The sequence below is a fragment of the Equus caballus genome, chromosome 6 (genome assembly GCF_041296265.1).
Source record: "Equus caballus isolate H_3958 breed thoroughbred chromosome 6, TB-T2T, whole genome shotgun sequence".
In the NCBI taxonomy this organism is placed as follows: Eukaryota; Metazoa; Chordata; class Mammalia; order Perissodactyla; family Equidae; genus Equus; species Equus caballus.
In genome coordinates this window covers 50,193,925-50,313,027 of record NC_091689.1, presented here as the reverse complement: position 1 = coordinate 50,313,027, position 119,103 = coordinate 50,193,925, and the positions used below count along the sequence as shown (strand labels likewise).

Below are 119,103 nucleotides of genomic sequence, written 5' to 3'. Positions count from 1 at the left end.
AATGAAATACTTAAGTAAAAATCTAAGAAAGTACATACAAGATCTATATGAGGAAGACTATAAAACTGATGAACAAAATCAAAGAGGTAAATAAATGGAGAGACATCCCACGTTCCTGGATAGGAAAACTCGATACTATCAAGATGTCAGTTCTTCTCAAATTGATCTACAGATTCAACACAATCCAAATCAAAATCTGAGCAAGTTGTTTTGTGGATATTGGCAAACAGATTTTAAAGTTTATACAGAGAGGAAAAAGATCAGAATAGGTCATACTCTACTAAAGGAGAGAACAAAGTTTGAGGACTGATGCTACCAGACTTCAAGATTCTCTATAAAGCTACAATAATCAAGACAGTGTAGTATTGGTGAAAGAACAGACAAAAAAATTAATGGGAGAGAATACAGAGCCCAGAAATAGATCCACATAAATATAGTCAACTGATATTTGACAAAAGAGAAAACACAATGCAAAGGAGTAAATACAGTCTTTCCAAGAAATGGTGCTGGAACATCTGGACATCTACGTGTAAAAAAATGAATCTAGACACAGATCTTATACCTTCACAATAATCAACTCAAAATAAATCACAGATGTAAATGTAACAAACAAAACTATAAAAACCTAGAAGATAACATCAGAGAAAACCTAGATGACGTTGATATGGTGATGCCTTTTTAGATACAACAGCAAAGACATGACTCATGAAAGAACTAATCAGTAAGCTGGACTTCATTAAAATTAAAAACGTCTTCTCTGAGAAAAACAATATCAAGAGAATTAGAAGACAAGCCATGGACTGGGAGAAAATATTTTCAAAAGACGCATCTCATAAAGGACTGTTATCCAAAATACAAAATGAATTCTTCACACTGTAAAATAAAAAAACAAACAATCCAACTTAAAAAATAGCCAAAGACCTTAACAGACACCTTTTCAAAGAATATATACACATGGCATATGGGCATATGAAAAGACGCTCCAAATCATGTCATGAGAGAAATGCAAAATAAAACAACAATGAAATACCACTACACACCTATCAGAATGGCCAAAATTCAGAACACTACTAACACCAAATGTTGGAGAGGATATGGAGCAACAGAAATTCTCATACGTTGCTGGTGGGAATTCAAAATGGTACAGCCATTTTGAAAGACAGATAAGTGGATTCTTACAACAGTACAAGTAGTCTTATAATATGATCCAGCAGTTGCACTCCTTGGTATTTAACCAAAGGAGTTGAGAACTTATGTAAACACAAAGACCTGCACACAGATGTTAATAGCAGCTTTATTTAAAATGGTTAAAACTTGGAAGCAATCAAGATTTCCTTCAGTAGATGAATGAATAAATAAACTATGGTATATCCAGACAATTCAGTACTAAAATGAAATGAGCTATCAAGCCATGAAAAAACATGGAGGAAACTTAAATGCATATTATTATGTGAAAGAAGTGTATCTGAAAAGGCTACATACTGTATGATTCTCAAATATATGACATTTTTGAAAAGAAAAAACTATAGAGACAACAAAAGGATCAGTAGTTGCTGGGGGTGAATGGAAGGGTAGGAAATGAATAGGCAGAGCAGAGAAAAACTTTAGGGCAGTGAAAATACTCTGCATGATATTATAATGATGGATTTATGTCATACTATACTAATACCAGATAAAAAGACTGTAAGTCAAAAACTATCAGAAGAGATAAAGAAGGTCATCATATAATGATAAATGGATCTATTCACCAGGAAAAAATAATAATTATAAATAAATATGCACACAACAGAGCAGAGTACCTTAACATATAAAACAAACATTGACAGAACTAAATGGAGAAATAGACAGCAATACAATTATAGTAGGAGACTTCAATCTCACTTTCAATGAAAAAACAACCAGACAGAAAATCCACAAAGAAATAGAAGACTTGAAAAACACTATGGACAAAATGGACCTAAAAAGTATATAAAGAACCTTCTACCTAACAGCAGCAGAATACACATTCTTCTCAGGCACACAGAACATTCTCCAAGATAGATCATATGCTAGGTCACAAAACAATTCTTAACAAATTTAAGGAGACTGAAATCACACCAAGCATCTTTTCTGACCACAATGGAGTAAAAATAGAAATCTATAGCAGAAAGAAAACTGGAAAATTCACAGATATGTGGTAATTAAACAAATAACACACTTTTGAACAACCATTCAGTCAAAGAAAAAAATGAAATGGGAAATTAGAAAATATATTTAAACAAATGAAAGTGAAAGTATACCCAAACTTATGGGATATAGAAAAAGCAGTAGTAAGAAGAATGTTTATAGTGATGAATGTCTACCTTAAAAAAGAAGACAGATCTCAAATCAACCACCTAACTTTACATCTCAAGGACTAGGAAAAGAAGCGTGGCCTAAGACCAAAGTTCACAGAAGGAAGAAAATAAGAATGATTAGAACATAAATAAACAAAATAGTGTTTAGGAAAACAATAAAAATAAATCAATGAAACAAGTTTGGCTTTTCAAAAAGATAATAAAAGTTGACAAACCTTTAGCTAAACTAAAAAAAACAAAAAGACAAGAGACTCAAATAAATAAAATCAAATATGAAGCAGGAGACATTGCAAGTAATGCCATAGGAATTAAAAATGTCATAAGAGACTACTATGAACAATTGTACACCAAGAAACTTGATAACCTAGAAGAAGGGACAAATTCCCAGAAACATACAACTTACTGAGACTAAAATCGTGAAGAAATAGAAAGTCTGAACAAACCTATGACTGGTAAGGAGATCGAATCAGTAATTTAAACCTCCAGACAAAAAAAAAGCCCAGAACTATATGGCTTCAGTGGTTAATTCTACCAAACATTTAAGGAAGAATTTAAGCCAATTCTTCTTAAAGTCTTCCAAAAAATTAAAGAGGAGGGAACATTTCAAACTAATTTTACAAGGCCTGCATTATCATGATACTAAAGCCAGAAAAAGATACTATAAGAAAAGAAAACTATAAGTCAATATCCATGACGAATATTGATGTAAAAATCCTCAACAAAGTACTATAAACCCTAATATAAAAGCATATTAAAAAGATCATACTCCGTGACTAAGTGGAATTTATCCCTAGGATGCAAAGATGGTTCAACATATAAACAACACTTAATGTGATACATCACATTAAGAGAATGAACAATATTTCAAAATATAATGAAAGTAAACCTAATTTGAATGAATAAAATATACTTTCTAATAAATTAAATTTTAAAAGAATCAAAAATAAAAAGTGCATGTTATTTCAATAGATTCAGAAAAAGCATTTGACAAAATTCAACACCGTAATAAAAACTGTCAACAAACTAGGCACAGGAAGAAATTAGGTCAACACAATAAAGGCTGTATTTGAAAAGCCCACAGGTAATATCATCGACAACAGTGAAATAACTGAAAGCTTTTCCTCTAAAATTAGAAACAAGGTAAGAATGCCTGCTTTTACAACTTCTATTCAACATAGTACTGGTAGTCCTAACCAGAGCAATAAGGCAAGAAGAAGAAATTAAAAAGTATCTAAATCAGAAAGAAAGAAGCAAAATTGTCCCTGTTTGCTGATGACATGATTTCATATGTAGAAAACACTGAAAACTCCACAAAAAAATTCTGGAAGTAATAAATTCAGTAATTTTAAAGGATACAAAATCAACATACAGAAATCAGTTGCATTTTTATAAGCCAACAACGAACTGTCTGTAAAGGAAATTAGGAAAACCATACCATAGAGAATAGCATCAAAAATAATTCTAAAAACTTAGAAATAAACCTAAGTAAGAAGGTGAAAAACTTGTACACTTAAAAATTATAAAACATTGATGAAAGGTATTAAAGAAGATACAAACAAATGGAATGACATCCCATGTTCATGGATTAGAAGACTTTGTTTTGTTGAAACATTTGTTAAAATGTCCATACTACTCAAAGTGATCTACAGATTCAGTGCAATTTCTATCAAAATCCTGCAGGGATTTTTTACAGAAATAGAAAAAACATTCCAAAAATTCATAAGGAATCTCAAAAGATCCCAATTAGCCGATGTGATCTTGAGCAAGAAGGAAAAAGCTGGAGGTATCACACTTTCTGATTTTAAAGTATATTACAAAGCTGAAGTAATCAAAGCAGTATGATACTGACATGTAAACAGACACATAAATGAATTGAACAGAATAGAGATCCCAGAAATAAATCCACGTATAAAGCCAACTGATCTTTGACAGGGTGCCAAGAATATACAGTGAGGGAAATGACAGTCCCTTCAACAATGGGTGCAGGGAAAACTGTATATATGCATGCAAAAGGATGAAATTGGACACTTATCTTACACCATACACAAAAATCAACTCAAAATAGATTAAAGGTTTAACTAGTAGACCTGAAACTGTAAATCTCTAGAAGAAAACATGTAGGAAAACTTTCATAAAACTTCTTGGTAGTGATTTCATGGATATGACACCAAAAGCACCAGCAAAACAAGCACAGACAAGTGGGACTACATCAAACTAAAAAGCTCTGAAAATCAAAGGAAACCATTCACAGAGTGAAAAGACAACTTATGGAGTGGGAGAAAATATTTGCAAGCGATATATCTGGTAAGAGGTTAATTTCCAAAATAAGTAAGTAACTCTTACAAGTCAATATAAAAAATCAGTTCAAAAATGGGGTAAAGATCTGAACTGCCATTTCTTTAGAGATGATATACAAATGGCCAAAAGGTATGTGAAAATAAGCTCAACATCACTAATCATCAGGGAAATGCAATTCAAAACCACAAGATATCACCTCACACATATTAGGATACCTATCAAAACAACAACAGAAAAGGACAACAAGTTTTGGCAGGATGTAGAGGAATTGGAACACTTGTATACCATTGGTGGGAAGGCAAAATGGTGCAGCTGCTATGAAAAACAGTATGGAGATGCCCCCAAAAGTTAAAAACAAAACTACCATATGATCCAGCAATCCCACTTCTGAGTATTTACTCAAAAGAATTGAAATCAGAATCTCAAAGATATATTAGCACTCCTATGTTCCTTGCAACAATAGCCAAGATGTGGAAACAACCTGAAAGATAGTGCGTGATTCTCCTTATATGAGGTATCTGAAGTAGTCAAACTCATAGAAGTAGAGAGTAGAATGGTCATTGCCAGAGTGTGGGTGGGGTAATAGGGAGTTGCTAATCAATGTTCATAAGGTCTCAATCATGCAAGATGAATAAATTCTAGAGTTCTTCTGTACAGCATTGTTTCTATAGTTAACAATACTGTATTTTACACTTAAAAATTTGTTGAGGCCAGGTCTCCTGTTGTGTTCTTACCACAATAAAAGAAAATTTAAAAAGAAAAGAATTTAGTCAATTGGTTGCAAAGACATATAAAAAACATAGCATATCACGAGCAGCCCGGATTTATGTCAGTTAACATTGGAAAATAAATCAGTATATTAATGAAACAGAAAACAAAATCCATGTAATCTCAATAGAGGCAGAAAAAAGCATTTGACAAAAACACATGCCCACTCGATAAAAATTCTCAGGAAACTAGAAATAGAAGGAAATTGTTCAACATGGTAAATGGCATTTTGAAAATCCTACAGCTAAGATTAAGTATAAAAATGAAAAATAAGAATGTTCATGCTCTACAGATCAAGTGCAAGACGAGGATGTCTACTCTGACCACTTGTGTTAGACTTTGCATTAAATGTTACTGCCTCTATGATCAAGCAAGACAAAGAAATAAAGGCATCTTGTTTTGAAAAGAAATGATAAAGCTGTCTTTATTCAGATGGCATAATCATCTATGCAGAAAATCTAACGGAATACATAGAAGTGCTGCTAGAATAAGTGAGTTAATACAATACGAATTGTATATATAGTCTTGCAATGAAAAATCAAAAAGTTAAGAAATGCAATTTATGATAGCATCTATAACAAAGGAATATTTGGGGGAAATCTTATAAAAATGTTAAAGACCTGCATATCGAAAACTGCAAAATGTTACTGAGAGAAATTTAAGAATAATAAGATATAAGACGTATACCGTGTCCAAGGGTCAGAAGATTCTCAACAATAAAAAGAAATTAACTATTGATTCATGTAACAACATGAATAAATATGAAAACAATTGTGCTGAGTGAAAAAAAATCCAGACAGTAGATGTATGTACTGTATGATTCTATTTCTATAAAACTGTAGAAAATGCAAATCTATGGTGACAGAATGCCATTAATAGTCATTTGTTGGGGAGCAACAGGAGAAAGATATTACATAGGAACAAAAAGAAACTTTTTGGGGTGATATATAGTCTTCATATTGATTGAGATGATGGTCTCATAGAAGCGGAGTTATGGAAATACATCAAATTGTATCCATTAAATATATGCAGTATTGTATAGAGGTTATGACTCCACAAAGCTATTGAAAAATAAAGGCCCAAAACCTTAAACAAGCACTACATAGAAGAGGATAATTTTTCATTTTTTAATGAAAAAAAATTAAAGAAAAACATCATTATTCATTAAGGAAATGGAAATTAAAGATACAGTTATATATAAATACCATCTTGAAGGTCTTTACACTAAAACAATTGATCATACTATACGTTGGCAAGGATGTGGAGCATCACACATAAACCACTGGTAAGATCATAAGTAAATTTTATGAATACATTTTTATAATTTTTTCAAACATTATATAATGGAGCTAAATATATACCAGCCTGTGACTTAGAAATTTAACTCCTAGGCATGTACTCAAGAGAACTGAGGGCGTATGTCCAACAATGAGAGAGACAAAAATATTTATAGTAGTTTTATTCATAATGGTCAAAAAGAAAAAAATCCAAAATGTTGAATATTAGAATGGATAATCAAGTTGTGTATATTCTTATGAATTTTACATAACAGTAAGAAAAAAATGAACTACATTAACACACATACACAAAATGGGTGAATCTCACAGCCATAATACTCAGTGATAGAAGTCACAAATATATATACACTAAGCTTCCATTCATATTAAATCCAAAAGCAGGCAAAATGAATGTATGTTTTTAGAAATAGGAAAATAGAGGCTCTTTTGGAGGAGAGGGGTCAGTAGCAATTAGCAAGCAGCATGAGGGAGTCTTTGTTGATGCTAAATAGTCTATATCTTAATCTAGTGATGACTGCATCAGCACAGACAGGTTAAAAAATTAATTAAATGTAAACTTAAGATAGATACACTTTATGTATGTTTACTCTCAATTAAAAAATATAAAACCTGTCAGAATGGCTGTTATTAAAAAGACATGAAATAAGTTTTGTAAAGGATATAGAGAAAAGGGATGCTTCATACACAGCTGATAAGGATGCAAACTGGTGTAGCCCTCTAAGGAAATCAGTCAGGAGATTTCTCAAAAATTAAAAACAGAAATACCATATGATACAGCTATTCCTTTTCTGGGTATTTATCCAAAGAACTTGAATACACTAATTTGAAAAGATATATGCATTCCTGTGTCCATCATAGCATTATTTTACAATAGCCAAGACTTGGAAGCAGCCTAAATGCCCATCAGTGGATGAATGGATAGAGAAGATGTAGGGTGTGTGTACATGACGGAATACTACTCAGCCATAAAAAAGACAAAATTGTGTCATTTGTGACAACATGGATGGACCTTGAGTGTATTATGCAAAGTGAAATAAATCAGACAAAGACAAATACCATACGATTTCGCTCATATCTGGAAGATAAACAAAAAATAAACATATAGAGAAGGAGAAAGGATTGGTGGCTACCAGAGGGGAAGCGGATGAGGGGAGGGTGAAAGGGATAAATGGGCACATCTGTATGGTGGTGAATAAAAATTAGACTTTTGGTAATGAACACAATGCAGTCTATACACAAGCTGAAATATCATTATGTACACCTGAAATTTACACAATGTTGTAAACCAACATGACCTCAATAAAAAAATTAAAATGAACATATATGTGTATATAGAGATATATATATAAAAGAGGTAACCTATAATTAATGAAATATTTGTTATTGACTAGTAGATGAATGAAGAAAAATTCCATGAAAATAGTTTGTGGAGCACGTATATTGAGGAGCCAGTCTAATAACAGCAGGTAGCTAGGGGCTGTTGGAAGGATATTTTTAAAGATAACAAAATGATACTCACGGATTTTATAATGTTACTAAGAACATTGAAAAGCTTTAATTTAACAGAATAATTTTCTTTTAATCTCGTAGAGGTTATAACAACAGAACCTCAAAGAAAGAGATGATCTTAATTTACTATTGGGCTCTGAAATATCCTCTGTTCATAAGGTTGTTATGATAAAAACATGTTGTATTAGCTAACTACTCTACACCACAAGTTAGCTCCAAACTTCTCAGTTTAAAACAAAAAGCATTTATTATATCACACAATTAAAAGTCAGGAATTCAGGAGCAGCTGAGCTAGGTCATTCTGGCTCAGGATCTTTCATGAGCCTCTACCAAAATATAGGTTGAGTTGTAGTTATCTGAAGGCTTGGCATGGCACTGGAAAATCTGCTTCTAAGAAGGCTCGCTAACATGACTATCAGCAAGAGGCTTCAATTCCTTACTGGCTGTTTATAGGAGTCCTTGGTTCCTCACTACATGGACCTCTCCAAAGTGTTGCTCATGACACAATAGCTGATCAACTCAAATGACATGAGAAAGAGTGAGGCAGAATCCACACTGTCTTTTATGACCTAGCCTCAAAAGTGACACACATGACTTCTGCCATATTCCGTTGCTCACAGTGACCAACCCTGACACAGTGTGGTTGATTTTTCAAAAGGGTCAAATTCCATGAGGCAAGGATCATTAGGAACATCTAGGTAACTGATTATGAGAGTCTAAAATTTGGTCCGAAATGATTTATTTCCCTTTCACATGCAAAATATACACCTCCAAAATCTCATTCCACTACACCATCAGCTCAAAGTCTAGAAGTTCCTGAGGTCCAGGTATGGATGTGGATAGACTCGTCAGGTGTAGTTCCTTAAATTTTGCTTCTTGAGTACAGCTTTCTCTTACTTTGAAGACCTGTAAAACTACCAATATTATATTTTCTTCCCCTATACATCCTTCATCCAAAGGAAGATAAACTTTATAGACTTTCTTGTTCAAAATGGAGTTGGCGGGGGGAGATGGGGAGAGGCACTACAGAATCACTGGTTTATGGTAATCCTGAAATCCAGTTGAGAAACTGTTAGGATTTACTTGATTAGAACTCAATCCTATGTCTGTCCCCAAATGACTCTCCATAATTCTTGGGTCCACCCTCTAGGGTCTGGATTCTACCCTCTGATTCATCTTTCCTCTTTAATGAAAGGTATTATTTGTTTGTGACTTCATATTTTTCTTAGTGTGCTTGCTGCTTGCAAATATTTTGGGGGACCAAAATTCTCATTTGTATATGTATGCATGTACATATGTATTTTTACTGTCTCTGTCCTTTTCAGTTCAAACTGGCCATTGTTCTGCTGACATAATTACCTTAAAAATGTTTTAGTCTCCTATGAACCTTATTGGGGTTTACTACATTCATAAAAGCCACACACAGAAATCTCTTTGAGCTTCTCCACAGGAAGCTTCTGCTGAGATGGCTGAGGGAAAATGTCCTTAAACTTCTTAGTAGTGTTATTGTTTAACCAAGATGATCTGTGAAGTACACCCTTTATAGGTTCTGTGTCTGACGGAATTGAGGCTCCACCTTTGCTCTTCCAGCGATCTTAAAAGAGAATTTTACAGTCTCATCCACAGGGTGTTTTAGATCATGCTTTCCTGAGAGCACACTGGATTTGATCTTTGCTCAGATTCCATTTCTTATTTTTACCACTTTTGACATTTGAAGAAGCTAGGAATCTTCAAAACCAGTGAGCTCTGGCTCTTTTTATTTAAAAATTCTTCCATTAGTTTATCTGTCTCCCATTGCATTGTAATGTAAGCAGTAGAAAGAAACCAAGCAGTATCTTCAACACTGGCTGGAAATAACTTTAGCTAGTTCACCAATTCATTAGGTACCTTTTCTACTTTCCACATCACTACAGACAATAGTGCTGCTAAACATTCTGCAGCTAAATAGCAAGAATTTCCTTTACTCCAGATTCTAATAATATGTTTCTCACTTCCCTGAAAGTCCATACTAGAAGCCGTCAGTCTTTCCAATCCATCCAGCTTTCATCCACTGGCAAGTTTAAAGCACTGCCAATTTTAGAGTTTTTTTTTTTTTTTTTTTTTCTTTACAGAAGTTCCTCCTTTCTGAGTACCAAAATCTATATTATTTATCTATCACTGTGTCATATGTTATTCCAACACTTAGAATGCAAACTTAGATATCATCAATGGAGGAACTAAGAATTAATATATTGGGATAAATAGAAAAATGTTACCCCTCTTGGCATATGTGAATTAAATTCTTAGTTATCAGAAATCAAAAGGCAATCTTTCAATTTAGTAAACTGCAAAGTACCAGGTACAACATATTTTTAAGAGGATGTTGTTATGATAGGCAGAACTCTAAGATGACACCCCCAAATACCCATGCCCTGGTGTACAGCTGTATAACCCTCTCCCCTTAAACATCAGGGGGCTTTGTGAATATTATTGGATATTACTCTGAGATTAGATTACAGTAAATGACAAAGATAAGACTATTTTTCAGATATAACTAAGCTTCTAAATTAGTCAATTTCCAGTTAATCAAAAGACATATTATTATGAGTAGTCCCAACCTAATGAGGTGAACACTTAAAAGAGACTCTAGAGGTCAGAAAGAGAGGAGTCATTTAACATATTCTACCATTGTCACAATAACACTACTTGGGAGTGTACCCTTCTGTTAATCTCTCCTTCTGGCTGTTAATCTCTCCTTCTGGCCTTGAAGAAGCAAGCAGCCATGGTGTGACTGCTTAAGAGTGGGAGGAAGAATCATAAAATCATGCTGGACTAAGTGTAGCTAATATGATGGGACCATGCTGTGAGAGAGACACTCTGCCTTGGTGACCAGTATCGTCCATTCATGCCAGAACCTTCTATCATAATGCCCTGAATTGATATGGGAGCTGCAAAAACATCTGAGCTATAATTGGGAGGCAACAGGAATGTTCTTCTCTCAGTAATGACAATTTTTGACATAGATTACTCTATGAAATTGATTATCATCCATCACATTTAATTCTTTCTGTTTCTTCATTGCTTTTGCAACTGTAATGGATGTTCATGAGTTCTCAGGAAAAAGGCAGATCAGGCTCTGGACACATGATAGGATAATGAAGTGAAAAGTAACAATTTGAACCTATCCTTGAGTGAGCCTAAATGAAAACAATTGAGATTCATCCTGGAAAAAAATTATGAAAATAGACAATCCTTGGTCCATTACAGAGAAAACCAATCTAAGTAGAAAAAAAACAAGCAAATAAAACAAAGAATCCAGAGGAAATTGCTTTATGGCAGGAGGACAGGGAGATGGGGTAGCTGGAATAAAAAACTATTGATTTCATAGAAGCTTGTCTATACTATTTTTTAATTAAATTAAAAATACGTTATTTTGAAATCTCATGGACAAGAAAGCCAAAACATTTCAAACATCCAGAAAGTATGATTCATGTTGTCTTAAACATTTAAAATTAAACATTTGAAAGATGTTATATTGTATCCTGTATTTTTCGTAATATAACTTCAGTGCATTTTTCCTAAGTCAAATTTCATACAAGAGTGTGAAAAGATAAATTTTTAGGTCTATTATGTTTATATTTTGAGAAATAAAAAAATAAGAAGTTCTTTCCTCTTCTTGGCTCTTTGTATATTAAAAATCAACTTTGGATTCCTAATTAAAATAATTTAATTGAAATATAAAGCTAGAAAGCAAACAGAGATGTCATACAAATTTCTGATGATGAATATGTAACAGCCAAAAAAGGGAAGTGGCTTGTGATATCTGTGAGGTTGAGAAAATCCCATCCAGGTTACAGGCATCAGACCTCATTGTCTTCCCACTCCTTCTTTGACACACTCAAAAACCTCTCAGTAAAATGGGTTGCTCCCTTCACCACCATCCCCCGCCAAAAGGAATTGTTTAGTATTTGAGAAATAACTTTTAGGAAAAAGATTTTTGGACTGATTACAGATTAAGATCTTCAATGAACCTGAAATCAACTTTTTAAACGGATGGATAAGCATAAAGCAAGAAAGATCTGTGGAGTGAAGAAATAAGAATTGTAAATTTATGTGATCTGGGCTTGGATTTTTTACCCTTACAAAATCTGAAAGCAATCGCACAGGAACCATATAGTTGGCCAAAGACTTCCAATTGTTCTACAGAACTCAGTAGCATTGAGAGAAGACACACAAATGCATTCCTTTCTGAAGCCAGGTAAGGAAACTGTCATATGGCACTTTAAGCTCTAAATCAAATATATAGATACATAGATATCCAGAAAGAACTAACAAAGAGCATTAAAATTATTTTTACTTCCAGAAAAGCGAGATGAGTTGGTACTTCCCAATTCAGTATGCCCTTCAAAAGGCTAAAATGATGTTGATACACATTATTTTGTGTAAATTAATTTTTCCTTAAATTTATGCAGAAAGAATTTACAAGAATATATGCATAAATCTTTATTCAATTTCACACTAAACATATGCATTAAATCAAAATATTCATGAAATTCTTTATCTTAGCACTTTATAATTTCAAGTGTAGGTGCACAAATCTCATCAATTTTAAAACACACAGTTTCAAATAAAGAAAAAATGGATGATACAACATAGTTTGAAACATTTTACAGATGCCAGCAATAGGTGATTACTACTCATGTAAGAGGGAACAGTACCATTCTAAGGAATTCTAGATTTTCATTGACCACCCCTTTTGTTCCAAGAAATACCTAAGTAAGCTGTTGCTTACAGATGTAACGATTTTCCCCTTGGCAGTCTTCATCCAAAATACTGTTGCTTGGGCTATATGCTATGCAGTTCTTTGGATTTGCAGTTTGAGGGAATGGAAATCTGTAATGAAGAAGAAAACGTTAATGTAGGGGAAAAAGAAATGAGAGTGCTCAGGGATAATATTTTTGTCAAATGATCGAACTTTTAAAAAGTATTTGAATGAGATATTACCATATTGAGTCATTATCTTGTTTTTATTCAATAGCCATAGTTTTCACAATTTCAGAGTACACTGTGACAAAAACTCAGTTATTCCTTCAACAATCAATATCATTGAGCCCAGGGATTTTGTTTGTTTGTTTTTGCCTTTATTATTAATGGTTCTGATATATTATGTAGTTTACTTTGGTTTTGTTTAAAGATCTATTGTCTAATCTAGTCTAGGAAACAAATCAGAGCACAACATTTGTCATTGTATGATGCTGCAAATGTCATTTATCAACGAAAATGAGATTCAAAAGTTACAAATATACAGAAAATAAGCCCAGAGTATCCGAAACAAGGGAGGATACTGAGAATATTTGGCTCCACCAGAATAAAGAAAACAATGGATATACTGTTTTGGCTGGACAGCTTCTGTGTATGTGAGCAGTTGTATATCCACATACACATCCAAGTGCTTGTACCAAGGCAGAGAAAAAACCATGTCAAAAGCTCTTCTATAGTCACAAGTACAATAACTTCATGTCACTTGAGCATAAGCTTGGATGTTCTAGACATGGCTAAAATTGGTATTCTGTTGTATCTATTCTCTTTTCAGTATTCTCACAGCACTAGACACTTTATGTGTCTTCCTCAATGTTACATTCTGTGGTCAGATCTAAGGATAAATTCATAAAGAACGGAAAAGGCCTTGACTACCAGACACTTACAGATTTGGGGAGACAGCAGAGCCATTCTCCCATAACCAGGTGTGATGTTCTTCACTGTACGAGAGTCCAATCCAGTAAAAATTTTTACTGTACTTCATAAAGCGCTGCTTAGAAACAGAAACAAATATATTAACCTAATTTGATTCTACTCTGGGAATGACGTACTTTGAAGAAAGTCAGTGTCCAGTATTAGATTAAGCCTTTTTTTTGAAAGATTAGCCCTGAGCTAACATCTGCTGCCAATCCTCCTCTTTTTGCTGAGGAAGACTGGCCCTGAGCTAACATCCATCCCCATCTTCCTCTACTTTATATGTGGGACGCCTGCCACAGCATGGCTTGACAAGCAGTGCATAAGTTCACATCTGGGATCCAAACCAGCAAACCCCAGGCCGCTGGAGCAGAACACGTGAACTTAACCACTGTTCCAATGGACTGGCCCAGATTAAGCTTTTTTTTTTCTACTTTTTCTCCCCAAATCCCTCCAGTACATGGTTATATATATATATATTTTTAGTTGTGAGTCCTTCTAGTTGTGGCAAGAGACTAAGCTTTTTAATTATACAAATGGAAATCATTTTTAACTTCTAATTTAGTAGGTATAGTCACCATCCTCACATTTCTCATTTATCAGGCCCATTCATCGATGGAGAAAAAAATATTACAAACTCTCACTTCTTGAGGGAATGAAAAAATATTATAAAGGGAGCTAGAGTTTTCATGAAACCGTTTTCATAGGGGATCAGGAATCAGATTTGAACCAAAACGGTATCTTGAGGGATAAATCTCACAGATAGAGCCTACTCAGACTATCTTCAGCACAGGTTCTGCATGCAGTAGGAGAAATTTTTCACTTCTTAAGATTTGGGTAATTTTTATGATCACACTCTTCATATTCATTCATTCCACATTATATTCAAGAATGATAAAGAAGTTTATATAATTGCCAAAGAAATTATAAATTCAATTAAAGAACTAAAAATTACAAAGGTATTTGGTTGGTTCTTTGAATAAAAATAATGACCTATTATTTCTCCTTTGAATTCTTCTGAAAAGTTTCTTGTACTTTATCTGGCATCTATCTTGATTTTTATTCCAATAGTAATGTAAATCTTTGAGAAATTTTATGTAGGTTTTATAATGATTGTTTCAAGTATAGGAAATTAGTAAGTTATCAGCTCAAATATAACTATCCATTTACTATCTGATTAAAGACTTGAATCAAAGTATTCCACTAACATAACAATATAATATAATATAACATAACATAAAACAATATAATATAAACAATATATTTTCCTATGGCAAAGAAAATGTAGGAAACTAGAATTAAATACATGCCAGCTCATCTTCATTTTGTATCTGAAGTAGACTGGAATTTTTAGAAATACAGAAATCCTTACTGTCTGCCCAAGTTTTTAATTCATTAGAAATGAAGTAACAGTTGCATTGATACCCAATCCACCTTTCTTGGCAAGAACAGCAGTCAGAGCCTAAGAGATAAAATAAAAAGTGATTGACAACACTGGAGATTCCAGTTTCTCAGTGCTATTTACTCGTTCAAAAATCATTTATTATTCGTTCATTTTTTCTACAAATATTCTTTGAGATTCTACTACATAGACCACGGTTCAGGGGATATTAACGTGAATGAGTCAGATATGACCATTTTTCTTCATGGAAATTATATTCTAGAGATAGAGTCAGAATCAAATAATTTCTAATCATTTATTGATTCTATTTAGTAATAGTTTGGGTAATTGTACACAAGATATTCAGTATGTTAAAACATCATGTAGCACAGTATAGCTAGGGGGTGGTTAGGAGAAACTTTTTTGAGGAAATGACCCAAAGTTGAGCTCTGCTGTGTAAACAGGAGTAAACAAAATGAAGGAGATACTTAAAGGAAGAAAACATTTTAGAATATTTTCTGAGTCAGAAATGAATGATACATTGGGAGAATTACGAGATATGTTTTGGATATTTTATTTTTGAAGTGAAGATAAAACAATTATCTTAGAGTCCAATCATACAGTTTACCAGTGATAGTGTCTTGAACATTTATTATCCTCAGTGATAAAATTCATGACAATTTTTAAGCATTCAGATCTTTACAAAATGAATGGTGCTGAAGTTGTAGAGTGAATGGTGGTTACCAGTGGCTGGAGGCAGAGGAAATGGGGAAATGTTAGTCAGAGGATACAAACTTCCAGTTAGAAGATGAATAAGTTCTGAGGATCTAATGTACAGCGTTGTGTTTATAGTTAACAATACTGTACTGTATACTTATAAGTTTCTAAAAGAGTAGATCTTAATTGCTTTTACCGCAAAAAGAAATTGCAATTATGTGATGTGATGTGTTAGCTAATGCTATGGTGATAATGATATCATATTATGGTGATAAACATATATAAACATATAATATATGTGTATCAAATCAACATGTTGTACACCTTAAACTTACACAACGTTCTGTGTCAGTTATATTTCAATAAAGCTAGAAAAAATGCTAAGGGGAAAAGATATAAATGAAGTGCTATATGATCACAGAAGATGGTGAAACAACTTGGACAGCATTTGTAAAAACATACATTAAAAAAATTGGACTTTGAGCTGGCTTTCACTGGATAAACAGGGTTTAGATTTACTGAAATCTGTGCACTATATTCTGAGTCATGGAAGGAGCAGAAGCAAAGACAAAGAGAGAAAAGTAAGAGTTATGAGCAAACCCAGGCAGGTAATTAGGATCATCTGTAATATTTACTGTAATTTATTTTTGATTTATTACTTAAACATGAGCACTCATATAGGAAAAAATGTCATTTCAGTCTAATACTTTATTACTCAAATATATAAATCATGCATTTAATGTAATTTAATAATTTTTATATTAGAGAAAAATCAAATGAGACTATCTTACAATTGGTAGGTAAACTTGTGTTACTAAGTATAATACTCCATCATATTTCTGTGTGAGAAAAACAAGAAACTATTTCATCTTCTACCAAGACTAAGGTTTTCAAAAGTATGGAACTTACCTTGCTGGCGTTCTGTGTTGAGTCTGGGAGAGATTGTTGGCTCAATACTTGGTTTAGTAAATACTATAAGAAATGATTAGCAATTTACTTAATTAGATACAGGTTTATGAAATAAAATATTATGCACTAGTAAAATGAAACCTTTATTATTAAGTGGTTTCATCACAGTTTTGATCTTTATATAGACTTGTCTAGAAAAACTCACAATTTTTCAACAAAATTCCCAAAGTAGCCAGCAACGAAATGCACATTATTCCTAAGATCCAAGAAATCAATCTCCATGGAGTGGTCTGAAAAGCTGTGGAGAAAGAGAGCAAGAGTATTGATTTAAAGAACAAACACAGGAGCTAAAGTCCTTAAAAGCAGAAACTGGTGAGAGAACCCAAAAAGTTCATTGGTTTGATAACCCAATCCTCTTGCCAATAAAACATTGGAAAATGAAGACATTCCATTCTGAACTTAACCCAATACCAAAATTTTCATGTGATGTATTTTATTGTTCATAATAATAATAATGAGATTATCCATACCTTTATTTCTTTACCAGCTCTGTCTCAGTAAAGTGGATTTACCATTTATTTTTTAATCTGGCAAAGAAACTTAGACATCTGGAGTAAGAAGAAATCAACAGGCACCAAGTACTGTTTTATGGGCTTACATAACAGACATTTACTTTTATTTTCTCAGCAAAAATCATAAGATAGATAATATGATTCCCACTAAGCATATGAGAAAACTTAGGATTCATTAATAAAGTTATTTTTTCCAGGTATCAAAGCTAATAAGTATCCAAGTCAGAAATCAAATGAAGTTTGTCTAGGCCCAGAGCCTTTCATTTAACATATTCTATCATTGTCACAATAACACTACTTGGCTGCGTGCCCTTTGCTAATCTCAGTGCATTCGTTGCTCTGGGAAATGTCAGGCTGCTCATAGCTTCCTAGAGGCTTTATAGAGAAGAGAAGACATAGGAGCACTCGGGACCTGGTACGATGAGAGGTACCCTAACCAACGGGTAAGACCTTGAGGAGCTGGTTCATTTCATAGTACACTGAATTACGATACTTGAGCAACGATTTTTCACAAGAACATTACATTTTCTCATACCCCAAATTACTTGCTTATAGGCATTTCCCCTAAAAGAATTTAACATTGGGAGATTCTGCATTAATATTAGAATACTCCCCAAAATTATTGTCAGTAACAATAGTACAGTGTGTCAAACTGTTAATCTGTGTGGCTTTTAGATGTCACAAGAAAAATTTTTTAAAAATACTTTTAAGAATTGCGTCATTAACATTTGGCCTTCTGCTAGAATTGTGTTACTCATAATTTAACCTGATAAATTTGGTTCTCATTCAGAATTTAGAGGTATTCCTGTCAGAAGCCACCTTTAAACCTGCTGTAAAAGCTTGGCAAAATCATTTCTAATTTACAAAATGAGGTTGCAGAGAAGTAGAAAGTGCTGATACATGGGAAGCCTAAAAACGTCCCCTTTTTTCTTAAAGCATTGACCAGAAATTAGCCATATCTATAGAATACTTTTTCTGGTTATTTTAATTTTTAAAATTTTATGACTGGGACCTTACATACCTGCCATGAAAAATGATGTCCCAGTATCGATGCAGGTAAGACACGATGTGTGATTTGTTCAAGAACGGTGATGGTTCATGGAGTTGAGCTGGAGGCTAAGGAATCTGAAAGTTGTCTATGAAGAAATTTAAAAGAAAAAGAAAAATTGTATATTTAAGTGGTATTCTTGAATCATCTATCGGTGAGACACAGATGTAGAGTGTAAACAAGAAGCAGTAAAATCACTAGCTTCTAAAATGTTCCAGGAGCCACAATACAGGAAATTCTCACTGTGCTTACGTAATGAGAACCCTTTGATTACCATAAAAGAAGGTGAGAGGGTGTTTTTTTTTAATGTTTGAACCTTAAAATTATCTTTAAAATTTGGAAAACAGGGAAAAAGATGGGCAAACTAAAGGTAAATTTACTTGGTATAATAAAATTCCACACAGAATTTTCCTCTTTTAATAATGAAAAACGTTTATAATTTACCTTGTGTTAAACACAGATTAAAGCACTTGGGGTATATTAGCTATTTCTGAAAATTTCTGAATTTAGCTTTTTCTCTGAAAATGGCTTAGTATTGAAGATACATAGATATACTTATTTTGCCAATAAGAGTAAGGTAGAGCTAAGTACTTGACCAAGGTCACTAAGTTTGAAACCTAGGCAATATTTCTCCAGAGCACCCAGGCAATATATTTCAAATCAAGCCTATCTCTCTGTGTCTATATGTTTTGTTGATTTCATTTATTTTCTTTGGCACAGAATGGTTAGTATTTCCTTCTCTCATTCTGTGCTTCTGATCCCTGCCTCATTAACCCAGCTGTGGAAGGCAAGGATCAAACAGGTAGAACCAGAGTGACTTCTCATTACAGTTCCATGTATCCATACAGACACACACACACACACGCACGCACAGGCACATCTGTGCTCTACAACTGCCTCAGCTGGGCTAAGCCCTCACTTTAGTGCCTCATTCACATTAGCTTTAAAAGCTTCTTTCAACACTTGACTCTTTAATATTCTGTTCCCTTCAAGTCCTTTGAACATGACTGTTGCTGCTCTATTATCCTTATTTTTGCGAATATATTATTACAATTTTTACCGTAATATACTGATAGTTCAACTTACTGATAGTTCAGTTTACACATTTTTGTCCTCAGAAGAGTAACCTTATTAGAGGGAATTTCAAATGTGGGACTGATAGGCAGAATGAGAATCTTGAGAGTACAGACTTGATCTACAATTAAGTATCTGGAAATACAATCTACCACTCATCCCCATACATAAGCAGACTCCCAAATAAGGTTTCTGTTGTTTATCGTATTTATTTCTAAGCGTAATACTACCTAGATGAATTTTTTGTGAAAGACTGGCTTTTCAACCAAAAAAAAAGAAGAAAAAGAAAGCAAAAATTGTGATTTGATTTCTTAGTTTCCATGAAGTTAAAAGTTTTACATCTTTTTATTTTGCATTGTGTGCACATATTTGGTTTCCTTGAACCACCAATATTGCTAAAATTTAAACTCTTACCAGAAAATGTAAACATGAAAATTCCTTCATCCAGATTTTATGCAAATCCAAGTTGAGAGAGATGATTTAAATGATCTTTTGCCTACTTGAAGTTTATTCTTTTTCATTTTTAGTGTTGGACAAAGTTGAACTAGCAAAAACTGCCTAATTTTGCTCATTTTTGCCACATGTATAAAACTGCCTTAACTAAATAGGAGTTTAGGATTTTGCTTTCAGCTTTAGCTTTGAGATAAATACAAATCTGTGACAATATACAGCAGGAATTATTACTACACTTCCAACACTAATGGATCTCCTTCATTTGGCAGTTCTAAGTTTTCAGAACCATGCTTGGTGAGATTTACATCCATTGTTGTCTGTTTGTTTTTCATCTTAGTTCACTGACTCACAAGCAAAAACCCATCAAAGATGTGTTCAATCCAAGTACTATAGGCTCAAGTCACAAACAAGATAATACACACACACACACACACACACACAAGATATGTATATGTATATATGTATGTGTGTGTGTGTGTATATATGTATATAACGACTGTCTTTAATTCTTGCTGGAGTAAATTAAATCGACCCTGGCTGGTAATTTGATTCCTTTTTGTACAAAGCAGTTGAATTGTTTTAATGCCAGGGTCTCTAACACTTACCTTCACTTGAATCGGAAGTTATCATTTCCTCACCCATACCCCTCAAAATATAACTCTGACCAACCAGGATCTTCAACTCTGTATCTGCAGACTTTTTCCTCCTAGAAGCACTGAAAACCTTGCTGTTCTTACAGGTGGCAGTCCAGAAGTGCTGAGGAATTCTCACCTGCATGGACTTCAACCAACAAATCTCAAGATTTAGTGTAGTCCGGCAACCTCAGCCCTAAGGTGAAACAATTCTGAACGCTGCATTGCCCCATTTCCCAAAATCACTCACTGTGTTAAGCTGCAGTCTCCTCCTCCTGGCTAGATTAAGAAGATGACCTTTATTGCGTTCTGGCTTCCCTTTCCTGTATTAACATTCTCTTACCTACCTTCAGTCCATGCACATCCCAAATAAACTCTGTGCTCAAAACCTTTTTCAGAGTCTGCTGCAGAGAAAACCCAGACTGAAATTCCGCTGAAATCTTCAGCTGCACTTATATAGGCTTGTTTTTGAAAAGTTAATTATCCTTCTAGAAGATTGCACCTCTTATTGCAGGATCTCCTCTCCCCTAGTGTCCACTGCAGGCAACCACATTTTCTTCTCCTGTGTAATTTATTGCTGCCCTTGTTCAAAACAAGTGATGACTCCAATAACTGAAAAATGATTCTAACCTAAACAAAGAGCCTGAGAAAAGAAACCAGTGTCCACTTAAGATATAAACAGGAAGGTCTTCTCCCTGCCTGGCAATTTATAGCTAAAATATTGCAGGATATAATAATAGCACACATTCCAATAGCCCCAAATGAGAAACCTATTTTGATCTCGCTGCTTGGAAAATGTGTACATTCTCTGAATGGAAAGAAAATTGCTAGCAACAGACTGAAAATTATTCTCCTTTTAAGGGGGATGTAGGACTCCCTGAGAAAGAAAAAAAGAAGGATTCTGACCTGGTAAACTTTTCTTGTAAACATCCTAACAGCAAACCTACTAGCAAACGCTCATGGGTTTTGCTCGTCAAAATCTTTATTTATGAAATATTTTCAACAAGGTGTATTAGATTGTTTAAAATTGTTTATAGTCAAAACAAAAAGAAAAGATAGAACTAGAATCTAAGGGTTTGTGAAGTATGGATTCTTGGAAGATGTCACATAAACTATATAATCATCTGAACATAAAATGAAGGTGTGCAATGAGCAAAGCATCTCCTTGTGTGTACATGATGCAGCCACAAGTGTCATTTAGAGACCTCATGTGTTAATCTGTTAGTTTAGACCAGACTGTGTCCTAAGGTGGAAAGACATGGGGAGCTGTATTGACAGGACTGGACTTCTCACTCCTTCGTCTATGAGACAGACCATTATTGTATCCTTGTATTGTATCGTTGAAATTACTAGTAAAGCTAGATACTGGGTAGAATCTCTGATAATGCTTATGAATCTGATTTAACAACCCAATCATTTGTGTCTGTTTCTTGAGAAATTGGCAAATTTTGTCCATATAGATGAGGATAAAAATCTGTACTATTTTATGCATATAATGAAACATCCCCTGCTACTCATCTTCACTTGGAGCAGAGTTATTGTTGCCTCTCTCATATCCCCAGGAATGTGGTTGTACCTACGTAGATTTCTGCATCTCTGTGCCTGGAGCCTTCTTTTCCCCCTAGATCTGCTGACAGCTTTGCTGCCCTCACACCAATGATCTCAGGATTTGATTTATAAATATCCCAGCTCCTTTTGCTTCTCTAATATGCCAGGAATATTTTGGGATATATGTTTGAAAAAGGAAATGTGTGGAAAAGGTGTTCCCCACTCTCTTGATAGGAGGGAAAGAATAAACTAACGTTATAATGGTGGGAAAGGGTAGGAAGAGAAAGAGAAGTCAGAGTATCAGCACTGAGTGCTACTGAAAGGAAGGAACCATGCTGTAAGAAGAGAGGCTACAGTGGGCGACTCCTCTGCCACCTTACATCAGCACTTCCCTACATCAATATCTTGAACCATTATGGAAATTGAGTAAATGTCTGAAGACAGCTAACCATTGCATGGTGAAATTGTGTAATCAAATCATGCATACCTCAATCGTATTATTAGTTCTTGAAATATACAATTAGATGCAAAATAAGAATATCAATCCAAGTTTATTAAGATATATGTGTGACAGTATCACAAAAGTGAGTTTTACCATATATGACACATGATATTTAGGGAAAGTGTTTTCTGGATTGATAAGGAAATAAAGGACAAATGAGAGACTCTTTTATTGAGAAACATAAGCAAAAACATCCAGAAGAAAAAGTAGAAAGTGCTGAATTATGGAGATCAGGGCCGAGATAATTTTTCTTTTGGGAAAATCTGGAAGCAATCACTGTGTGAACAATGGTTTCAAAGCAAGAGGCTCAAATTAAGTTTAATAAAATACATTAAAATCAGGACATTAAAAAATATTTTTTGATATTCATATTTCAAGTAGAGCCATAAATTTAGTCAACAACGATATAAATGGTTTAAAAATTTATTTATATAATACTTATTACAATGAGATAAATACGTTTTGTTACATTTCACTGTTTTCTAGAGGTAGAGAAATGAGAAATGATTTGTTGAAATGTAAGAGGTTCCATTTTCAGTCAGATGAGATTTGACTTTTTCCTAAGAAAACAGTTAAATAAGCTATTTTTCACAAATGATTTGATTCCATAACATTCCCCTTTCCCTGCACTCTACAGGATGATAATATAGAGATGGTGTGTGTGGGGGTGTGTGTATGTGTGTATATGCACGTACCTGTGGACAAATAAGCACAAGTCTAAAATTTGTATAGGCACAGGAACACTTTCATCCTTTGAGTCTACCAGGGTAATCTGGGCGGTGATGAATTATTATCCTGTTTCCTTTGTTTTCTTGTCTCAAATTTCACACCCTGAGACTTTGCCTTTAGTTCAATTCTATGAAATGTGAATTGCTTTGGCCAGACTTTAGGTTAAAGTCAAAAAAAGCAGGAGAGCATCAGAATTACCAGACTCTTAACATATTACAGGAGAAAGCTGGGGCCATCCGGTGGCATAGTGGTTAAGTTCACATGCTCCTATTCGGAGGCCGGGGTTCACTGGTTCAGATCCCAGGCGCAGACCTACAGACTGCTTATTAAACCATGCTGTGACAGGCATCCCACATATAAAATGGAGGAATATGGGCACAGATGTTAGCTCAGGGCTAATCTTCCTCAAAAAAAGAAAAAAAATTATGGGAGAAAGCAGAGCCATTCTTCCAGAACCAGTTACTGAGTGAGTGCCTGACCCAATAAAAGATGATAGGGAGTTTATAAAGCCCTGGCTGGAGACAGAGTCAAACATTTAAAATGAATCCCAATCGCTGCAGCCCCAGTGACACAGATTCGTGTATTCACTTTCACCTACGCAACTCTGGGCACCTTGTATTTTGAGTAAGATAATTGCATGCTTCAATATAATAAGAAAATAATCACATAACTCACTTTTCTCCCTCTCTCTCCTTGTTTCCTTTTTTTTTTTTTGCCCATTCACTTATGAAGTATAAATCACCACAAAACTGCGCTCATCTTAGGAGAGGTCAGAATATAAATGTTTCAACAACACTTCTTCCTAAATAATTAGAGATCCTATCTGAAGACATCTGAATTCAATGAAACTGTGGATAAAACACTGGTACATCCTATAGTTTACATAGTGAGTCAGTACAGGTTTGAATGCAGCTACTGCAAGACCTTTCTTAAGAGGATGGACTAATTTTTATATTCATACCTCTAATAGGGTTCTATATGTTATTTTGAAGATGTGAAAAAAGCTATATCACTTTAAAACAAATGATAAAACCGAATTAAAATTACTATGATTCAAAATTTATTTAGTTGTTAAATAGAACAATGGATAAGAATGAAATTTTACTCATGTTGATGCCAGGTATTAGAATTATAATTGCCCATTTTATCTCTAATAACCTAAAACACAAAATTTGAACTTAAGTTTATTTACATGATCCATTACATAGTAAGAACATTGAATACATATACTTTATTCATGATTAATACCATTTTAGTTTCATGGAAATACAGGTGTCTATATTGTAATGTTTAATAATGATCTATTTTTACTTGTAAATTTTCCTAAGAGTTTTATAACCTTTACCTAAAAACCTGAATTTTATGCTATTTATGCAATTTGTTAAGGCACTTTGTCATTTTTATAATGAGTATTTTAGAGTACAAGTAATAATTAGATAATTTTTCAAAAATTCATTCAATTTCTAACAATAAAATTAAAAGTGTTCAGCTTAATTTTGAAGTATTTAACACTATCTCCCAAAGGAAACTGTGTGATATTTGGTTTGAGAAAATATTGATTCATCTCTGCTCTCTAACTGAAATATGCTGGAATTCTGATAATCTCAGAGATCCCAGCTCTCTGTCAAAGTTTCTGCTTCATTAGAAAGGAGCTAGAACTTGAATCTGGAACAGAGCACAGAAGTGGGAGAGAAACTTCAGAAAGAAATGAAGAAAAGACTCTCATTAAAATTGAAATTTAAACATGATCTTGTAGGATAAACAGGACTTGTAAGTGCAGAACTCTGCTTACCATAAAGTGAGAAATAGATAACAGACCTGCCTCAAATCAAAACCTAGATAAAACAGAAAAAATTCCGCAAACATATTCTCTTCTCACTGTTTTTAATATAATTTATGTATTAAAAAGTTATAAAAGCATGAAGTTTAATAATTATCAGAGGCAACACCCATGTAATTACCACCCCATCCAGAAATGGAATATTTCCAGTACCCCCAAGATCTTTTCTTATTTAAACTTCCTGTTAGTACCCACTTTCTCCTTCTAGATATTCCATCATCTTCATCTCTAATACCATCTTGATCTCTAATGTGAACTATAGCTTAGTTTTGCCTGCCTTTGAAATTTTATCTGACTAGAACAATACAATATAAACTCTTCTGTGTTTTGCTTGTTTACCTCAATTTCTTGTGAGAATCATCCAAGAACTCCTGTCCATCTTGTTGAAGCAGACTAGGCTAGATGCAAGTTACTGTGGCTAGTGGATAAGACACATTGATGGATTTAAATCAATTGGGACCCAATTTGGATACTGGATCAGGGTCAACTTTATTCAAAACAAAATGGATACTAATGATTATCTAGAGAAAATTTTGAAATCCTGAATTTCTAGGAGGATGAGCCTTGTGAAAACTGTTGATCCCTTTCAATGATTTTTTATGTTTGTTTTTGGATTTTTTGGGGTTATTTTTAATTAAGATTCGTCTTTATGAGTCTACCACTGATCTACATGTGCAAGTTCACTTTGAAGCACAATGAAAAGATAAGAGTGAATTTCTTCTTGTGTACCAATTGTAATCAATTAGAATACATATTTGGGTGTGTTTTGTTGAGAAATATTTAAGTCCAGATTCAGCAAGAAAGAATGTTATAATAGATGAGCAATGACTTCCATGAGCTTTGATTTGAAAACATTTCACACATCCACAATCTCTGAATTTACCATTTCTCATATGGAACGAAGCTTTTGTTAATATAACAGAATTTGACTTTAGTGAGAGAACAGACAGTGCAGGTGAGACATAAGAAGAAAATGTAAATGAGAACGGTTAGTGCTAATACCAAGAGAATAAATATACTGTCTTCTGTTGATCTTTTTTTTTTTTCACTTTTTATTTTGAAATGAATATAGATTGACAGAAAGCCACAAAAATAATCCAGTACAGGGAGCTCCCTTGTATCCTTCATACAATTTTCCCTAATGGTAATATCTTACATAACTAGAGTACAGTATCAAAACCAAGACCTTGACATTAGTACAATCTATAGACTTTATTCAGATTTCACCAGTTTTATATGCATTCATTTGCTTGAGTGTGTTTGTGGGAGTGTATTTATGTATCCAGTTTTATGCAATTTTGTCACATGTATAAATTCATGTAACCCATCATATAATCTGTGTTTTTATATTCTAGAAAGTATTTACTACCAATTATTTTGTTACTCTGAAATATGATTGTTAAGAAAAGGCAAGATGAATGATTGAAACTTTTCCTCTATTTGCTAATTTTCATTTTAATGAGTTGGTTCATTAGGGGACAATTTTAACATTTATTGAGCACACATTACATGCCTATGCTAAGGCTTAGTGTGAATGTCTCAGTAAGTGTATCAGTACACATTAAGTGTATCAGTACATTTAATCCTAGTGAAGTATTTTCGCATTTGACAATTTTATTGATATAGAAATTTATTAATACACCAGAAATTGTCACATCCAATACTTTCCTTAATGTAAAGATTACACAAGCATACCTAGCAATAAGATATCATTTAAATTTCTCCTATGTTTGAATATTCTTGTCCTAGAGTTAAAGATCCTGACATTATTTTAAATTGAGTAGCCAGTTTCTTACTGGTCATTCAGTTCCATGGATAACTTTCCTAAGAGTTGACTAGGATTGTTCTTTAGGGGTCTTGCTCTGGCCTTCTCTAAGCAGTAGAGATGATCATCTTGTAGTTCTAATCAAGTGAGGAAATAATAGCCACTAGTAGAGATGCTGATTTTCAATTCTTATTCAACACATTGTTTTAATTTGATCTCTGATATATTACCCAATATCTTTGCAATTATATTATGGGTTGGGGATATTGCATTGTTTTTACAAGTATGGTATCACTTTATAATTGCAATTTTAACAGATAGTTACAAATTCACTCATGGATGTTGACCAGAGACGTTACACAAGAAAGTTTTCCTTTTTTGCATGAAGTTAAAAGTACTGAGAGAACTGCTTCCTATCAAAAGAAATATAGATAAGCAATAAAACCGAAGCGGCAACCAATTCTGCATCTGGTTCAGGAAGGGCTTTATCAGACAAATGAAAGAAACAAAACAATGTGAAAGTTTTGGATATATTTAGATCTTTCTCAGCACTTGACACTGCCTAATAGCTGTTTTATAAAGTGAGATTTCCACACAGAAAAAGAAGTGTTCATATAATGCTGTCCTAACTGGTAACGTATATTTTGTATAAAACATTGGCATTCTTTGATTGTTTACAGTAAGAATAGGTTTATAAACCCAGAGTGGAAAAAACATACAATTTCTTTCAAAATTTCTTAATTTGAGCCTGTAATGCACATCTCTTCTAATTAATAAGTCCCATCATATGAGACTTAAGCAAGATGTGAGGACCTCATGCAAGAGCTGCAAAGAGCTTGTTGGCTGCAGCTGTGGCTTGTCAAACTCCACAGAGCTGGAAACAGTTTCTCTGTGGTGAGCTGTTAGGTGGGCCTTTGGGTTCTCACTCTGAAATAACACACTGAGGGTGACAAATTTGTCATTTCCTGAGGTCTAAAGCATGTACTTTTACTAAGTATCATTGAAACGACACTGAGCCTCTTTTTTGACCTTTAGGCAAAAATATCTACATTATAAAGCACTATGATCAGTATCTGTTGATGAAACTTGAGCATAAAGAAAAGACAAGGAAAGTAAAAGGATTCCCAAGGTTGGTAAGATTCATCAGTGCCCAAACAGGGCCTTATTTAGATCTATAAAAATCTGTCAGACTACAGAATTAACCTTTTAACTTTTGTACTAAACTTTCATCCAGTGAAAGTCAATCAATTTTCACATTTCTAAGCTCCAGTAGCCTGAAATAAAACTGAGCAAAAAGGAGTCATATAAATGATTATTGTTAAAATTTTATCATTTGTCCCCTTATTCTTTAGTAGAGAAGTAGTCTATAATTTATTATATTTAATAATTGTCTATAAAACAGACAATTTTGAGGCTCACTATATGCCAGGATTTGTGTTAGATATTTTGCATAATTTTCCGTAATCTCCACATCTGTAAATATATGCATGCTGTTAAAAAGAAACAACAGGCTCAGAATGGAATCACTTGTGCTAAGTGATGAGGATTTTAGGCTGGTTAATTTTAAAACTTCAGATGAGAAGCAGGCTCCAAGGAGTGGAATTTGCTTGCCCTTTGATCAGAGACAGTTGCCTTTGTGAAGGAAATCTCCATGCCTCCCTCTCTGCCCCAGGAGGAAGGGGGATGGCCTTATCTCTGGAAACTCTTACTGGGGAAGGCAAGGACTTAAGTTGTTTACTGTCTGGCAACCTCATGTAACTGACCCCCTGCCCCCAAATCCTCTTTTGTCTTTAGCTGAGGATAATATTTAAGCGGTGACTTCTGCCATTTACTCAATCTGGTTTGATTCTTATCTAAAAGTTGTGGGACCACCCAATGGCCGGACCCTACCGCACTGATACCATTTTAACTTTTTTTTTGTCTTGTAAGGAGATAACTCACATACCTATGCCTTAAATTCAGCCTTACTCTCCACCCAGGTTGGCAGCAGAAGCGGCAGCAGCAGCGGCTCCTCTTGCCCATGGGTACTGTCCCCAAGCAGAAGCCCTGACTGCCCATGGGTCCTGTCCCCATGCTATTCTATACTATTCTCTAAATAAAAGAGCGCTACTGCCAGATCTTAAGAGTCTAAGAAATCTTTCTTTCAACTCCTCGGCTCACCCACCCCGCATCACTAAGCAAACCAAAACTTAACTAAGTTAACCTAACTGCAGTTACAACCTTCCCCAGGAATGTAGTATTAACTGATCAGTGTGGAATTTTTCTAGTCAGCACAGATGAGGTAATCCATTCCATCCTCCAAAGGAAGATGAGGTATCTGCCCCACAGACACCCCTTCCCTCTCCCTCATAGGTAGGTTACCCAAGCCTGAAATAATCTTTTTTGTTTATTACTTCCTTGTCTTGCCTTTAAAAACCTTTTCTTTTCTGTAGCCCTTTGGACTTCCTCACAACTTGTTAGATGGGATGCTGCTCTATTCATGAATCATCCAATGAAACCAATTAGACCTTTAATATTTACTCGATTGAATTTTTGTTATTGAAAGAATTTGGTAGCCTGTCTTTGATGGTTTCTGTTTTTCGTTTTTTGTTTTTAGTAACACTCTCTGAAAGTGTTTTATTTTCCCCACTAGGAAGATTGGCCATGAGCTAACATCTGTTGCCAATCTTTCTCTTTTTTTTTTCCCTCCTCAAAGCCCCAGTACATAGTTGTATATCCTAGTTGTAAGTCCTTCTAATTCTTCTTTGTGGGATGCCACCACAACATGGCTTGATGATCAGTGTGTAGGTCTGCATCCAGGATCCAAATCGTCAAACCCTCGGCCACCAAAGCAGAACACATAAACTTAACCACTATACCACCAGGCCAGCCTCTGGCCTTGGTTTTACCCCCAGATCCCCCTATTCCACGTTGGGAACTACTGGTGGCAGCTGCAGTTGCCCATTTGGTTGGCCACTTTTGGGGGTCTCCTTGTTCAGCCCTTTCTCCAATCCCCATATTCCACTTTGGGAACTACTAGTAGTTCAGCCTACAATTCCTCATTTGACTGGACACCCTCATCCCTCATTTATGTTCCCAGAGTCTACACTGGGAATTTCTGGCTGTTGCAGTTCCCTATTTCTTTGGAATCCTTCCCCAGATTTCACCTTAGGAGCCATTGGTGGCAGTAGTGGTTCCCAATTTATTTGGAATCAGTCCACAGTCCTCCTTTGTTGAGGTCTGCTGGTTCAATCCTTTCTCCAGGACCAAGTTCCACATTGGGAATTGTTGGTGGTTACTAGCCAGAGTTGGACAGGGTCCATGTTAAAAACCACACTGTGTCCAGAATTGGACTAGGTCCAATTTGAGTTGGACTGAGTCTAGCGCAAGGCCTCTGATGAATAAAATTTTGTTTTAAAATCCAAAGAATAAAGTGCACCACCTTCTAGCACACCTGTCTAAGAACTGTTGTACCAGAAGTTATAAATAACTGTAAACATGGCAAAAACTTACAAAGGATAACTGAAAAGTTTTGTGTACTGAGATCTTGGTTTGGTAACTGTCATGTTGGGAGCTCAAAAATATGGTTGGAGAGAAATGTGGTTTACACCACATTTGCAGCTATATATGGCTGGATACAAATGTAGGTTGAACTCCATTTGCAGCTAAGAGTCCTATCAAACTGCTGCCAGCCCTCAGGGAAATTACAATGGCCATTAGAAGGAACATTCTAATTAGATAAGATCATTTAAGAAGTGCACTTAAAAGTAAGAGTTCTCAAATTAAACAAACAGAATGGGATACTTATTTTAGTTGGTATGCAAAGCTTCCAAAAGACTTCAAAATTCCAAAATAGTCTCATTGAAAGATGTATTGTAAAAGGCTAATAAAAATTAAAAACACAAGAGGTACCTAAAACAAAATGCAATAAGATTGACATGATTCCTACTGCTCCCCTCTCTCCTCCTTTGAGTATTCATTCTAGTTATCCTCCATCTAAATTGCTTTTATGTGACTCTAAACAAAAGTCCACCCAGTTAATGGCCTTACAGACACTCCCATATCTACTTTGAGGGAGGGCCCCTATATGGGACCCTCTCAGAGTTGACAAGACTCAGAGATTTTCTGGTAAACTGCTATATTATTCCCTTAAACAGCTAAGGGGAAACTAAAATTAAAATTAATTGAAAAACCTTGCCAAATTCTGTCAAATATCAGATCTACACTCTCCACTTTAAACCTCACTCAGAACCTGCAGATGAGAACCTGGAAGAAAAAAACAACTGGCAGAAGCCAGCTAAGAGTGAGAATTCTTATCAGAGTCAGCGCTCCCAGATGTCCTTAGTGCCCAGTTAAGAGAGGAAAATAAAATTTCACATTGTTCGTGCCTTTCTAAATCCAGATTCATTGGTTATGTATACTTTCTCTCCCAAGGATAGCTATTGTCTTGTTTGTCTCATTTTACCTCCTAAGAATTTGGCGTGGCCTTCTGACTGCCAAGGACATGCAGGTTGCTGGTTCTTTCTTTTGGCTGTCTTCGGGAGTGACTTTAGATCTTGTGAAGATAATACCTTTTTTCACCCTCTTTGAAGTGTTCAATACTGCCAAAAACATTTACTCTTTGGCCTGGCTGAAAACTGACAAGATATTTAAAATAAATTTTTAAGTATCTCTATAGAAAAAATAGGCCAAATTGGAAGCTGGTATTGAGAGCCTGATGGAAACTGTTTTTTAGGCCTTCTCCCATAAACTAAATAAAACTATCTACCCAGATTTAAAGAAACAAATTAGCAATGATGTAGTAGGACAGGTAGATCAACCTAGGGTGTCATTTAGGTGACGAAGCAATTCTTTGATGAACTTAGAGCAACTGTCCTTATCTTATAAATCTTTGAAAAACTGGAAATATAGCTATAGAGAACTAAAGGAGAAAAAAAGAGGTTCTTTTTAAAAATGCAAACTGCTCCACAGTTTCCATAAGATTATTTGTCAAGGACAAACGCAGATCAGTGTGTCTTCTCCACAAAAATTAGTAGAAAAAACTTTAGCCATCTGAATAGGTAACCTTAACATATTCCATCTACCAAAAAGCACTTAGATACAATTTCTCTGACAACCAGTGACTTTTACATTATCATACCTGCATCACAGCTAAATTTTAAAAAGAAACTATAAGGTCTCTGTTTGCATCTGCCTATATGTTCATGTATGTCTATGTATGTATCTTATGTGATATTTTCTGCCTCCATATAGTATTGCCAAAATTAATTTGTAAAGGAGCTCTATTTAATTGGCTTAAAAATAAGCAAACACATTGGGGCTGGCCCTGTGGCCGAGGGGTTAAGTTCGCGCGCTCCGCTACAGGTGGCCCAGTGTTTCATTGGTTCGAATCCTGGGCGCAGACATGGCACTGCTTAACAAACCACGCTGAGGCAGCATCCCACATGCCACAACTAGAAGGACCCACAACGAAGAATATACAACTATGTACCCGGGGGCTTTGGGGAGAAAAAGGAAAAAAATAAAATCTTAAAAAGAAAAATAAGCAAACACTTACATGAATTGAAGAAATATAACAAAACTAACCCAAATGCTTTTTAAGTTCACATAATCCAGGATTCATCTTTACCAAATAAAAGCTAGTTTAAGGGCTTTTTTTTTTTAAAGATTTTAAGTTTAAGCTTTAATTACAACAGAAATTTCTTTAAATTTATCAACATTGAATATAATGCAAACACGCAACTTTTATTCTACCTGGGTTTCTTAGTCAAATAAGTTTGTTATCTCTGTTGCAAAATTTGTCAGCAAGAAAAGTAACCTGATATGGTGAAGTTTTTATAATTAATCTAAACCTAATTGCTAAAAATAAGTAAATTAAATGGATGTAAATAAAATACAAATTTCTAGATGAACTTTTAAAATAATTTTACCCAAATTACTTTGGTAAGCCAAAACCTTAAAGTTTTGCTAAGTTAAATTACATGATGGATAGTCATTGAATATCTAGGTCATTTTTATATAAGATAAAATATTGAAACATTAATTACTGAACATAGGTTTATCCAATTTGGCTTCCTTTTATAGAGAAGCTATAGATATTCTGGTCTATTAGTAAACATGTTTGGCGACATGCTGAAAAAATTTCTATGAGGAGGGCACATGTTTTTAGAATTTATAAAAATTGTTTAAAAGTTTGCCAATTTGCATAAAGATACTATAAAAGACAGTTCATAATTGCTTACTTTTTAGTTTTCACTAGAAATTAAAGTTTTCTAAGGGTTAAAAGATTCTAATATATATGATTAAAGCTACTAGAAATAACAAGGAAAACATTTCTATGTGCAAGGAAAGTAGGATGTGTGATTTTGGTAATAGAAGATTTATGAAAAAGGAATCTTTGGAAAGGAAAGGAATTTTATGTGTGGCCAGGACTAACTAAAATGGAAATGAATTAAATTAAGTAAATGAGTTTTAATATCAAAAGTAAGCTGGAGCAAAAGTTAAAATCTGGATTTCTATCTCTTGAAAGAACAAAGTTTTCCTGGACTATTGGTCTGTTTTTGATGAGAGATTTTAAAAGGTTTTTCTTCATTTTTTAATAAATCCACCTAGAAAACAAAGAATTTTTGTCTTGTCAAATAATCACTTATGTTCCATGTTGTTTTTATCAGGCCTTTGATTACTTAACAAAACAGTCTTCTCTACTAAAAAAAACCCCTGAGTTTTACTTACAACTATTAACTTTCTTTATTTGCCTGCAAAGTCTTTAATTGTTACCATGGTAAAATGGATTACTAAGTATTGTTTTACAGTGAACTATGATCCTATTTGACCAACTGTTTAAAAACCTTTTGATATCTTTGATATACTCCCAAAAATGAAATTCTAAGTGAAGTTCATTTTACCTCAAACTGACTTTGGGATTTTCCAGAGGATCCCCAAAACACCTTAAAAGATTTGTTCTCTCTCTTTATAAAAAAGAGAGATGTTAAAATAATGAGGCTAATTTGATATGTTAAACTATTTGGAAGGCATTGTCAAATGAAAAGTAATACTAAGCCTTCTTTATATTGTGTTTGTATAAGTATATGCTATAAGTGTTCCAGAAATTATATGAAAGTCCTGAAATTCTTGTATGTCCTGGTATTATATTATCAGTCATAATTCTAATTATTATCTTGAAGTGTTATTTGTCACTGAAATAACCAAATTTCCTTCTCAATTGCATTATAGTGGACTTTCATCAGATCCTTAACCATAGCCATTTTTAAGTATTTTGGCATTTACAGCTATCTTTTTATTCAGATGCTTTAGCAAAAGTGTTTCATCTTCTAGGAGACTCATGGAGAGGGCTTTGACAAATATGAATTTCTGATAACTTTAAAATCATAAAACTGAACTGGGTAAGAATTTACAGAACCAATGGAAAAACTGGACTCAAGCAGAACAAGAATTAATAACGTGGGACTGAATAAACTGAGGAGGAGAATAGCAATTTTTATGACTCCTTGTTTGAAACATTGCTGGTTCTCTAATGTTTTGTTTTTCCAGTTTTAAGAAAACTTTTCCTCTTAAGCTACAACTTACAGCAATTTGATAAAATATACCTTTGTAAACAAAGATGAAACATTTACTTTTTCTCCCTACCTGAATCTTCCAAAATTCAGCAACTCTTTTCATGGCAATAGAGTTAGTTATTTATATAAGTTCAGTAACAATCTGTTATGCAATTAGAAACATTAACTATATTACCAAGACTTTGACTGAAATATCATATTTGAAAGAGATATGCATAGACTCAGATATGGTCAGACAGCTTTAAGGAACTGCTTGAACTTTGGCTTGGCTTTCGGGTATTGAGAATTTTTAAGTCCAGTCTGAGGTTCCTTATAAAAAGTTCCAGCAAAGTAGTCAGAAAAAGAGCTTGTATGGTCAATCAGTATTCTTGCTGAACTTATGTAAATAATCAGGCCAAGTCGAATCAAAAAAAATAGTTTTACTATGATTATCCTTGGGGAAAAAATGGGGGTTATTGTAGAGAGAAAAAATTGTGTTTTCACATTTGTAGATATTAGATTCTAGTCCTGTTAATTGTCTTTGAGATTTTGTTACATACTTGTAAACTGGACTGGATCCTGAATTCTTCTAGTTTCCACAAATATCTAGCTATGACTCTCCAAACTAACATTTCCGATTTTCTCCCACCCTCCTGATTCTGAATTAGTAAGAGCAAGCGCTACCCTTGAATCTACTTGGGAGGAACTATATCAGGTCCTCCTCACTACCCAGATGGCAGTCAAACTTTAGGGACTCAAGCCTTCTTTATGTGTCATAGCTAAAAAAGGCTCTACCTGACATCTGGTCCTGTACAAACACTAGAGACCTGCAAATCAAATTGTCTAGGAAGAGAAGTAGCTGACAGAGAAGTACACTGCTTCCTCCCAAGATGCCAGATCAAGACTTCATTCTTTAACTGAACATGGAACCATTTTTTTCTTTCCTTTCCTTCTTTCACACTGGCTTATGCCTGGAAAGATAATGCCATCTCCTACACCATTGCTAAGGGGGGTGAACTTTGCCTTTCAGACTGTAGGATTGTCATCAAAAACTCCTATCTGTCCATTAATAGTGCTGCCTTAATGGGAATGGCTCTTGCCCTGACAGGATTTCTCTCTATCTGTGGTGGGTATCATTCTCCTTGGGCCTATTAATGCCTAGATAACTGGTGCATAACTGGGCAATGAGTCTTAGGTTATCTGACTGTGCCTTTAACTGTTCACAAACAGACTTAGATACCTCACTGGTCAACTCTCCTGAATGTCTTGAAAATAGGATAGCCCTTGATTATCTTTTAGCTGAGCAAGGATATGTCTGTGATGTGACCAACACACCAACTGGACCTGGATTAACACTTCCGGGGAAATTAAAACTCAGCTACATAAGATCACTGAGCAAGACACTTACCTTAAAAAGTTGACTCCTTCAGTGATGTCTTTCTTTGACTTATTTGATTTTGATTAGTCTGGGTCCTGGGGACCATGGCTCTAAGGTGCACTCAAAACATTGGGAAATATCCTGCTTATTATAATCATAATAATCTCCCTGGTGCATTGTATTCTCTCAAAAGGCTTAAATGTATGTTTGTGGCTGCAAACCACAAGTGAATGATCTCCCTAAGATTGGAACATCAGAAAAGGAGCCAAGAAAATGACCAACTTAAAGATAGTGAACCTGAATCCCTGACCTGTGAATATCAAAGGAATTAAGCAAAAATGTGACCTACGAAATCACGCAAAGGATGGACAAAGCTGCCAGAACTACAGAGTGGTTGTGTACAGTGGTGTTAATGCCTTAAAATTTGATCACATCTTTCAGTTAAACTGAGTGTCTCATCTAACCCGAGAATTGTTAAAAAGAAACAGTAAGACCAAAATGGAGTCACTTGTGCTAAGCAAACAAAAATTTAATACCTAACCTAATTGCAGTTAGAATGTTCCCCTGGGGATGGTAGCATTAACTAATCAGTGTGGAATTTTCTGGTCAGCACACATGAGGTAATCTTTTCCATCACCCAAAGGAATATGAGGTAATCTGCCACATAGACCCTTCTATGCCCCAACAGGTAAGTTACCTAAGCCTGAAATAATGGTTTTTGTTTATGACTTTCTCATTTTGCCTTTAAAAACTTTTCCCTTTCTGTAGCCCTTTTCAGCTCCTCTCTACTTGCTAGATGGGATGCTGCCCAATTCATAAATCATTAAATAAAGCCAATTACATCTCTAAAATTCACTTAGTTATATTTTTGTTATTTAACAATGCACATATATTTGACTATGCACTGTTTGACTGTTCTTACAGAGATAAAACCCAGATTTAGATAAGTCATTAAACTAAGTTGTAACCATAATTTTGTATAATCTATGAGTGGTTTATAAAGTCTTAGTAAACTTTTAGTTATATTCTTTGTTTCCTTGTTTCCCTGATTTCATGCCTTCTGTCTTTTAAGAAGCAGAATTTATTTTAAAAAGATCTGTCTATAAACACTAATTTCTATTTGTGAATTTGATGACACTTTCAATAGAAAATAATTTATTTGAAAAGGATATTGGCACCAAAGTAGATGGTCCTCTTTAGAATTTATTTGGCTTTGTTTGAAGTTAGATTTCATGGGGGAAAATAATTCTATCTTGCTCCCTCCTTCTACTGTGCATGTACATATGTGTGTTTATATGTGTGTGAGTGTGTGTGTGCATGTGTGTGGTGGGAGAAGTGAGAAATCTTTGACCAGAGACATGTAAGTGCAAAGTAAGCATTATAATTTGATTGTAACAGTTAAAGGATATTTACTATTTGCTGCACGTGAATATCATGTTTACAATGTTCCAGGTAGACACAAAAGCTAGAAATATGTGAATAAATCTTATCTCTTATTTAAGATCTCTATCTAGTGAAAAGGTTAGAAAATTATAACATAATTTATTGATAGCATAAGAGAGGTATACACAACATGCTCTGAGACAGTAGAGTTAGGTACAGCAAGTCGGCTTCATGAAATGAAGTAGCAAATGTAAATTATGTCTCAGTTGAGAAAAACTCTCTTTGTCAATGCTAAGGAATTCGATTTTATTCTGTTACCTTAAAGTATATACTAAGTTTTATAATTTACTTGTTTATATGAATTTTTCTTGGTTATAAATCCCTTCAGAGTAACAGAAATTTTAAAAAGAACAGAAATGACCTGTATTCTATTTGCTTTCTCCCAGGTCCTTTAAATGTAGTTGATTCTCTTAGTCTTTCCAGTGATTGATATGAGAAGAAAGTGAGTGTAGGGTGTTGTTATTCCACTATGGAAAAGTGTAAGAATGTTGATCAAGAAATGGAGGCATCCAAGACGAGTATCACATCTTTGCTATTTATTTGATTGTCTTTAAAATGATAAGCTAAATGTTTTGAAACTGCTGTTAGTTCATTTGAATGATTTTCATTCTTCCTCTTCAACACTAGAGAACAGAATCATATTTTCTATTATATTAAAATTAAAAAATTTTTATGGGATAAAAAGTGGGGCCAGATTTAATGGAAAAGTGAAACTGATATCCGAATGTGTTAAAATCTCTATTTTAAAAGTGAATTACTATTTTAAAGATTTTTTTATAATTAAGTTAATATTTTTCCCAACTATTATGTTAAGAAGCATCAATACTTTTTTTGAAAATATTTCAGGATAAAATTTATTTCTTTACTTAAGAAATATTTCTGGGTACGTACTAAGTCCCAGACACTCTTTGGGTTGCTGTGAATACATGATGAGGTATGTATTAGATGATGAGGAAAATCCTCACTGTGAAAAAGATAACTGAGCAGACATGAAAATAAGTGAATGAGCAAGCCATGCAGTTGAGAGAAAAAGACTGAATGAACGTTCTGTGGCATCTACAGTTGAGATGCAAGTATTTATTTGGCTCCTTTATTGAAATAGACCTCAAACTGTTATTAGGAAATGTATAATCCAATCCTAGAAGCACTTCCTTATATTAAATCTAGCTATATGTACCAAGAAAGAATGGCCAAAATTTAGTCAAGAATCTTGAATTACTTTATTTTCATTAGAGAATACCAAATAGATTTTTAGTTTATTTCCACAACAAATGAATCCACTTTTAATCAGAAATATCCAATATCTGTACCAAAGCTTTTTGACAGCAAATATATCCAACAATTTTCTGATGCTTTGCTAGTAGCAAAATATCAGTTACAAAAAATAAAAGGGAATGGTTGTGGGGAAAGGGGAGGGCTACAAGTGATACATTTCTAAACTTTTATCAATTTCTACTTTACATTAAGCTAAACAGACAGACAAGTATCCTTATGAGGAACACAAATTAACAGCCACAAGGATGACAACGTTTCACTCAGAAGTATTGCCTACAAGAGTAGTAAAAGAGTGATTAGGGCAACCTCTGCACAGCTGAATACAAAAAAAAGAAAAGTTATTCACACTTTAGCCCCCTACCTGCTTCCCAGCATGAGATATATTCACGTACTTCTAATGGAGATCTGTCACCCCCCTCTGGAAAGGCCTGGCTATTTGTCCTTTGTCCTGATTGAAAAGCCCAATGAGAACGTAGGAGTCGCTGTTCTAACACTAAAGGAAATTCCAGGAAATACAGGAAGGTGGCTGCACATGAGTAAGAACTGGGCCAGTGTCTCATAATTTCAGGACTGGAATTGAGTGAAAACATAGAAAACATGAGCAAAGGTAAGGTAAGAGTGGTCCTTCTGCTGTATATGAACACCAGATGCCATCTTAAAGCACAAAAGTGTTTCCAAATTAATGTCCATACAGTTGTGTACAGCGTTTATCCACCTTGGTAAGCTGAGCTTAGGAAGCATGCAGTAAAATGCAAGGAATGTCTTTAGTGGCTGCCACTTATTAAATTTACCCACATGTTGGCAGTGACAACAATGCTCTTAGGTTACAATGTCCAGCCTAACTGGAGCTACAGTGACCCCTTTCTCATTAAGGACATGGAAGTCTTCAGTCAGGTACCAAGTCCTGAAATAAACTTTCAGGGTCACCTTTGTTCTGTTTGTTCTCTTGAGACATACATGGTTTAAGAAGAAGTAATCTGTCCCCTTGTGGATGCGGTGTTAGCTGGTTCTTCCAACTGTTTCAATAGCTGAGATTTCAAGCAAATTTATTCTCCTGGATTTCTATTTTTTGGTAGATCCTCTGTTCCATGTATCTGTAGTCCCAAGATATTATTCCCATGATCACTCTATCATTGACCATCCTATTTCACTGAATTCTCACTATTTTTCTCCCAAAAGGAGATGTCTCCCACTTCCAAAGTGAATGCAAAACACTTATTCCACTTCCAAAAAGCCATATCTCAGGAAAGAGTAGTTTCCGTGTCAAGTTGGGCACCAACTACCTGTCCAGTAATGAAATCAGACAAACATCACCAATGACACATGATACAACTCAAGGAAATTCAGAGAAAGTAGGATGCACATGCTGCCCCAACCCTGGTCACACCATCAGAGGCATGCTTGGCTAGGCACAACCAAAGCCACTGAAGATAGTGCTATAGGAAAGAAATCCTGATTTCATTTGGATTCATACATTTATAGAGAGATTGAAGATGTCAGGAAGAATCTGACCTGAGCTAGATTCACAAGGTCATACAGTAAGCTAACACTCAGAAAAGTGCTTACAACGCTAAATGAAAGAAAGAGTAAAAAAAAAATCTTTTATCACAGATACAAAAGATATGCATTACAAAGAATAGGAGAAACACAATGACGGGTTACAGTAAAACATCTTGGGTGACAAATTAGGGTTTATTATAGATTTCTTCTCCCAAATTAATTTATTCATTTAAATTCATTTAAATAATTTTTAGCTCCAAATTTAACCTTACTTGGAAAACACTAATTGGATCTTTGAAAATTCCTGAAGGATGGAAGGAATAATTAGTTAATGAATTATTCATACATTAAACTGTTGATTCTTAGGAGGAGAAGGAAATAATCAGAATTTTCCATGTTCAGGATCAAAAGAAATGTATTAACACATTTATATTCAGAGAGGTATGGTGGGGAAAAAATGCTAAAGTGGGAATTAGAGGACCAGAACTCCACACACAGTTGTACGACTAACCAGGATGTGGTCTAGAACAAATCAATTCTCTAGCTATCAGTTGCAGCAGTTCTCGAGTGAAGATTTAAGTCCTTGATTCTCATAATTTTATCTTTTAGAGTAGAACTTTATATAAATAAAATTTTAAGTAGAAACATAAACAAATAAAATGCACAAAACCCAGAAGTATTATTGTTTAGTCTAGGAGTGCCCTTTCATTTAACTCTCCCCATACTTCCTTGTGAGGATCTAAGGTTACTACTTTTAAAAATTAGAAATAACTTATTTAGATGATCAAACATCCATTCTAACATTCAAAACTCTATGATTTTCAACGTTCACAATTTATATATGTAGATATGTTTGAGCTATCTTCCCATTTCCAGATCTTGCTTGATTTGTTTTCTGAACCAAACCAATCCGGTGAAAGTAAATCTCTTTTGACCGAATTAAATCCTATAGAGAATCAGAATCCATAACATTACGGATGTTAGGCTTTAACTATGCTTTACTCTCTTTGCATCACCTAACATTGATGGGCAACAGAAGATGTTCGATTTCATTTTCCACATTTATGGACTCACGACTAAATTGATAATTGATTAATATGTGTGGCAGAGCGTTACAATATGACCCTTAAAGAATATCTTCTTGTATTCATGCCTTTGTGTTGTCCCTTTCCACTTTGAATCTGAACTGACCTTGTTACTTTCTTTGACCAACAGAATGTAATAGATATGATGTTTCTCAAGTTCCCTAACCAAGTTCTTAAGAGGCATTGAAGTTTTTCTCTCTTGTGAAGAACTAATCTGCCATGTAAAGCAGTGTGGGCTATCATGCTGGTAAGGCCACAGGGTGAGATGGGCCATAGAAGAGGAAGGGCCATTAAGGGAGAGAAGTCTTTCAGAATGAAGACGAAGAAGACACAGGCCTTAGCCTTGCAGCCTGTGTCAGAAATAAGAGCTATCCAGCTGAGCCCTGCCAAGCCAACCCACAGAAACATGAGAAATAAAAAATGATTGTTGCTCTACGCCATTAAATTTTGGTGTAGTTTGGCACATAGAAATAGATAACAGAAACAATGTGAGATAAGCATGTAAATTAAAAGCTTCTCTCAAAGCAAAAAGAATATATCCACTTCAAGTCTTTGCATTGTCTTGCTCCACGGTTTTCTCTAAGAGTTTTATATTATTTTGTTCCTTTATATACATCAATGTTACACATGTTACCCAAAGCATTTCAAAGAAATCTATCAAGTTTTATCTAGTCAGGAAACTTTAGTTTTATTTCAATTTTAACTAAAATTTTAATTTTAGTACATTCTTAGATTCCAGTCAAATTAAACATATGAAAATATACTCAGAAAGTGACATTACTAACTTGCTATTAAACCTAACCAAATGTTAAGTTTAAAACGGGAGTTATGGAGAAGTCATTATTTAGAATCACTAACAGATCTGATTCATTAATCAAGTTTTCTTTAACTTATCTTCATATCTAAAGTGTCTTCTTGACTGTTAATCGCCATCTCTATTGGTCCTATCTTCAGTAGTTTCCTTGTGCTGTGTGATATTTCATCTTAATACGATCACTATTACATGTATGTTTTCTTCTATTTGTTTGCAATTTTATTTTATTCTATTTTCTTTTATTTTATGTTTTTACAAGTATAAATAATAAATAAATTTTAAAATATAATTTAATAAATTTACTCTGAATTCCAATAGTAGCTCTAATACTTGTTTCAAACTATATTAAAACATTAACAATAATAGAAAAGCATATATTAAGACTATAGTCATTTAAAATATTAGCATTTTTATAACAACAAAATTTTACATCCAATTTTTTGGAAATGGAAAAAGTAAAAGATGAATTTGTATAAGTTTAGACTGTAATTTTTGTTTCTTCCCGTCCTCTCCCTCCATTGTTTTTAGATTTTTATTAAAATTAAAAGATAACTGAATGGCACAAGATAATGAATCAGGACTGCTTGTGTGATCAATATATACATATTTTCTATAAAAGAAAAGAAATATCTTTTATACAACATTTAACTTCTGACTGCACCAACTATAGTTTGAGATAAAAGATTTTTCTTCCCATTTGATCTGTTGTATCAGTTATAATATGACTCCAAGCTATTTTTGTTTTCATTTTCCTCCTTAAATGAAATGCACTAATTGCAGGTAAAATTCTGGTATTCTGACTTCTCGTTGAACTGATTTGGCCTAAGCCAGAATAGTGAATAACATAGCATGGATAACAGAGATTTGCAGGTTTTGCCTTGCAATATGAAAGACCAGATTCAAAGCTAAGCTCCACCACTTTCTAGGTTGGTGAATTACATAACTATTAAGCCATAATTTCACAATTTATAAAATTAGTGTTTAACTCATTGGTTCAGGGATGACTAAATAAGATGATGAATATGAATCACAGGGTATAGTGCAAAAAAACTATGCTAACCTACAAAAGATAGGTGGTGTTTTATAATTATCATTAACAGTCAGATGAAAAGGACAAGATAATTGCCAGATAGCATAGGGTGCAAAATAGAGAGATCACTATATGTGGAGAAGTATACATTACCAATTCCTCTTTTCATTGCAGAATGTAGAATTCTGTAGATTGCTGTTATCTCAAGTTTTCCTTATGTCAGATAAATGATAGAGGTTTTCCCCCACATCATGGCCATTTCCCCTTCTGTAACAAGCAAGAGTTCCCTAGAAGACAAAAGTTCTTTGAAGTCATTCAGTGGAGATGTCATGTTGTATTTATGCTCGCTGATGTGAATATTATTTCTCATAACATACTGTGTAGTTCCAGGAAACACTGACAATATAAGAGACATTAAATATACATAAGGAAAAATAAAGCAAGATTCTGAGCTGGTTCAGAGAAAGACAAGTAAGAATCAAGAACAAGAATTAGCGAAGGAGAGCTATGGAGTAGGAGGGCGAAGAGAGTACACTTTGCTTTTGTCATTGCAGTTGTCTAGATTTGGAAACCAGTCTCTTTTTTCTGGCTACCAGTGATGTAATAAGGAAACTCAAGCACCGGGATGAGTTTAGTGTCTCCAACTCCTTTGGAATGAAAAGTGGTGCATTAATGTGCTTTAGTTTTTGTTGTTAATATTTCCACTAAATGGATTTTAAACTTATTAAAATAAATGTTTATTTATAAAATAATAATGCCCATAATATGAGTATGGATAATGCTTTAAAGTATTAAAAAATTGAAACAAACTAAAGCCAAAGCCAGTCTGAAATGGAGAATCATAATATGTTACAGTTTATTGTTGATAATAGTTGGAGTTTGACAATATTCTATCAGCTCCCTATAATTTACAGAGTTGTAAAATAACTTGAAGACAGTTGAAAGACATGCAAATATTTTTAAAAATAAATATAATACTATATTAACAAATTTGTTTATTTTTGTCACCTTAAGAAGATGTAAAATGGGAATGTATGAGAGCAGAAAGTTGCATTATGTGTGTTCATGAGCTCCTCTAATCTGATAAAATTCTTTTACATAAAGACAGTTTCCAACTATCCACCCAGTGTTCTCTGTGTAACAGAAGTTACTTACTTTGACTAAAAGTTATAGTTAATATGGATCAGTGAAACTATATAAGAAACAATGATGGGGAAATATAACAGTATATGGGCTTTTATTTTTCAAAGAAAAAGAATAAGTTTTTCCTAAAGTAGAAGTGCCCAATCATATTAAGTCTTTGGACCTCATTACCTTCTTATAATCTCCTTATATCTCCTGCAGTGGTTGCTAAAAGAATATTTCCTATCATTTTGATACCAAAATCTTCAATACCAAATTCTGTCTAAGGCATCACAGCTGCTGATGACAAAAACGCACAACTGACATGGAGATGCTGGAAATTACATAAATCTGTAGAAAAGATATTTCCCATTAGTGCCAAAAATGCCAATATGACCTCTATTTGCAGAGGAAACTGTTGGAATGAATGTTTCTGACATTTTATGTGCGTATTGTGCCGTGTAACAGAAGCTGAAAACACTCTGTTATCATTTACATAAGATTTTTTGCAACCTTTCAATGAAAGGTATTGTGGGGAATCAGAATTGGCCACCCCAAAATGTGTCTGTTTGGTATGAGGATTATTTTGGGCTGGTTACTTTTAAAAACTGCAGACTTGGGAAAAGCTCTGAAAAGTAGAATTTACCCTTTGTAAGAGACATTTACATTTGTAAGGGAAATCTCCATCTGTAAAGGTATCTCCCTCTCTGTACCAGGAAGAAGAGGGGATGACCATATCTCTGGGAACTCTTATCAGTGTGGAAGGCAAGGACGTAAATCTGCCTAATAACCTTACTCTGGTTTACTGTGCTTTTCTGGTAATCTCCCATAACTGACCCATCTCACCCCCAACACCCCCAACACCCCAATATTAAGGAGAGAGCCTCCAGCATTTTGGCCAGTTGCTCAGTTTTCGTGAGTGTCTCCCAGGTATACATGTTATAAAGCTTTGTTTGATTTTTCCCCTGTTATTCTGATTCCTGTCAATTTAATTTGTAGCCCAGCCAGAAGGACTCGCAGGGAAGAGGATTTGTTTTCCTCCCCTACAGTATGAGTGTTGGGCCAGAGAATTTTCTAGGTAGTTTGCATTTCTGCATGTATGTATTTATGTAACAAACACTAATGAATACTTATTATGTGCCATGAATCTTCTATGTACTCCATAAATAATAATTCATTTAATAACTGTACTGAACTCAGATATATCCCTCCATTCTCCCAATGGCTATTTGATCTAACTTCAAACCTGTGCCCTACACTGTGTATCCATCTTGGTCTCTCTCAGGTTTTTAATCACCTAAAAAACCAGTGAGGTTCATTTTATGAACTGCACTGTACATAAAGAGTTGTGGCAGCCTCGGGATCTAAAACAAACACACAAACAGACAAAATGTGCTCAAATTAAGAAATTGTTATAATCTCTTTGGTGTGACAAATTGAATTTCTGTTAATACAGTGGCAAGTACAGAAAATGTGGATAAGGGAGGAGAATTCATGTGCTCTAAAATAGTGCCTGTCTTGTCGTTATCTATCTCTGTTAAACCTCCCATAAAAAGTAACATGAGAGCAGGGATTTTATCTGTCTTGTTTACTTCTGTATCTACAGCTCCTAGAACCATGTCTAAACCATAGCATATTTTCCAAATAATTATCTGTTTAATAAATGAATGTATGAATATATAAATGCAATCAGGTATTAAGTAGATTTATAAAAATTGAATGATATTTAAAAATGAACTGAGGTGAGAATCAACACAACTATCTCAGTAGCATGAAAATTATGGCATCAGTGGAATAATCTGATGAGAACAAGGCACAGAGAGAATCTAGAAAAATACCAGCACATGACTAAATGAGATGACAATACACAGGTGGACTATTTAGCATTCAAAACTAGTTTCTATTTGATCCTGATCAGATGATCTTTCTCTTTTCTTCAATCTGCTGAATGTGAGGTGCCAAAAGTCAGAAGTTTCAAGTGTCTGATTCCCTTTTTTTTGTTAGATCTGTAAAACTGAGTAGGTTACAGAACCCCTGTAATATTCTTTTCTGTCATCCGAAATGAATATTTACATATATAGGGGCTCACAGGACAGAGGTCATTAATTATAGTAGTTTGGAAATTAAACTTTGCTGGAATTGGTCAGACCTCAATCACCAGAAAAAATGCACTCTCTGTATGTAAAAAGTGTACTGTACAGTACAGAAAATTTCCAACCGCAGACTTGCTGCTGCTCGAAATAACGTTTAACACCTACACTAGCCTTGATGTGATCGTACAATCTTGGTGATGAAATGAATGAGTATTGGGTGAAGGAAATAGCTAGTCTGATAAAAAGAACAAGAAAGTGGGAATTGAAGTAGTTTACCTGGTCAAGGAACAGAAAATACAGCTTAAGGAGGAGAGACGGAGACCAAAGTGAGGTGTACAGCCTAGAGACAGTGATCATTATCACTTAACTGCCACTCTTTGTGTCATTATCATTCAGGGGACTGTGACCACAGGAAACAACACTAAATTCAGAATGAAGACAGCATTTACCCACTTAGAGGGAGGAAGGAATAGCAAAGAGCCAAACATGAAGAAAAATAACCTGAGGATCATGAAGCATTGATTAGACTGTAAATACTGGAGTTGTACTTTACATGAGATATTTTTCCACCTGGAATTTTCTTGATAGAGTGCATAGAGGTAGCATCTCTTGTAGATGGAAATAATGAGTAAGCAAGGACACAAAAGAACAACTCTTAAGCTGCTATGGAAAAAGGTGTTTATTAAAATAATACAACAAAAATTATTGGGGTACCTATTTATATAAAACTTTGTGACAGGAATTGTGTCTCCCTGAGTTCTTCCTGAACTGTTATCATGACAGAACAGTGGTTGGAACAGAGAGTGTTCAAAATAGACAGCCAGTTCACAAGAGAGAAAAAGAAGTCTAGTATATGGAAAAAATAATTCCAGAATAAAGGAGAATCAAACAGTCATGACTTTGGAGAATCTTTTAAAAGAAGCAACCCATTTTTAGTAATCGGTGGCAAGACACTGTACTTAAATGCCAGTTTTAGCAAGGATACAATGGAAAGGTAAGAACTTATTTTACAAATAGTAGTAAAGTGTTTTGGAAAATAAGGAAGTATTATTCTAAACCAGGTTAACATAAGACATCACTAGCATGGTACACAGACAATAGCAATAGAGCCAAAATAGAGAGAAATCAAGCAGAATAGATCACAGATTGTTCTTTTATATACTGTATTTTCTGAGCATTTTTTAAGAGTTAGAACAGAAAATTAAATGATGTATAAGACGCAAATATAGTCCGTAATGCCATACTCAAAATCATTTGGGACAAATGTGTTTTAAAATCCATAATTTGGTACTTTAAAACATAATATGTGCATATACATATATAAATTAGCAGTGTCAGTGGAATTGGGTGATTTGCCCTATCACCAAGCACATCAATATTTCCACAGAAAAATGTATAAAACAAAAACCATAATTAACTTAGTTCAGGTTTTGGAACCAAACTAACACAAATATTTTGCTTTATAGATATTTGTTTTTCAGCACAGTGAATAAGTGATGGAGGACCTGTATCTCCCATGTCAGAATATGGATTAAAGTATACTCAATTCTTTCTTCAAAAACATTTTTGTCTAAAATCCCTTCCCTTCTTACTGAACCCTTCTACGTGTGGTTCCATACTGATAATTTATCTTAGTGATCCTACCCCACGTTAGGGTAAAGAGATTGACATATAGACAAGACAAGATAAGTTAAATGTCTTCACAGAATATTGTGCTAACAAGTCGTACTTCTGATTGGGTATGAGAAGCATCTCTGTCAAAATACAATGGTTCTATGTGTTGGTAGATCTAGTTTCTTCCACTCTGTGTCAATCACTTTCCTTTTGTCCTTTTCAGCCTCCCCCCGCTCTGCTCATATCTCAGGATGCTGATTCCTGCAAAATACATTTGACGGTTTCCACAGCCAGCCAGATTCCAGTTTCAGTCAACCAGAACAAATGGTTTGACATTTGGAAGGTGGAAAAAGGGAAAGCTTGGTGCTTTTTCTTTTCTCTCTCCATTTCAGGGTATGTCTCTTGCCACAGCTACCTATGCTACGTAACTTTAACTCCTGCCAGATGACAACTGCCTCTTCTTCCCACCAGGCACCATCCACTGTGGTCCCAGTTCCCAACAAGTGACTCTGGGAAACCCACCTCCTCCCTCAGTTCCTCCAGCCCTAGGAATGGTACCAGCTTTCTATGTGCTCATCTGTGGGTTGTCCTCTTTCCCCTGTTTGTCTTTTCAGGTTTTCCAACTACTTTGTACATGTGTTCCTGTGTTCAGTTCCCTCTATTTCATGATCTGGGTGGGCTCGTTTACCTGTCTGGAGCCTCACCAGTATACCACCCACCTTCAAATCAGAACCAACTATTTGCCACACCCTTGCCCCCTGACTATTCCTCTGGTACCATTTCCTACCCCCCTTCCCCCCATTCACTCTGCTCCAGTCACAATGTCTTCTTGCTATTTCTCAAACATGCCATGCAGTCTTACATCACAGAGCCTCCGCACTGTATAGCTCTTCTCCCAGATAATTAAGAGGCTCACTCCTTCCTTTCATTAAGGCCTTACTCAAACGTCACCCACCTAGGCTGTGACTACTTCCCTGACCACCCTTTCTAAATGTGTACCCACATCATTCCATATGATCTACAATATTTCCTACAACAGATAAAGAAGCCCAAGTTCCTTCTCAGAACCAACAGCTGAAATTCAAATCTAAAATGACACAATATTTTAAATGTATTACTATACATGAACTTTATATTAAATGTATTTTTATTTGATCTTTGTAACTTTACAGAGAATGCATTATTTTTATTATATAATTCTGAGATTTACCAAGATTATAGGCAATGCTAAAAAAATCAAATATTTAGATTTTAATAACTATAATGAACAAAACAATGACATATAATCATCAGAGGACTTGATTTTCAAATCAACAAGAATACTAGATAATCCAAGGTTGAAACCAGAAGAGATTATAGATTATTGATATTTTTAAGGGGATTCACATAAAAATACATATTTGTACGCTAATCATTGTCACTCAGGATTCCAAAATCCTATTCATATAACCAAAACAATTAAAATAATTCAGATACTCCTGGTGTCAGTTTAGGATCAAGGTTTCTCTCAATTTCCCTTTAAACTTGAATATAGTCTTGTTCTTTACCTCCTTCCCTTGAATCTCCAATAATGTACTCAATTCTCAGATAATTAAATCTTTTAGTCATTTTCAGTCACAAGAACACATCACCTCATCAATTCAAATTTCCAAATCTGTGTAACAACAAAATTATTGAATTTTATACAAATTTAGTATTTTTCTCCTCTTACAGCTTCAACTGAACTCAGGCTGGAAAAACAACACAGAATAGGGGCCAGCGTAGTGGCACAGCGGTTAAGTTTGAATGTTCAGCTTTGGAGGCCCAGGGTTCTCGGGTTCGGATCCTCAGTACGGACATAGCACTGCTCATTAAGCCATGCTGTGGCAGGCGTCCCACATATAAAGTAGAGGAAGATGGGCATGGATGTTAGTTCAGGGCCAGTCTTCCTCAGCAAAAAGAGGAGGATTGGCAGCAGATGTTAGCTCAGGGCTGATCTTCCTCAAAAAAAAAAAAAAAAAAGATAAAAAAAGATTTTAAAAAACACAGAATAAGGCCTATGTTTGACTTCTCTCTTTGTCTCAGAGAGTTCTTGGAGAAATCACCACGCAGCTCCGGAGCTGCATCTCCGAAGCTGCAGCTCCTATGTCATGGGAAGTCAACCCCTATGGTTTGTTGTATAGTTTTGATTCTTTCTGCAAACCGAAGACACTGTGTCTCATTAAAGGCTAGAAGCCTGAAAAGATTCCATAGGCCTAATATCAAGGTTTCAGCATGGCTGAATCTGTTCCTTGCCTCCTCTAGTTTCTCATGTCTGCCAGCAATCCTTGTATTGTGTCTGCATCACTCCAGTTTCTGCTCCCATGGTTACATTGCCTTCTCTTCTGGATTTAAATCTCCAACTGCCTCTGTCTTATACAAATACTGTGATTATATTCCAAGCCCACCTGAAAAATTCAGCATACTCTTTCTACCTTCAGATTCTAACCTTCTTCACTTCTTCAAAATCCTTTTTGTCGTATAAGGAATATTCACAGTTTACAGTGACTGTGATCTGGTAGTCTGAAGACTACCACAGAATCCAAGATGCCCCCAAGTAGCTCCCTGCCCTAACGTGGGCCCTTTGGAGTCCACGAGAAACCCTCAGACATAGTTTATCCCAGTATTTCAGAAATGCAATATGTTCCCAGTGGAGCTTTCACTACCGTGCCACCACAAGGTACTTCAGTGGGCATGATTCTAATACCTTTTTCTCATAAACCCCCTCCCGCATCTGTGTCCATACTTCTTTGCTGCATTCTGTTCCCCTGGGAGCTAAACTCTAACAATTGCATCACTCAGCCTTCATGCCCTCAGGCTTCTGGCTGGTTTCAGCCACCAGAAGACATTAGCAGGGTTTCAGAAGGTTAGAGGAGAAAGCAGACAAACTGTTTAATTCTCCAGCTTCCCTCTTGATTGTTCAGGCCCTGGCAATGGCTAGAACCTGTCCTTTTGAACTCTTGGCATCTTCTGACACTCAACAATGGAGTACAATCTGATCATTATCCTGCTGCCCTACACAATATTGCCTAGAATATATGTAGCTTAAAAATCTATTTGGTTTTATTTAAGAAATAAAAAATTAGTTCTGATAAAGTGATCTGTGGTATTTTCCAGAATATTGGTTGCTAAAAAAATATTTGCCATATCATTACCAAATAAATAAACCATCTGTGTTCTGATATGGCCCATGTTGCATTTCTTTTTTCACAAAGAATACTAGATTTTCTTCTGCATTTAATCCAGTGTTTATTTTTAATTTAAGCATCACGCATCTGGTCAACACATTCTATGTGTGTAAAAGTTGTTGTTGACGTATCTGCTCACTGTACACTCTTATGCACAAAATATTTCCAACCACAGTGCTGCTAACACTTGAAAGGACATTTAGCACCCAGACCACACTTGATGTTGTTGTAATGATTCCTGAGGACTCTAAAGGGGTTATGGGAAAGGAGAATGAAATTTTTAATGAAAAATAAGATTCTACTGTAAAAGATTTTGGAAGTAAAACCTGTGTAACTGGCCAAGAAGTAGTAGGTTTAGTTTAAAGGAAGAGAAGGAAATCAAAACGAAGATTTGCAAGCTTGGGTGTGGGAGATCACTACCACTTTAACTGTCGCATTAGTGTCATTATAAGTTGGGCATGCATCATCACAGGTAACAGCATTAGCTTCAGAATCATGACAGAATTTTTCTTTGGAAGAGGAAGGAGGGAGGAAGGAATTGAAAAGACATATAACAATGTGAAATAAGATGAGTCTGGAAAAATCTATAATAAGGATGAGAAATAACATGAGGATGAAAAAAATGATGCAAGTCATACATATGACTATGTGAATGTTGCAGTCATGTTCTAAATATGTATTTCTTGGAAACGTCTTCTGAACTGGGTCTGTTTAGGTAACATATTTTGTAAACAGAAATAATGGTTAATGCATGTATGAACACCTGTCACACTGCCTACTTAAAAAAAATCTTTTTAAATCTTGAACTTCCAAAAAAAAAAAATGTGAGGGGATGAGAAAGTTTTCAGAAAACACATTCAGGCATTTATAGTAGAGAAACAGAAAACTAGACCTTCATAAAAATAATTCCTGAAAGAATAAATGAATAAAATATCCGGGATTTGCATAACAAATTGAAACAAGGAATTCATTCTTAGCAATCATAGCAAAAACTTCAAACTTAAGTGGTAGTTTTAGGAAGAATATAATTTAAAACTAAGGACTTATTTTGCAAATAATGCCAGGGCTTTTCAATCCATGATTATCATGAAACACAGCCTATACGGGATACACAAGAGAAGCAAGAGTGTCAGAAAAATAAGAGGAATCAAGACAGTACTGGTTCAGAGATTGTCCTTAAATACATATTTTGTAGGCCAAGATAAGGTGAGAAAGGTAGACTCAAACATTTATTTTTTGTTCTTTTGAGGAGGCCATACCAAAGCTCAACAATACCAGGTATCTATGAGTTGTAGGGAGCATGGAATTCTATCAAAAACCTTAAATATTAGCCATTTTGAGTGGCTTTATGTACACCACTGTTATGTAAATAGTCTGGAAAGCTGATAGCTTGGCACAGATTATTTTCACAGGCTAAAATGGTTAGGTAGACTTGGCTAATCAGACTAGAACAGTAACATTATTGCTCAGAAAAGTGCTGACAGCAGTAAGGCACCTCTGATAACTCCAAGAGAAGCTCAAATATCTGATGTAGTTAATCCGACAGGAGTGGATGGGGGCAGTGTCCTGTACATTGTGGTCTCCTCCACCACAAAACAACAAGATCATCTTGGGCAGGGCTCACAATCAGAAACAGTCTTATACTTTGTGCCAGTCTATGATGGCACCCTGTTGTCATGCCCAGTGTGATGATGGATCCAGGCAGCAATGGTAGCAATCAGACAGTGCGGATTCAATCAACAGCTTGATTCTGATCATTCTCATCAGAGAACGTGAGCATCTACACAAAAGACACAGGCAGTTAAATCACTCACTGTAAATTCTTTCTACAGTTTATGACCCTCTAGAGGAGTGTCTTAAATCTGCCTGCATAGATATCCAAATCTAGACCACATAGGTAGGCCACTGACAACAATCCATCCATGAGTCAATAAAAAACATAATGAGATTCATCTAGAGAAATATTAGCTAGAGCTATGAGAATGGCTTTGAGTTCTGCCAACTGAGTATAGCGACCACGTCAGTTTTTGAGTGTGCATAGACAGCACTGTGGCAAAACAGGCACATCAGGATAAGATTTCAAATAGACAAGCCATGAGTGAACCAGGCCTAAATATTTGGGGAAACTCTGTGACTCAAGAGAGAGACTGAGACCATCACTTTTCTTCAGATTACGGAGTTAGGGATAAAGTTTCCACAAAAGGAGTAGTTGCCACTTTTTCAGGTTAAGACAAGACACTGCTGGGACCAGGCTCTCTGTGTTCTTGAGTATAACACTTCCATTTCACAAATAAGTCTTGTTGACATGAGTGACTGTATCAAACAGAGCTTTATTATACATGATTTAATAGGCAATAATTTATAAGCAAAAAGAATATTCTACTTGGTTTCTGCACTAGAGAATTCCATGAAATTTTTTTTGGGAGAGGGAGGATATTTGTAACATGTCTATCAAACTAAAGTCACTGATTTTAAATGGATTCTAAATATTTGAATATTCAGATTTTTATACATGCAGGAATCCACAAAGAGTAGGTATTTGCCATGGTTATACATAGGTATGTGAGCTTTTGTATTATTCTATTTACATATTTTTTTCTAATTTTTATTTTTATTTGATTTCAGTTTTAGCATGGATAGAAAGAAATTTGCTTAAATTAGTATTATAAATTTGACAGAAAATGCTTCCAGTTGCTATCAATTATTGGAAAAAGAAGAAACGGATGAGTAGGCATAGAAATGGGAGTTAAAAATCTAAAGGCATAGGGGCCAGCCTAGTGGCACAGTGGTTAAGTGTGCACATTCTGCTTTGGTGGCCTGGGGTCCGCTGGTTCTGATCCCGGGTACGGACATGGCACTGCTCATCAAGCCATGCTGTGGCAGGCATCCCACATATAAAGTAGAGGGAGATGGGCACGGATGCTAGCTCAGGGCCAGTCTTCCTCAAAAAAAAAAATCTAAAGGCATAGAATGGAATATTTTTGTGAAGTATATTTTGATAAGTTACTACATTTCTGTTAAAGCTAAAGGACCTGGGCTGTGACTAAGGAATACTCGGCAGGATTTCTGGTGATCTGGATTCGAAGTGTGATTGACAGAGCTAAGGTGGTGGTTGGAGAAACAGGCTCTTGAGTATGAAAGCATCTTAATTAGTGTGAATTATGTCACCAGACTAAGATTATACAGCATTTACTTCATATATGACAACCAAAGAATTGTGTCATAGAAGTCACCAACAGAACAAGGATGAAATTTAATAATTCTATGTGAAAGTTTGAACAATTCCTTTCTATTTAGTCCAGTCTTTCCTAAAGAGCCATCAGTAAAACACCTACCTTGGTATATTACCTACCGTACTTGCTTTAATACTATAGATTCCTTTGCCTCATCTCATACCTACTGATTCACAATTTCTGTGGTGGAATATGAGAATAAGGATTTTGTGTAGGTACCACAGAAAATTCTTAAGAATAACTAAGATTGAAAAGTATTCTTCTGCTTCCGTAAACTTTCACCTGTGTTCCATTAATTTAAACATAATTTTCTAACATAAGGCCATCCAGGCTTATCAGAGAACTACAAAGTTGGTTACAAAAGAATCAACAAATATCTGCGTCAACATCTTGCCTTTGCTGCTATGTGTTTAGTCTCCTGTTCTGCCCTTTCGAAGGAACCCCTTGTTGAACAGAGACCTTTTACATGGTCCTAAACTCAGTTTGCTGCCTTAATTCTCTTGCCTTCCTCCATCCTTCTGCTCTTCTTCTAGATGCTCACTGTCTAATTCTGCTCATAAGACCTGGCTCTCGAGAAGGTTCAAATTGTGAATATACCCAGAATGTTAAGGTTTTATCCTCTACCAAAGCAGGGCAAATATCACTGCATAAAAAAAAAAAAGAATAAAATCCATAAAGACGGTGGAGATGGAATCATCACATATGGAAATAGGGCACTAAAAGCAGGGCTGCCAAGAGAAGTCCTAAGTCACCAAAGACAAAATACTGAGCAAACCTAATACTTTAGACCAAAATGACAATGAGGTCCTAGACAAAGTTTCTCTATCATTGCATTAAATAAATCCTCAAGTCTAATTTTGCAAACAGAAGTTCATTTTTTAATCACTTTAATAACATTATGCAAAAACAACAAAAATTGGTTATGATTAAATTGTGAATTAGAAATTAAAACAGTTCTTTTTATTTTTTCTCAAATCACAGATCTGCAGTAATAAATAATTCTACTCTCCTAGAAACCTACGGAATTATATATGCATCTCTAAAAAGACTTATTTCTGTATTCTTATCTTGAAGTTAAGTTAGTTATACTAAACACCTATTAAATTAGAACATAAATATTTAATGTCTGGACTATGTTCTATTCATATTTATATCACCTATAACATGTGGTACAGTAGCTTTCTTATGGAAGACTATGCTTGTGGAGTTGATAAATACAATGAATGCCTTCGCAGCATAAGACGTCAGGGTATAAAACCACTGCCTACCTTTTTTGCTGAATTTTGAGAGATGTTCATTAGAATATGCTACAAAAATAGTCAAATATCATAAATAGATTATACTTTAAACTAAAACATCAAAATAAGATATTAGAAGATTATGTTGCATAGAAGTAAATCATCAATTTTTAAAAAAGTAAAAAGGGGAAAAGTTTTGATGAAGTATACTTGTTCTGAGCCAAGTATCTGCTTATTGTATTCTATGAAATAAATAATGCTCTGAAGGGGAAGACAATGTGGAACACTCTATAATAATGCAGAGTTTGCAGTCACTGCAAATGGCCATGGACATCAGGAAAAGGTACATGATGGCCAGCACCCTAGAAATGGAAGAGGTGAAAAATATGAGAGAATTGAAAACACAAGCAGAATCACAAAAGAGATGCATACACAAATATAGTCATCTGATCTTTGACCAAGCCACAAAGTCCATTCAAAGAGCAAGGATAGCCTTTTCAATAAATGATGCTGGAACAAATGAACGTCCACATTCAAAAACATGAATCTAGACATAGACTCTAAACTTTTCAAAAAAATTACCTCAAGATAGATCCTAGACCTAAATGTACCTTGGATTTGGCAATGGACTTTAGATACAATACCAAAAGCACAATCCATGAAGAAAAAGGTGATAAGCTGGACTTCATTAAAAACTTCTGCTCTGTTAAAGAAACTGTCAAGAGATTGAGAAGACAAGCCACAGACTGGGAGAAAATTTTTTCAAAGCACACATCTAATAAAGGACTTTTAACCAAAATATACAAAGAACTCTTAGAGCTCAACAACAAGGAAACAAATAATCCAATTTAAAAATGACCAAAAGATCTGAAGTAACGCCTCCAAGGAAGATATGCAGATGGCAAATAGCGTATGAAAAGATACTCAACATCATATGTCATTAGGGAATTGCAAATTAGAGCAACAATGAGCAACCACTACATACTTATTAGAAGGGCTAAAATCCAAATCATTGACCTGACCAAATGCTGGTGAGGATATGGAGCAATAGGAACTCTCACTCGTAGATGGTGGGAGTGCAAAAAGTTACAGCCACTTTGGAAGACAGTTAAGCAATGTTGTATGAAATTAAACATCCTTTTACCATATAATCAAACAATCACACTCCTTGGTATCACAGGGAAAATAATAAATATAATGTTTACAGAACATTCTACATTTAAGAATATATTCAAATATTTTTTTATCTTAACTCTCACAATCAGCCTGCAAAATACTTTTACCCAATTTTAGATAATTAAATAATTGAAGTAAAAATTCCATTTTTTACATAGATTGTTTGTATAAATAAACATAATAAATTAATGGCAGACGTATGTCCCTAATTCAAAAATTCAGCTTCCAAATCTCACTCTCTTTCATCCCTTTCCACCATAAAGAGGGAAAAATAATAAAAAACAGAGTTTAAAAAACTTTTCAAAACTATCCAGAGCCTGAATAGCAATTGGTTCGTTTAGGCACTGAGCTCTCCCCTGTAATAAAAATAAAAGCAATAATAGTAAGTTATTAATTAGGAAGTCAAACAATAACATTTGTTTGTTCTTTTTTCTGTCCCCCTTCTTTTCTCCCTTCCTTAATTCAATGAACATATTTTAAAGTTCTCAGTGTGCCATGCAAGGATCAGAACCAATAGTCAAGATACAGAAAAACAGGTTTCAGTCTCAATGGATCTTTTAATGTGAGATAGAAGACCGGAAGCAGCTCCACCTTTGGAACATTAAATATCTAAAAAAAGTCTATGAAGGCAACATTTATCTTTCCTATTAACTTTCTTCATTCTGCTAAATTTCTTCTTGAATATCATTATGGCACTCATCTCTTGACTTTTATTTTCTGTTTATTTATCACTGCTTTCATGACACAGTCACATAAACCTAGACCTAATGAGGGGTCTGAACAATTTCGTTGCTAATAACTGCTCATTTTCCATTTTATATGCCTAATTAGCTGTTGCGCTCTGCTGAATTAGACTCCTTCTCTCTTTCTGCATTCAGGTTACATATATCTGATGTAGGAAGTCAAACTGCCTAATGCTAATTCACATCAGGCTTTCAAATTTCACCTCGATTCTTAGTGACCTTTAACAAATTTATTTTACTTGTTCTTGATCAATTTCTCACATTTTCAATACCAGCTTGGTTTTGAGGTTATTTTTTGTTTTTAAAATTTTCACTGCTACTCTTCTACCCTCTCTCTTATGGCAAGTGAGCAAAGGTTGAAAGAGACTAAAAGGTTGTGATGAGGAGAAAATGTCAAAGGCTACACTAAAGAAATTTATACCCATGTACCCACATGGTTGCATAAACACCATATCCCTAACATTGTTTATAATATCCCAAAACAGGAAACAACCAAATGTCCATCGAAAGCAGATATAGACTCTAAACTTAGAGGGTATATTGATTGAGAGTATAGCATACAAAGAAATTATAAACATTAATAAAATGAGTAAACTACAGCTGTCCACAGCAACACGGATGAATCTAACAAGCATAACACTGAATGAAAGAAGCAATGTACAGAATAATATGTTCAGTTTGATTTTATTCACATACAATAAAATTAAAACAAGCCAAAAAAAGGTAATTTAAAGAGGCATGTATAAGTTTTCATTACAAGGAAGAAGCAAGCAAATCAAAAGAATGGTACTCTAGGAAGGAGTATTATAATAGAAAAGAGGACCAGTGTAGGAGATACTCTGGGATCTAGTAATGTTTATTTTGACCTAGCTCTTATTTTATCATTACTCATTGAGCTCTCTATATATGTTTTCTGCACTTTGCTGTATATTTGTCAAATTTCACAGTGAAAACTAAAACCCTATATGATTCCCTCATTTAATTCATTATTTTTATTACCATAAAAGCTCATTTTAAAATAATGGAAGATGTACAAATGCAAAGTGTTTTCATGTATATTACATCATTTGATATTAAAGCTATGACTAAAATAGCATTCTGTTATGACTTTGAACTCTGACTTCCTGGTTCCTGATTAATTCAGACTTCCCACAACACTCTAAATTGTCCATCTCTGACCCACGGTGTCTCCAGTCTGAGAATTAGGTAGGATTATAAAGAGCATTAGTTAAGATTATAGCTTTTATCCCAAGGCAACTTAGATTTCTCCCCTTTACTACCTGGAAGACCCTGAGGAAATAATTATGGTTAAATTGGACAGATATCTTTTGCTGTAAAGTGCAGAAACTTAAACATTATTTTATGCATGGAAAATGCTATTTTCTAAAACAAAGAGTAGTCTACACAGCAAGTTAGATCTGCTACTTAATTAGGACCATAAAGGTTTAGAGATCAGCTATTATAAAAGTACCTTATCACCTAGAAGGAGTTGTCTTGATAGAAGGGAAGAACACCTACTGAAAGCCCAGGTATGGTGACAGCTGGGAGATGGGACCCTGCAAGGCTGATAGTCCTACTGGATGCAATATATGCCTTAAACTAGTGGCCAGCTTATGGTAATGTCCCCTAAAAGCCAGAATGCAAGGAGGTGGAAGTGGAAGTGACACTTCGTATGATTATACCAAATAAATCAATTGAACTACTCTACATGGTTCTTTCTCTTTTCTGGCCCCTGTGACTTCTTTCCGTTGTCCTTCAGACCTAAGGGTATTGAAATTTCACTGTTCTTTACCCCCAAATTTCTGCTCTGTTTTGTTTCCCTTACCCTTCACCCATGTCTTTGTAATGTGCTCCTTTGTAAATTAACTTCCTCAAATTATCTTGAATGTGCTTCTTATCTGTTGGATTCTGATAAATGAAAATGAGTCAGATATTAAGAGAAAAAAATTCCAATTGGTTTGTGTATTTACACTATGTTCTCAGTTTTACTTCCATTCCTTTTAAATCTGATTTTCCCTAATTTATCTTTTTTCGTGTGTGTGAGGAAGACTGGCCCTGAGCTAAAATCTCTTGCTGATCTTCCTGTTTTTGCTTCAGGAATATTGTTGCTGAGCTAATATCTGTGCCGGTCTTCCTCTATTTTGTATGTGGGATGCTGCCACAGCATGGCTTGATGAGAGATGTGTACGTCCACACCCAGGATCTGAAACGTGAACCCTGGGCTGGGAAAGCAGAGCAGATGAACTTAACCAGTATGCCACCAGGCCAGCACCTATCATTATTTTTTTAGTCTTAAGTCTGTTTACTTATAAACCATAAATGATGCGCATTTCAGAGTGGTGGTCAAAGTCATTATTTTTATACTATACATAAATTATAATTCAGAAATATACTTCAGCTTCTGGAGAAATGTAAACTAACTATAGTTCTGGATAGTTGACTATGCATTCAGAAGACATTCTTTTTGTTAAACAATCTCTGTATCAAGAATTATAATTACACCTAGTGCGTAGGAAAGATTCATGCCCCTAACTTATTCCTCAATCTATTACTTTTAATGAAAACATATTTTAAAAACAATCTAATTGTCATATTAATGATAGCTTTGAGATTTTTGGTAAAGCCATGATTAACATTGAATTAATTTAATTAACATTAGTATTTAAGTTATTAAAATATCATTACATCAAAAATATTATTTTCAGGGTCTGGCCCGGTGGTGCAGCAGTTAAGTTCGCACATTCCACTTCGGTGGCTCGGGTTTGCCGGTTCTGATCTGGGTGCGGTCTATGTACCCCTTGTCAAGCCATGCTGTGGTAGGCGTCCCACATATAAAGCAGAGGAAGATGAGCACGGATGTTAGCTCAGGGCCAGTCTTCCTCAGCAAAAAGAGGAGGATTGGCAGCAGATGTTAGCTCAGGGCTAATCTTCCTCAAAAAAAAGAAAAAAAGAAAAAAAGAAATACATTATTTTCAATTAAAAGAGGTATCTTTACTCTACTTTGCATCCCGTGTATCTGATCTATTTATTGTGTGCTATTGATCTGTGGGTTAACTCACTCACTGAACCTATTGGTGGTTGTGAGGAAAAATAATATTTTAATACACTGTGGCTTTTAGACGGGAATTGAAATAGTGAATTTGGTAAGAAATCATATTTAAGAATCCAGTCGACAGAGATTAAGGATCTTCATTTTTTCAAATGGACATTTATTTGCTAAATCTGGCAACCCTAACTACAGTCTTAGGATAAAGGTGAACTTAAACTAAATCAGTTTTCCCCAGATTACTAAAAGGAAAATTTCCTGCTGAAATAGCTTCCCTGAAGCCAGACTTCTTGTGGATTTTCAGGCTGCATTAATACCACCTCTCTGGTTAAAAGATTACCAGGCCAAGATTTTATTTTTGGGTTTTTTTTCTGTTGGTTTTCTTTCCCAGTTTATTAAGGTATAATTGATATATAACATTCTATAAGTTTAAGATGTATGATATAATGATTTGATATGTGTATTTATTGCAAAATTATAACATAATGAGTTTAGTTAATATCAGTCCCCTCAAATCATTACACATTATTTTCCTTGTGATGAGAACCTTTAAGATCTACTCTCTTAGCAACTTTCGAATATACAATAGAATATTGTTAAATAGTCACCATGCTGTACCTTATGTCCCCAGAATTTACTTACCTTTTCAATGGAAGTTTGTACCTTTTGACCACCTTCACCCACTTCCCCCATCCCCCATGCCCCACTCTAGCAACCACAGATCTGACCTCTGTTTCCATGAGTTTGTTTTTTCCAGATTTCACAGATAAGTGAGATCATACAGTACGTATTTGTTTGATTCTGTCTGACTTATTTCACTTACACACGCCCTCAAGTTCTGTCCATGTTATTGCAATTTGCAGGATTTCCTTTTTTTTTTTATGGCTGAATAAAATGAATCAAGATAGAATTCAATACACAGCCATTTTTCCAAAGTATGAGAAAAAAATATATTTTTCAAACAAACAAAACCTGAGAGAAATTGGCATCTTCACTCAATAAAAGAAATTGTGTTGTTTGAATCTCCTTTAGATTGTCCGAATCTGATTTTTGTTTTTGGTCTACTTGATGTATCAGCAGTATATTAAAATTTCCCCGTGATTGTGTTTTGTTTATTGCTCCCTTCTATATTTACATATCATTTATCCTTGCTATATTTTGAAGTAATATTATAAGGTTACATTAAAATTGTGATACATTATTGGTGAATTGAAACTTTTATTGTTGTTAGGAAACCCACCTTAAATACTACATTTTGCATTAAAGTGTCTTTTGTCATATATTAAGAGCTACAATTGCTTTAATTTGATTAGCACTTGCATTATATATATTTTCAGCCATTACACATTCTTATCTATTAGAAGTGACTTTTGTAAATAAGATATACCATTTAAAATTTTTTAAAAACCCAGTGATAATTTTTATCTTTTTACTGGAGCATTTAGAGAGTTCACATTTACTGTTGATATATTGTATTTTTTATCAGTATCATACTTTTGTGCTTTCTATTTGTCCTACCTATTCTTGGTTTTTCCTCCTTCCTTTCTAGCTTCTTTCGGATTTATTTATTCTTCTCCTCTATGTATTCCTCTATAATTTTTGAAGTTATAATTTCTTTCCATCCTTTCAGCATTTATTCTAGAATCTAATGCATGTGCACTCAAATTATTAATGTCTGAAATTGATCATTATCTTTGCTTCTTCCAAGAACACTCTATGGTCTCCCAGTCAAGTTATACACTTATGCTATGAAGTTTATTTCTATTGATCAAAGGTGAGGGCAGGGGCCTCTGTGGTCACTGTGGTATGTATATCTCAGAGCACACAAGGCTGAAAATAAAATTTCACATATGCACACTGTAATCCTTTCAATGATAAAATTTAATTATGCTCATTTAAAAAAGTAGCACAAAAATGAAAAATCACATATGTAAAATAAAAATTTACCTACCAAGTTAGTCACTTAAATATTATTACATTACAGTCTTAAATTACCAGGTTAGATATACATTATTACATTACAAGCACACACATAACAACAGATTTTTTTCTACCAAACATAATATAAAATCATATTATGCAATAATTTGTACCTTTTTCCTACTTAATACATCATGGGAAATTATCCAATCAATACTTGCAGAACTCTTTTCTATATGAATGACTGTATAAGTTTTATAAGAGGAGTACATCATAACTTATTTTATTGTTTACTTTATTGATAGTTAAATTGTTCCTTTTACTTTTCTAAACAAAACATCCATTGGTCACTTGAAAAATTAGGAAAGGTTATGAATAATTATGTTAACGGTGGTTATATTGAGGGAACAGGGTTGTACGTCATTTCATTTTCTATAAGACACATTCTAATATTTTTTGAATTATTTACAATGACTCTAGATATATAATCACAAAAAAGATATTTCCAAAAATCAGTATCTGTTACAATCTTATTCAAATACAAGATATCATTTATTTACATAAATATGTTCTAGTCATCGTTGTTTTTGAAAAATAACAAGCAGAGAACAAATCATTATGGTTAAATAATTTCAAACTTTATCTTTGGAAATAAAGAAGTGTTTTCTTACATAGAAGAACAACAAATTTAATCTATAGGGGCTGGATTACATTGCCTTTTATTTTCTTAAGTGAAAAAGTAGTTTACATGTTAAATTTAGAGTAAACATCCTGTCTCATGTTGCAATGTTAAGAGATGTGTTTCCTTGATCCTGTCTCATTCTGACCCTCTGCTCGTCATCTGATCCATGCAACCTAATCTAAACTATGGAACCAGAGACACCGACACTGTCCAGCCCCTGTCTTGATCTTCATTCTTCGCCAGTGGAACTTCATGAAAATACAGGTAAAATCAGATACTGTTGTTATGCTAAGCAATCCATTTATTTGATGAGAAAATAATATCATAAACAACAAAGTCCACTGCCAGATACTTTTACATGAGGAGTTGAAAATCTTTTGTCTTTATAAGTGAATTTAAGATTTTCCACTTGAAGGGGATTTAAATTTCAGACAATCATCCTTTGATAAGTAAATATTTACAAATGGATTAGATTTAACATTATTTGGAAAAATGTTATTGACTTGGTGCCTATGAGTTTTGCTTCGCTTGAACTGAAGGAGTACATGCAATATGTTGCTAAGAGAATTTTTCTACCTACTGAGAATTAGATGACAGATGATATTTTTTCTCATGCTCCTTTTATTAAGCTTAAATGTAACTATAAGAAGGGGCAAAGATAGGTATTTAAGTTAATTTTTATCTTTCTACTCTTGCTTCTGCAACCAGTGTTACTGCTGATGGTATTGCCCATTATATTCTTAGAATTACCATTCTACACTGCTATTACTACTACTACAAGAACACTTATTGCATGTTTATTGTTTCAAGCACTCTGCTACTGACTTTATGTACATTAATTTAATCTCTATAATATATCTATGAATGAATACTGTTGTTACCTCTGTGAAGGGAACTTCATCGTGATAAAGAAATTAAGATTAAAAAGGAAAAAGAACTTGCCACATTTCACAAAGTAATTAAATGACTGGGTCAATTTTAAAACTTTCTTATAGGCATAAAATGGGGCAAATTTTGTTTATGATTTCTAGCATTCTTTTTAATTATATGTTTATGTATCATACAGGTAGGTATGTATAAGTACTTGTGTATGTATATATAAATTATGTATGTGTATATAAATATATATGTATAAATATGTATGTACGTATATATAAATTATGGTTATTGCATGTATTTTTCTTTTCTAGAGTTTTGTGAGGAAGGTATAACATACACAGCAGTCAAAGTTCAAAACTCTTCAAATACTCAGAAGAGAAAAATAACTAGGATTTCGAAGTCAAAAGGTAAAAAACATTTAAAACTAGATTTCTTTTTTTGCTTGAATAATGAACTTTAATGCTTTAATGAACTAATCATAAAAATAAATATTCCTGGACTAGTCTCTGAATCAGAATTTGTCTCTTGTACCAACACTTTTTAACTAGTCTTAGAGACATAAAGTGCTCTGTTAAGAGCAAACGAAAATGAACAATGAATCAGTGACGGCCACAATGACTTACAATGATATACCATAGCCGTAGGATAAAGGCTGTTTCATATATACTCTTCTGGGTTGATATTTTACTTTTGCAAAAGGTAACTGTTCCTTTAAAGCTTCAGTATTTCTAAAAACAAAATGGAGCTTGTGAAGTATCTCATGATAAATGGACTTTTATCAAAACTGTCACAGGATATCTGTCTGGGCCAACAGTTAATCCAGGAGTTTTATTCTTAAACTAGATCTGCTACAAAGATGGAAGAAACCATTTTTTAAAAATTGGAGGAGGGTGACGAATTAAATCCCTAGGATTTGTGAAGGGATCTTTTGTGGTCTTTGTAAGGTCTCTTTAATAGAGCAACTTGTTAGTCCACAAACAACCCTTTCCTACATAAAAATATCCATATCTTCCCTGGTTGTCCCCAAATCTGCAAAACACTTTAGAGTTCCTCTCACAGGCTAGGGTATATTTTTCCATGCTGTGGTGCTCCCATGAGCTTAGATTTCAATCTAATATAAGTGGGTTGAGTATTCCTGACCAAAATTCTTTCTAATCCCGACTCCTGAGTTGTCTTTCCATTGATCAGCATAGTAGCCCACTTCCCTCTCTTTGGACAGGCTCTCCATGGTGCGTTGCTGCAGTGGTATTTGCCCTCCTTTATCTAATTTTCCTCGCACTAGCTGCAATTATGACAGCTAAGGGTAAGTAATTTTCAGAACTATTTCATTAACGTGTTTTAAATCAGTACAGTATAATTTTTAAAAGCCTTTAAAATTGGTTCTAAGAATTTCCTCAAGGTATTTTTCTCATTTGTTATTTTAATTATATGATAATTTTGTCAATTCAATTTTGGAATTTTCAAGAATAGCATAGGCCCAGGTGACTTTATCAAAGACGTCAGTGGATAGCTGGGTGTTTTGATAAAAATAGAAAAGAATAGCTGCAGTCTATATTTTATCATAATGTTATTGACATTAGATTCACCAACTGAGGTGTAATAAAATGTGAAAATATTTATATAATTTACTGGTGGGATAGTTAAAAATTAACTGTAAGGGCATCAAGTCAAGTAATTTGAAAGAGAGAATTTAATAGAGGAAATAAAAGATTATGGACAGATATTCATCAAAAAATGAAGCAAAATGATCAAGGATGTTGGACTGAGCCTACACGTTGCTTGAATTCAATATGTCAATATTACAAAAAATATATAGCACTTAAAAGAATAAATCCATAAAACTCTTAGTACTATTAGCAAATCAGAAATGCGAAAAATTTCAAATACAGAAAGTAAGATATATTAGATTTAGAGGCCTGCCCGGTGGCCAAGTGGTTAAGTTCCCACACACCGCTTCGGTGGCCCAGGGTTACGCTGGTTCATATGCTGGGCACAGATGCGGCACTGCTCATCAAGCCATGCTGAGCAAGCCCACATAGCACAATCATAAGGACCTACAACTAGAATATACAGCTATGTACTGGGGGGGCTTTAGGGAGAAGAACAAGAAGAAAAATAAGAAGATTGGCAACAGATGTTAGCTCAGGTGCCAATCTTTAAAAAGAAAAAGATAGATTTATAAAACAGGAAAATAAGTGCTCAAATTGCTCAAAGCACATGGAGTAGAAATTTATTCAAAAGGCATAATTTGTCTAAAGCAATTATAATCTCAAAGATAATTATTTCAGAATATTGCAGAATATGTGATTTTTAATAGTAAACACAAAAACCTTGTTTAAGTGTATGATATCCTGCAAAGACACATATGATAATAAAGAGACCCAAGACAATGTAGAGAAATTGAATAACTATATTCTACAGATAAATAACCTAATCAAAGATGCACATCCAAACAGATAACTTTTTTTCACATATTAATGCCTAGAACAAGTGTATATTGTATTCTACCATGTCCCAGTCATCAAGCTAGATGCAGGAGATACAAAGGTGAACAAAAACTAATATAATCCTTGCTCTTGTAGAATTTGTAGTCATTAAATGTGTCATCGTATTTGCAACGATGATAAGATATATGGCAAGAAAAGAATAATACAGATAACTGACTGATAATTTTTAAGGGTGAACTTGAAAATATCTTAATAACAAAAACTGACGCCAAGATAAACTGTTTAGTAGCTAGCAAAAAATGAAAGAGCCCCACCCAAATCAGTAAGATGGGCATAGCATTATTCCAAATTATCTCTGTACACAGAAAGCTATTTTAGGACAATAGACCTTACAAACATAGAAGCAAAAATTCTACATGAGAGAGCCAACATAATACACCACTGACTAAAAGAACACTACACGATGAACAAATCCTGGTTAAGATCAGAGGGGTTTGTACTGCTGTTGAGAGATTTGTCAACAGAGAGAAAAAAAAGAAATAACTACAATTAGAAGAAAACATATTTAACTTGATTAAGGATGTGTATAAGAACCTTCAGCAAATGTAATCTTTCATGATGAAAATTATTGTTTCAATAGAATCAGGAAGACAAGGATGACTGATATAATAACTATTATTCAACATTTCTTGGATGTCCTGGTCAAAAAAAAAGCCATAATGCAGGAAAACCTAGTTAGATATAAAATAAATATTAAAAATTAAATACTGAAATTATCTGCATATGATGTGCTTTCTTACCCAGATATTACAAGGAAATCTACTGGAAAAAAAAATCAGAATAAAACGAATACTTCAATAATGAAGCTGGATACAAAATTAACCAAGTTTTATTACATACTGGCAGGCGCTAATATCTAATACCTAGGTCCATCTTTTAAACCTCTTACTTGACATTTCTTCTTAGACATCTTAAAAAACACCCGGCACACTACTTTTCCAAACCTCTATCTTCCCAGCCTTGATCTTTACCAACATCCAGAAAAAAATAATATACTTTAAATATTGTTATCTTTCTTGGCTCTTGATATCTAGTGAAATGAACCTAAGAGTCATCTGTGTTACCTAACTACCACTGATTATCTCAATTTAGTGAGTTAGTACACTTCTCTACATTTGCATTACTATCTATCTAATGCAAGATAATAATCACTCTCTCTCTTTTATCTATCTACTCTACTAGCCTCTAACTTCATCCACCCTTGACTTCTTCCAGTCTATTTCCAGAGTAGCTTCTTCAAAATATAAATTTCATAAACTCACCATAACTTTACTATTAGCTGCTTAGTAATTTAAATTCAATATAAATTTAAAAATCCTTAACATAGTTTATAAAGTCCTTCCTTGCGTGGTCCATAGATTTCTACCCCTGCTAGTGCTACATACATTCTCACACTCTAAGCTCCAGCCATAGTTGTTGCCCTTTAGTTCACTGAATGATTTATGGTTAGAGTTACAGTGTAACATCATAAAAACAAGGATAATTTTAAGAATGAGAGTTGATGTTGTTAATAATTACTCTGGGACAACAAGCATAAATCAGGACTTCTCTGGGCAGATTGGTCTGAATTGTGACTTTATCTGTGATCCCTTTTCTACAGGGCATATGCATAAACTATTCCTTTGACCTGAAGCATCCTTCCTTCTACTTTTCTCAGGATAACTAAATCCTAGCGTAATTAATTATCTCAGAATAATCAATATTCTTTTATAATTACACAAAATATCTCTATTACAATATCTTATGTACCATTTATTTGTAGCATCTTTCACAATCCCACATGTATAATTCTTCATGTGGTTGTTTATTCAATGTCTGTCTCTCCCATTAGATTGTTAGCTTCATTATCACAAAGCCCATGTCTGTATTTGCTCTACATATAATCTTTGCTTCAAATACTATGTTGACACATTACAGATACTTAGTGAATATTTTTGATTAAATAAATTCATAAACTTAACAATTGATATGGCTTATATGAAAGAGATTATAATACTTTACTAAAAGGCATAAAGAAAGGCATTAATGAATTGAGTATATATTAAATGTACCTTGGTGGAAAGACTAAGGTTTACGTGATTCCAATGCAAATGCATTTTCATGATAAGTTACTTGTAAATTATACATAAAAGTAAAAATGCCTGAGATTAACAAAATACATATTGAAATATATTAACAAGAGAAGTAGGGATCTAGGCTTTCCAGGTGCCAAAATAGTCTATAAGCTATAGGTAATTGAAGGGAGATCTTGGATATCATAAGTGAATCATGGATGAATAAACTTATGACATAAATGGAGGATAAAGCCTGTAAATAAACAAGAATGTTCTTGGGTAGAAAATTTAGTCGAGCATAGCTTGCTTACTCAATGGTGGCTTAAGATTTGGTTTCTTATTTTAAAGAAGATAGAGAAGATGTAGGTCCATGTTCAACTGCATCAGAACAGTGACTAGAAGCATCCATCTTAGGAGAATATGTTTAAAATATGGAATGATCAATTTAGGGAACAAACATGGAAGACTGCAAGTGTGAGGAAATGGAAAGTTGATAATAATATGTTCTTTTCTTTGCACTGATTCATCATAAGACATATTGAATTTTAATACTGTAAGTGGTCTGATTAGGAAATGACCCAGCAATATTTGTTACATTTATTCCAATGCGTCCAGCAGTGAATTTGGAACTCAAACTGGAGTAATGTGGTCCAGAGAATTTAAAGTCACGTTGATATAAAAAGATCTAAAATCATGTTGTACTTGACCAAATTGAAACCCTATGTCCAATAACAAGTTACATGATTGTATAACTGAACTGGGATCAGATCTTGGTAAAGCAGGTACGCAGGAATCTTTTCTCTCCAATTCATGTGAGGTCTCCAAAATCTCTTAGAAGTAACCATAGATCATTCAGACTTAAGTAAATTCAAGCTAGAAACATTCCATTCACTCATTTTTTTTAAAATTCAAGTTGTGCCATCTGGTGTGCCAGATCCTTCCAAATAAAACAAAACACATCGGTGTGAAGTGATGTGGATTAAAGGTTTTGTATTTGAATATAGAAATAGAGCTGTTAAAAAATGGCCAAATTTTGTAAAAACTTAATTGTAATGAGTTTGAATTTTAGCATATAAACGATTGAGAGTCTCTGAACATGGTCGAAAGGGTAACATTATTCAAGCTGTGCATTGGGGTTGAAGCATTTTGAGGGAACTATTGTAAAGTGAGAACTAGAGAGTTTACAGAATATTATACTACCTCTACATAAAAACAACAAAAATTTGAATAGGGAAAATGTTATGATACTGTGAAGAAGGGAACATATATATGAAGCATTGAAATGATGGAATAAATAGTACTTTGTGACTGATTGGATGTGTGCTATGTCAAAGATATTTGCCTCAAAGATAGCTTAGGTCATTACGTCCTGATTGTCCAAGTTTACGAACTACTGAGAATGGTATCAATCAGATGTTGAACTTGCAACTATTAAAGCACCAGTTATTAACTCATAAATATACTTTATAAGTAAAAGTTCATACTTTATTATCAGTTACTTGCAAATAACTTAAAATTCATTCCTCATTTAATAATAAAAAAATGAATGGATAAATTATATTTAAGAAATTTTAGATTTCTATTTTACTTGCTGTCTCAAATGTTTGAAGGTAATAATAGTATTAAAACATATTTTCTTTTGCAAATTTTATGAATTTCAGTTCATTGTCTAGAAGAGACTTTAAAGGAGTTGAATATATCAGATACAACTACATATTGCAAATTGAAGTAGCAAAAAAAGGTATGTATTGCATTGCAATGGGAATCTTGGTATCACATGCAAGCTATTTAAATTTAGATATATATATATACACATACAATTAATAAACATGAGATCAAAGTTAGATAACTATGGCGCACGTACAAAAATTCTCATATATAAAGACTTCTCTCTAACTTAGGGAGGATAATTGCAAATAATAATGCAAAAATTATAATACACGGAGTGACTATGTGTGATGAAATTATCTTCATACATGTACTTTTTGTCTGTCAAGGTAACTGGTCGTTCTCTGAAGAAAATTTGTATTTTATTTCTGCTGAAAATAAAATTTTGTCAGCAAGAAAATTGTTCTGAAGCACATCTACAGTCTTATCAAGACAAATAGCAAGGAATAATTGGAAGTATGGCATAATATTCATCCCTATCTTTTTTATATGGAAGATAATTATAAATAGAGATTTTTAATATCTTGGGTTCATTCAAGCATGCTACACTCAACATATTATAATTGGAAATCTCTTAATCCCAAAAGATCAAGATATGGATTTAAAATGATTATGTTATTTTTAAATTTTCAGTATATTTGTATATAGAAGTAAATACTAACATATAAAACTTTCTGACCTTGGTAAACAAATGGGGGGAAAACAACATAGGACGTACAAACCAAAGGGAATCTGGTCACAATTGGCACCTAAAAAATTACCAACATTCATTGATTGCTTCTAACATTCCTGGTTCTACTTCAGTGATTACGTGTATTAAAGCATACACTGCCCCAATAATCCTATAAGACAGTACTATCATTATTTTTGTCATACTAATAAAGAAACTGAGGCCCAGAAAGTGTGAGAAATTTTTCCCAGGTTGTATAGCTAGTAACAATTAGAACCAAGATTTAAACCAAAGTAGTCTTACTCTAGAGATCATGAGCATAACCATTATGTATGCTGACCCCAGAACAATGAATCATATCAAACCAAGTTGTAAGAATGTTGCTTCTTTGGTAATAGTCAGGGCTGCTCATGCAAGCAGATTTACATTTTTCTCCCCTGGATGTATCTTTCAGCAAGAAACAAATGAGAAAAAGAACTTTCAAGAATCAAATACCATAATAATTTTTCATAAGGAATGACTATTTTTATACTAATTATTTTTTGGAATATGAAAAAAAGATTAATAGAAGTGATTTTTTCCCCTTAGTAGACTGTAGCAAGCCTAAAGAATAGAGGTCTCCTACGTTTTAGTTCTCATCCACTTTGTGGCTGTTGTTTCTATACTGTTTCTTCTTTTACATTGAATTCAAGTTCTGTTATTGCCTTTAATAAAGATTTCAATCCATATCAGTGATGGTAAATTTATGGCATATATACTGACAATTTCCATATGATGCTCTTGGAAGGTACTCCTTATAATTACAACATTCTTCCCTACTGAGGCTGGACTCCACGTTGAATAATTTTCAACAAAGCACACCTGAAAGTTTTTGCCCATTGCCTTGCTTTCGTCTTGTATACATACTGTTTCAAACTGGACTTGTATGTACAGATCACCAGTCAAATCTCCCAGGAAGAGCAAGTAAAAAAATATATAAAAACAGTAATCAGTTACTAAGGCAATGTCTCCTAATGATCTATTACCTCAAAATTTGCTTTTGTAAATCACAGTTTACCCGTAACTTTTAGTAGAAGAACTCATGTCTGTGAATGTTCCAAAACTGATAGAAGACAACAAACTAAGTATTGACAAAGCCTTGTGAACCCCAGTAGGGTGAACAAAATGAAAACAAAGTTACGTATATCATATGTAATTGCTGAAAACCAGACCAAAAATAAAAGCTGAAAGGCAGGCAGAGAAAAACAGAATTTACCTTCAAAGGAAAAATTGGCAGCTAACATAAAAAGAAGAAAACATGAAAGCCATATGATTACTGAAAGACTAGTGCCATACTAAAATTCTATTCCCAGAGACAAGATGCTAACTATATGAGAATGATATGAGTATATAATCATATTTCATAGGTGAAATAAAGGTAATTTAAGATAGGTAGAAGAAAAGAATTAATTTCTTTGGACTCCACTAAGGATATACACTATAATGTTCTTTAGGTGTAAGAATATGATCCCAAATGGAACCTCAGGATAAAGGGCAATTCAAGATGAAGGGCAATGAAATAGGTAAATATGGGTGTAAATGTAAATGGATAGCGATTACATACAACCATAATATTAACGGTTTTAAATTGCATAAAATTAAAGTACACTTTAAGTGTTGCAATTACATCAAAAGGGAGAGACATGGAGTTATTACAATGGCTAGGAAGAGATCAAGCAACCTTTTATATTGGACATTAAATCAAAGATGCATGTTAGAATTTTAAGGATAAGCACCAAAATCATAACAAAATATTACATAACTATGAGAATATTGGAGGAATATATCTCTATTAATGGAACAATAATAATTTAATGGAGTAATTCTTAACAGAACAATATATAATGCAGTCAATGAAGTAGAAGAATTCATATCAGGATCATTCTTGGACAAAGATGCTGAGGGTTGCAGGAGTTCAAGCATGATCTTCAGCTTTATCTCCTGAGTTCTTTCTGGATATTCAGGGGCCCATAAAGTACTGAAGAAGGACATTGGAGAAGGAATGAATGATTCCAATCACGAAAGTGGAAGCATCTCTAAATGCTTCCGAGTCAGTTTTCTTGTGTTCCATTTTCCTATCAACTACTCTCACCTGCAGACTAATTTCATTTACCTTTGTCCATTGGTCCTTTTCCTAAAAACTATTTAGGTTCCCTTGGCTTCTTAATAATTCTTACAGATTCACTTATCTAAGTATATGCTATATATATATATATATATATATATATATATATGATTTGGAAACCCATAATATATTTTTTCAATCTCTTTTTCTAAAAAAATAGCCATGTGGTTTTGTGTGAGGAAGCCACATTAAAGAGCCTCATCGTTGTCATTCCCTCCCGATTTATTTTAATCTCAAATGAAGGTCCAAAATAAATTTCTGAGGTCAATTTTGCTCTATTTCCTCCCCTTAAGATACATATGTCTCTGTAAGAACTAGTTTGTCCCCATGTGGAACTGATAGTATATGATTGTTCCAAATGTTTCAATGGCTGAGATTTCAAGCATATTTATTATCTTAATTTCCATTACATTTTTTTAAAATAAATTTATTTAAACCAAAAACAAAAACAAAAACAATTCACTCATTTCTCCCACTCATCATCCCCTGCCTCTGGCAAGCACCAAATTGTTCTATTCATCAGTGAGCTTGGTTTATAAATGTAGATATAGATTAGATATAGATACATAGATTAGATATAGATTAGATATAGATACATAGATTAGATTTATATATAAAGATAGATATAGATGTATTTTAGTTTCCAAATGTAAGAGAAATCATATCGTATTCGTCTTTCTCTGTCTGACTTATTTCTCTTCGTATAATGCCCTTAAGGTCCATCCATGTTGTAGCAAATGGCAAGATTTCATTCTTTTTTAAGGCTAAACAATATTCCATTGTACATATATATATATATATATATATATATACAAAATGTGTATATATATATATATATATATCACACTTTCTTTATCCATTCGTCCATTGATAGACACTTAGGTTGTCTCCATATATTGACTATTGTAAATAATGCTGCAGTGAAGATGGGGATGCACATATCTTTTCAAGCTGGTGTTTTCATTTGCTTCAGATCAATACTCAGAAGTGGAATTGCTGGATCATATGGTAGTTCTATTTTTAACTTCTTGAGGAAGCTTCACACTTCTTTCCATAGGGGCTGCACTAATTTACATTCCAACCAATAGTGCACAAGGGTTCCCTTTTTTCTACATCTTTGCTGACACTTGTTTTTTCAAGTCTTTTTGATAATAGCCAGTCTAACAGGTGTGAGGTCATATCTCATTGTGGTTTTGATTTGCATTTCTCTGAAGATTAATGATGTAGAGCATCTTTTCATGTACCTCTTGACCATCTGTATGTATTCTTTGGAAAAATGGCCATTTGGGTCTTTTGCCCGATTTTTAATCAGATTGTTTGGGGTATTTTGCTATTGGGTTATATGAGTTCCTTATAGATTTGGATATTAGCCCCTTATCAGATATAGGATTTGCAAATATTTTCTCCCATGCAGAAGGTTGCCTATTCATTTTGTTGATGGTTTATATTGCTGTGCAGAAGCTTTTTCATTTGATGTAGTCCCATTTGTTTACATTTTTACTTTTGTTGCTGTTGCTTTTGCTTTTGGTGTCAGATTCAAAAAATCATCACAAAGACTTATGTCAAATACCATATCACCTATGTTTTCTTCTAGGAGTTTTGTGGTTTCAGGTCTTATGTTCAAGTATTTAACCCATTTTGAGTCAATTTTTGTGTAAAATGTAAGATAGGAGTTCAGTTTCATTCTTTTTCATGTGGCTATAGAATTTTCAACACCATTTTTTTAAGAGACTGCCCTTTCACCCATGTATACTCTTGGATCCTTTGTCATAAATTAATTGACCATATAGGTGTGGGTTTATTTCTGGGCTCTCTATTCTGTTCCATTGATCTATGTGTCAGTGTTTATGCCAACACCATACTGTTCTAATTACTATAGTTTTGCAATATGCTTTGAAATCAGTGAGCCTGATGGCTCCAGCTTTGTTGTTCTTTATCAAGATTTCTTTGGCTATGCAAGGTCTTCTTTGGTTCCATACAATTTTTATGACTATTTGTTTTCATCCTAAGTGGATGTTGAATTTTGTCAAATGCTTTTCAACATCTATTAAGATGATCATATGATTTTTATCCTTCATTTTATTAATGCAGTGTATAACATTGATTGATTTGGGGACGTTAAACCATCCTTGCATCCCTGGAATAACTCCTACTCAACCGTGGTGCATGATTCTTTGAAACTCCTGTTGAGTTTTGTTTCCTAATATTTTGTGAAGGATTTTGCATCTATGTTCATTAGGGATTTTAGCCTGTAATTTTCTTTTCTTATGGCATCCTTGTCTGGTTTTGGTATCAGGGTAATGCTGGCCTCATAAAATGAGTTTGGCAGAGTTTCTTCCATTTTTATTTTTTAGAAGAGTTTGAGAAGGGTTGGTATTATTTCTTCTTTGAATGTTTGGTAGAATTCACCAGTGAAACTGTCTGGTTCTGGACTTTTGTTTGTTGTGAGATTTTTGATTGCTAATTCAATCCCCTTACTAGTAGTCAGTCTATTCAGATTTCCCATTTCATTAGCATCCAGTGTTGCTAAGTAGTAGAAACAAATTTATCCATTTCTTCTAGGTTGTCCAATTTGTTAGTGTATAATTGTTCATATACACTTGAAAGGGCAGTCTCTTAAAAAAATGGTGTTGAAAATTCTATAGCCACATGAAAAAGAATGAAACTGAACTCCTATCTTACATTTTACACAAAAATTGACTCAAAATGGGTTAAATACTTGAACGTAAGACCTGAAACCACAAAACTCCTAGAAGAAAACATAGGTGATAGTAGTCTCATGATTCTTCATATTTCTGTGGTACCAGCTGTAACAACTCCTCTTTCATTTCTGATTTTATTTATTTGAGTACTTCCCCTCTGGTAACCACCAATCTGTTCTCTGAATCTATGAGCTTGTTTTTGTTTTTGTTTTGTTTGTTTGTTTTGTTTTTTTAGATTCCACACATGAGTGAAATCATACAGTATTTGTCTTTCTCCATCTGACTTATTTTGCTGAGCATAATACCCTCAAGGTCCATCCATGTTGTCACAAATGGCAAGATTTCATTCTTTTTTATGGCTGAGTAGTATTCTGGTGTGTGTGTGTGTGGGTGTGTGTGGGTGTGGGTGTGTGTGCACGAGCATGCACTCACGCAAATGTGTGTAGATATATATATATATATATATATGCGTGTGTGTGTGTGTATATACATATATATCACATCTTCCTTATCCATTCATCCATCAATGTACACTTAGGTTGTTTCCATGTCTTGGCTATTGTAAATAAGGCTGCATTAAGCATAGGGGTGCATATACATCTTTTTAGATTATTGTTTTTGTGTTTTTGAATAAATACCCAGAAGTGGAATTGCTTGGGCATATGGTAGTTCTAGTCTTAAGTTTTTGAGGAATCTCCCTACTGTTTTCCATAGCAACTTCACCAATTTACATTCCCATCAACAGTGTATAAGGGCTCCCTTTTCTCCACATTCTTTCCAAAACTTGTCATTTATTGTCTTTTTGATAATAGCCATTCTAACATGTGAGGTGATATCTCATTGTGGTTTTGATTGCATTTACCTAATAACTAGTGATATTGAACTTCTTTTCATGATATCTGTTTCCTTCCCCGGATTAGCGAAGTTTTCACCTATTATTTCTTCAAATAAATTTTCTGGTCCTTTCTCTCTCTCTTCTCCTTTGGGACTCCTATAATGTGAATGTTAGCCCACTTGAGGTTATCCCAATGGTCCCTTAAGTTATCTTCATTTTCTTTTCTTTTTTTTTCTTTTTTGCTGCTCCGTCTGGGTGAGTCTTATTGCTTTGTCTTCCAGGTCACTGATAGGATCTTCAGTTTCATCCAGTCTGCGTTTGAAGCTCTCTAGCATATTTTTCATTTTAGTTATTGTATTCTTCAGCATTGTAACTTCTGTTTGGAACTTTCTTATATTTTCCATCTCTTTTTCGAAGATCTCACTGTGTTCATCCATTCTTCTTCTGAGTTCAGGAAGCATCTTTATGACCATTACCTTGAACTCTTTATCAGGTAGATTGCTAATCTCCATTTCATTAATTTTTTTTCTGATGTTTTGTCTTATTCTTTCATTTGGAACATATTCTTTTGTCTCCTCATTTCGTCTTATCCTCTGTGTTTGTCTCTATGTATTAGACAAATTAAGTGCCTCTAGCAGACTTGTATAAATGTCACTTGAGGCCCTTAAGCACAATCCCCTCTGACTACCAGAGCTAGGCGCTAAAGGATTGTCCGCTGTGTGGTCTGCTTGTGCCCGTTGGCTCTGGTAGGGTCATGAAAGTAGCATGCGAGGGCAGGGCTCCTCACCTTTCATGTCTATTGGTCTCATGCACAGGCAGCATGGTGCTGGGGGGCAGGGCTGTTTCCCCTTAAAAATGGTGCCTACCAGTTTTCTATCCTAAGAGAGAGTCCCAACAGACTTTTGCCACTCTTGCAGCTGCTTTAAGATTAACAAGTGACTCTCCTTCACGTATGGTCAAGGCTCTTTCAAACTGATGCTTTTTGCGCTGGGTCCAGTGGTGAGTGGGTCTGTGTGTGAGCCCTTTAAGAATGGGATCCTCATTCTCTCTAGTCCTATGTTTCTCTTGAATGTAAGCCCCATTGGTTTTCAAGGCCAGAAATTTTTGTGGTCTCATCTGTCTAGTGTAGGACCCAAGGGGTAGGGTGCCTGGTGTGGGGTACAAACCATTTGATCCTCAGGAAGAAGCTCCATTGATTGATTGATTGATTAATTGATTGATTGATTTGCTATCCCTCCCAATTGTGGCTTACCATGCCAGGGGTGGGGTTTTTAGCATGATCATGTCTCTGCCTCTCTTACCGGTCTCAGTGTGGCCCCTTTAAACTTTTATGTGTAACAGATGTTCTGCTAGTTCTAGGATTCTTTTTAGAGGGATTTTTTCCATATGTAGCTGTATATGTGTTGTGTTTGTTTTGTGAGAGGAGGTGAGGTTAGGATCTTCTTATGCCACCATCTTGAGCCTCTTGAGACATCTAGTTTTTTGAGGTAGGCCTTTATTGTTATGAACTTCTCTCTTAGAACTGCTTTTCTGCATGCCAAAAATTTTGGTATGTAACATTTTTTTTCATTTGTTTCAAGATATTGTTTGATTACTCGTTTGATTTCTTCTTTTTTGACCCAATACTTGTTCAGTAGCATGCTATTAATTAATTAATTTCTAGTTTCAAAGCATTGTGGTTGAAAAAGATGCTTAATATGATTTCAGTCCTCTTAAAATTAAGACTTGTTTTGTAGTCTGACATAAGATCTATCTTGGAAAATATTTCATGTGTACCTGAGAAGAATGTGTATTCTGTTGCTTTTGGTTGGAATGTTTGGTAAATATCTATTAAGTCTATCTGGTCCAATGTGTCATTTAAGGCTGATCTTTCCTTTTGATTTTCTGTCTGGATGATATATCCATTGATGTAAGTGGGGTATTAAAGTGTCCTACTATTATTATATTGTTATCTATTTCTTCTTTTAGATCTGTTAATATTTGCTTTTTATATTTAGGTGCTTCTTTGTAGGGTGCAAAAATATTTACAAACGTATCTTATTATTGTATTGGCCCTTTTATCATTATGTAATGCCCTTTTTTGTCTCTTATTATAGTCTATTTTAAGTCTATTTTGTCTGATATAAGTATAGCTACTCAACCTTTCTTTTGGTTTCCATTTGCATGGAATACTTTTTTCCATGCTTACACTTTTAGTCTGTGTGTGTCCTTACATCTAAAGTGAGTCTCTTGTAGCCAATATATAGATATGCCTTGTTTTTTTTAATACATTCAGCCACTCTGTCTTTTTTTTTCTTTCAGGAAGATTACCCCTGAGCTAATATCTGCCACCAATCTTCCTCTTTTTGCTGAGGAAGATTGGCCATGAGCTAACATCTGTGCCCATCTTGCTCTATTTTATATGTGGGATGCCTGCCACAACATGGCTTGATAAGTGGTGTTTAGGTCCATACATGGGATCCAAACCCCAGGCTGCTGAACCCTGAGCCACCACAGTGGAACATGAGAACTTAACCACTGCACCACCAGGCTGGCCCTCTGTGTCTTTTGATGGCAGAATTTAGCCCTTTAACATTTAATGTAATTATAGATGGGTATGTGTTTGTTGCCACTTTTTAAATTGTTTTATGGTCATTTTTGTAGTTCCTCTGTGTTCTGTTCCTTTCATCATTTCTTGCTCTCTTCTTTTGTGCTTTGATGACTTTCATTAGTTACATTCTTAAATTCCTTTTGCTTTATCTTTAATGTATTTACTATAGGTTTTTGCTTTGTAGTTACCATGAGGCTTACATATAAAAACTTGTATCTATAACCATCTAGTTTATGTTGATAACATCTTAAGTTTGAGCCCATTGTGAAGTTTCACATTATTACTCTTCTATTCCCAAGTTTTATGTTTTCGATGTCACATTTTAAATTTTTTTATCTGTGTAGTCCTTAACTAATTATTGTAATCATGAATGCTTTTACTACATTTGTCTTTTAACCTTCACACTAGCTTTACAAGTAATTAATCTGCAACTTTTACTATATGTTTATCTTTACAATGAGATTTATCATTTCACGTGTGTTCTTGTTACTAATTATTACCCTTTATATTAAGCTTAAAAAAGTCTCTTCAACATTTTTTTATGGCTAATTTAGTGGTGAAGAACTCCTTTAGTTTTTGCTTCTCTGGAAAACTCTTTATCTCACCTTAATTTCTGAATGATAACTTTGCTGGGTGGAGTATTCTTGGTTGGAACTTATTTTCTTTCAGCATGTTGAATATATCTGTCTTGAAAAGTTTCTTTTGAAAAATCTGCTAATAGTATCGTAGGGGTTCTCTTGTATTTAATAAGTTGGGGTCTTTTTCTTACTTCTTTTAATATTCTCTCTTCATCTTTAACCTTTGACATTTTAATTATAATGAGTCTTGGTGTGAGTCTCTTTGGGTTCCTCCTATTTGGAACTCTCTGGGCTTCCCGGAACTGGATGTCTGTTTCTTTCCCCAGGTTAGGAAAGTTTTCAGCCATTATTCCTTTAAATAAGGTTTTTGCACTTTTCTCTCTCTTCTCCTTCTGGGAGCCCTATGATATGAATGCTAATCTGTATGATGTTGTCTCATAAGTCCCTTAAGCTATCTTTACCTTTTTCATTCTTTTTTCTTCTTGGTGCTCTGACTGTGTAAGTCCCACTGTCTTGTCTTTGAATTAACTGACCCTTTCTTCTCTTTCATCTAGTCTGTTATGGACCCCCTCTAGTTTATTTTCCTGTGCAGTTATTATATTCTTCAGCTCTGTGACTTCTATTTGGTACTTTCTTATATTTTCCTTCTTTGTTGAAGTTCTCATTGTGTTCACTTGTTCTTCTCCCCAGTTTGATGAGCATTTTATGACCATTACTTTGAACTCTTTAATAGGTAACTTACTGATTTCCATTTCATTATTGTTTTCTTCCTAAGGTTTTATCTTGTTCTTTTATTTGGAATATATCCCTTTGTTTCTTCATTTTGCTTGACTCCCTGTGTTGGTTTCTATATAGTAGATGAAATAACCAGCTCTTCCAGTCTTGAAGAAGAAGGCTTGTCTAGGAGATGAAACATATCATTCAACCCTTCCTCAGTTCTTGGTTGTCTTGTAAACCTTTGTGCTTGTTCAAGCAGTCTATTATATTTTAATAGCTCCCAGTAGTAGAGGATGTGCCAAGACTGTCAGTTTCCCAAACAAGACGATCTCAGCACCTAGATTCAGGCTGACTGGAAGGCAGACTCTCAGGCATCAGCTTTTAACAGTGGGTATATATATATATATATACAGTCCTGACATTCTGGAGGTGTCCCCTGGGTGGCAATTGCAGAAATAAGGGCTTCAGATATATAAGCTCTTTTCTGGGTAATAACAGTGAGCTGGAGCAAGGCAGAGGGAGAATGCAAAAAGGGCACCCACAGCCTATGTTCTTTGAAAGCACTCTAGTGGCCACTAAATGTGTGCCAAACCTGAAGACGGATCCTCAGGTCTAAGCTCCAAGATAAACAAAGATGCCTCCTTCACAGAAAGAGTGGAGAGTGTGCCTCAGTCTGATGTCTGTGCAGTGCCCTTGGAGTGGCAGTTTGCCAAGAATCATCTTTCCAATTGCCATAGTCCTGTGAGACTCAGGAATGCAAGCAGGGGGACTGGTCATTAGGACCAGGAAATTAAGGGGTGTCCTCTGGGTGGCAGCTGCATAAACTTGGGCAGCAGACACAAAAACCAGGGCATCAGGCATGTGTAAATCTCCCCTTCAGGAGACAGTGGAACCCTGGAGCATGGCAGAGGGTTAGCATGAAGATAGTGCCCACACTCTGAGGTCGATGGAAAGGAATACAGTAGGCTGGAAGTTGTGTGTTTAATTAGAAGCCTATCCCTCAGGCTGCAGTAATGATAATTAGCTAATAGGTCTCCTTCACAGAAGGATTCAGCTCCTGGGTCTGTTACCTCTTGCTGTGCCCTGGGGGTGGTAGCTATTTAAGGACTCGTCTGTTGGTTACAGTCCTGTGGGGCACACGAGCATAAACTCCACTGGCCTTTAGAGCCAGGCAATGTAGAGGTGTCCCCTGGCAGCAGTCACAAAAGTCGGGATGCTGGACAGGGCTGTGAGCTTCTTTCTGTGTAACACTAATCATTACAGTATCATGGGACCAGGAACACAAGCTCCCTTAGCCTTCAGAAACACGCAATCAGGAGGCATCCCCTAGGCAGCAGTCACAAAACTCCAGGCACCAGATGCAAGTGAAAGGTCCCTTCCAGGACACAGTGGTACTCCAGAGCATGGCAAAGGGAGAGCACAAAGATGGTACCTGCCAGTCTCCATCCCCAGAGAGGGTTTCAGCAGGCTTCTAGATGTGTGTGTTAAATTATATATCTTCCCTTTGAGCCAACACCTTAATATAGGCAGGTGAGCCTCCTTCGCTCCCAGAAATCAGTTTTCTCTGAGCTGGCCTCTAGGGTAGATGAGTCGGAATGCATGAGCCTTTTAAGAGTGGTTTCTCAGATTGCTACAGTCTTGTGGGTCTCAGGATGGTGGCCTTGTTGGTTTTCAAAGTTAGATGTTTTGGGGACCCATCTCTCAAGTTTATGTCTTAAAAGTTGGGCTGCTCATTGTGAAGTTCAAACTGGTCACTCCTCAGGGAGAAGGCCCATTTTTGGAATCCCCTCCCAGTTGTGGGATGCCACATTGGGGGTGGGGTTTATCACAAGACCGTGTCTCAGTCTCAACTACCTACTTCAATATGGTTTTCTTCACATCTTCCCAATGTTTAGTCATCACTCAGCCAGCCTTTAGGTTTTCTTAAGAGGAAATTGTTCTATCTGTAGATGTAGACCTTAGTGTGTCCATGGAGGAGGTGAGTTCAGGATCTTCCTAAATGACATCTTGAACCAGATTCCAAGCATTTTTATTATCTTCTATTATCAATAGATCCTCTGCACCCAGACTTTGTAGTCCCCAGATAAAATTCCCATGATCATCTTGTCACTGACTATACTATTTAGGTTCAATGCCTTACCGTCATTCCCTCAAAAGAAGATGCCTCCCCACCTAAAGTTGCTGGACAGACTATGTTCCACTTTCAAAATGCCACTATCTGGGTGAAGAGTGGTTTATGTCCTATGTTGTGAACTAACTGTCTAGTAAAAGAGAACAAACACCACAAACGATACATGATACAAGACAAAAGAAACCCAGGAATAGCACTTGGTACCACAGACTTTGGTCAAACCAAAGATGAGCTTGTGCTGAGCACAGCTGAACAGTATAGGTTGCTTAATGGGAAAGGAATCCTGATTTCTTTCAGATTCGTATGTTTATAGAGGTATTGGGAGTGGCAGGGATCATCTAGCCTAGGCTAGACTCACTAAGTCATCCATCAGCCTAACAAGTTTGTATGTCTACAATTTTAAAAATACTTATAATGTAAGGTAAAGAAAGCCAAGGCTTAAAAAGTACTTTGATCATAGATACAAAATATATACATCATAAAAAATTGAGAGAGTTGGAATGATGCCAGCAAAATGGCAGAATAGGAAGCTCCAGGCCCTTGTTCTTCCAAGAAAGCATTAAAAAAAATTAAACACTGCCTATAACGACTTTATAGGTGGTCTGAGAAATAGTCAAAGACCTACAGCAACCAAGGGAATGCCCAATCAAGAAAAAGCCACATTCAAACTATTAGGAATTTTTATGGCATTTTTACTTGTAATTGCCCCACACTCTCCCTCATGTGGCAAGGTCTTAGCCTGGAGATAGTGGCAACCCAGATCTCAATTCCCTGCCTCAAACTGAGGGAGAAAAGCATACCTTACTTCCAATGTTTTAACTTGTCTGAGGGCTGCCTGAAGGACTATTCTTTGTTTCACTGAACTTGGAGCTCAGGGGAGGAATAGTAGCAAAACTCAGATCTCAAACTGGGAAAAGCAGTGAAAATGGCAGGCACTTGAGCTAAATGCTGCAGAAGACTATAGAGCCACAGGCACCTAGGGCAAGAGATCAGAAGTTGAGACATACAACAGACCATCTAACTCCTTGTGGAGAACCTGGGTGTGACACATTGGGTAGTTAAGACATTCAAAACCAGCCGTATATATGGAGAAATTTAAAAAGCTACATGCAGACCTAGGCAAGATGCATGCCCAGAAAGGCTGAGAAGACCTTAAGCCTTCACCTCAGACTAATCCCAAAGCTCAAAGTACACCCAATTGAAAAATACAGATGTCTTGACACAGAGCCAATTTGCAAAGACTGGAAGAGATAGCCGTTTTACCAAATGCCCAATTTTCAACAACAACAAATCATAAGGCATGAAAAAAAATATGGCCTACTCAAAGGACAAAATAAATCTCCAGAAATTGTCCATGAGGAAGCACAATATCAGTCTACCTAGACAAACTTCTAAAATGTCTGAACTAAATATGCTCAAGGAGCTAAAGAAAAATAGACAAAGAACTAAATGAAAACAGGAAAATTATATACAAACAAAATGAAAATGTCAACAAATGACAGAAAATATTTCAAAGGAACCAAACAGAAATAATAGAGTTGAAAAATACAACAACTGAATTGAAATATTCAATACAAAAATTCAAAACAGATTAGACAGACAAAAGAAAGAATCAGCTAACATGAAGCCATGATATTTCAAATTATTGAGTCAGAAAGAAAAAAGAATACAGGAAAGTGAACAGAGCCAAAGGTACTTACAGGACACCATCAATCAGACCAATACATTCATTATGGGTGTCACAGAATGAGAAGAGAGAAAGCGCAGAGAGGTTATTTGAAGAAATAATGGGCAGAAGCTTACCAGATTTGATGAAACACATAAATCTATAAATCCAAAAAGCTCAATGTATTCCAAGTAGGATAAACCCAAGGTGATCCATACTGAGGCATGCAATCAAACTGTCAAAAGCCAAAGCCAGAGATAATCCTGAAAACAACAAAAGAAAAGTAATGTGTCAAGTAAAACGGAACCTTGCTATGATTATTAGTAGATTATCCAGTGGATATCCTTGGAGGCTAGAAGTCAATGGGATGTTACATTTGGGATCTGGGTCTGAATGCTATAGACTGAATGTTTGTTTCTGCCCCAAATTCATTTGTTGAAATCCCAACCCCCAGAGAGTAGTCAATTTTATAGAGACACACAGTAGAACAGTGGTTGGCAGGGATGGAGGGAAGAAAAAAATGGAAAATTATTTGATGGGTACAGAGTTTCAGTTTGAGGTGATGAAAAAGTTCTGAGATGGAGTGGTGTTGGTTGCACAACAATATGAATATACTTAATGCCACTGAACTGTACACTTAAAATGGTTAAAATGGTAAATTTTATGTATATTTTACCATAATAAGAAAAGATGAGATGGTAAATGTAAACACAGAGCCTAGTGCAAAATCACTATGTAACCTACAAAAGATAGATGGTGTTGTTAAAATTATTATCAATGTAGTGTGACTAAAGGTGATATAGATGCTGCATATACCATTTGATTCAAATTAGGGAGTTAAAAAAAATATAAGGGGAAAACACCCAAATTCATAGAAAAATAGATCAGACGTGATCAGAAGAGATCAGAAGCGAAGGGTAAGGGGAATTGGAGGAAAGTGGTCAAAAGTTACAAACTCCCAGTTATAAGATAACTAAGTACTAGACATGTAATTTAAAACTTGATAGCTTTAGCTAACACTGCTATATGATACATAGCACAGTAAAGAGAGTAAATCGTAAGAGTTCTCACTACAAGAAAAAAAATAAGAGAAGTATACATTACCAGTTCTCCTCATTATATAATGTGGAAATCTGTTGATAAATATCTTACTTGGCTTTCTCTGTCAGAGAAACTATAAAAGTTTTTTCTCATGGTAGTATCATCTCTTTTTGTGCAAAAAACAACAGTTTCCTATAAAACAAAATAACATTTCTTGGTACAAAAACAGGTCCACAGATCAATGGAACAGAATTGAAAGCTCAGAGATAAAACCACACATCTATGGACAGCTAATCTTCGATAAAGGAGCAGAGGGCCTACAATGGAGAAAAGAAAGTCTCTTCAACAAATGGTGCTGGGAAAACTGGACAGCCACATGCAAAAGATTGAAAATTGACCAGTCTTTTTCACCACACACCAAAATAAACTCAAAATGGATCAAAGACCTAAAGATTAGGCCTGAGACAATAAGTCTTTTGGAAGAGAATATAGGCAGTACACTCTTTGACATCAGTTTCAAAAGAATCTTTTCGGACACTGTAACTCCTCAGTTGAGGGAAACAATAGAAAGAATAAACAAATGGGACTTCATCAGACTAAAGAGCTTCTTCAAGGCAAGGGAAAACAGGATTGAAACAAAAAAACAGCTCACTAATTGGGAAAAAATATTTACAAGCCACTTATCCGACAAAGGGTTAATCTCCATAATATACAAAGAACTCACACTGCTTAACAACAAAAAAACAAACAACCCGATCAAAAAATGGGCAGAGGACATGAACAGACATTTCTCAAAAGAAGATATGAATATCGCCAATAGATACATGAAAAGATGTTCATCATCGCTAATCACCAGGGAAATGCAAATCAAAACTACACTAAGATATCACCTTACACCCGTTAGATTGGCAAAAACATCCAAAACCAAGAGTGACAAATGTTGGAGAGGTTGTGGAGAAAAAGGAACCCTCATACACTGTTGGTGGGAATGCAAACTGGTACAGCCACTATGGAAAACAGTATGGAGACTTCTCAAAAAGTTAAAAATAGAAATACCCTATGACCCAGCCATCCCATTACTGGGTATCTATCCTAAGAACCTGATATCAGAAATCTCAAGAGTCCGTTGCACCCCTATGTTCATCGCAGCATTATTTACAATAGCCAAGACGTGGAACCAGCCTACATGCCCAGAAACTGAGGATTGGATAAAGAAGATGTGGTATATATACGCAATGGAATACTACTCAGCCATAAAAAAAGACAAAATTGGCCCATTCACAACAATGTGGATGGACCTCGAGGGTATTATGTTAAGCGAAATAAGCCAGTCAGAGAAAGACGAACTCTATATGACTCCACTCATAGGTGGAAATTAGTATATTGATAAGGAGATCTGATCGGTGGTTACCAGGGAAAAGGGGGGGTGGGGGGAGGGCACAGAGGGGGAAGTGGTGTACCCACAACATGACTAACAAAAATGTACAACTGAAATCTCACAAGGTTGTAATCTATCATAACATTAATAAAAAAAAAAAATAACATTTCTGAAGTCATTCAAAGGCTGATGTTACGTTGAAACTTATACTTATTGATGTGCATATGTTTTTTCACAATATACTTTGTTGTCCAAGGACCTAGTGACAATACTAGAGATATGGAAATAAATAAAAACATAAAGCAAGATATTGAGTGTAGTTCTGAGTGAGACAAGCAATAATCAATGAATAAGAATTAGGGAATGAGAATCAAAAAGTACCTGAGTAAAGAGAGTATGCTTCTTTTTTGTCATCAGAGTCATTGTGCAGATTTGGAAACCAATCTTTGTTTTCTGGGCCCAATAAACTAATAAGGAAATTCAAACAAGATCTCAAGACTTTAATATCTCTTAATATTTTGAATGAAAACTGGCCCGTTAATGTGTTTTCGGTGTTATTGTTATGAAACAAATGTTTATTTTATAAATAATAATTTCATTATAAATAACACTTAAAAGAGTAAAAATACTAAAACAAAATAAAACCAAAATCACTCTGGTAATCTTGTTTTGTAACCATTATAATGGAGACTCATACAACACACATAGTTTATTGTTGATAATAGTGGGAATTTCAAATATTTTATTAGGTTTCTATGATTTATGGAGTTGCAAAATAGCTTGAAGAAAATGAAAAGCAGGTATTTTTAAAATAAATATCATACTATGTTAATGTATTTCTTTTTGCAACTTTAAGAAGATGTAAAACGGTTATGCGTGGCTGTAGAAAATTGTGTTATGTTCATAATTTCTGCTAATATGATAAAGTGCTTTTGCATGACAAACAGTTCCTAATTACTCATTTCAGAATATTCTCTGTTTAATAGAAGTTAGTTACTTTGGTTAAAAGTTATAATTAATAGGATGGTAGCAACTGCATAAGAAACTATTGGGACAGGGAAATACAATTGTATACGTGCTTTTGCTTTTCAAAGAAAAAAATAGTTTTTTCCCAAATCAATGGTACTCAAATTATTAGGTCTCTGGGCTTCATTACACTCATACAAATCATCTCCTGTGGTCGCTCGGTTGCTGAAGGAATGTTTCCAATCACTTCTGATAACAAAGGCTTCATTGCCAGTTCTTATCTAAGGCACTAGTATTTCTGATAATAAAAATTCATACCTGGAATGCTGAGAATTACATATATCTATAGAAAATGTATTTCTCATTAGTGCAGAAACTGTCAATATGGCCTCTATTTGCTAAAGAAATTATTGAAATGAATGGTTAAGACACCTCATTTGCTTATTATAACACGGAGCATAAGGGGAAAATATTCTTATATTATTTGCACACTATTTTTTGCAGCTTCCTGGTCAAAAGTGTGAATGTTAAGTCACAGAATTTTCTGAATGATCTACATATTACGCATGTACAATTTATTATTTAACAAGTTCTTATAAAATTATTATATATATGCAATGCATGCCTTCTAAGTGTTTTATAAATATTAATTTAGTAACTGTACTTATCTCATAAATACCTTTCTCTTCTCTTAATGGTTCTTTATCTAATGATAAACTTTTGCCCTACATTGCAAATCCATCTTGTTTTGTTAGATATGATCTTCCCAAGGAGGTAGGTCCTCGGACATGCATATACAGTTTTATGCTTGGCCATGACACCTCAAACAAGCACACAAGTATACAAAACTTGTTCAGATCAAGAAACTGCTACATATATGACCTTTATTATGTTGAGGTAAATTCATTCAATAACTATTTTGTTGAGAGCTTTTATCATGAAAGGACATTAAATTTTGTCATATGACTTTTCTGCATCTATTGAGATAATCCTGTGATTTTTCTCCTTCATTCTGTTAATGTGGTGTATCATATCAATTGATTTGTGTATGTCAAACCATCCTTGCATCCCAAGTGTAAATCCCATTTGATCATGGTGTATGATCATATTAATGTGCTGTTGAATTCTATTTACTAGTATTTTGTTGAGGATATTTGCATCTATATTCATCAGTGTTATTGGTCTGCAGTTTTCTTGTGAAATTCCATAGTTAACATTGTATTCAACAGTGAGAAACTGAAAGCTTTTCCTTTAAGATCAGGAATAATGCAAAAAAGCTCACTCTTGCTACTTCTATTCAACATAGTACTGAAGGCCTAGCCAGAGACATTAGGCAATGAAAATAAATAAAAAGCACCCAAATCAGAAAGAAAGAAGTAAAATTATCTTTTTGCAGCTGATATGATCTTATATGTAGAAAACTCTAAAGATTCCATCAAAAAAAAAAAACCCTGTTAAAACCAATAAGTGAATTCTGCAAACTTAAGAATACAAAAATAAATTGTGTTTCTATTCACCAAGAATAAACTAGTGAACTAGGTGAAAAAAATTAAGAAAATAATCTAACTTGCAATAGCATCAAAAAAGAATAAAATACTTTGGAATAAATGTAACCAAGCCGGGGTGAAAAACTTGTATAGTGAAAATTAAAAATCACTGATGGAAGAAATTTTAAAAATACAAATAAATGGAAAGAAATTCTGTGTCTGTAGATTGGAAGACAATATTCTTAAAATGTCCATACCACCCAAAGTAATCTACAGATTCAACGCAATTCCTGTCAAAATCCCAATGGCATTTTTTACAGGAAAAATATCCTATAATTCATACAGAACCACAAAAGAACTCGAATAGCCAAAGCAATTTTGCACAAGAAGAAGCAAACTGGAGGTATCACACTACCTTATTTCAAAACATGTTACAAAGCTACAGTAATCAAAACAGTATGGTACTGACATAAAAATAAATAGTTATATCAACTGATAGAACAGAATAGAGAGCCCAGAAAAACATTGACACATGTATGGTCAACTGATCTTCGATCAGGGTGCCAAGAATACATAATAGGGAAAGGATAATCTTTTCAGCAAATGGCACTGGGGAAACTGAATATCCAGAAACAAAACAATAAATTTGGACCCTTATCTTACATCATGCACAAAAATTAACTCAAAATAGATTAAAGACTTAAATATACGACCAGAAACTGTAAAACTCCTAGAAGAACACATAAGCGAAAGTTTCATGACATCAGTCTTTGCAGTGATTATGTGGATATGACACCAAAAGCATAGGCAACAAAAATAAAAATAAAGTGGGATTATATCAAACTAAAAAGCTTCTGTACAGCAAAGGAAACAATCAACAGAGTGAAACAGCAACTTACAAGATGGGAGAAAATATTTTCAAACCATATATCTGATAAGGGGTCAATTTCCAAAATATATAAGGAACTTGTAAAACTCAATAACAAAAAAACTAATAAGCCAATTAAAAAATGAGCTAAGGACTTGAATAGACATTTCTCCTAAGAAGACATATAAATGGCCAACAGATATATGAAAATATGCTCAACATCACTAATTATCAAGGAAATGAGAATTAAAACCTATATGAGCTATCACCTCATGTCTGTCAAGATGACCTTTATCAAAAAAACAAAAGACAAATGATCCAACAATGTAAAGAAATTGGTACTCCTGTATATTGCTGGTGGGAATTCAAAACGGTGCAGCCACTATGAAAACAGTATAGATATTCCTCAAAAAATTAAAAATAGAACTGCCATATGATCCAGTAATCCTACTTCTGGGTAAATATCCAAAATAATTGAAATCAGGATCTAAAAGAGATATTTATACTTCCATGTTTATTACAGCATTATTCACAATAACCAAGAAAGGAAAACTTAAATATTTATTGACAGATGAATAGATAAAGAAAATGTGGTATGCCCTCACAATGGAATATTGTTCAGCGTTAAAAAAAAAAAAAAAAAGAAAGAAAGGAAATTTTGCCATATGTGACAATATGGATAAACCTGGAGGATATTTGGCTAAGTGAGATAAGCCAGACACAAAAGGACAAATACTGTATGACTCCACTTATATGAAGTATATAAAAGCATTAAAACTCATAGAAACAGAGTAGAATGGTATTTATCAGGGGCTGGGGAGAGGGAGAAATGGGGAGTTGCTGTTTAACTGGTACAAAGTTTTAGTTATGTAATACAAATAAGTTCTAGAGATCTGCTGTAAACATTGTGCCTATAGTTAAAACTTTGTTAAGAAGGCAATACCATGTTAAATGTTTCACCACAATAAAAAACATTAAATTAAGTTAAATTTTCCAGAACAGTTTAAAAAAGTACTAATCCTATATGGCAATGAACTGAGTTTCTGATAATATAGTTCTATATGCACAGAATGCATTGAGAAGACAGGAAAATTCATGTGCATACTATTGAAACTCTGACTCTAAAATAATGTCCACGTTGTCACTTTCTGTTTCTGTCAGTCCTACCAGAAAAAGTAACATCGGATCACAGATTTTACCTGTCCTTTTTACTCCTGTATCCAAAGCTCTTAGAACTGTGTCTAAACCATTGCCGACCTTTTATTAATTATTTTTTCAATGAAAAGATGTATAAATGAAACCAGGTGAGGGGTAGCATGATAAAACTGAATGGCACTTAAGAATCAACTAAGGTCAGATTCAACACAACTGTCTCAATAACATGCAGAAAAAGAAAACTGAATTAAATGGGTTTGCTCAATGATGTTCATCATTCTTCCAAATTATTGATTGAGTGGAATATCTAATGAGAGCAAAGCACACAGTGTAGCTAGAAAAAAGGCAGCACAGAGCTAAAGGAGATACAATACAAAGGTGGACTATTTAGCATTCAAAACTAATTTTTAATTGATCCTAATTGGGTGAATTTTCTCTTCCTTTTTTCAACCTGCTAAATGTGAAGTGTCAAAAGTCAGTTGTTTCAAGTGTCTTATTCTGCTATTTGTTATATCTCTAAACTTGAATCAAATACATAATCCCTTTAAGATTCATTTCCATCATCTGGAAAATGTAAAATTAAACTGAATAATTTCTTACAAATATGTCATGAGAATGGTTCAATGTATAAATGTGTAAAGTATTAACATAGTACCTAGCAACTAATAAATGATCAAAAATATTAGCAAAAAATATATGTATGCTAGGGCTCATAGGACAGAGGTCATGAATTACAGTAAGTTTGGAGATTAAACTTTAACTACAGGCACCCCTCGGAGATCTTGTGGGTTCAGTTCCAGAGCAGCACAATCAAGTGAATATCGTGATACAGTAGGTCACACAAATTTTTTGGTTGCCATGAATATAAAAGTTATGTTTACACAACACTGTAGTCTATTAAGTGTGCAAAAGAATTATGTCTAAAAAAATAAAGTACATACTGTAATTACAAAATACTTTAGGGGCCAGCTCACAGGAGTGGACCTATACACCTCCTATCGAGCCATGCTGTGGCAGCACCACACATACAAAGTAGAAGAAGATTGCCACAGATGTTAGCTCAGGGCCAATCTTCCTCATCAATACAAACCCCAAAACTTTATTCTTAAAAAATATTAACCATCATCTGAGCCCATCTTCCTCTATTTTATATGTGGGACACCTGCCAAACCACGGCTTAGCCAAGTGGTGCCATGTCCGCACCCGGGATCTGAACCAGCAAAACCCCGGGCCACCGAGGTGGAACGTGCGCACTTAACCACTGCACCACCAACTAGCTCCAGACTCTTCTTTTCACAAATGATTTCTCTGTAGAGTGTGATGCTGTTTGACAGCGTTTACCCACAGTAGAACTCTTTCAAAATTGGAGTCAACCCTCTCAAACCCTACCACTGCTTTATCAACTAAGTCTATGTAATATTCTAAATCCTTTGTTGTCATTTCAACAGTCTTCACAGCATCTTCACCAGGAGTAGATTCCATCTCAAGAAACCACCTTCTCTGCTCATCCATAAAAAGCAACTCCTCATGTGTTGAAGTTTCATCATGAGATTGCGGCAATTCAGTCACATCTTCCGGGTTAGCTTTTAATTCTAGTTCTTTTGTTATTTCCACCATATCTGCAGTTACTTACTCACTGAGGTCTTGAAACCCTCAAAGTCATCAATGAGAGTTGGAATCAACTTCTTCCAAACTCATCTTCAATGTTGATATTCTGACCTCTTCCCATGAATCACAAATGTTCTTAATGGCATCTACAATGATGAATCCTTTCCAGAAGGTTTTCAATTTTCTTTGCCCAGATCCATCAGAGGAATCACTATCTATGGCGTCTATAGCCTTATGAAATGTATTTCTTAAACAATAGGACTTGAAAATCAAAATTATTCCTTGATCCCTGGGCTGCAGAATGGATGTTGTGTTAGCAGGCATGAAAACATTAATCTTGTACATCTCCATCAGAGCTCTTGGTTGACCAGGTGCACTGTCAATGAGCAGTAATGTTTTGAAAGGAATTTTTTTTCTGAGAAGTGTGTCTCAATAGTTGGCTTAAAATATTCAGTAAACCATGTTGTAAATAGATATGCTGTCATCTAGGCTTTGTTCTTCCATTGAGAGAGCACAGGCAGAGAAGATTTAACATAATTCCTAAGGGCCCTAGGACTTTTGGAATGGTGAGCATAGGCTTCAACTTAAAGTCATCAGCTCTATTAGCCCCTAACAAGAGAATCAGGCATTGACTTCTAAGCTTTAAAGCCAGGCATTGACTTTTCCTCTCTATCTATGCCAAGTTATACATGGCATCTTCTTTCAACATAAGGCTGTTTTGTCTACATTGAAAATCTGTTATTTAGTGTATCCACCTTCATGAATTATTTTAGCTAGATCTTCTGGATAACGTGCAGCTTCTACATCAGCACTTTCTGCTTCACCTCACACTTTTATGTTATAGAGATGGCTTCTTGCCTTAAACCTCATGAACCAAGCTCTGCTAGCTGCAAACTTTTCTTCTGAAGCTTCCTCACCTCTCTTAGCCTTCACAGAATTGAAGAAAGTCAGGGCCTTCCTCTGAATTATGTTTTGGCTTAAGATAATATTGTCACTGGTCTGATCTATCCAGACCACTAAAACCTTCTCCATATCAGAAATAAGGCTGTTTTGCTTTCTTATTATTCTCCCTCCCCCTGCTCTGTTCATACCCCAGGGTGTTGATTTACGCAAAATACATTTCACAGTTTCCTTGGCCAACCAGCTTCCAATTAGATTCAGTCAACGGGAACAACTGACTTACATTTGGAAGGTGGAAAGGGGGGAGAAGGCTGGTGTTTTTTCCTTTCTCTCTCTGCTTCAGGGTATGTCTCCTGCCATGGCCACTCATGCTACATGGTTTTAACTTCTGCCAAATGACAACTACCTCCCCTTCCCACCAGGCACCATCCACTGTGGTCCCAGTTCCCAAAAAGTGACTCTGGGAAAGCCATTTGCTCTCTCAGTTCCTCCAGCCCTAGGAATGGTACCAGCTTTCTGTTATGCTCATCTCTGGGTTGTCCTCTTTGCCGTGTTTGTCTTTTCATGTTTCCCAGCTACTTTGTACATATGTTCCTGTATTCAGTTCCCTCTATTTCAGGATCTGGCATGGGCTTATTTGCCTGCCTGGAACCTCATAGGTACACCATCTTCCTTCAAATATGATCAACTATTTGCCACACCCTTGTTCCCCTGACTATTCCTTTGGTCCGTTCCCTCCCCTTCTTCACCTCATTCACTCCTCTCCAGTCACAATGCCTTCTTTCTATTCCTCAGACATGCCGTTCAATCTACATCACAGAGCCTTCACACTGTAGACCTCCTCCTCCAAATAATTTAGAGGCTCGCTCCTTCATTTCATTCAGACCTTGCTTAAATATCACTCACCTAGGCTGTGACTACTTCCCTGACCACCTTTTCTAAATGTGTACCCCCATCATTCCATATAAACTATAATATTTCCTACACAGATAAAGAAGCCCAAGTTCCTTCACAGAACCAACAACTGAAATTCAAATCTAAAATGACCCAATATTTTAAATCTACTCTTATATGTAAATTTTATTAAGTGAATTTTTATTGGACTTCTGTATCTTTATGGTAAGTTTTTTATGATTATATAATACTGAGATTGATCAAGATTATAGACAGTGTTATAGAGATCAGATAGTTTTATTTTAACAAATACAAAGGAAAAAATGACATAAAACCTTCGAAGACATGAGTCTCATTTCAACTGGAAACCTAGATAGTCTGGGAAGACTGAAACTAGACGAGATCAGAGGTTATTGATATTTTTTTAAAAAACACAGATAAAATGGTTTATAATTGCATGGGAGTCAGTGTGACTCAAGATTCAAAAATTCTATTCCTATAACAGGAACAATTGTAATAAGTCAGACACTGTCTGTGTAAGTTTAGTTTTGAGTCAAAAATAACTAGGCACTATAAGAACACATCTGTTATATTGGAAGGGCTGAAAGCAACTTACTTTTTTTCTCTCAATTTCTCTTTAAACTTGAAACATAAGCTTGCTCTTTCCATGTTTCCATTCAGTCTCCAATAATATAAGTAATTCTCAGATAGTTCAAATCGTTTACCCATTTTCAGCACAGGACCATTTATTTCAACAATTCATATCCTCAGTTCAGAATAATAACAAAATTATTTTATTCAAAGTTAAAGTTTCTCTTAATCAAAAAATTCCTGGAGACAAATGAAAATGAAAATACATGTCAAAATTTATAGGATACAGCAAAAGCAGTTCTAAGAGGGAAGTTTATAGCAATGCAGGCCTACCTCAACAAACAAGAAAAATCTCAAATACATAATCTAGCAGTGCACCTAAAGGAAATGGGGAAAGAGGGAAAAACAAAGCCAAAAATCAGTAGAAGGAAAGAAATAATAAAAATAAGAGCAGAAATAAATGAAATACAGACCAAAAAAATAGAAAAAATCAATGAAACCAAGATCTGGTTCTTTGAAAAGATAAACAAAATTGGCAAACCTTTAGCTAGACTCACCAAGAAAAAAAAGAGAATGTTCAAATAAATAAAATCAGAAATGAAAGAGGACAAATTACAAAAGACACCTCAGAAATATAAGAGATTGTAAGAGAATACTATTAAAAGCTATATGCCAACAAATTGGATAATCTACAAGAAATGGTAAATTCTTAGACTCATACAACCTTCAAAAACTGACTCAAAAATAAATAGAAAATTTGAATAGACTAATCACCAGTAAGGAGATCAAAACAGTAGTCAAAAACCTTGCAAAGAATAAAAGTCCAGGACCAGATGGCTTCCCTGGTGAATTCTACCAAACATTCAAAGAAGACTGAATACCTATCCTTCTCAAATTCTTCCAAAAAATTGAAGAGGAGGAGAAGCTTCCCAACTCATTCTAAAAAGCCAACATTACCATGATGCCACAACCAGACAAGGACAACATAAAAAAAGAAAATTACAGGCCAATATCACTGATGAACATCGGAGCAAAAATCCTCGACAAAACACTAGAAAATCAAATACAATTCATTAAAGAGATCATACACCATGATCAAGTGGGATTTATTCCAGAGATGCAGGAATGGTTCAACATCTGCAAATCAATCAAAATGATACACCACATTAACCAAATGAAGAATAAAAATGACATGATCCTCTCAAAAGATGCAAAGAAAGCATTTGACAGGATACAGCATCCATTTATAATAAAACTCTGAATAAAGTGGGTATAGAAGGAAATTACCTCAACATAATAAAGATCATACATGATAAACCCATAGCTAATATCATTCTCAATAGAGAAAAACTGAAAGCTATCCCTCTAACAACAGGAACCAGGCAAGGACGCCCATTTTCACCACTCTTATTTAACACAGCATTGGAAGTACTAGCCAGAACAATAAGGCAAGAAAAGAAATAAAAGGGATCCAAACTGGAAAGGAAGATGTGAAACGGTCATTATTTGCAGATGACATGATTTTATATATAGAAAACCCTAAAGAATCCACCAAAAAATTTTTAGACATAATAAAGTTGCAGGATACAAAATCAACATACAAAAATCAGTTGTATATCTATACACTAACAACAAAGTAGCAGAAATAAAAATTAAGAATACAATCCCATTTAAAATTGCAATGAAAAGAATAAAATACATAGGAATAAACTTAACCAAAGAGGTGAAAGACGTATACACTGAAAACTATAAAACATTGTTGAAAGAAATCTAAGAACACACAAAGAAGAAATGGAAAGATATTCTATGCTCTTGGATTGGAAGCATTAACATAGTTAAAATGTCCATACTTCCTAAAGCAAACTGCAGATTCAATGCAATCCCTATTAAAGTTCCAATGACATTTTTCACAAAAATAGAATGAAGCATCCTAAAATTTATATGGAACAACAAAAGACCCTGAATAGGCAAAGTAATCCTGAGAAAAAACAACTAAGCTGGAGGTATCACATTCCCTGATTTCAAAATATACTACAAGCCTATAGTAATCAAAACAGCATGGTACTACAAAAGCAGACACACAAATCAATGGAATAGAATCAAGAGCCCAGAAATAAACCCACACATATATGGACAGCTAATTTTTGACGAGAGTGCCAAGAATGTACAATGGAGAAAGGAAAGCCTCTTCAATAAATGATGCTGGGAAAACTGGAGAGCCACATGCAAAAGAATGATAGTAGACCTTTATCTTACACTTTACACAAAAATTAACTCAAAATGAATTAGACTGGAATGTAAGACCTGAAACCATAAAACTTCTAGAAGAAAATATAGGCAGTACGCTCTTTGACATCAGTCTTAGAAGAATATTTTCAAGTACCATGTCTGATCAGGCATAGGGAAACAAAAGAAGAAATAAACAAATGGGACGACATCAAACTAAAAAGCTTCTGCACAGCAAAGGAAATCATCAACAAAACAAAAAGTCAACCTAACATTTGGGAGAAGATATTTGCAAACCATATATGTGATAAGGGGTTAATATCCAAAATATATAAAGAACTCATACATCTCAAAGACATAAAAATTAACAATCCAGTTAAAACATGGGTAAAAGATCTAAACAGACATTTTTACAAAGAAGATATACAGATGGCCAACAGGCACATGAAAAGAGTTTTAACATCACTAATTATTATGGAAATGCAAATCAAACTACAATGAGATATCACCTCACACCCATCCAAATGGCTATAATTAACAAGACAAGAAATAAAAAAGTGTAGGATAGGATGTGGAGAAAAAGGAACTCTCATACACTGCTCGTGAGAGTCTAAACTAGTGCAGCCACTATGGAATCTCCAGTATGGAGATTCCTCAAAAAATTAAGAATAGAACTACCATACAACCCAGCTATTCCACTGCTGGCTATTTATCCAAAGAACATGAAAACATGAATGTGTAAAGATACATTCACCACTATATTCACTGCAGCATTATTCACAAGAGCCAAGACTTGGAAGTAACCTAGGTACACATCAAGGGATGAAGAAGATGTAGTATATATACACAATGGAATACTACTCAGCCATAAGAAACAATGAAATCTGACCATCTGTGACAACACGGATGGAACTTGAGGGTATTATGCTAAGCAAAATAAGTCAGAGGGAGAAAGTCAAATACCGTATGATCTTACTCATAAAAAGAAAACAACAACACACAAACACATAGAGACAAAGATTTGGATTGGTGGTTATGAGAGAAAGAGAGTAGGAAGGAGGGTGAAAGGGGTGATTAGGCACATGTGTATGGTGATGGATTATAATTAACCTTGGGTGGTGAACATGACAATTCTATACAGAAATTGAAATATAATGTTGTACATCTGAAATTTATAATGTTATAAATCAATGTTACCGCAATAAAAAATAATAATAAATAAAGTTTCTTTCCTTCCTTCAACTTTAACTTCACTCAGGCTATGACACTTGCAGATGAGAAGGGATGTATTTAACTTTTCCCACTCCTCACTTAATTTTTTTTTTGGCTCCAGCCTTGATAATATTGGTTCTCCCCTCTCCAAACATGTAGAGAAAGATGCATGAAAAACACATAAGGAACAGAGAATTTCTCATTTTCTTGACACTATGCTCTCTGGATATGGGAGAAACTCAAATTCTGAGTCTTCATCTCAGGGCAGGCTCTCAGGGATTTCTTGGAAAATCCCCTTGGAGCCCTGTACCTGCAGCTCTCCTCACATAGGCAATGAACCTTCACTAGTTTGTTGTCTGGTTACAATCATTCCCTCAAACCAAAGGCATTCTGTGTTCTATATATTCTGTTCAAACTTTACAACCCCCCAGACAATCTTCTTATATAGTACATGTATTTGTTTGCTATTGCTGCTATAAAAAAATCACCAGAAATTTAGGGGATTAAAACAACAGAAATGTATTCTCATAGTTTTGGAGGCTGCAAAGTGGAAATGAGTCTTACAGAACTAACATCAAGGTTTCATCATGACTGGCTTCTTCTACAGGCTTCAGGGGAGAAAGTCTTGCTTGTTTTATTCTCTTCTTGTGACTCCCTTGACTTGTGTAGCATTCCTTGACTTGTGGTTACATCACTCCATTCTCTGTTTCCATGGCCACACTGCCTTCTCCTCTTCCATAGTCAAAGCACTTTCAGCTTCCCTCTTATAAGGACACTTGTGTTTATTAGGGCGCATCTGGATAATCTGGGATAATCTTCCCATCTCAAGATCTTTAACATAATCTCATGTGTAATATCCCTTTTGCCATAGAAGGTAACATTCACAGGTCCCAGGGATTAAGACTTAGATATCTTTGGGGCCACTAGTCTGTCACAGAATCCAGGAGACCCCAAGTTGCTTTTCACCTTCAGGTAGGCTCCTTTTAGTACAAAAGAAACACTCAGACATAGTTTAACCCAGTATTGGCACATGTATAATGTGTTCCCAACGGAGCTTTCATGACTCTGACATCATAATCTACTTCATTGTATGGTTGTCAATCTCATTTTGCACACCCTCACCACCATGTCTATTTTCCATGCTTCTTTGCTGCATTCTGTTCCGGTGAAGCTGAACTCTAACAACTGCATGCTGCAGTCTTCCTTGCCCTCTGGCTTCTGGCTGGTTTCAGCCATTGGGAGATATTGGTGGAGATCAGAAAGTGGAAGGAGAAAGTGGATAAGTTATTTCTCAAGCTTCCTCTTTGCTTTGCCATGTCCTGGCAATGGCTAGAATCTCTCCTATGAGATCTTGGCGGCGTCTTACATTCAACAATGAAGCACAATGTGATCCTTATCCTGTCACACTACACAATGTGGCCTAGAATATAGGTTGCTTGAAAAAGAGCTATTTGCCATGAAATTATTATTAAGAAATCAAAATCTGGATTCTGATAGGGTGTCCTATTGTATCTTTCTACAATTTTCACTGCTAAAAATTATTTGCCAAAAATTATATAAAAAATAATTATGTCTAATATAGCATATTGTGACCTTTCTTTCCCCAGAGAATGTGATAAGAAATTCTTTGTACCTAATCCAGTAATCATTTTCTTTTAGTTTAAGCATAATGCATCTGGTTAACATACTCTAGATATATAAAAAGTGGTGCTTACACATCCACTCACAGTACACTTCTTTTTATAGAACACTTCCAACCACAGTGTTGCTGGCGCTCAAAAGAGGATTTAGCACCTAGACAACTCTTGATATTGTTGTAATGATTCTTAGGATTGTAAAAGGGGGTAATGGGAGAAGATAATTAAATTTTTAATGAGAAAGAATGACAAGATTTTACTTCAGAATGTATTGGAAGTCAATCCTGTGTAATGTCAAGAAGCAGAAGATTTAGTTCAAAAGAAGAGAAGAAAATAAAAACTGAGATTTACAAGCTTGGATGTGAGTGAGGGATCATTATGCAGTTTGTCACAGAAGTGTTATTATCTGTTAGACACACATCATCACAGGTAAAACATTAACTTCAGAATCATGACTGGATTTTCCTCTGGAAAAGGAGGGAAGAATGAAGGAAGAGACAGATGACAATGTGAAATAATATGAGGCTGGAAAAATGTTTGATATAATGAAAATGAGATATAACACGAGGAGGAAGAAATCATTGATGCAAGTCATACATATGACTATGTAAATGTTATAGTCACATTCTGAATGATATATTTATTGCCTAGAGATGTCTTCCTGAGTGAGTATATTGAGGTGGCATGTGTTTTAGAAGAAAATAATAGGGAAGTAAACGCACATCAGGCACAACTCCTGAACACCTCTCATACTGCTGATTTATATAAAACAGAATCTTTTGAAATCTTGAATTATTTCCCCTTAGAGAATTAAATTGTGATTGGACAAGAAAGTTTCAAAATAGAAATGCAGACATTTATATTAGAGAAAGAGAAAGCTAGACCATGAGAACATGAAAAAATAATTTTTGAAATAATAAGTGGATGAAAAGGGTATGATTTGTAGACCACATTGAAAGAAGCAACCCATTCTTAGTAATCAGTAACAAAAGCTCTGTATTTAAATAGCAGTTTTAGGAAGAATATAATTTAAAACTAAAAATTTATTTTAAAATAATAGTAAGGATTTAAAAGTCCATGGTTATCATGAAACAAAAGCTTATGGGATAAACAACAGAACCAACAGAATATAAAGAGAATTCAAGACAACACCTACTCAGGGATTGTGTTAAATATAAGATGTATTCGCATTATTTCTTTAAAGAAATAGAACTAGAAATGGATGCCAAATCCTTGCTATATATTCTTTATTTTTGGTTGAAAATACAAACACACACACACATGCACACACATATCTTTCTGGGGACAGCCTCATTCAGTGACCAAATTGTCTTACTAAGAAGTAAGGAAAGTCAGAAATTTCTTTCATAAATTTTTGAAGAGGCCATACTAAAACTCAGCAACAATCAGATGCCTAAGGGTGGTAGGGAGACTGGAGGTCTATTAAATATCTTTACTGTTATCCATTTTTAGTGGCTTCTCTATCAAAATGGCCACCATTGTCAGAATGTAAATAATCTCAAAAGCTGAAAACCTGACACAGATTATATTAATGGACTAACACAGTGTGGATGTAATTGGTTGATCAGACTGGAATAGTAACACTATTACCCATAAAAGTGCTGACAGTAGTGAGGCACCATTGATAACTCCAAGAAAGTGTCAAATATCTGACGTAATTAATCTGCCAGGAGTGGGTGAAAGCAATGCCTTGTGCTTTATGGTCTCTTCCATCAGAAAACAGGGTCAACAATGGGAGTCACAAGTCAGGCATGCAGTGGAAGCCTCTGCAATCAGAAACAGAATCCCATACTCCGTGCCAGTCTATGATTGCACTGCATCACAAACCTGATTGAAATCCATGAAGATGGTGAAACTAACTCATCACTTCATGAAGACTGCCAAAGGAAATCTAGGACACCAAAAATAAAATCCTCACCAGCTTAGGGAAACAAATTCAGCATAAATTAGTATCATTTTTTGTCTGAAATCTGAACACCACACTTAATAACATGGATGAATTTCAAAAACACTACACTGAGGAAAAAAATGTATTACACAAAGGGGACATGCTGCATCATCCAAATTCTTGCAAAAGAATGCGCAAAACTAATCTATACTAGAGAAACATCAGAACAGTGGTTGGCTCTGGGGAGAAGGTAGGGATCTGGAATGAGCTTGAAGGAATCTACTGGGAAACAGTAATATTCTTCGTCTCGATCAAGGTTTGCTACAGATGTATGGCAAACTCCTTGAAAGGTACACTAAGATTTGTGGATTTCATCATATATAAATTCTGCTTCAAAAGACAAAGTGAATCATAAACAAAAATTGAAATTTAGCTAGTGATATACATGTTGTAGTACTCAGAAGGAATAATGCTGATATCTGGAAATTCTTTTGAAACGCACAAAAAACAAGATGTATTGATGGATGGATAAAAGGACGTAGAGACTGACAGATATGCGATAGAGAAAGTACAATAAAATGTTAATGGTACAATCCAGGTGGTGGGTATACCTATGTTTGCTGTAAAATTCCTTCATCTTTTCTGTTTAGAAATTTTCACAGTATAGTGGAGGGGAGATCTAAATGGCAATGCTTAACTTTATTTCTGTGGTTCCAGTCTCTTCTTCCAATGATAATATTGGCATATACTTCAGGGATATTTGGGTGAAATATGTATAATTATGTGTGATATTTTGTGAGTTTCTACATATAATTCAGTTACATTATTCACTGACTTCCAATCAGGGAGAGCTGTAACATGGCCTGTAACATGAACTGTAACTGTAACATGACAGCACTTCAGATATGACCATTCAACAGCTGGTAACAAAAAAAGAACGAGTGCTACATTGTTATAAATAATCATGTAACTTTTAAAGAATAAAGCTGAAAAGTTTACAAATTCCTACTTATAAAAGATGATATATAATTAACAACACCACATTAAATAAACACAAACTCCTATATATAATAGTTTTATTTAGTTTTCTTGAAAATAAAACTTCCCTTTTTCTTCTGTACAGTTTACAGAGAATGCTTACACATTCTTGCCCATTTTGTTATTGCTATCTTTCTGTGTCTACATACTTCCTTGTTTTTTTGCATATTTTTTGTCAAGCCTTGAAAGAGTTTGTAACCCATATTTAATGGTAATCATATTTTATAACAGCAGGAATTAATAAACTTTTGTGGGGGATTATTTTTTAATTTTTTTATTAGTGTCAAAACTCTGAGAATTTTTACTTTTCTAGTGACCATAGTCTATAAAGCGTAGTTGGCCACCCTCCCTTCATGTGGGCTTAGAAAAGACCTTATATGCTAAATGTATATTCCTTGAAATAAGGAAGAATATTGGCATCTCAGAAATAAAAACAATTATCTATTGCAAAAACAGAGTGTCTATTTCTCTTGACAACAGTGCCTGAATTTTATAGCAGTTGGGATTTTCAGAATAGTCTTCTCTCTACCCACAAGTTCTTCTCTCTATCCATTCTGTAACCATAAATGTCCTGTATTGACAAATTTGCATGCATATATTAATATTGCAAGTAAACTCTCTTTAGAAAATTCCCATAAAGATACATACCAAAGTAAAGACTTAAACTCTGAAAAATTCCTACTGATCTGCTTTTTTGTTTAAAATGACCATCTGGGAAGGGACACATTTAGAGGAAAAAAGTATTTAACTAGATGTTGTGGAGTGGAAGGAACTAACACTGAATAGAGTGCCTAATTCTTCTGTCATTATCATGTTGTTTCTGGAACAGTAAAATAGGGACATTGATAAAACATAATTTTTTACTCTTTGTATATAATCATAGTACAAGTCTTACGGAACAAACAAAGAAGGTGTTTACTGTATCAATATGTGTAGAAGCCATAGAATCTTATCAAACTAAGAGAAGAGAAAGCGCAGCTTGACATCAATATTGTTTTAATAATTCAAAGCCTTTGATACAATTAAACTGAAATAATTACTAATTATTTATTTTCTATTTTTAAAAGGTCCTATGTAATAGAACAACTTAAGAAAATAAAAATTCAACAATGAAGATTTTAAAGCAAAGCCCTCTGTACCACATTAGCATCTGTGAGTCTGATTAGTTGTCTCAGAGTCACCACATTACAGAGTAAGTTGGACTCTCGGATAGTAATCAAGCTGAAAATTAATTTCCAAAAATTTATAGAACAATTCTATTTCCTGTGTGGTCATACTAATTTCTACTTCTGGTATAACAGTTCTGTGTGTTATTGCCTAACAATATATTTTCACAATTTTGTAGACAAAAAGAGCAATATGTATATATCAGGGACAATAGTGCAACCTTACACAAGACAGCCTGTTTAATATCCAATAAAGTCTAACCTTATCTCACTGTCTAATCCAGAAAATATTTAATGTCTCCTAATGTGCATACACATAAAATATATCCTCCTAAATATTGTCACAGTGTCACTTCATGAAAAGTCATCTAAATCAAAATTTTATTCATTCATCAAAATTTTAGTACACTGTTTAAATGGCATTGCTGTATATTTTTAGAAGATTCTATTTTTATTAAACCAAAGGTATAAATTTACTTATTTTCTCCCTAGAAAAAGAAAGTCAACATTGGCAATGCTATCAAGACATAGGGTTAGATAAAAGTACTTTTCATCTTTCCAGTGAATTTATAGAATAAATAAGAGGATTCTTACAAATGTAGGTTTGTTTAAGTTCGCACTTTTCACCTAAGTAAGTATCTCTTGATTTGTAAGATAGACAGAGCTGTTCTTTTTGAGGTGTAGGAGGAGAAAACCTAAAAGACAAAAAATGTCACAGTCTTCACGGAATTCTATAACATGCAAATACCAAAGAGAAGAAATATAAAACTTTCATTTTAAAAGTTAAATATAAATTTTAAAAACATAATTTATATGTAATTGAACTGAATTTCTATTAGTAGCACAGATAAATAAGATCTTTATAAATTTAAAAGTTATTGATATTATTACAGGACCTTAAATATTAACAAAAATACAACTAGGAATAAGAGTCTAAGAGGATGGAAAGTGTGCTGATTGTCAGGCAGATTAAAAATAAAATAATAAAAGCCTTATGAACAACAGGCCTAAGAAACTTTTCTAGTGGAGAAAAAAACATTTTTAGGCTCCATAGTCTTTACGCTCATAAAAAATAGAATATAAAAAAGCCAGAAGACTTTAAGGATATATCAATGGCCTAGAAGTCAGGTCTTATAGAATGATGTGGTTAGTGAGAAAGTTAGCAGACTTTAAGCCATGATTTGTGTTATGGGTTGAATTGCATCCCCTTAAAACGCGTATGTTGATGTCCTAACCCCTAGTACCTCAAAATGTACTGTATTTGGAGATAGAGTCTTTAAAGAAGTAATTAAGGTAAAATGAGGCTATTAGGGTGGGTCTTAATGCAATATGGCTGATGTCCTTTTAAGAAGAGGAAATTTGGGCACAGACACAGGGAGGACCATGTGAAGAAACAGGAAGATGATGGACATCTGCAAGCCAAAGAGAGAGGCCTCAGAAGAAACCAACCCTGACAACACCTTATCTTGGACTTCTACCCTCCAGGACTGTGAGAAAATGAATTTCTGTTGTTTAAGCTACCCAGTCAGTGGTGCTTTGTTATGACAGCCCTAGCAAACTGATACGGAAAGTCTCAGGAGAGAGCTAATGAAGAAACTGAGTTGTGTTACCTGCTTCTGGAATCCATAATGCTGTATACGAGATTGGATTTCAGTTACTGTCTCTTTTCTCAATTCCCCAAATATATTTGAAATTATCCCTCAGCTCTCTTGATTTCTGTTATTTTGGGCAAATGCAGCAATTAAACCAAGGATAGAGAAGGTTTCATTATGTCAGGGAGATGCTTACATATCAGAGGACAGAATCGAATCATTTTCCCATAGCCAGTGCTTGCCAATTCCATTATGGTAGACTCCAATCCAAAAGAAAGATTTTAAAGAGAAGAAATGCTGGTGGTAGGGAAATAGATACAAAGTTTCCATTATTATCTTTTCATCAACTGCGTGGAAGTACCTTAAAAAAAATCAACATCATATTCATGTTTCTTTAGTTCATCCAGTACACAAACTCATTAATGCATGCTATATTCCAAGATGCTAATGATATAGCAATGAACACCACAAATTCCTGCGCTCGTGAGAGGTATAGAAAATAAACAAATAAAAAGTAGTAAAAAGATAGTGTTGGTTTGGGGCATAAGGGAGTGAGCTTTTTAAAAGAATAGCAGTGCCCTCATAGACATCTTGAAGATTAATTTTACCCCCAGTGTCTATCTCCTGTCTCTTCAGGTGTGAGATAGACAAAGTCTTCTCTATCAGGAGAATTTATACAGTGGGTACTTTAACTCGATGCTGATGTACATTGTAGGAGTGAGGGAAAGCTCTCCCATCTTCTCACATAGTGTTCTAGATTCTGATGCACTGATCAATCATGGTAATAGCCTTTAGACCACAAAGCTATAACATCTTAGCATTAGGCTATATCAGGTTCTTTTTTCTCTGACTGAGATTGTCTCTGTAATAACTATCTCCTTCTAAACTCATTATTTATACCATTTTTTACATTAGGGACATTCTAAATATTATTTCAAAAAATTTTTCTTTTTACGTAATGTGTAGATTCCATGCCACATTTTGTGTGTGAAACTTGAAACAAAAGATAAACTAGTTATAGCCTTCAGCCATTTGTCTAGTGCTGAAGTCAAGTAAATGTAAATGACTCTTCAGTTTAATTCAGTTAATCAGCTTCATGTATGTCACATACAATTATGATGCTCAGTTAAAATAAGAACTTACCATCTCCTCCCTGTTTATCTTTATGAGACTGGAATTTAGAGATGAGCAGGCACATTGACTCTCTCTCCATGTTAACCTCTCCTTGGAGAAGTAGTAACAGCCGCATCTGAACCAAACCCAATTCTTTGGACAAGAATGACAACGAGGTCCTAGACAAAGATTCTCCATCATTGAATTGAATAAACTGACAAAGTGTCATTTTGTTTATTGTTTTTTAAAACACACCTTGCAAATGGAAATATACTTTTTGTAATTATGGTAGCATTATGTGAAGAAACAAAAGTGAATTATAACAAAATTATGAATTATAAATAAAAACTTCTGTTTTTATTTTTCTCTCAACTTGCTGCTACATTTTAGATTCTTTATATATCATATAACACAACTCAACCAGGGTCTATTCATCTAAGGAGTAGTTGAGCCACTAGTTTTCTTACCTCCGTACCATTATAGCACTTATCGACTGCAATGTCTTCACCATACATCACCATTAGATTAATTTTTGTTGAAATTTTGCCCTTTTAATACAAACTCTACCTCTCTAAAATGTATGCTTCCAGCAATTATTTCTACTTCCATACAAACCTATGAAATCTTACAAGAATTTCTAAAAAAATAAAGCCTTACCTCTGCCTTCTTATGTTGCAGTTAATTACATAAACTTATGTTTCACAAGACTCTAAGTTATTTAATCGCTGCGACTATGCCTTATATTTTCTACTACACATACCAGAGTACCTTGCCTAGCAAAGGTGCTATGTCTGTGGAGCTGGTACAAATAATACTCTTCTGCTTAAATCAGCGTAAGAAATTAGGTTATAAAACCAGTGCCTACCTTTTTGCTGGATTGTGAGAGATGATTGTTTAGGAGATGCTACAAAAATAATCAAATATCATAATTAGATCTTGCTTTAAATTGAAACATCAAAATGAAATATTAAAAGACTACATTCTATAAGAGCTAATCAGCAACTTTAAAGAAAATAAAAAAGGAAGAATTTTGATGAGATAAAATTGTTCTAAGCCTAGTATCTGCTTAACATAGTCTATAAATAAATAATGTTCCTAAAGGGGAAGACAATTTAACAGACTCAATAGTTACTTACAGTTTGCAGTAAAGACAGCCACTGCAACAGCTATGGCCATCAGGAGAAGGCACGTGATGCCCAGGACCATAGAAATAAGCCTCCATGGGTGAGGTGAGGAATCTCTTGAGAGAACTAAAAACACAAGCAGAATCAAAAACAAAAGGAGTAATTGGAGCAAGATGACAGGACAAATAGTAAATATAATGATTATAGAGCAGTTTACAGTCAAGAATGCATTCAAATACTTGTTAATTCTTGATCCTCACAAGCCAGTGAAATACTTTTACCCAATTTTAGATAATTATGAAATAACTGAGGTAAAAATCTCATTTTTTACATAAGTTATTTGTCTAAGATGACAATCAATTAATAGCAGAATGAAGCCCCCCGAATTCACTAATTCTGTCTCCAAATCCTACTCTATCATCCCTCCCCACTATAAGGAACAAAAGATGAGCTGAGCATAAATCAGAATGGTAATTGATTCATTTAGGTATTGCGCTCTTCCCTACATGAAAACTAAAAGTGGCTGGATTTTAAATTAGGAAGTCAAATAAGTATCATTTGTTTCTTCTTCTTCCTTCTGCCACTCTTCCCTCTCATCCTTAACTGAATGACCATATATGAAGTTTCACAATGTGTCATGCAAGGATGAGAATCAGTAATGGAGACAGAGAAAGAATGAAATGAGGCATTCGCCCTTTGTTGAATGTATAGTCCATCAGTTAGAGACAGTTGGAAGATCAAAAGCAATAAAATGACAGCTTATTTTGTCATTCCAACTTCGGAATATTAAATACCTAAAAAAATAATCTGTGTGGAACACCTTTATTTTTCATGCTAACTTTCTTTCTCCCACTGAATTTTTCCTCAATAATATTAAGGCATTCATCTCAACTTATTTTCTCCTCATTCATCATTATTGGTATGGCTTAACCACCCATCCTAGACCTAAGGGTGAGTCATCTAAATGGCTGTATTGCCATGAAACATTCATTTTCCACCATATCTGCTAGTTAACTGTTACTCAGCTGAATTAAATTCTACCGTCTCTCTTTCTACTTCTGGGTTAAACATGTCTGATGATGGAAGCCAAATAGCCTGATTTTGATTCACATCAAGGTCTCAAACTTCACTTTGATTCTCAGTCACATTTGACAATTATTTTATTATTCTTGACCAATTTCTCCCATTTTCAGCACTGGTATTTTTTTTTTTTCGAATAGCCACCACTACTGAGTCATTTCTCCTATGAAAAATGAACGAAGATCAAAAGACAAAGTTTGATGAAGGGAAAATGTCAAAGGCTTAGGTTGCATTTCATTGGTAGACTCTTTGTATTATAATCTCTTTGGGTTTTAATCTATTTGAACTTCCATCAGACCATATATTTCACTTTATTCTCTCTTGTAGCAGAAAACATGGTCCTAAGGTTGTCTCTCATTGAAGCTCTCCCTCGCTTCATAGAACCAACCACAAGCACAGAACAATGTAGAACACAAAACAAAGGAGGCATTGTTCAGGCTACTTGTGCTTAGCCAAACTAGATAGAGATTTATGGCTTAGTATGGTTCTTCCGAGTTATTTAGGACAGAAAATAAAAGCTGCTTTTAGTGACCACTTCAACAGCATACATCACCCATGTGTTCCTAACAGGTACAATAGCAGCTGTGCTAGAACTATGCTTAGGAATTCAAATTCAGAAGTTTGAGAAATGTCCTTTAACTTTGCTACAAGGTAGAAACACAACAACCTTTTCTGTGAGATTCTATTAAAAGAATCTAATAAAAAGACAGGCAGATTATTTTTAGAGTTGGAAAGACTGCTATAAAAATGTTTTCTCAAATTAAATTATATGAATAAATATAATACAGTTTAAGAAATGTAGTGGGAATTGTTCTGGAACTTGACTAAGCAGATCTAGAGTACTTTTGGAAAAGAGGCAAATGAAACAAATCATGATAATTTTGAAATATAATTAAGGATCTCATTCTGTCCATGATTAAAATTAAGTGGTCTTACTAAGAAAGACTGATTTTTAAAGAGATAGATATAACAGAAATAGGTGTGTCTGAAACAGATTTAATACATAATTTTAATACATAAAAAAGTTAGAATATGATAAAAGGTGCAACAACAACAAAAATTACCTCACTGACTCACAAAGAAGAATAAACTGACATCAACAATCCTACAGACCCCAATTACTACTATATATAGTTTCAACTTTTTAAATTTGTTTTTAAGTAAAATTTGAAGTATAGAATACATCCAGAAATGTTCACATATGATAAACGTATAGATCAATAATTTTCACAAAATGAACACATCTATGTAACCATCACCCTAATCATAATATAGAACATTACCAGTGACATCAAAGCTTTCCACAGGGCCCCTCCCAGGACCAAAAGGTAACCACTATCCTTATCTCTATTGCCACCAAATAATTTTGCTCAATTTAAACTTAATATAAATAAAATCAGACAGTATATGGAAGACGTTCATTATGTGGTAATAAATGCAAACTATAAACATAAAGAATATAAAACTACAAGTCCAGAAACATATATAGGTATATGACGAAATGTAGCCTTATGGGTGACTTCCAAAGTGTATAGTTGCCTGTATTTTTAATGTTATCCCTAATGCACATATATTAACTTAATCCACAAGCAATATAAGGACTACTTATAATTTCTTTCTTTAGGAGAAAAATATTCACTTATAATTTTATTATCGATTTCAGACAAACTTACCAAAAAAGTGCTTGTGTTTTAGAAAAAGAAAAAATCATTCCAAAAAACAAACTCTTTTTGGAATCTCTGGGATTGGTTTCTGTCACTTCAGAAAGCTCACCAGCCTACAGGCAAGCTTTCTTCTCTTTCCCAGAAAATCGTCAGGTTAGGAAAAGACAACCCTGCAGCAATCAGTCTCAAGATTCCAGAAACAAGCAACAACCTGCAACTTTAACTTCACATCATTAAACCTTATTACACCAGGTTTCATTATTATGTTTACTACTACCAAATCCATTTTGTGCTCCAAATTTAAAAGAAATACATTTATGGTTTACTTGTTTCAGGAAATAATTATGTTAGAAGTTATGGCATATTCTGTACGCCACACTCTAGCCCAGAAATCATTCAGTCCAACAATGTTTACTTCTCTCACAATACAGTTCTTGTGTTTCAAAACAAGGTGTCTAAGCCCAGTCCTCTTAAACAGCTGTGGATAGCAACATTTCATTCTTGTTTCAAGGGAATTACTTTCCAAACCTTTTCTATTCAAATTGTACTCTTCCTTTAAAATCTAAGTTAACTTTCACTTTAGCAGTGAAATTTCTAATGTTCCGAGTGATCTTTTAAATTATTTATGATATTTACCAGTTGGTCCTTGTCATAATCTGCATTAAATTGATACTTAAATTTTTGCTTGTATATTTTCTCTAAGTAGATTTAGAAACTGTTATATTTTTGTATTTCACTAGTACATAGAATAGATCAGTACATAATTTTAGGCATTCTGTACATGTTTACTGAAAACTGTATTTTAATATATCTTACCTTGGCCATTGACATCTTCTGCTGTCTTCTTGTGCCATTTTTTATAAGGTTTCTGGTGTCTCAGCTCCTCCTTGGTTAACGGCAATTCATTTGAGCTAAATTTATGCTTGATATTATTTTTTGGTGTGTGCTTCTGCTGAGAATCTTTGTATAGTGTAGTATAAATTATAGGTTCCTCATTCATCATTACATAGGGGAAAACTGTGTGGGATAAACAGCTCAAATGTCAGTATATCATTCTATAATTTGGTACATTATATTATAATAAAGAGGGCTGTAATAATTTTAAAAATTTGAGTTGATAAATAGATATGCCTTTTAGCATTCTTGGAAGCATGTTCTTAACAGTTTGAAGCCCCCAATATGAGAAAACATACTATCAAAAACTTAGAAATAAAATAATCCTAAAAGAGCTTTTAGGAACTATTTATCTAATTCTTATACAGAGAGTAATTATTGCCTTTAGTACAAAATTTAAAAATTAATTCTAGGTCTCCAATGGAGTCATCTCCAAAAATTCTAAGGCCATCCATCTCTAACATTATTGCAGTTTGCCTCTTGAAATTGAATAATAAAAGACAAAGTTGATGTTTTACTACCATAGAAATCAAAGTGTTATGCTTATTAGCAGTGCTCCCCAGGAAGCACTGCACAATTTCTGATTAAAACATAAGGTTAATAATTGCATTTTAGACTTTTCCTAAGTGACTCCATAATTAAAAACTGACTAATGGACAAATGCTTTTTGTATTATTTTATGATTTAAATAAGACCACAATCCATATATGTGCAGAGCCAATTGACTTATTAGATTCTATATATGTTTATATAAGTCCTCCCTATTATTAAAAAGTAAATAACTGGGGCAGGCCCCGTGGTCGAGTGGTTAAAGTTCTGCACACTTAGATCCAGCGGCCTCAAGCTCACAGGTTCAGATGCCAGGCATGGACCTACTCCATCCATCAGCCATGCTGTGGAGGTGTGCAACATACAAAATAGAGGAAGATTGTCACAGATGTTAGCTCAGGGCTAATCTTCCTCAAGCCAAAAAACAAAAAGAGGAAGATTGGCAACAGATGTTAGCTCAGGGTGAATCTTCCTCACCAAAAAAAAAAAAGTAAATAACTAAAATAGATTATCTATCAAGATAGTTAAAATTCAAAAATTTGGAGAATTTTGTTGTAAATATTTCTTAATATGGGCTATTAGCTTCAGAGCTGGGAAAACACTGGTCGGGAAAAAGTCACTCATCTTCCATTTGAATTTCTCAGAAAAGTTTTATTAAGAAAAATGACTAGACATAAGGTAAAAATTTTTTTTAAAACATAGTCAAATAAAGCAAAACTTTGATATCTTGAAGCCAAAAAATATATTATACTTAATTTTTTTATTAATAATATCCACAAACAGAAACAGCACAGAGAAGAAATATCTATTGGTCACATTTTCCAGGAATTGGGGAAGGGAAGATTACAAGGGAACCAGAAATGGTAAAACATACCTGAAGTGAGGAGGGAATTCCTTGTGCTAAGAATTAGTGTGTGTGAGTCTAAGGAAGCAGGACCTGGTAACTTGAAACAGAATGAGAAACTGTGTTCCCCAGTGGAAAAAGTACTTGCTAGGTCATGTTTCAGAAATAACCAACAGGACTTTACACTTTTATTTTTTTTTATCTGTCCTTAGCACCCACAAGATTATCTCACGGATCTTATGTCTTGTAACTTAGGTTAGCTTAGAAAAAAATATTACACGCATTTCATTTCAAGCCATGCTAAATAACAGACTCTGTGAAACAAAAAGAAAGCTGAGATCAAATCTTCTTTTTCAATTAGCATATTTTCACTAAGATTTTCAAATTGGCTTTTTTGAAGCCATGAATTAAATTAGATTAAGTCATAATGGTAATATAAATATTCACGTTTATACTGAAATTTATATGTGGAGACACAAAAATCATAGCTATCTTGTTTTCTGAAGTTCTCTTTGGGATGTACATCTGATCGGTTTCATTCTTTTATTCATTAATTTTTATACTAACTGAAATATTAACCCTTCAAATGTGTTAATTTATTAATACACAAAGTGATTAGCACATAATCATCATAAATGTGATGGATAGATAGATAGATAGATAGATAGGTGGATAGATTTACTGGTATAATCCTAGGACACAAGAACACCTAGCATATAGTACATGCTTAATAAATGTCTGTTGACTCATTGAAAGAATAATGAAATAACTTCACAAATATATATTTACTAATGGTGTAAATAGTGGATAGGAAAAATATAGGATTCTATAAAAATACTTAGGAAAAACTGAACTTTCAGGGAGTCAGGGAAGGCTTCCGGAAGAAAGGGATATTTGGGCAGAGTTAGAAATAATAAGCTAAATTAATTAGTTAAGGGAGAATAAGGAGGTGGTTGAGATCCAGTTAGAAAATATATATATATTTACAAATGGAAAGTGAATAGCAACATAATATACTTAAAACTAATAATATCAGTAATGGTATTAAATGTTAATGGTTTAAACAATGCAACTACAAAACAAAGAGTAGACTTCAGTTACCAGCCAAGATAGAATAAAATGGATGAGATTTATACTTCTGTATGAAACAACCAAAAATAATAAAGAAACAGATAAAAGATATTAAACACTGTTTCAGACACTGAACATCTGGCAGCACAGGACAGTGATTCTTGCAAAATGGAAAACAAATTATATGAGCTTATGATTGCCACAGCTAACTGACTTGAGAGTTTCCAAACCACAGCACAGGGAAGGGGAATTCTGGTGAAGCCAAGTGTATACTCTTAGTGAGGATATAGTGCTGAGAGGCTGTAGAGAATAAAGCATTATCAATAGGATATAAAACAGTCCGGAAGAAAAGATTAGCAGGTTGAAATATGGTTCTACACAAAGGAATGAAGAGCACAAAGATTGTAACTACATGGTTATGAGAATTTTACTTTTTAAATCTATTTGAAAATAATTATTCAAATAAAAGTAGTAACAATACAATGTGGAGTTTATAATATATGTAAAAGTAAAATATTTGACAATAGTAGCAAAAGGTTAGGAAGAGAGATACGAAAGCACAGTCTTATAAGGTCTTTATACTACAGATGAAGTGATATCACTAGAAAGTAGACTGTGACAGGTAAAGTTGTCTTCTATAAGGCCTAAAGCAACCTCTAAATTAACAAAGCAAAGAGTAGGCTAATAAGCCCACAAGGAAGATAAAATTGAATCATTAAAAATATTCAATTAATCCAAAGGAAGACTGAAGAAAAAGAAAAGGTGGAGATAGAGGGAATAAAAGATGAGACAAGTAGAAAATAAAGAAAAAAATTGGTAAAATTAAATGTAAGCATATCAATAATTAAACTAAATGTAAATGGCCTAAGTATCCCAATTAAAATCCAACGTTGGGGGCTGCCAGGTGGTGTAGTGGTGAAGTTCGCACGCTCCACTTCAGTGGCCAGGGGTTCACAGGTTCAGATCCCAGGTGTGGACCTATGCAGGACTTATCAAGTCATACTGTGGCAGGTGTCCCACATATAAAATAGGAAGTTAGGCACAGACGTTAGCTCAGGGCCAATCTTCCTCAGCAAAAAAAGGAGGATCAGTAGTGGATGTTAGCTCAGGGCTAATCTTCCTCATGCACACAAAAAAATCCAATATTGACAGATTGTATTTAAAAAAAAAAAAAAGACAACTATATGTCATCTGAAGGAAACACCCTCTAAATATAAAGACACAAATAGGTGAAAACTAAAATGATGGAAAAAATATATACCTATCCTAATCAAAAGAAAGCTGATATGCTATACTGATATCACACAAAGTAAATTTCAGAACAAAGAATATTACCAGAGATAAAGAAGTTGATTTCATGACAATAAAGAGGCTAATTTATTAAGAAAACATAGCAACATACAAGGTTTATGCACATAATAATAGAGTCTTTCTTGAGAAAATCACCTCTACTTGTAAAAGAATGTTTTTGTGAGGTTAAATTTCTTATCCAATAAATCAATAAGCGTGGTTTGGACTCACAGTCTCCACTAAAGTATACGTTTTCAATCTGTTTATTTTCTCTTTTTTGTAGGTAGCTCTATACAGTTAATTTCATGCAACCACCAAATTGCTAAACTGTATGTCCTTTCCATTGAATAAACATAAGAAAATTCTTACATACACTTTTTATTCAAATTCACAATGAGAGGAATGACATTCATACATAATCTTTTAGTATAAAATCTACCAATTTTGGATTTATTCTTGGGCCAAACTGAGCTATCAGAAAGCTGCCTAGCTGTGTTATTTTGAACAAAGTCCTATTTGAATAGAAGTTTAAGATTATTCTTGTAGCTTTGGTTTGGGGAATGAAACAAATGTATAAAACATGTGGCAGGATATGGTGCAAATAATTTACTAGACTTCTAACTTAAAAAAAATCCCTTCAAAGATAATACCTTATGACCCAGCCATCTCCCTACTGGGTATTTATCCAAAGAATTTGAAATCAGCAATTCAAAGAGACACATGCACCCTGATGTTCATTGCAGCATTATTCACAATAGCCAAGATGTAGAGGCAACCTAACTGCCCATTGACTGATGATTAGATAAGGAAGATATGGTATACATATACAATGGAATACTACTCAGCCATAAAAAAGGATAAAATCATCCCATTCACAACAACATGGATGGACCTTGAGGGTATTAAGTTAAGAGAAATAAGCCAGATAGAGAAAGACAATCTCTGTATGACTCCACTCATATGTGGAAGATAAACAAACACGTGAAAAAAGAGAACAGATTACTGGTTAATAGGGGAAAGGGGGGGTGAGCACAAAGGGTGAAGTGGTGCACCTATAATAATATTGTACAACTGAAATTTCACAAGGTTGTAAATTATCATAACCTCAATAAAAAGTAAAATAGAAAAAAAAAACCCAATCCCTTCTAAGAGGTATTCTGCAATTTCAAAACCATGTTCATTGGATGCTGAATTACTATATATTTTTTCTTTCACCTTTCTCCACCGACTCAGAAGGGGGAATCCACCAAAGCTATGTCCAGTCAAGCAGACCAGACCCAAGTCACAAATCACACTGCTGCACTTCTAACATTGGCTTATTGACTCTTGTGCACAGGCAGCTGAAATATTTTACTCCATACCACCCCACCATATATTTTCAGTGATATGTCTTGGTTTGCTTAAATCAGCTTGCTCTAAAAATTAATTCTGCTTCCTGTAGGTGAAGAATCTGCATGTTCATACACTTTGGTAGGATGTTTCTTCTCCTGGAGTCTGCCTTCTTCTCTTCCCTGAATGACTTTTCATCTAGTATCCTTGCTTATTCAAAGCAACTAATAATGCTATACAATCAAGAATTCAAATCTTAGAAAGTAACAGGAGGATGGAAAAACTACTTATAATTTGAGAATCTCATTTCTTTTCATTAAAAGGAATAATAATAAGGTTATCCACTTCAATATGTTACAAAGCAGTAACTTAACTTGATGCAATGGTTAGGAAAATCTTTACTTCCTGTAAGGAACTCATGTTTTCTTTACAGAATTAAGGAGAAATATATAATTAACCAAGCCCTTCCTTTTTGCGTTTGCTAAAGAAGGATTATAAGCAGATGTATGTGGCTCAGTTATAGCAACATATTCTGACCTGTGTTCTCTATTTCTTAATGATCCACATATATGCTAATATATGATTTGCCCTGTCACGACAGTTTTAAAAGAAATCACATTCGTTCATTATGTTATATAGTTTCCCCTAGAATGATGCATAGTATGCATATGCACACATACATATATACTTATAAAATGATTCAGTCAATAAATGTAGTGTAATCTCACAACGTGGAAAAGAGAAATATTAGACTTGAAAATAAAACCCAAGAAAAGAACTTTTTTGTTATTATTAACGATATTCAGAAGCAGTAACAAAGTTAGGAAAGGTAGCCTTCACTCTTTGAATAGCTCTGTAGCTGCATGCAGAGGCTACATGCGGCTGCATTTAAGTTTTTTAAAAATAATAAAATAAATAAAAACTGTTGATTAGAAGCATTTCATTCATTTAGATTCAAACTTTACACTTCGTTGCCTTTTGCACTATTACTGAGATGGCCAAGTCACATGAATCACTTCCCGTCCCCAAACTGCTTGCCTTCCTTTTAAGAGTGACATGTTAGTGAAGATCTAGCTGGAGAGGCACTATCTATAAACTCAGGTTTAAGGGACCTTAGAGATCCAATTACAAAACTATTGCCACATTAAACAAAACTTTGTTAAGGATGAGGAACAATGAAACATGACACTTGTGACTACCGATCACATGAAGGTCTTCAATGATCCTTTGCGTATAATCAGAAAACACGTGACATTGTGATTTATAATAAGAAATATATATTTGGTCTTTGACCTCATTCCTGGCACATAGCTCCTCAAACTCTTGGAATTTCCTAAGTGAAGAGAGTGTTGGAATGCTCCTAGGTCACCTAAGATGGCCACCAGAGGAACCAACCATGTGACTAGAGGGTTGAACTTGCAGTCACACTCCCCCACCTCTGGGGAGGGGAAAGGTGCTGGAGATTGGGTTCAATCACCAATGGCCAATGATTAATCAATCATGTCTATATAATGAAGCCTCCATAAAAACCCAAGAGGAAGAGGTTCAGAGAGCTTCTAGGTTGGTGAACACGTGGAGAGTTGGGGAGAGTGGCACACTCAGAGAAGGCGTGGACGCTCCGTGCCTTTTCCTCATACCTTGTCATATGCATCTCTTCATCTGACTCTTGATTCTGTCAAAAACAAGACAATAGGCCCAAAATGGAGTTGTTTCTGCTAAGCTCCACGTCACCAAACCAAGACTTAATTAGTTTCAGCTCTCCTGGAAATGAGATCTTAAACCAATCAATCAGGAATCACCTAATTGGCACTAGTTAGGTAATCTGCCTAACAGATCTCTGCCATCTCCTAAAGGAAAATGATCTTGCCATAAACAATCACTTTTTTTGTCTAGTATAGCTTCCTTGTTCCTGCTCCCTTTTGCCTATAAAAGTCTTTTACTTTGTACAGCTCCTCAGAGCTCCTTTGTATCTGCTAGATTGAATGCTGCCCAATTCATGAATCATTAAATAAAGCCCATAAGATCTTTAAAATTTATGCCATTGAATTTTGTTTTATAACAATTCATAAGCTTTAATATCCTTTGGAATAAA

At 34.5% G+C, this 119,103-nt stretch overlaps 3 protein-coding genes across 11 annotated transcripts; 1 reads left to right on the top strand and 2 right to left on the bottom strand.

Annotated features, from left to right (window-relative positions):
* Positions 1–12,678: 12,678 nt before the first annotated feature.
* KLRD1 (killer cell lectin like receptor D1) lies at positions 12,679–21,271 on the bottom strand. Of its 5 annotated transcripts, none has more exons than XM_023642199.2 (7): positions 21,055–21,271; positions 18,522–18,636; positions 17,134–17,226; positions 16,929–16,991; positions 15,232–15,383; positions 13,894–13,997; positions 12,679–13,081 (listed from the first exon to the last, which is right to left on the bottom strand). In XM_023642199.2, exons 2-7 carry the CDS (start codon positions 18,526–18,528, stop codon positions 12,961–12,963), a joined length of 540 nt encoding a protein of 179 aa, XP_023497967.1. In that variant the 5' UTR covers positions 18,529–18,636; positions 21,055–21,271; the 3' UTR covers positions 12,679–12,960.
* Positions 21,272–63,327: 42,056 nt separating this feature from the next.
* LOC138924650 (uncharacterized) lies at positions 63,328–104,740 on the top strand. 5 transcript variants are annotated; one of them, XM_070269862.1, is made up of 5 exons: positions 63,328–63,488; positions 64,415–64,510; positions 65,323–65,406; positions 70,326–70,405; positions 85,656–86,968. In XM_070269862.1, the coding sequence occupies exons 1-4, from the start codon at positions 63,410–63,412 to the stop codon at positions 70,394–70,396; spliced, it is 330 nt and encodes a 109-aa protein (XP_070125963.1). In that variant the 5' UTR covers positions 63,328–63,409; the 3' UTR covers positions 70,397–70,405; positions 85,656–86,968. The 5 variants fall into 5 exon arrangements, with proteins under 5 accessions (XP_070125963.1, XP_070125964.1, XP_070125965.1 ...); XM_070269863.1 differs by lacking the exon at positions 85,656–86,968 and adding an exon at positions 104,363–104,740 and having other exon boundaries at positions 63,342–63,488; XM_070269864.1 differs by lacking the exon at positions 85,656–86,968 and adding an exon at positions 92,729–92,859 and having other exon boundaries at positions 63,342–63,488.
* On the bottom strand, positions 104,728–113,395 carry LOC101910264 (natural killer cells antigen CD94-like). The gene is given in 7 exon segments (NM_001281815.2): positions 104,728–105,156; positions 106,250–106,350; positions 107,197–107,345; positions 108,032–108,070; positions 108,303–108,416; positions 111,851–112,051; positions 113,352–113,395. Coding segments are annotated over 6 exon segments (735 nt in total). The 5' UTR covers positions 112,038–112,051; positions 113,352–113,395; the 3' UTR covers positions 104,728–105,011.
* Between the last annotated feature and the right edge of the window lie 5,708 nt (positions 113,396–119,103).

Coding starts and splice junctions, on each gene's coding strand:
- KLRD1 (XM_023642199.2), bottom strand. Junction 13,998..15,231: donor TACAAAATGAAGATGAGCTG/GCATGTATTTAA, acceptor GTTTCTAAGCAG/CGCTTTATGAAGTACAGTAA. Junction 13,082..13,893: donor TCTGCTGTCTCCCCAAATCT/GTAAGTGTCTGG, acceptor TCTTCATTACAG/ATTTCCATTCCCTCAAACTG.
- LOC138924650 (XM_070269863.1), top strand. CDS start 63,410: ATGGAACCAGAGACACCGACACTGTCCAGCCCCTGTCTTGATCTTCAT. Junction 63,489..64,414: donor GGAACTTCATGAAAATACAG/GTAAAATCAGAT, acceptor TTTCTTTTCTAG/AGTTTTGTGAGGAAGGTATA. Junction 65,407..70,325: donor TGCAATTATGACAGCTAAGG/GTAAGTAATTTT, acceptor TATGAATTTCAG/TTCATTGTCTAGAAGAGACT.